The 117,770-nt window shown below is 45.0% G+C and overlaps 4 protein-coding genes and 1 non-coding gene across 6 annotated transcripts in view; 1 reads left to right on the top strand and 4 right to left on the bottom strand.

Annotated features, from left to right (window-relative positions):
• Positions 1-23,474: 23,474 nt before the first annotated feature.
• LOC127048829 (cytochrome P450 2K1-like) lies at positions 23,475-37,027 on the bottom strand. Its single transcript, XM_050948852.1, has 9 exons — positions 36,842-37,027; positions 32,235-32,397; positions 30,576-30,725; positions 29,888-30,048; positions 28,746-28,919; positions 28,493-28,634; positions 26,457-26,641; positions 24,508-24,649; positions 23,475-23,743 (listed from the first exon to the last, which is right to left on the bottom strand). The coding sequence occupies exons 1-9, from the start codon at positions 37,025-37,027 to the stop codon at positions 23,556-23,558; spliced, it is 1,491 nt and encodes a 496-aa protein (XP_050804809.1). The 3' UTR covers positions 23,475-23,555.
• A 7,952-nt stretch (positions 37,028-44,979) lies between these two features.
• On the bottom strand, positions 44,980-45,142 carry LOC127050388 (U1 spliceosomal RNA). Its single transcript, XR_007774205.1, has one exon. It is a non-coding gene; the product is annotated as a U1 spliceosomal RNA (small nuclear RNA).
• A 7,758-nt stretch (positions 45,143-52,900) lies between these two features.
• CENPQ (centromere protein Q) lies at positions 52,901-69,252 on the bottom strand. 2 transcript variants are annotated; one of them, XM_050948928.1, is made up of 9 exons: positions 69,168-69,252; positions 65,477-65,622; positions 64,386-64,441; positions 62,918-63,029; positions 62,354-62,422; positions 60,159-60,288; positions 54,376-54,495; positions 54,055-54,132; positions 52,901-53,556 (listed from the first exon to the last, which is right to left on the bottom strand). In XM_050948928.1, exons 2-9 carry the CDS (start codon positions 65,617-65,619, stop codon positions 53,428-53,430), a joined length of 837 nt encoding a protein of 278 aa, XP_050804885.1. In that variant the 5' UTR covers positions 65,620-65,622; positions 69,168-69,252; the 3' UTR covers positions 52,901-53,427. The 2 variants fall into 2 exon arrangements, with proteins under 2 accessions (XP_050804885.1, XP_050804886.1); XM_050948929.1 differs by lacking the exon at positions 69,168-69,252 and adding an exon at positions 69,088-69,108.
• A 43-nt stretch (positions 69,253-69,295) lies between these two features.
• On the top strand, positions 69,296-105,226 carry MMUT (methylmalonyl-CoA mutase). Its single transcript, XM_050948775.1, has 13 exons — positions 69,296-69,363; positions 70,024-70,416; positions 73,327-73,694; positions 75,161-75,318; positions 78,382-78,553; positions 81,432-81,680; positions 84,003-84,114; positions 87,114-87,229; positions 89,626-89,741; positions 100,242-100,373; positions 102,353-102,500; positions 102,622-102,789; positions 104,705-105,226. The coding sequence occupies exons 2-13, from the start codon at positions 70,065-70,067 to the stop codon at positions 104,831-104,833; spliced, it is 2,220 nt and encodes a 739-aa protein (XP_050804732.1). The 5' UTR covers positions 69,296-69,363; positions 70,024-70,064; the 3' UTR covers positions 104,834-105,226.
• An 8,967-nt stretch (positions 105,227-114,193) lies between these two features.
• Positions 114,194-117,770, bottom strand: part of LOC127048853 (opsin-5-like) — a 12,114-nt gene continuing 8,537 nt past the window's right edge. Inside the window, exon 4 of the mRNA XM_050948915.1 lies at positions 114,194-115,216. Within this exon, the coding sequence (XP_050804872.1) occupies positions 114,872-115,216 (345 nt within the window). The 3' untranslated portion in view covers positions 114,194-114,871. The remainder of the gene's footprint in view (positions 115,217-117,770) is intronic.

Raw genomic sequence — 117,770 nt, 5'->3', positions numbered from 1 at the left:
CCACTCCACTTCATTCAGTCAAATTCAACTGCCACTCCAATTCAGACCTCGTATGATCTTCATGAGGGCCTGCTTTAATCTAACCTGGGATTTTCAAAAACCCTACAGGAGTCAGGAACCCAACTCTTACTGACTTACAATGGAAACTAACTGCCCAATCCTCTTAGATTCTTTTGAAAATGACTGCTACAAAGGCCAAATTCTGGTTGCCATATTCATATGGGTAGCAGTAGCAACTCACAGAATCGTGCCCCTTGCATTTGCAGATTCCGGATGTACGGGGAGATTTTGGCGAACCAGCAAAATGCCTGGTCTACCAATAAATTAGAATATCCATGATTATGCTTATTGCCAAAAACAGCTAAATCAGTAGGTCTTAGATATGCTAAGGCTGTTACAGAGGCCTGCTAAGCAAGAAGGTAGGAGAAGAGGGTTGAGGCCAACAATATTTTCCTTCTGGATAAGATCTCTGTTGAAATTGCTGAGGTATATGTTTTAGAAAAAAAGGAAGCTGATCTGTACTTGCTCTTCTGAATGTGTTTGTCCTCAAAATATGCGGGCAGGGCCAGCCCTAGACCAAACAGTGCCCAAGGTGAGGAGATCTTTGGTGCCCTACTCCATTTATTAAACTTTTTAATACCCTATTTTTATTGCATCTGTAGCTCGTTTCACGACTTTGATTCATGTTTTGCTTATAATTAGCTAGATTCATTAACTGTATATCTCCTGTGGTTGTTGAATACTTGTATTTTTTTAATATACAATTGCTTTATGAGATGATTGTAGACAATGAAATGACTCCGAAGTCCAGCCATCTGAAAATATATCTGCAGGGAATAAATCAGCTTCAAGTTGAGAAATACGGTTTAGAAAGACTTATGGGTGTGCGTGCACATATAAACAATGAGAATATTTTCAATGCTAACTAAAGACTCTGAAATCAAACTTTCTCTGCCTCTTTGAGCCAGCAGAGGAGGAGATTTGATCTGAAAAGCATGAAACAAAAGGAAAGTGGTAACATGAGAAATGGAGTTAGGATTTTAAGGTCAAAATGAGGCTAGACTGATTAACAGATTGGGCAGCTCCTTCACCATGGAGGAGTCCTCAGACCTGCGTAGAGCTGGTATCTCTGGCTCCTGGGTCACCACCCCACATAGCATCTGGCAAAGAAGTGGAAGGGGCTATAATTGGTGTGCTGCTGTGCTCCAACAATCCCTAGCTAGTGTAAATGAACCCCGGGGACTAATCCAGCCAGCATACTTTAGAGCAGCCCTATTACTGCTCTAAACTCTGTCTCTGGGCTGCAGTAGAACTGGACCTCGGATCAGCTAGGTTCAACCAGCTCCTTTTCACTTTCTGTTAGTCCCTGCTGAGCTACACCTTGTGGACCACTAGCCATAGTTTGCCATTCCAGGACAATGGGGGCGGCGGGAAGTGCCACGGGACGAGAAATGTGCTGGCCGCAGTTTCCCACCACCCCCGTTGGCCTGGGATGGCCAGTGGGAGCCATGGTCTGCCGAACCTGCCGATGCAGCAGAGAAACAAACTGGCGAACCACGTGCCAGAGGTTGCCGACCCCTGGTCTGAAGTAAGTCGGATGAAATTCAATAAGGACAAATGCAAAGTACTCCACTTAGAAAGGAACAATCAGTTGCACACATACAATATGGGGAATGACTTCGTAGGAAAGAGTACTGCAGAAAGGGATCTGGGGGTCATAGTGGACCACAAGTTTAATATGAGTCAACAGTGTAACACAGCTGCAAAAAAAGCGAACATCACTCTGAGTCGTATTAGCAGGAGTCTTGTAAGCAATACACACGAGGTAATTCTTCATCCCTACTCCACGCTAATTAGGCCTCAACTGGCATATTGTGTCCAGCTCTGTATGATATATTTCGGAATATGTGGACAAATTGGAGAAAGTCCAGAGAAGAGCAACAAAAATGAGTAAAGGTCAAGAAAACATGACTTATGAGGTAAGACTGAAAAAACTGGATTTGTTTAGTCTGGAAAAGAGAAGCCTGAGAGGGCCTATGATGACAGTTTTCAAGTACATAAAAGATTGTTACAAGTAGGAGGGAGAAGAATTGTTCTTCTTAACCTCTGCAGATAGCATCAGAAGCAGTGGGCTTAAATTGCAGCAAAGGAGGTTTAGGGTGGACATTAGGAAAAACGTCTTAACTGTCAGGGTGGTTAAGCACTGGAATAAATTGACCAGGGAGGTTGTAGATCTCCATCATAGGAAATTTTTAAGAGCAGCTTAGACAAACACCTGTCAGGACTGGTCTATATAATATGTACTCCTGCCACGAGTGCAGGGGACTGGACAAGATGACCTCTCAAGGTCCCTTTCAGTCCTATGAATCTATGCTTCTATGAAAGCACCAGAGTGCTTGTTTGAAAATGTAACACATAGGCAACGAAGGCTGGTGTCACTGGTCAACTGGAGCCAGGACTCGACATCTTAACAGTGAATGAGAGAAGATGGGCAGGATGGGAATGGTGGTGAAGGGCCTTGAGAGTGAAGACTTGATACATTTGAGAATTGGTCCAAAATCAATTAGATGAAATTCAATAAAGACAAAAACTGCATTTAGGAAGGAAAAATCAATAGCAAAAATACAACATGAAGACTCATTGACTAGGCAACAGTTCTGCAGAAAAGGATCTGGGGGTTATAGCGGATCATAAATTGACTGAGAGACAACACTGTGATGCAGTTGAAAAAAAGGCAAATGACATTCTAGGATGTATTAACAGGAGGGTCATATGTAAGTGGCAAGTGATAATTGTCCCGCTCTGCTCAGCACCGTGAGGCATCAGTGGGAGCACTGTGTCCAGTTTTGGGCACCAGATGTAAACAGAATGGAGACAGTCTAGAGGAGAGCAACAAAAACGGTAAAAGGTTTAGAAAACCTGACCTATAAGGGAAGGTTGAAAGAACAGAGCCTGTTTAACTTAGCAAAGAGGACGCTGTGGGAGATCATGATAATAGTCTTCAAATGAGTAAAAGGTTTTTATAAACAAGGCACTGATCAATTGTTCTTCGTGTCCTCTGATGGTAGGACAAGAAGTAACCAGTTTAGTTTGCAGCAAGCGAGATTTAGGTTGAATATTAGGAAAAATCTTCCTAGCTATAAGGATAGTTAAGTAGAACAGGTTATGTAGGAAGGTTGTTGTGGAATCACAGGTGGGGGACGAGAGGTGCTGGGAGGGAACTCCAACCCCAGAGTTCCCACAGAGTCGGTGCCTATGTGTGGAATCCCTGTCATTGGTGGTTTTTAAGAACACAGTTAGACAAACACCTGTCAGGGATGATCTAGGTATACTTAACCTTGCCTTGCCATGGGGCATGCACTAGATGACCTCTTGAGGCTCCTTCTGACCCTACGTTTCTATGATTCTCTGTTGGAAGCAATCAGAAGGGGAAGCCACTGGAGGGATGCAGAGAGGGGTGACATGGTCAAAGCAATGGGCTAGGAAAAGAATCTTTCCTTGGAAAGAGGGACAAGCAGGCCACTTTGAAATGCACTTTCTATGAATAGTCTTGCCAGGAAAAGTCAATATCTCAAATATTTACAAAAAGATTGGTGTACTTGGTCAAAAGGAGCCAAATTTCCTGTGGATTTTTTCTTTGTTGCTGGATTATTTCCCAGCTGCCCAGACATGCATACCATTCACGTGAGTCACAAAAGAATGAGAGAATTAACTACAAATCTGGTTGCCCTAAACAGGAGAGGGACATCAGCCGACCAACCATTTGATGTTCCTGGTCGGGGAAGCAAGCTGGGATCCAGAGCAACAGCTGTCATGGCCCAACCAGCCTAAAACATCTGTGTGTGACTGACTCGCTGCCCTGCATTCTGAGAACATCAACAAAAGCTGTATTTCCCCACCTGTCCTATCTTATCTCTTCTCTCCCCTCTGTTTCTGTGTGTTTTGCCAAAAGCAGAAAAGCAAATATATTCCCAACTCAAAACTGGACAGAAATAATCTGTTTATCCCCACCAAGAAGGACTGTTTGATAGAATAAGAAATTTTAACCAATATTCAACCTCTCTCTCAAAAGAAAACCATTGACAGATTTTCATTGTTTGTTTTGCATAATCACTCCATTTCAGTTGCAATGATTTTTCCCTTGTTCTGATTCTTTCCCTTTTGTACATTTCAATCAATACACTTTTAACCATTGGCATGAATTTCCTAATGTGTTTGCCATAATAGTAGGCAGGCCCAGGCCTCTGTATACCAAACTCCAAACCTTGCTTAACACTTTTTAATGCTGAACAGTGACAGGGTCATTTTAACATCTTTAGCTGTTTGGGCAACTCACCGTAAGTTGGGCAGGACTTGCATATATAGACCACTCACCACCAGCTCTCATTTACATCACTACAGCTCTACTGGTCTCAGTGGGGTTACTCCTGATTACAATGAGATGAGGTCAAACTCTGGCAACCTATGTTCTGGAGGACCCAGAGTTTGGTTCTATAATAAAGCAAGGGTTTTGTTGTTGCTGGTTTTATTTTTATGTTTTTTCAGTTGCTTCCCCTAACTCCTTTCTCTTTGGCTCTTATAATAACCACACACAAAACCATTGCCTGCACATCTCAAACTCCGTTTCTGACATTCACAAGATCATTCCTTTCCAGTTCTACTTGGTGGCTTCTTGCCTGAAGGCTGCTTCAGGGCATCACAGGAAAAATCTTTCATGCATGAAATTGACAGAGTCAACAGAGAAGCCTCAGTTGCAAAGGCATTGAAAACTCTTTGACCTATGATTAGTAAAGGATTTTATTTCACAATGTAGCACAGCCTGTTCCTGTTTGATTAAGTACAGAAGGGCATGATCTAGTGGTCTGACGCAAGCCTGGGTGCTAGGAACTCCTGAAAGCTGAACTTGTATGTGGCCTTGCCAGCCTCTGTAAAAATGAGGAATAGTACTCTTGCATCTCGGGATTGTTGGGAAGTTCTGATGGTTAAAAATAGGACTGTGCAAAGATGGAAGTTCTATTCATAAAGGCTTTTGAGATTCCCCCATGGGGGAAAATTAAAAAAAAAATGTTTTGTGGCAATTGAAAGATTTCAACAAAATCAAAATGTTTCATGTCAAAAGTTGTCATTTTAATTTTGTACTATATTATCATATAAAATATGTAATGTAATACAAAAAAATAAAATTTCTAAACAAAAAGTTTCAGAGCAAAAAAATCAAAATATTTCACTGCAAAAATGTAAAAAATGTCACTTTTTTACATTGCCAGAACTTACTTTTCCCCAGTTTTCTTCCAGAACAAAATTTCAGCAGACTTGACACGATTTCATGAAGCATTTCAGTTTTAACAGAAGGTCATGTTCCAACAGAATATGTGCCGTCAAAGTTTCTGCAGTGAGCTCTACTTTAAATAACTGTCTATTATTCTTTGGCAAGCCAAGTAATAGGATAGGTTACTTGTGTTTTCAGAAGTTCTCTATTTAGTTTTGATATTGACAAATAAATGTTTATAAGCTCTAATATTGTCTCCATTATTTCTGGAAACAGAGACAGATTTTGGAGACCTTACAATATCACTTTAACATGCGCTTGTGCACCTCTCAAAGCCACAATGCTCAGCCTTTCTTAGAGATAACTGATTCCTGATCTCTATGATATTTTCTCAGGCAAAGTCCAAGAAGAGATCACAAGAGTTATAGGATCAGCCCAGCAACAAATCGAACATAGAACTAAAATGGATATGGATGCAGTTGTCCATGAAAGGCTGGTTGTGGGTGTACCCAACCTCACAACATATTTCAGTAACCCACACCTAGCAAAACTTCTAATGTCACATAGAGCAGGGGTCAGAAACCTTTTAGAAGTGATGTGCCAGTCTTCATTTATTCACTCTAATTTAAGATTTCGTGTGCCAGTAGTATATTTTAATGTTTTTAGAAGGTCTCTTTCTATATGTCTAGAATACATAACTAAACTACTGTCATATATAAAGTAAACAAAATTTTAAAAATGTTTAAGAAGGTTCATTTAAAATTTAATAAAATGCAGAGCCCCCGGACCGGTGGCCAGAGCCCAGGCAGTATGAGTGCCACTGAAAATCAGCTCACGTGCTGCCTTCATCTCACGTGCCATAGATTGCCTATCCCTGACATAGAGTGACAGCACATACAGTCCAACAGGGTGTTAATGTTCAACAGATCACGACTTTTAAAAGGCATACTGTGTACAAAACATAACCTAATTATAAGACAGTAGTGAATATGTGCATTCCAGAGTGCTGCTTTGAAGCATAGAGTTTTACAATGACTTCTCAAGCCCTACATTTCTGTGATTCTATATAGCAGTTGTGACCCGGATGGGTTATTATCCACCTAGATCTGGCTGGGAGGTTGCGATCATTCCTTTCTAATGAGGATCTTGCTAATCCTCCATGACTTTGTCACTTCACTATTAGGCTACTTGGATACATTCTATGGCTCTGATTAAGGTGATCATCAGTTGACTTAAATGGGATTTAAGCACTTGCTTAAAGTTAAGCACTGTCTTGAACTGAAGCCTATCTGGGTATGTCTACACTGCAATTAAAATCCCATGGCTGGCCCATGCCAGCTGACTCAGGCTTTGGCTAAGGTGCTGTTTAATTGCAGTGTAGATGTTTGGGTTCAGGCTGCACCCCAGGCTCTAGAACCTGCAAGTTGGGAGGGTCCCACAGCCTGAGGCTAAGGCTACATGCAATTAAACAGCCTTTAGCCCAAGCCCCGTGAGCCTGAGTCAACTGGCTGGGTCAGCCATGGGTGTTTAATTGCAGTGTAGACAGACCCCATTGAAGTTACACTGTAAATGAACACAGAAGCTGAAAAAAGTGCAAATTGCGGCAGTTTGCTTATATGTAGTTTTTCATCCCGACCACAGGGCCCCAGTGTGCTGTAATGTGCGCTGTTGGTCTGTGGGGGCAGTATAAGATGTCGATTTTGACTAGAGCTGATAAAATATTTTTTGCAAATGTTGCCTGATTTAGGAGGTTAATGTTATTAATTTGGATAGTATGGGCTCTAGGCTCACCAGTTCATCTAATCAGAAGATAATAAGGCTCTTGTGCCAGAATCAGACTACACAGAGTTTGCAAAGAACCCTTGGGGGTATGACAGGATGCTCACAGTGAGACCAATATAGTCTTAAAGACTTTTATTGAGATAAATGGAATTATAATCAACTAGTAATCAAATGGTAAAATAATCAGAGTTCCAAATGCAATACAATTATTCTAAAGATACATATAGCATTATATACTATACAACTTTTGATTAATATATTGACCAGCCTCGCCTCTGACATGCCAAAAGAGTTCAGGTTCAGGTTCCTTAATTCTCTGAGTGAGAGGTGCAGAGGTTAGAAGAAATTAGAGCTAAGCACTATTGAAACTAACTTAAGAGTTTTACTGAACTAACTAACTGACTTAAAACTGTGACAAACTTCCTCCTCTACCTTGGTGGGTCCTGCGCTTATTGACTGATTTGCTCACTTCAGTGATCTTCCCCTCTTGTGGAACCCATAGTCTGGGTCAACTCCTCCTGTGTCTGATCAGGAGTTGGGAGGTTTGGGGGGGAACCCAGGCCCATCTTCTACTCCAGGTTCCATCCCAGGGCCCTGTGGATCACAGCTATCTGTAGTGCCTCCTGTAACAACTGCATGACAGCTACAACTCCCTGGGCTACTTCCCCATGGCCTCCTCCAAACACCTTCTTTATCCTCACCACAGGACCTTCTTCCTGGTGTCTGATAATGCTTGTCCTCCTCAATCCTCCAGCAGTACACTCTCTCACTCTCAGCTCCTTGCCCTCTTGCTCCCAGCTCCTCACACACACTCCTCCTCTGGTTCCTCCCTGCCTGACTGGAGTGAGCTCCTTTTTAAACCCAGGTGCCCTGATTAGTCTGCCTTGATTGGCTGCAGGTGTTCCAATTAAAGTAGCTATCTCCACTGCCTTCTAGAAAAATCTTAATTGGCCCCAGGTGCCTTGATTAACCTGGAGCAACTGCCATTTGGTTACCAGGGTCCTAGGGATTTGTTTAGCCTGGGGCTAACATACCTGTGTCTCAGTACTTTACTGTAGCCATCTGGCCTTGCCCCATCACAAAACTTAAAATTAAGACCTCACAGACTAATAAAACAAAGAACTAAGAAGCTTGGATCTTTGAAAACTTAGAAAACAAGCCCAGAAGCTCCCTTGGCATGGTGAGGGCATGGGTGCTTGAGCCCTCCTATGTCCAAACTTAGTTTCCTCATCCACTGAAATGTTGGGGTACACTTACTCCATAGGCTGTTATGTTTGTACAGATAGATGACATATACGTAAATATTAATGACATTAGCTCATTCTCACCTTTGTTATTTTTATCCTCCTGATTATTTTGATTCTTTCCTTGTGGTGTACCTATAAAGTTTACAGAGGGTATGAACTTAGGAAAACCTCCTATGCCAACCTGCTTCAGCGCATCCTTTATCTATCTATGTTAAAGGTTGCAACCATGTATGGACGTCATGCCTTAACTCATCACTATCTATCTAGGTTGAGGTAGGCAACCTGTGGCATGGGTGCCGAAGGCAGCATGCGAGCTGATTTTCAGCGGCATTTACACTGCTGGGGTCCTGGCGACCAGTCCAGGGGGCTCTGCATTTTAATTTAATTTTAAATGAAGCTTCTTAAACATTTTAAAACCTTATTTACCTCATAACTAAATTATTGTTCTATGTATCTTATAGACTTATAGAAAGAGACCTTCTAAAAACATTAAAATGTATTACTGGCACACAAAACCTTAAATGAGGGTGAATAAATGAAGACTTGGCACACCACTTCTGAAAGGTTGCTGACCCCTGATCTAGGTGAAAGTCCCAGACATACGTAAGCTAACTTTGCCTTAGCTCAACATACAGGATATGGCCTGTACATCCCTTGCATTACAGCCAAACTACTTTAATATAAACCAATAATAATAAAACAATCAAAACACTAAGAAAATAAGAAACCTATAAGAAAAGATATATAGGCAAGCAAGCAGGCTAGCCCTGTAGGCTACGCAAATAGTCACAAACATTTTGAAAGTAACTTCATGCTGTGGAGTCTTGAAGCAGACTGTTTTTCACAACATTTTGCACTGATTTTTTTATTTTCAAAAGTTTCAGTTTTCTTAAATGAAATTTTTCATAAAGTCAAAATTCTTTGTTTTAAAAAATTAAATTCTGAAAAATTGGCAATGGAGAACAAAAACCAATCCAACCTCAAGACTGAAAATGAAGGAGGGAAAAAACCATGAAAATGATAAATTAAAAATAAAAGCAAAAAAATAAAACAACCCTGAACATTTGAAAAAAAAAAAGGGGGCCGTGTTTACTTGTGTCATAATATATTCCCAGATTTGAAAAAGTCTTGTTTCCTGATTGGTCCTCTGGTCAGGTGTTTCAGGTTACTCCTTTCCAGGTAAAAGAACATTAACCCTTAGCTATCTGTTTATGACACACCCCCCAAATTGCAGACAGTGGGGAACCTCACTGGCTGCGATTTCCTCCTAGAACTTTAAAATAAACAGATTAATACAACACATGCACCTTTACATATACCACTAAGTATATAACTAACAGACTTTTACATTTTAAGAACACTTTTTAACTACTGGATTCTGGGAAACTCTCACGGGAGAGTGCATCAGCTACTTTGTTAGAAGCTCCTGAAATGTGCTGAATTTCAAAATCAAAATCTTAGAGAGCTAAACTCCAACGAAGAAGTTTCTTGTTGTTCCCCTTGGCAGTATGAAGCCACTTTAGCGCAGCATGGTCAGTTTGTAGCTGGAACCGCCGTCCCCAAACATATGGGCGTAGCTTTTCCAGGGCGTACACAATGGCATAGCATTCCTTTTCACTGACTGACCAGTGACTTTCCCTCTCAGACAGTTTCTTGCTGAGAAACACGACAGGATGGATGTTGTGATCCGTTGCTTCCTGCATGAGAACTGCTCCTATACCACGCTCAGATGCATCCGTGGTTACTAGGAATGGCTTGTCAAAGTCCGGGGCCCTGAGCACGGGGTCAGACATGAGCTTTGCCTTAAGTTGGGTAAAGGCCTTTTGACATTCATCAGTCCACTTAACTGCATTTGGCTGGGTCTTTTTGGTCAGGTCGGTCAGTGGGGCAGTGATTTGGCTGTAGCGTGGTACAAATCGCCTGTAGTACCCAGCCAAGCCTAAGAAGGATTGGACCTGTTTCTTTGACCTTGGGACAGGCTACTTTTGGATAGCATCCACCTTGGCCTGTAGGGGGTTATGGTTCCTCGACCCACCTGGTGTCCCAGGTAAGTCACTCTGTTTTGGCCTATTTGACACTTTTTGGCCTTAACAGTTAGTCCGGCCTGCCTGATGCGCTCAAAGACCTTTTCCAGGTGTAGTAGGTGTTCGGGCCAGGAGTCTGAAAAAATGGCCACATCATCGAGGTAGGCAACTGCATATTCTCCCAGTCCTGCTAGTAGACCATCTACCAGCCTCTGGAAGGTGGCGGGTGCATTTCGCAGCCCGAAAGGAAGGACACTAAATTCATACACCCCTGCATGGGTGACGAATGCTGACCTTCCCCTGGCAGGCTCATCCAGCAGTACTTGCCAGTACCTCTTGGTTAAGTCTATTGTAGAGATGAACTGGGCACGTCCCAACTTCTCCAATAGCTCATCAGTGCGTGGCATTGGATAGTTGTCCAGACGAGTTACCGCATTTAGCTTACGGTAGTCCACGCAAAAGCGTATTTCCCCATCTGGTTTGGGTACCAGAACCACTGGAGATGCCCATGCACTGGTAGATGAGCGGACTATACCCATCTGTAGCATGTTCTGGATCTCCCGTTCTATAGCAGCTTGGGCATGAGGAGACACTCGGTAGGGTGGGGTTCTAATTGGGTGACCATTACCTGTGTCAATGTAGTGGTATGCCCGTTCAGTCCGTCCTGGGGTGGCTGAGAACAATGAGGCGAAGCTAGTGCACAGCTCCTTGATTTGTCACCGCTGCAGACATTCCAGGATGGTTGAGAGGATCACCTCTTCCACGCCACCGTCTTTTTTCCCTTCGTAGTAGACACCGTTAGGCCCCTCAGCATCACCTCCCTGGACTGTAAACTGACAAACCTGTAAGTCTCTGGAATAGAAAGGCTTGAGAGAATTAACATGGTACACTCTGGGCTTTAGTGAGGAATTGGGAAATGCTATGAGGTAGTTCACAGTTCCCAGGCGCTCTTGGACCGTGAATGGCCCTTCCCATGATGCTTCCATCTTATGGGCCTGTTGCGCCTTCAAGACCATAACCTGGTCTCCTACCTTGAAGGAACGTTCTCTGGTATGTTTGTCATACCAGGCCTTTTGCTCTTCCTGAGCATCCTTTAGGTTCTCTTTAGCAAGGGCTAAAGAGTGTCGGAGGGTGTTTTGTAGATTGCTTACAAAGTCCAGAACGTTAGTCCCTGGAGAAGGCGTAAACCCTTCCCATTGCTGCTTCACCAACTGTAATGGCCCCTTAACCTCGTGACCATACACAAGTTCAAACGGTGAAAACCCTAAACTGGGATGTGGTACAGCCCTGTAGGCAAACAGCAACTGCTGCAACACTAGGTCCCAATTATTGGAGTGTTCGTGGACGAATTTACGTATCATGGCCCCCAAAGTTCCATTAAACCTTTCCACCAGGCCATTGGTTTGATGGTGGTATGGGGTGGCAACCAAGTGGTTCACTCCATGAGTTTTCCACAGTTCTTTCATGGTCCCTGCCAGGCAATTAGAACCTGAATCTGTAAGGATGTCGGAGGGCCAACCTACCCTGGCAAAAATGTCTGTTAGGGCCAGGCACACAGTGTTAACTCTGGTGTTGCCTAGAGCTACTGCTTCCGGCCATCGGGTAGCAAAGTCCACGAAAGTCAGTACGTACTGCTTTCCTCTGGGCATCTTTTTTGGGAAAGGACCCAGAATATCCACAGCTACTCGCTGAAATGGGACCTCAATTATGGGGAGTGGCTGGAGAGGGGCCTTGACCTGGTCTTGGGGTTTTCCCACTCTTTGGCATACCTCACAAGACTGGACATACTTGGCAACGTCCTTGCCCATCCCCTCCCAGTGGAAGGACTTCCCCAACCAGTCCTTGGTTCTGTTCACCCCAGCATGGCCACTGGGATGATCATGGGCTAAGCTTAAGAGCTTCCCCCGGTACTTAGTTGGAACCACCAACTGTTTTTGCAGCTGCCATTCTTCCCGGTGTCCATCAGAAAGAATCTCCTTGTATAAAAATCCTTGGTCTATAACAAACCGGGATCAATTAGAAGAGCTGAGAGGCGGTGGGGTGCTCCGTGCCACCGCCCAAGCTTTCTGAAGGCTGTCATCTGCTTCCTGCTCAGTCTGGAACTGTTCCCTTGAGGCTGGGGTCACCAGTTCTTCCTCAGACTGTGGACTTGGGCTTGGTCCCTCTGGAAGCGATGTAGGTGATGGGGTTGTTTCCATTGCTGGTGAACCGCTCTCCGCTGGTGCACCTGAGGGTATTTCAGGCTCTGGCTGAGCCTTTTGGGTATGGCTGTCTGTTGCTTCTGCCAGTTTTGGCTCGCTGGCGCCCTCTGGCGTTGAGTTTGAAGATGTGGTTGCAATTGCTGGTGCTGGTTGCTGTTCCAGTTCCGGGCCTGGGACTGGAGGTGCTGTGGCTGTTTCAGTGGTTGGCATGGAATCCGGGTCCACTACCTCTGTCTGAGTCTCTGGTAACACAGACGGGGCGTCTGTGGACGGCTCAGGAACAGAAATGGGTCTGGAAGCTTGCCTGGTTTGGCTACGTGTAACCATTCCCACTCGCTTGGCCCGCTTCACCTGGTTGGCCAAGTCTTCCCTCAGTAGCATGGGGATAGGATAATTGTCATAGACAGCAAAAGTCCACATTCCTGACCAGCCTTTGTACTGGACAGGCAGTTCAGCTGTAGGCAAGTCTACAGCTTGTGACATGAAGGGGTAAATTGTCACTTGGGCCTTTGGGTTGATGAATTTGGGGTCTACGAAGGATTGGTGGATAGCTGACACTTGTGCCCCCGTGTCTCTCCACGCAGCAACCTTCTTTCCACCCACTCTCAAATTTTCCCTTCGCTCCAAGGGTATTTGAGAGGCATCTGGGCCTGGGGATCTTTTGGGTGATGGTGGTGTAATGAACTGCACTCGGTTGGCAGTCTTTGGGCAGTTGGCCTTTATATGTCTCAGTTTATTACACTTAAAGCATCTTCCATCTGACTGGTCACTGGGTCGAGGTGAGTTACTAGAGACTGGTGAGGTGGAAGAATAGTGTGTCTGTGGCTTTACTTGGGTTGTAGGTGGGGTTTTTGGCTGCCCTCGGTCGTAGGGTTTATGGTCGGTGTGCCCTCTGGGGTATTCGTTCCCCTTGACAGTAGCTTTCTTGCTTTCTGCCACTTCCATCCATCTGGCTCCAATCTCCCCTGCCTCGATGAGATTTTTGGGTTTTCCATCTTGTATGTACCGTGTTATGTCCTCAGGAACACCATCCAAGAACTGCTCCATTTGTATGAGGAGGTGCAGTTCTTCCAAGGATTTAACATTGTGTCCTGATATCCAGGCCTCATAATTTTTCCCAACATAGTAGGCGTGTTTGGGAAATGACACATCTGGTTTCCACTTTTGGGTTCTGAAACGCCGACGGGCATGATCCGGGGTTATCCCCATTCTGTATCTGGCCTTGGTTTGAAAAAGTTTATAGTCGTTCATTTGCTCCTTAGGCATTTCAGCCGCCACCTCTGCTAAAGGTCCACTGAGCTGTGGTCTCAATTCTACCATGTACTGGTCTTCAGAGATGCTGTACCCAAGACAGGCTCTTTCAAAATTTTCCAAGAAGGCCTCAGTGTCATCACCTGCCTTGTAGGTGGGAAATTTCCTGTGCTGTGGAACAAGTACTGGCGAAGCGTTGTTAGGATTGGCTGGGTGTTGTTGCTTAGCCTTTTCTAATTCCATGGCCTGTCGGTGGGCTTCCCTCTGGAGTTCCCACTCTTTCTCTTTTATTTCCAGCTGTTTTTGGTGGTCTGCATCTTTGGCTGCTTGCTCTCTTTTGTAGGCCGCCTCTCTGGCTGCTTGCTCTCTTTTGTAGGCTGTCTCTCTTTCTCTTTCTCTCAGCTCCATCTCTTTTTGTTTTATTTCTAGTTCCTGTATTTTTTTTCCATCTCTCGCCTGTGCTCGGCGTCTTTGATTTGTACTTCGGCCTCCATTTTTGTCTTGTTAGGCATGGTTCCTGTTTTCTTGTGTTGGGGTGCCCTCCGGTGTTTATCTTCTGAACTGCAGGTTCTCTGTTGCCTCCTGGGGTCTGCCTAGCAACAGTGCCTTTTTCCCTTTCTTCCTCTAGCTAATCTTTTAAATGTAAAGTAAACCAGAAAAGCCACTTTATTTGCATGTGTATTGCTGGATACTTGTCTCACAATGGGAGTGCTATTGTGTGACAAAAGACCCATAATAGTTCCTTAATGGTTCCTTGCTTAATATGCAAGCCAAAAACTGCAAGAGAGAGCAGAGAAAAAAAATTGTCTCTGGTTCCTTTTAAAACCAAACCCTTCCTCTCTGCTTAAAATCCCCTAGCAGAGAAAAGAAAAATATAATATTCCTACTGGCATCTGGATTCTATCTTTCCCACAAACGCTGCCACCATGTCATAACATATTCCCAGATTTGAAAAAGTCTTGTTTTCTGATTGGTCCTCTGGTCAGGTGTTTCAGGTTACTCCTTTCCAGGTAAAAGAACATTAACCCTTAGCTATCTGTTTATGACAACTTGGTTGAGGTTTTTTAATTTCTCCTGGAATAGAGGCCTGGACAATTCTTTATATATATATAAATAAATTAGTGGCTGCAACAGTAATATTTTTGAAGAGTAAATTTGTTCCGATTGAAAGGTTTAGTATATAATCAATTTCCATTTTTTTACTAATAGGTGTTTTTATAAGAAGACCTGTTTTAAATCACACCTGTTTATTCTTGAAGTAAATCCATGTTTAAACTCTGGATTTACCCTGTATTACTAAAAAGTTGTGCTGTGGTTTTTACTCCTTCTTCGAGTTAAAAAAGCAACTGTTTTTTTGATGTGCATTTCATGACAGGTTGGAGGATCTGTGCAGGCGAGACTCTTGCCAGAATGGAGCTCTTCCTCTTCTTTACAAGCCTCCTGCAGAGGTTCACTTTCCATCCTTCTCCTGAAGTTACTAGCTCAGACCTGAACCTCACCCCGGCGATTGGGTTAACCGCGACCCCAATGCCCCATAAGATCTGTGCTGAGCCACGTTCTTAGAGCGCCTTGCCTTAGGCCAGTTCTAACTACAACATTTGGCAGATATAGGTACGATGGTCAGAAAATCACATGCCTGACATAGCTATGACAGCAACATCCTCCTGCCACCTCCCATGTAGATGCAGCTTATACCAAGAGAAGAGTCTTTGTGATGATCTACTTGATGTTGTTCAGGGAGGTGGTTTAAGTGTCATGGTAAAATAACTCATTTTGCCAGCATATGCTGTGCCTCCACTACAGGGCTTTGCAGGTATACTTACACCGGTATAGCTGTATCATCAAAGCCACTGTGGTGTAGACTAACCCTTACTCATGTGTATCCTCAGCCCTCTCTCTGCAGACTCTCCCTGGTACCCTGCCGTGCACTGGCCTTTGGCTGTGGTTTGCCCCATGATTTGTTAGGACCCCATCCTAGCCTCAGTTACATCAATGGGCAACCTCATTGGCTCCAATGATGTTAGCAAGGTTGCACGGGCAGGGCAGGTGCAAGCACTAGGCAGACTAGGTGGCCGCTTAGGGTGCTGAGACTTGGGGGGCACCGAAATGCGGTGCCTAAAAATAGGACCAGATAGCAATCAAGATGCAGGCTGCGGATCACAGACTGTAGGGAGGACATACATAAGAACCACACTCCCAATGAATTGCTCTTCTGCCATTTAGACAGCCAGCGATTAGGGAGGTCCTTTGATTAGATTGCAGACAGGGCCAGTGCTACCATTTAGGCGACCTAGGCAATGGCCTAGGGTGCCAGAATTTTTGGGGGGCGCTGCACACGGGTCCGGTGGACCTACCGCAGTCATGCCGGCGGACGGTCCGCGGCTGGAAAGGCTCCGGTGGAGCTGCCGCAGTCATTTCGGCGGACGGTGCGCTGGTCTAAACGCTCCGGTAGACCTACTGCAGTCATGCTGGGGCAGGTCCACCGGAGTGTTTAGACCAGCGCACCATCCGCCGAAATGACTGCGGCAGCTCCACCAGAGCCTTTCCAGCCGCGGACCGTCCGCTGGCATGACTGCGGTAGGTCCACCAGACCTGCGGGGGGCGGCAAAATGGCCGTCCGCCTAAGGCGTTAGAAACCCTGGCGCCGCTCCTGATAGCAGACTATAGGGAGAGGATAAGAATCAAGCTCCCAATGAGTTGCTCTCCAATTCCTGCCATTTAGAAAGCCAGTGAAGTCCTTTAATTGTGAATCGATAATTGTACAAACTGCTGTGTTGGTAGGTACATTATTACAGTACTAGCTCCTCTGTCCTGATATTAAAGAATGAAGGAAGGAAGTATAGGTGGCCAAAAAGGATGTATTTCTGTTTATAATCAACATTCCCTTAATTTTAAGGAAAAGTCATCCTGATCTCTTAATATTTACATCAAACAGTTGATGAAATTCAAAGAGTGACTCATAGTCGGCAAGTGACATGTATTCTCTATCCTTTACTTTTAATAATGAACAAGAAAAAAAAACTGATAGGAATAAAATTTTTATTTTTTTTTCAGTTGATGCAGCCTCATGGCAGATAGAGAAAAATTGTTTGGGGCACAATTTCTTAAGCGGAATGCTGAACAGCAAAAAGAAGAAAGAAAGCAAGAAGGTTCATTTTTGAAGTATCTATGTCCACTGGCCAGAGATGAAGGTAGTCCAATGCCAAAGGAGCAAGCAGAGATGGAGGAGGGGATGACAGTTTCACAAGTTAAAGAAGAGTTTGAAGAACATAATCTGACTATTGAAGACGAATCAAATGAGACACACAAGGATCAAAACTTGGAAGAACCTGAAAGCGAAAATGTCACTTGTTTGAATTTGAGCTTTAGTGATCCTGCTACTTGGGCCAAATGCGATGATCAAGTCCAACAAATTTTGGTGGAACATGGTCCGGAACAAGTTCAGCAGTTCAATTTTCCCAAAGATAGTAAGCAAAGAAAATTCTTGAAAACATAGGCTTGTTAATGGAGAAGTGCACCGTCAGTGGCTGCAGTATTCCACATCAAATGATTCTGTCTTTTGCTTCTGCCGGAAGTTGTTTGCCAGTAGTACTATTGGAGCATCATATCTTTCTGGAAAAGGCTCAAGGGACTGGAAAAACATGTCTGCAATTCTTTCAGGGCACGAGAAAAGCAGTCAACATTTGATGAATGTTCAAACATGGAAGGAACTTGAACTGTGATTTAAATACAAGAGAACAATTGATGAAGAACATTTGTGCTTCATTAAGCAAGAAGAAAAGTATTGGAAGTAAATACTAAAAAATCTGATTGCTTTGGTCAGAGTTCTTGGTATGCAAAACTAGCCTTTCAGAGAACACAACAAAAACTGCACACTTCTGGTAACGGGAACTTCTTCAAATTTGTCGAATATCTAGCTTTGTTTGACCCACTTATGGATGAGCATCTTCGCAGGATAAAGGACAAGGAGATGCATGTACATTACCTAGGGAAAGACATACAGAATGAGCTTATTTAAGGAAAAGTCATCCTGATCCAATGCCATCAAACAAAAAATCCTAGCATCTGCTCATGCTGCAAAATACTTTTCCATCATTCTAGATTGTACACCAGATGCAGGCCATGTTAAACAAATGGCCATAATCATTCGGTTTGTGGATAGGCCTACTTCAGAGACAGAGAATGAGACTAAATCAGTATTCATAAAGGAACACTTCTCGAGATTTGTGTCACTTATGGAGACAATTGGAAGTGATATGACAGAAACTATTCTTCACTAGTTACAAGAGATGCCACTGTCTATAGAAACTTGCATGGTCAAGGGTATGATAATGGGAGAAATATGAAAGGGAAAGAAAATGGTGTCCAGCGAAGAATTTTGGACATTAATCCATGAGCCTTTTTCGTTCCTTGCAACACACATTCATTGAATTTGGTTGTCAATGATGCTGCAAAGTGTTGCTTGGAGGCAACTGCCTTCTTTGATTTAGTTCAACATGTTTATGTGTATTTCACAGCTTCTACATGTCGCTGGGAAGTTCTAACACACCACGTATCTAATCTCACAGTTAAACCATTGAGTGAAACAAGATGGGAAAGTCGAATTGATGCCTTGAAACCTCTTTGCTATCAGCTTGGTGACATCTATGATGCTCTGACAGAGATCTATGATGACACTACTCGGACAGGATCATCTGGCAAAACATCATGAGTTGATGCAAAGGATCTTGCAAAAGCCATTTCTAGTTTCAAGTTTCTTGTTTCTCTTGTTGTGTGGTATGACATATTGTTTGAGATCAACATGACTAGCAAACAACTTCAAGCGAAAGAATTCGACAGAAGGGACTCCATTAATCAACTTGAAGAAACCGCAGAAGTGATGCAGACTTTGAGATAACATTGGTAGGTGCAGGTGAACTTGTGGAGGAGTTGGATGTACTGGCACTTTTTGAACCAGATCCAATCTGTATTAGAAAAAAAGAGGAAGCAGTGCACATATGAAGCAGATGATGAACTTATTTATAATCCGAAAGAAAAATTCAAAGTGAACTTTTATTTTGCATTCATCGACACAGCAATACATTCAGCTGAAGAAAGATTCACATTGATGCAGCAAGTTAGTTCAGGATTTGGCTTCCTATATGATGTTTACAGTTTGCAAAATACAACACTAAAGCAAATTATGGAACATTGCTTGAATCTGGAGCAAGCTTTGCAACATGGTGAATCCAATGATATTGATACCTTTGATTTGTGCAATGAATTGCAAGCTATTGCAAGACGAGTCCAAAATAGTGCATCACCGCAAGATGTATTGAACTTCATATGCACAAATAAGATGACAGAGTGTCCCCAACACAGTTATTGCTCTTCACATCCTCGACTGTCTCAGTTTCTGTGGCCAGTGGTGAGCGAAGCTTCGCAAAGCTCAAGTTGATAAAAACATACATGTGAACATCACTGTTGCAACAAACACTTGTTGGGCTATCTACCTTGTCAACAGAACATGACACTGCTCACAGCATTACTTGGAGGAACTTGTTTCTAAATTTGCTAAACTGAAAGCAAGGAAAAATTAATTCTGAATTATAACGTGTTACTCTGTGACAGTGTATTGTGTATAATGTATGTAATTTATTTTAAGATCCATGCTATGTTGTGCAAAGTGAAAACAATAACAATGTCAACACTGTCTGGTTATTCATTTATTTTCATTAAATATGTAGACTAAATAATTAAATGAATAAATTTTCAAGCCGAACATGTATTAATTCTAATGAACAATGCCACATTATGCAGTATTCATTTTTGAAAGTTTTTAATAAGCGATGCTGGGTGGGGGAGGCACGCAAGGTGGAAGTTTCACCTAGGACATGTGGCAAACCCAGGACAAATAGCTACCAAAGCAGGGATAGTAATTTGTCCCAGAGGGGCTAAAAGGCCTCTCCCTATTCACTGAGCGGAGATAGCCATGGAGAAATAAGGTTCAGCTGGAACAGGGGTTGCCAGGGAACTAATTAGGTTCAGCTGGCCCAAATTGCTGGAGACCTTTCTAAACCCTCCCTGGCAGGGAAGCAGTGGGGAAGTGAGAGAAGCTGCCAGTGGGTAGGTGCAGCAAGACTCTGAACTCTTCCAGCCAGGAAGACTCTTCCCAGAAGGGGAGAAAAACAGAGCAAGGGACTGCCTGAGAAAAGGATCAGCCAGACCCTGTGTGGCTGGGAAGGACTTTACTTTGCCCAAGCCTGTGTCTCCAAGGAAAAAGGAGACTGAGCCAGCAGAGGAGAAACAGGTACTTTGCCACAGGTGCAAAATATCCTTGCACCTGCCCTGGGCATCTCCCACCTCTCAGGCGAGTGCTGAGCAATGGGATATGCTGAAGTAGGGTCTCAGTTTCTCCTGCTGAAATTGTTCCACTTTGGAGAGGAGTCTTTGTGCCACAGAGGAGAGAATGAATGTCTCTTAGCCTGGTGGTCAGGACACTCACCTGGGAGACCCAGGGGCCACTCCCCCTGCTGCAGTGACTAATTATTGATTCAAAGTGGAACAGCTTCAACAGGAGAGGTTGAAGGAGACTATCCCATAGCTGGATGGTGAGCGCACTCTCTTCAGCAGACCCCTGTTCAGGTCTCTTCTCTGCCTCCAGGGGGGACTGAAACTAGGTCTCCCACATCCCAAGTGAGTGCTACAACTACTGGGCTGAAAGTTATAAAGTGGGTACCACCACCTCTGCCTCCTCTGTTGGGCTTGAAATGTGAGATAGGCAGGTGAACACCCCAGATCATGGATTGCACTGGGGCTCAGGCAGGAGATAGGTGTCCGGATGCCCAGAAAGAGGCAGAAACATAGGAGCCTTGGGAATGTTTACCCTGAAAATGTAGGCACTTACAGGGGTTTATCAGGATCTCAGTGGAGCCTAAATTTAGTAGTTAGGAGCCTAAACCTGTTTGGGGTTTAGGCCCCTATGTACCTTTGTGAATCCCCCCATAAGATCTTATAGAACCATAGAAAAGTAAGGCTGAAAGGAACCTCAAGATCATCTAGTCCAGCCCCTGCACTGAGGCAGGATGAAGTACAAGCTTGTCTTACCTAGCCACATAACTCAATGCAGGACCAAGTGAAGCTGAAAGCAAAGCAGCCCTTACTATAGAATTACTCTTTATGCACACTTAATAGCTACTTGCTGTGGACAAGTTTACAGTGATACAATAACCTTGTCACAGGGTCCACTTACTGTTAAGGAACCTTATCCTGGTGTCTCTGGGAAGTAACTCTTTCCAGGGCTGATGCTCCCTTCTGCTACTTGCATCACACCCTGCTACCCCTCTCTCTCCCAGTCCATGTGACTGCAGGAGCAACTTCTTTGTGACTTGGGCCTCTTCCCAGGTCCCTGTGCATCTTTCCCTGTTCTGGGGTAGCAAAATCTTTTCAAACAAATGGGCTGAGGCAGCCTTCCCATTCACTGCCCAGCTGGTGCCACTTCCCTGCTACCCCTTCTACTAGGGACTTCCTGCCTTTATAAATCCAGCCTAGCTCCTCCCTCCTCAGCTAGGCTCCCTCAGTCAGTCAGAGGATTCCTTAAACCACCTGGTACCCCTCAGGTGTGGCTTGTCTAGTTAATTGGCCCCCTTCTGAGCCTGCATTAACCCCTTCAGGAAAAATGTGGGGGTGAACACCCATGGGAAAAGGTGCAATAGAGACACAGACTAAATTAGTCCAAACAAAGAGGCCTAGGGATATAACTCAAGGACGGTGTTAAGATCATGCCTGGTAAACAAGCATAGGACCAGAAATCAATGAACCAAAATTGATGTGTTGGCAACTAGGCCTAACTGGTGGACAAAATAATAAGGGGATGGGCTATTCCACACACCACGCCCTTTTGGAGTTCTTAAAAAAAGTAAAGACACTGGAGGAAAATAGGGACAGAGGAGTATATTTCTTGACTGAAAGACAAGAGAAAGAGAAGGAGTGAGCTTCACTATCATAGCTACCACCCCAACCTTCTCCTGGGACTCCAGTATCTAGCCTGACACTCTTGTGCCTTCTTTGCCCTAATCCTTGGAGATGTTTTGACCAGACCAAGCCAGAAAGCAGGATCCCAATGACACCTCTGGCTAAATTTCAAACATCACTTGAGATTTGTTTCCCTGGAGCTGCTGTGTTCTTCACCTTCCCTATTATATTTTTCCTCTCCCCCTGCCCCCTTTTCCTTCTGTCTAATAACAGTCTGGCCTAGTCAGCCAAGACTATACATTTTGCAACACTGCTGTAAGCTATGACCAGAAAGGGACCGCTAAAAGTAATGCCCTAAATAGCTCAGTACGGATACAAGTTTGCCAGGTCTCCCACTGGCTGATAAGATCATTTGCTGAGTTTGTGTTTCACCAGCAGGAAGGTTGCAAGTGAGAGTCAGCAACAGAGACAGAAGCTGCATTTTCTCTCCTTGCTGTTCTTTTCTTCCCCTTTTTGTGTGTGTGTCTTGTTTTGTCATCTCTAAAATGAGGTTGGACTTTAATAAGAGCAATGACAGCTCCAGCCCATCTCAACTGATTTCTACTCTTTCCCACTCAAAAGTAGTCAATACCATCTGCAATACCATTTAATTGACTATCACAGAAAAGGGGGTGTGTGTGTACACACGTACAGGAGGGGGGCTCTTTATAAATACTCCCTCCAGCTAAAGGAAAAGGGAACAAAGGATATTGAAAAAATAAACCTTACTTAAAGTATTTGAATTGTAACGTATTAATGGTTTTTCCTTATCTTTAATAAAAGGTTTAAAAGAGTGTGTTTGCCATGGTATTAAATGGGCTGAGGCCTCTGTATAACAAATGCCAAACTGTATTTAACACCATATAATATTGGACAGTGGTTGGAGGAAGTTAACTGCTGTGACTCTTTGGGCCCATATACTCCCTCTAAATTGATACAATAGATGAAAGCTCCTCTACAAATGTAATACATGATTATTGGATCTTGCTGCAGTACATGGCTGTTTACTGCCTCCCAAGAGCCCCATCATGGCTATGACTGCCTATGCAGCTACCCTGCCTCTATTTCCCCTTAATCCTGGCCCCTTTCAAAACTCACACACTCCCCAGACCTTCTAAACTCAAGGCTTTAATTGACTCTTCACTAGTTCTCCTCAGGCTGGCAACAGTCTGTCAAAAAACCACAACTCAAACATACACACAGTTTTTTAGTTCGTTTTCCGTTCTTTAACAGTCAGTCACAGGCTTTATCTGGCTAGGGCTCTGCAGAAGCCCAACTTGCTTCTCAGAGCAGCTGCTTCCACCATCCCCAGCTGGCTTCCAGACAAAGTACAACAGGCACCACTACAACATCTTGCTGCCTTTATATTAGAATCACCTGATTCCTCTTTGGCTGGGCTCATCTTGTAATCAGGGTTGTCTTGGGCCCAGGCATTCCAGCCTAGGGGCAAGACATTCAGTTACACTTGGGACTGGGGTGAAATATTTAAAAATGGCTGAATAATAACTACAACTCTGGGCAATGATGATTGCTGGTTTGAAGATATGGCCATGTACTCAGGGTTGGAAATGGATCTTTCACAACATTGCAGGAGTTATATATGTTTTATTGTTTTCTGGTAGAAATTAGCAGGTTACAGTGGTTCCCAAAGCATATAGTATAATACTATTAAGATATCCATAGATACTGCAAATAAAGATAGGTCACATGTAGCTGGCTGTATCTGGGAAGAATAAGCAGTAGGATGAAGTGAGGTTGAGTTTGTGTGACTTTCCCGAGAAGCTGTAGTTTATCTGCATGGCACAGCACAGATCTTATGGGGCATTGGGGGCGTGGTAAACCCAACTGCTGGGGTGAGGTCCAGATCTGAGCTGGTAACTCCAGGAGGAGGATGGAAAGTGAACCTCTGCAGGAGGCTTGTAAAGAAGAGGAAGAGCTCCATTCTGGCAAGAGTCTCGCCTGCACAGATCCTCCGACCTGTAATGAAATTAACCAGGGATGGAAGGATTTCAAAATTAGCAGCAACACAACAGATTTGAGTTCTAACTCTAGGAAAGAGTTGTAGATAAGTGCTTAGCAATTATTAGCTAATTCATCCTCACAACACCAGTCTTAGAAAACAAGTGTTATCACCTCCATTTTACAGATGGGAAACTATGGTATAAAGTGGCTAAGTGACCTCTTTGAGGTCACACTGGATGTAAAGGTCAAAGGAAGGACTAGAAATCAAAAGTTCCCCATTCCTAGTACCTTGCTCAGTCCACCAGGCCATAAGGTCATCCAGGCAAGCTAGTGCCTATATGCAAGGCGACAGACAGAACCTCCTGAACAGCCTAAAGGCCGGAAGGGAGCACACTGTATTGTCTCTAAGGGCCATTTTCACTTGCTCGAGGATTGGCAATGATGGGTTTTGACAAGAGCCATCTCCTGCTCTCCTTTGGCTCAGGGTCCAGAGTCCACAGCCTCTAAGATTTCAGAGTGTCTGGTTCTGGATTTTGGTTCATCTCTGGAAACAATGTGATTTTCATGCTTAGTCCTTTCATGTCTCTTACTCAGCAGGGCTTAGAAGTATCAAACTCAACCCACAGAGACAAGGAGTGTATCTGTCTAGCCACCTGCGGAGCAGCATTGAGAGAGTTTTACCTAGTCCTTCCTTGAATGCAGACTGAGATCCAACATGATGCTTTAGAAGGGGGAAGATACAAGGCGAAGGCAAACTGCTGTCCTTGAAGGAAAGTTACCTGCTGAAAAAGGCATGAATGCCTCATTCGTCACAAACTTTCCATCTGTGCTGAGGAAATGCTGAGGATAGAATTCTCCAGGCTTCTCCCACTGAGTCTTGTCATACAACACAGAGGCCAGTAAGGGGATGATATAAGTACCCTAAAAATCATCACAAAATAAAAATTAGAAGATTCAAAACTTTTCCATTGAACTCTGATTTCAACAACAAAAATGGCAAATTCCATTTTTGGCAAAATTTTCCCCAAACCAACACTTTTACTAAGAACTGTTTTTGAAAATAGAAAATTTTAATGAAAAATTATTTTAAACTGAGAAACAGCTTCTCTGTTATTTCCTGGAAATTTCTATGAAATTGGGAGAGAAAAAAACAATCAAAAACAACCAACCCTCAATTAAAAATAAAATCCTTAAAATAAATAATAATTTAAAAATTGCATTTTTCTACCAGCTCTAATAAAAATATCAAATTGACCACAAACTGTGAGCTTCATTCAGAAAGATAACAGGCCAGATCATCAGGTTTCATTGTGGTTTTTAAGGTCAGGCTTTACAAAGCCCTGACTGGGATGATTTAGTTGGGGTTGGTCCTGCTCTGAGCAGGGGGTTGGACTAGATGCCCTCCTGAGGTCCCTTCTAACCCCGATATTCTATGATCAGCTGGTGTAAACTGGCATAGCTCTGCCAGAAGTGAAAGTAAGCCAGTACGGTGTACCAGCAAGAGCCAGTACACTATGCCAGACCGCACCGGCTTCCACCACAGCGAGCAGCCCAGAGCCCTTTGAATCCCTCCTGTGGCTCCTGAGGCTGGGATTTAAAGGTCTCAGAGCTCCCACAGCTGTGGGCAGCCCAGAGCCCTTTAAATCCCGCCCGTGACTCCGGCGGCCAGGTTGGGGCTGGGATTTAAAGCTCAGCCCCGGGGGCTCCCAGCCACCTCTGCAGCTGGGAGCCCTGGGTTGATTTTAAGGCCCTGGGGCTCCCAGCCACAGCCGGTGCCCCAGGGCCTTTAAATCTTGAGTGGCATCGCTTCTTCTGGATGAAGCCATGCCCCTTCTGGATGAGGCCATGCCCCCCTCAGGACTCCAGCAGTACTGGAAAGTCCTGTAAGTTACTTTCACCCCATAGCTCTGCTCAGTTCATTTGCACCAGCTGAGGATCTGACCGAGGACCAGTATCCTGCAGATATCTCCCCTCTGGGGGGGCCCAGAGCTAAGGCTCTTTCCACTTCCCACCCTCCCTTGTTAATATTTCATGTTGTCACAGTTGACAAACTCTCAGGACAGCATCCCCCTGCCCTCTTTCCCATAAGCATGTCACAGGTTTGAACCAGAGCACTGCAGATACCACTGCATGTGTTACTTTGTGGTTTGCCTTATCTGAGCTCAGCTGCTAAGAAGTTTAAAGTTTGATTAGTCTGTGGATGGGAGTTGTCCAGATTAAGTCAAGAATGCTGCCAGAAGTGTCTGTCTTCCTGCCCTATGAGCCAGAACTGACTGTGTTGGAGAGGAAGCTGTTGTTTGAGAAGGACTTGGCTTCAGTGAACTCATCACCACATGTGAAGCCAAAGTGCTCACAGAGAATTCAATCTGCTGTCAGTTTCATGATAGAACATCTTTAGTTCTCTTAAGTTAAAGAGAAAAGGAAATATTCAAAAAATATTCTCCCTTCTCACGTGTGTCTCTCTAGGGTTGTGCTAGCCCCAGTGAGGAGAACGGCCTTCTACTTTATCCAGAGCTATCAGAGTAACTCCTTTAGCGGCAGTTAGATGGGCTAGTACTTTTGAAGCTGAAGCCCCAAGGTTCAATCCTTACTGATCACCATGGCATTTAGGTGCATAAGGTCATGTGATTTCTGGTCTGGAGGAATTTAAATAATCCATTGTTATTCTGTTTTAATTGGTGAGTTTGAAGGTCCTGGTAATTAAAGTACCTCTTAAAAAAAAACTTACTTTAGGAATAACATATCCATTAAGTCTGACATCCTCAGTAGTCTCATGAGGCAAGCTCATTGGCAGGATATTAGCAAACCTCTGAATTTCATGGATGACGGCATCTGTATACGGCATTTGTGTCCGATGTTCATAACGAAGCTGGGCAGATCCTATAACTCTTTCGATCTCTTCATGGACTTTTTCTGAACAATTAAAAGAGAGTGAAAGCAGGTGCTCAGATACTATGGTGGTGGGAACTCCTATGAGAAACTAGACACAGAGAAGAAAACATACACCTGACACCTGCTAAACAATATAATCCAAACCCTTTAGGACACAAACATCTTGTTTCTAAAATGCTGCTGCTGACAACCTTAGTTACCAAGGCTGAAATGGAAGAAGGCTCAGATGAGTAATTTGGGAGCAGAGGTAAGCGTGCCTCTTCTAGTTGTGAATAGTAGTAACCTACTGAGTGCAGAGAAGGTACTGTCTCAGTGCAAAGGGTAGGGCCTTTGCTTTTAGGGATCGATCCTGTGAGGTGCTAAACATCCTCAGATTCCGCTGATTAATGAGAGTTGAGTGTGCTCCACATCTGCTATGATCAGGCTCTTGAGGTTTACAATACACTGTGGTCCCTTCCATCCTTACTGCAGTCCAGGATTTAGGGAGACCCTGTGTGGGGACATGAGGCAGCAAAGAGTGATTTAGTCCGAGGGAAAACTGCAGGGCCCTCTCTGAGTCCAGCAGCCTCAATAAAAAATTCCCTTTACTTTCATGACAGCTGAGTCTGTTTTCTCCCTACTGTGAGGGATGACATCATGCCAGAGGTCTTGTATTTGAACATGGGAGAGGACTGTGGTGTCTGTATGTGTGTGAATCATAGAAGCATAGAATATCAGGGTTGGAAGGGATCTCAGGAGGTCATCTAGTCCAACCCTCTGCTCAAAGCAGGACCAATTCCCTACTAAATCAACCCAGCCAGGGCTTTGTCAAGCCTGACCTTAAAAACCTCTAAGGAAGGAGATTCCAGCACCTCCCTAGGTAACCCATTCCAGTGCTTCACCACCCTCCTAGTGAAAACATTTTTCCTAATATCCAACCTAAACCTCCCTCAACTTGAGACCATTACTCCTTGTTCTGTCATCTGCTACCACAAAGAACAGTCTAGACCCATCCTCTTTGGAACCCCCTTTCAGGTAGTTGAAACCACCTATCAAATCCCCTTTCATTCTTCTCTTCTGCAGACTAAACAATTCCAGTTCCCTCAACCTTTCCTCATAAATCATGTGCTCCAGCCTCCTAATCATTTTTGTTGCCCTCCACTGGACTCTTTCCAATTTTTCCACCTCTTTCTTGCAGTGTGGGGCCCAAAACTGGACACAGTACTCCAGATGAGGCCTCACCAATGTCGAATGATCATGTCCCTCGATATGCTGGCAATGCCCCTACTTATACAGCCCAAAATGCCATTAGCCTTCCTGGCAACAAGGGCACACTGTCAACTCATATCCAGCTTCTCATCCACTGTAACCTCCAGGTCATTTTCTGCAAAACTGCTTCCTAGCTATTCAGTCCCTAGTCTGTAACAGTGAATGAGATTATTCCATCCTAAGTGCAGGACTCTGCACTTGTCCTTTTTTAACCTCATTAGGTTTCTTTTGGCCCAATCCTCTAATTTGTCTAGGTCCCTCTGTATCTTATCCCTACCCTCCAGCCTATCCACCACTCCTCCCAGTTTAGTGTCATCTGCAAACTTGCTGAGGGTGCAATTCACGCCATCCTGCAGATCATTAATGAAGATACTGAACAAAACCAGTCTCAGGACTGACCCTTGGGGCACTCTGCTTGAAACCAGCTGCCAACTAGACAAGGAGCCGTTGATCACTACCCGTTGAGCCTGACGATCGAGCCAGCTTTCTACCCACCTTATCGTCCAGCCTATACTTCTTTAACTTGCTGGCAAGACGTGGACATAGCTTGTCCAAAAGCACACTCAGTACGTATAGAGTAGAGCAAAAGAAATGATGAGTAGTCAAAAGGTTCAGAAATCTTACTCTGAATGGCTGGGTATTTCATCATAAGCAAAAGGCCCCAGCGGAGTGTGGTGGAAGTTGTTTCCATCCCAGCTGTGAACAGATTACTCACAAGGCTTTGCAAATTCTCATTTTTGAAATGAGTATTGGGATTAGATTTTTCCTGCAAGTACAAAACTCCCAGTGAATGTTTAAAGAATATTGGCAATCAGGGAAAATCTGCATTAGCCACACACACATACACACATTCCCCTCTTCCCTAGCCCGTCGGTACCTCCTGCTGCCTGATGAGAAAGGCATCAATGAAACTTCTCTGGTCATTGGGATCTAATTGCTTCAGGTGTTCGATGAAAGTCTGCTGAGTAAAGGAGTACAGTTCTTCCAGATTCTTAAAGACTGTCTTGTGATTTCCTGGTAGGAACCCAAGGGCAGGAAACATATTGAACAGCTAAAGGAAGGGAATAGCACAGTTAGCCAAAGGTAATGCAGATTATAATGGTTAACGAATCATTCATGATCAATATGTGGCTTTACAGTAACATATATTGAGATGATAAACATGGCCTTGTAAATAATACGGCCCGTTTCTATAAGCCTTCCACATGCAGAACTCCCACTGAGGTCAATGAAACAACTCTTGGAACTCTTCTTCTTCTTCATATGGCTGTTGAAGATGTAGGGCAACAACTATAATTTTACATTCAGATGGTTAAGCTAGCTAGACTGCTGGGGTGTGTCTATAACCTTTTTACTCTAACACTTTATGGTGTCGCTGCCACTGGTGCTGTTGTGCTGATGATAGCAATGGTGGAGAGCTTGTGTAGGCCAGTCACCGGCCTTTTAGCAGCTATGTCTCACACTTAGGGCACAAGCCAGTCAACTAACTGATGGTGGTGAGGATTATGGGCACAGATTTCCATGGACAGGTTATTCGCTGTAGGCAGGTTATTCCACCATTGCTCGTCATAAGGGTTTCTTGCTTGTTCCTCTGGAGCATCTGGCGCTGCTTCCTTTAGAAACATTAGAGCTGCTCAGCAAGTTTTAGATGAAATGGTTTAATCAGAAAAATCCCAATTCACTGAAACTAGAATGTTTCAAAGATGTAGGTTCTTTGGATGACATTTTCAACAGGAAAGGTTTCACAGCTCCAGGTTGGAATTTTTTTCCAAGTTTCAAGGGAATTGGGGGGGCGGGGATAAACAATTCCCCAGAATAGCCAATAGCCCGGTGTTTTGGGCATTCATGCAGGATATGGGAGAGACAGGTTCAAATGTCTGCTTTGCCTGAATCTTCCACACCCAAGTTGAGTGTTCTAATGAACGTGCTATTGGCTAATCTGCGATTAGGATCTTTCTTTTGGAAATATTTTGAAATCCCCAAAATGGACATGAAATAAAGCAGACTAACTAATATTACCGTAACCATGGGACTCCCAGAAAGCCGGACACTTTCATTAATTAAATGGATAAGCCTGAGAAATTTTGGATCCTCATAATCAAATCTGTGTCCAAGCATTATCGACACAATGACATTGGAAACGGCAGCATTCATCATTTTCATGGAGTCAAAGGAGCTTCCTGAAAAGCATTAAATGGCAACATTCATCATTTTGTTGGTATCCAACGGGTTTCGTACTGGAAACCATTGAAATAACAGACCTCCTCTTCCCACTTTGGGATGACTTGCATGCCTTGGGGCAATAGGAAGGAGCAATCTCTGGGCTCCTTTAAGCAGAGGTCCTGCTGGTGGACAGAGAAGGAAGGCTCATTACACCTTTCCCTTATGTCAGATCCTCAGGTCAAACTTCCCTGAGAGTCAGTCTGAGATTTGCCTCAGTGAGGAACTGGCCCATTATTATTAGGCTGATCCCCCCAGCACCTTCCCCTCCTGCCCCTTCACACAGCCACCAATGTGCTCCATTGGTTCAGGCTCCTCCCCTAAGTTCTGGTTAGTAGGAATAAAAGGCAAAAGAGCCATGACTGAGTTAATTTCCAAGTGAGATGACTCCATGAGGGTGGGAAAAAGGGGGCTTCACAGGTCCAGATGTGGTTAAGGACTTTGAACGATTACCAGTGTTACACTACAAAACTCAACACATGCTTACCTTTGTGGGATTCAAAATCCTTTATCAGATAATCACATTCTTCCAGGATTTTGTTCTCAATGGTCCTCCTGCCCATACCAAAATCCCGTAAGGTCGTGAGAGTGAATCTTCTCATCACTTTCCAGTTTTCACCATGAGCAAAAATAATACCTGAAGTGCAAGAGAACCCCCCACAAAAGAAACAAAACAAACCTCCAGGTAAATGTATTTTAACAGGGACAATATCATTCCTTAGTTTGAATATGAGCAGCTAGCCTCAACTAAACATAAACTTCCATAACGCTCAGCCTCCCAAATGCCAAAGGTTACATTTTCAGAGCAGACCACAGCAAATAGTTATTAATCATGCACAAAAAGTAACTTGATTATGCCCAAATACATTTGCTAGTCTCGAAGGTGCTACAAGGATACCTCGTTGTTTTTACCTAACACTGAGTTACACACCTAAGCTGCCTGACTCCAGGAGAGGGGTTTCTGCTTGTGGATTGTTAGCAGAGCCACATGCCTCCCTGCCGCCCACACTTAGGACCCTATCTCAGTGAGGGGGCTGGGCTTAGAACACACCCTTCACATCAGCATCTCCCATTGGCCTATTTAGGCAGTTCTCTCCCTAGCATGCTAGCTTTTCTGAATCAATTGTTAGGTGCCTAGTTCTTCCCATTCATTGTATAGGGACCCAACATGCCTGACTCAGACTTTGTGGATTGCAGTGCTGTTCTTGTGATTTTCTAGGTGACTAAGAGTTAGGCGTTGTTGCATTCTGTTTGCAACACCTAAGATGGTGGCAAGTGAGGATGGCAGCTGCAAGTAGGGAGCATTTGGGGCCACATAGGAAGAAGGGGGGAGTGAGGAGGGTACTCAGCCACCAAGGAAGATATTGGGTGAAGCTTAGAGGTGGCGTGATCAGTGCAAGGTTATCAGGGAAGCCTGGAGCAGGATCTGGCCTGTTAAGCAGAGAAAGCAGGTTCTGGGAGGATGCTGGGAAAGCCAGGACAAAGGAGGTGAATTCAAAGAGGAAGTCTTGAATGGGGAGTTATCATAGGAGATTTACAGGCAGCAGCCTCAGCTGGTTACTCAGAGAAAATTGCTGTGTTCCTGCAAACCTGTCGGGTCATGCAACTCTACAAAGCTCAGGCACTCTGTTGCCTCCGGAGTTATTGAAAAAGAAAGCACGTTTGTTTAGCGTACACATTCTGCAGTGCTGGCAGGCAGTAGTGGGTACACCTAATTTCTTTTTCTTTGAGTTTTATTGGAACTGCTATAACTTGCCTGGGTTTTGTGCAGTGTTTCCACACTGATGTTTCCAAAGAGTATGAGATGTTTGCTGAGTCTTCCATCTCCTTTATTTTCCCCTCAGATTTGGTTTTGTTACCTGACATTAAATTGACTATGTCTCTATCTTTCACCCAAAGACAGGGAGGGACTTACTCCATGTATTTAATAATGCCCCTATGTATATCTCCTGTAACATTTATGTATTGAGTCCCCAATGGTCTTATCTTTGGCAGTAACAAAACTGCCACATGGAAGTATACAAATGATAATGTATGCTCTCCATACTATTCCGATTTCTCAGCCCTGCAGAACAGTTCCCTGACAAAAGAAGAATATTTCCAATGGTCAGTCTTGTCATTTGGTCAGAGAGAAAAGAAATCTCACCATTTCCTCTTGCAAATTTTTCAAATATTGGGATTCTGGGCCTCTCTGCAAACGCATCTGCCTGGTTCACAAGAGCCTCCTTCACCATCTTGTATCCCGACAGCACCACCATATTCTTGGGTCCCATATGAATGCTGAAGACTGGGCCATATTTCTCAGAGAGCTTAAATATAAGGAGGGGCGAAAAAAGCATTATACGTTTCCATGCTACTGTTATAGCAACTGTTGGGTTTCAATTTGATTTTAAAATATACAAGCTAGAGCTATGTCTTTTTCTTCTGCCTGCAAATATCACTGATTGAGCAAGTGCCAGTTCAGCATCAGGACAAGAGACAGTAAGACACACTGCTGCTCTCCTGCTGCTGTTTATTTTGTTTGGAAAAAGCATTGTAAGGGTTTCAGTTTTGCTACAATGTGGCCACAGAGCTTAAGAATGTTGAGTACATAGAGTGGGTCCAATGCCCACTGAAACAATCTTTAATGTACCCTCACAGCCCCCTGTGAGGTAGGAAGGTGCTATCAGCCCATTTTACAGGCAGGGAACTGAGGCACAGAGTGACTTGCCCAAGGTCACACAGGAAGTCTTTGGCAGAGCAGGGAATTGAAGACAAGTCTCCAAGTCCTACTTATTGAAACATGGGACCAGGCTTTGCACTAATGTCTATTACAAACTGACTATGTAAATGCATTAGTTTTGTAACCCTGTTTAAAAAAAAAAAGAACAGGCTCTACAAATGACACTGCTTGGCTCCTTTGGAATTCTGTAAAGGATTACCTATATCCACTTCTACCTGCATACAGCAATTACAGAAGAAATAATGGGCTACATAATATCAGTTAACAGAATATACTGAACAGTAGAGCTGAACAAGAACTTATTTCCTTTTCACACACACAAATTTGACAAAAATTATTTTTATTGACATTTTTCAGAATTTCATTAAACATTATTTTGTTTTTGTTTTGATCAAAGATTGAACAATAAATTATTTTAAGACCAACTTTACTGAGCATAGTTCTCACCCTGTAAATTTATTTCAAGGTCAAAGTGAATCAGTGTTTTTTCTGTAGATGGGCTTCTGACTGTTGATTTTATGAATAGCACCAAATATATGCTCCGTGTTATGCAGACAAATAAGAATACACAGTGCTGTCCCCGAATAGCTGACAATCTATGGCTCCAATCTTGCTTTGAAAGCTACTTGTGCAGAGCCTTCTGTCTACATGGACTCTCATTATTATTATTTATCATCAGTGTTACCGTAGCATCTAGGAGCCCCAGTCAGGGACCAGGACTCCATTGTGCTAGATGTTGTACAAACACAGAACATAACAATAGGCCTTGCTCCAAGGGCCATAAAATCTACGTACCATTGGCCTCTGCATGACTGCACAGGCTTAGGGGTCTGTGCTAGCAGATCCTGCTGGAGGATAAGGCTCAAATAGACAATGAAGGATGGAGCATTGGATACAGCAAAAGGCAAGTGATGAGATGTGACCATATCAGTCTATCTAATATAAGCTCTTCAGCACAGGGGCGGTCTCTGAAGAATGGCCATACTGGGACAGACCAATGCTCCAGCTATCCCAATGTCCTGTCTTCTAACAGTGGGCAGTGCCAGATGCTTCAGAGGGAATGAACATTCCTGGGCTATTTTGAGTGATCCTGCCCTGGTCATCCAGTCCCATATTCTGACAGTTGGAGGTTTTGGAACACCCAGACCATAGGGTTGCATCCCTGACCATCTTGGCTAATAGTCACTGATGGACCTATCCTCCATGAACTTATCTAATTCTTTTTTGAAGCCGGTTATACTTTTGGTCTTCCAGCTACTGGATCTCATTATGCTTTTGTCGGCTAGCTTCAGGGACCCCCTATTGTCAGATACCTACCTCCTAAACTATCAAGTCACTTCTTAACTTTCCCTTGGTGAAACAGACCAACCTTCCTTGGTCTCGCATTTTACGATGTGTTTTCCAGACCTCTAGTCATTTCTGTTGTTCTTTCTTGAACTCGGTTCCATTTGTCAGCAGGGGGCCACAGTGGGTCGGATGTGGGCTAGAGGAAGCAGCAGGGGCATGGGATGATGGAGGGATGAATGCAGGGCCAGGAAGGCAGTAGGGTCGGGGCGAGGAAGGTGAGTGGTGAACCCTGCAGCTGCATGGCTGCAGCAGAGTGGTCAGTGCCAGATGCTTCAGAGGGAATGAACACTGGCACCCGCTGCAATGCGGCATGGGGTCAGTGCCCGAGGAGAGAGCCCGGAGCAGGGGCAGGAGTTGCATGGCTAGGGTTGGGGCATTTCCTGGACCAGGGAGCAAAAACTGCACAGCCGGGCCCAGGGATTGGTGCTCATGGCCAGAACCAGGATCTTTGGCAAGAGCTGCACAGCTGGGGCCAGAGGCTGGAGTCCGAGGCCAGTGCCCACTGTGATGCAGCCAAATCCCAGACCTGGGTGCTGGAGCTGGGGGCCACATGGCCAGAGGTGGGGCTCAGTGCCCGCCACCACTATGCCAAAACCAGCACTCGCTGCCATGCAACTGGGGCTGGGGATTGTTGCCTAGAGCCAGCTTCTGCTGGAGCCCAGGGTCAGTGCTTGCTGACACACAGCCAGGGCCAGGAATCTGCGCCAGGGGTCAGAAGCCAGGGCTGGGGGTTGGAATGTGCATCTAGGGATTGGTGCCAAGGCCAGCAGCCACCACCACGGTTTGGGGTTGGAACCCAGGGCTGGAGTTGGTGCCAGCGGCCAGAGCCCAGAGATGGGAGCAGAAGCTGGGAGTTGGCACCTGAAGCACCATGGCTGGAGCCCCGCTTTGCACAGCCAGGCTCCCCAAGTCCTGCTGCTGGAGCTCACCTCCCAACCATCCCAGGGCTAAAACCCCCATAGATAGAGAAGAGAACTCACCTTCCTCCTGCAGCGTTGTCCCCCTCCCACCACCATCTCCAGGGCTGTGCCAATGCTTTGCCGTCTCCCCCTCCCCCATCACCATCTAGGAGGCTTTCAAGGCCACAGGAAAAACCCCTCATGGCCGCTTGAGAAACACTGGATTAGTCTTTCCCCGCAGGGCATGGAGAGACTCTTCAGAGACCACTTCAGCTCAGTGGCTGAAAGTGCCCAAACAGCTATAGGGAACTTACACAACACCTCTGCGTCAGGCAGGAGGACCCCAGAGGGGCTTATCCCCAGCCATGCCCCACATGCTCCTGCTGCAGGCAGGGGGTCCCATGGAGCAGGGCTCCATGGCAGGCAGGATAAATGCACCCTTGGCATAGTCCCTTCATGTCCACCACCACCCTCGGTTTGGTCTGTACTGCAAGTATTGTTAATTATTATCACTAATGAACGTTTCTGTCCCATTCTCTCAGTGATCTGTGACAGGCTTGGCAGTGCTGCTTTAAGATATGTTAAGTGAAGCGCAGCAGAGATCAAAGTTCTAGATAGGCCTGATAAACATACATACAAATCAAACATTGGATTAGCTTTTCCCCCCTGGGCATTTACACAGCACCCCTGTGTGAGGCAGAACCCTCGGGGTGCTCATCCCCAGCCAGGCCAACCTGCTCTTGCTGCAGGTATGGGGCTTACATGGGGCAGGGCTCCATGGCAGGCAGGATAAGTGCACTCCCTGCATGGTTCCTTCATGTCCACCCCTACTCCTCAGCCTGGGTTTGGCCTGTACTACAAGTATTGTTAATTATTATAATTAATGAATGTTTCTGCCACATTCTCTCAGTGACCTGCGACAGGCTTGTGCAGCGTTGCTTTAAGATATGTGGAGCGAAGTCCAGCACAGATCAAAGTTCTAGATAAACATTCATACAATTCCAGACTGAAGGGCCTGATCCCAGATAGGCTGAAGTCAATGGTAAGTCAGTGATCAGTCGCTCACTGACTAGCTAACTCTTAAGCAGGGCCGTTGCAACCATTTAGGCAACCTAGGCGGTCACCTAGGGCACTAGGATTTGGGGGGCAGCATTTTCTTCGATAGTGACCGTGGTGGTCAGATCTTCGGCCACCCCGGTAGCCACCAGCATTTAGGCGGAGGGAGCTGGGGCTTGGGAGAGCAGGGAGGGCTGCCTGCGTCAAGTGAGGGGGGGGCGGCTCAGGGCAGAGATGGAGCAGAGGTGAGCTGCTTCACTTCTCACATCTCCCAGGCTTGTGGCACCAATCAGCTTAGGCGCCGCAAGCCTGGGAGGCAGAAGAAGTGAAGCAGCGAAGGTGTGCTCGGGGTGGAGGAGGAGCAGGGGTCAGCTGGGGCAGGGGAGGTGCTTCAGGGCAGAGGGTGGGGGGTGGGGAGCTGCTGTAGGTGAGTAGCCTCAGAGCGGAGGGGGGGAGCTGCCGTGGGAGGGGGGCTCAGGGTGGGGGCTCAGGGACAGGGGAGGGCACAAGGTGGAAGTTTCGCCTAGGGCATGAAACATCCTTGCACCAGCCCTGCTCTTCAGATGAGCTACCCTAGCTTTGTCTGCATTCAGAGTTTCCCCTTGCAGTGCACACTGCTTCTAAAAATGGGGACTCCTGCATTTTGCCTAGCTTGCATTGTTCCATCTGCCATTTACAGCAATGAGATCAACTATAACCTGCCCAGTCCATCGCATTTGAAAGTGTTACCTTAAGCAAAGTTCGGTAAGGTCTCTTCAGGTTTAGCTGGTGTAGATTTCCAAGGATGGGTAAAGGTCGTGGTCCTGGGGGGAAATTCAGGCAGGCTCTCTTATTCCAGCCCTTTTTCACAAATAGAATAGAAACAGAAGTTACCACAAATAGCAGCAGTATGACAAATGGATCTGCCAGTGCCATTTTTGAGGATTGATATTGAGCTAGGGAGAAATTTTCCAAACAAAATGTATGGTAAACATGCAGCCTAATCCAGCTGTCTCCACAAACTGAGTGATCAGCTTTGTTTAAAATGTCTGTCCACAACATGTTTTATTTCCACTCCCTATCCCATGATGCCTAGTTTAACCCCATTATTGCCAGTGAAAAATCATTCATTATGAAAACATTATCTACAGCCTCTTCCTTTGAAAAGTACTGGGAATGGAATGGCTGGACATCCTGGTTTACTGGGGTTATCCTGGTTCTAGTGAAATTGGGGCTTGAGCAGAACACCAGGACATTTTTCATGGCATGTCTCATGCAAACCTGGTCATATGTCACCTCAGTTCCTGCTGGCTGCCTGCATGGCCACAGGAACTGCGCACACATCACCCTTGATGAAAGATAGTGACCGTAGGGAGTGGCGAGATATGTGGGATGATGTTGTGACCACACTCTCAGTTTAGATGAGAAATGATCCTTGCTCTAGAGTTGCCACCAGCTAAGGAAAAAACTTAAGGAATTTGTGTCCCATTAATGGTTTAAGAAAAATTGGCTAATTTGCGTATTGGAAAATAATTTGCATACAGTCAGAAACTTCAGCTTTAAAAGCATGTGGGTATGGATTTAATATTGGTGGAGGCATCAGCCTGTTTCATCCTTGTGGGGGTGAGCAGTGCTCTCCCACCCCGCTCTGCCCCTTCCTTTTCATCCTATTCACCCTTTTGTGGCCACTTTGCATTCACCCCTGCGAGGTGGCCACAGTCGCTGAGTTGGAAAGCTGGAAGCAGCTGGGAGAAGAGAACAGAGAACATTTTTTAAAGGATGTTTCAAAATTGGAGAGGGCGCAGGAAGAAGCCACAAAATTTATTCAAGGGCTGGAGAAATGTTAATCGACACAAGAAAGGCATAATAAGTACCCCTGGTTGGAAGCCAGATCTAGACAAATTCAAATGAGAACTAATGGTGGTTCAAATAAACTAGAGGCTAAACCAAACCATGTAACTGTGACTCTTTGATAAGGAACCTATGTGTGACAAAATGGAAACTAACAGTGATTTAATTGTGATATCCCTAAATGAGGCATATGGGCTTGTGTAGTTGAGAATCCGTGGTCCTATTTTACCTCAAATGCTTTGGTTGCTAATTAACTCAAATTAACCAACTCACTTGTAAATGCTAATCTAGATACTGCACAAATGTTTATTCCAGTATATGTGCACTTGAGGTTTGGTCAAAGGCCCCATACAAAGTGGGAAGCATGGAAGAAGGCAACAAGGTGAGAAGTGGAGAAAAAACCAAATGGGAGAGCAACATGGCATTCTTGACAGATCAAAGATAGGAGATGCAACAACAAACAAGATGAAAACTAGGGTGGAGCCATGCAGGATGTTGAAGGATAATATCTGGGGTCAGACTCTCTGTTGGCGTATGTGGGCACAGCTCCATTGAAATAAATCGTTTGCACCAAAAGCGGATCACCCAAAAATGTGTGTGCTGGAATACAGCTATGTGGATCTGCTTAATGCACAACCTTACACTCATTTCACTAATGGTGTGATGTTGCACCGATTTAGCTAAACTAGTGCAACTTTCTGAATAGGCATTCTACATCAATTTAAACCAGGTTTACAAATAAATAATACAAATGGAGAGGGAGAATGGTTCAGTGGCTAGGGTGATAGCCGGAGGCCTGGGAGACCGCTCCACAACAAACTTCCTGTGTAATCTTGGGCATGTCATGTAGCTTTTCTGTGGTTCAATTCCACATCTATAATATGGGGATAATAGCACTGCCCTACCTCACAGAGGGGTTGTGAAGATAAATACACTAAAACGATTGCAAGGTACTCAGATACTGCAGTAATGGCCACATAAGTACCAGTGTGTGTGGGTGCAGGTGCCATGCCCCCCCCAGATTGCTCGGTCACATGGTGCAGCCAGGCCCCCTCCCTTCAGAGTAACTGAGACAGGGAGCTGTGCCATGGAAGGAGAGGTAGAGGCAGGAGAAACAGCTGGGAGCTGCTCAAAGGGGCTGCTTTAGCTCTGTGGAGAGACAAAGGAAGTTGGGAGCTGCACTGAGCAGCCACTGCTTTCTCATAGGAAGGATGGGGTCTGCTTTCCATAAGAGGGAGGGCTGCCTGGGGGGTGGGGAGGAGGCATGATATGAGCTGTTCCTGGGTTGTGCCCTCCCCCACTGCCAGCAGGCACAGTTCGTCTATGCTTGCAGTGGTGTTAAGTGCTGACCATGAGTTGAATCAAACAAGCTGGTGTTGGTGTCACTAGGCATAACCCTAGTAACTTGGGAGGGTGGAAGATCATTAAGTCCAGGAATTCCTGACTAGAAAGGACATTAAGATTTGACCCTGGTGAAGAAACAAAGAATAATACACTGGTGGGAGGACATTTGTGGGACCCATGCTTGGGAATGTGGTATTGATTGGATTTTGGGGTTTATTCTACAGGGCTGTGCCCTGTGTTCTGGATAAATCCCTCAGTATATATTGCTCTCTCTAACTGGATTTTAAATAACAAGTACCCGAAGAGTTTATTCTGCCACTAGAAATTTTACCCGTATTGAAAACCATTCCAGTGACTAGTAATGTAACCCCCTCCTATGCTTTTAATGTTAATACCTTTTGAAAGTACCTGAAAATAGTTTAATAACAGATGTAATATAGTACTACACCAAGGAAAGATGGTATTGAATATAACTGAGGCTGGGAAGGCATTGCAGTGGGATCTAGTATGTTTAGGAATTCGGGATTTCCTGAATGACCAGCTGATGGCCATTTGGAGTGATCTTGAGTACCAGACTTGGCCCACTGCCCTTACAGACGCATCAGGAATACCATCTGATCTGTGATCATGGAGACATATGTGGACACTTCCTGGGTGGAAGTGTGGCTTCACAGGGCGGGGTGTGCGCCCTTATAGGGGATGAATGCTGTACTTATGTCCCAGAAAACTCACAGGATATTAACAAGCACATCCTGTCAGCCAAACAGGCTTTTGAACAGTGGAAGGTCTAAAAAGGAGAATCCACTATTTCTGATTCCCTCTGGGACTGGCTACCCAACCTGGGGGGACTAGGGGGAGGCATTGTTCGCCTCCTGATCACTGGTGTGGTGTTGTGTATCGTTACTCTCCTTTTGCTTGCTTGCTGTAAAGCACTCCTACATTGAATTTGTACCTCCCGTTCCCCAGGAAATCCCACTATACTCCCTCATTAATGACCCCAGCTCCCTAGAGCTTAATCGCTTTTTGTCCTCAAAGTATGAGAAAACTCAGCCAAAAGTTTGTTGAGTATCCTCAAAGGAGGGAGTTGTTGGTGTCACTAGGCATAACTCTAGGTAACTTGGGAGGGTGGAAGATCACGAGTGCCGATGAAGCCCTCCTGCTCAGGCCTCAATGAACCAACGTTCCTCCATGTTAAACACTTTGTGTAACCTAGTGTAACCTAATGTACTAATAGCTGCAAAAACGTAGTGTTGGCAGTTAGTTTTCGGTTGTAACAGCCAGTTCTCTGCTGTAATACATTGAAGCTAGGCTAAAGCCCGTTCAAGGCCGTTTTAAGACACAGTATACATGTCTCAGCAGCAGAGAGGGGGGAGGAAGGGGGAAGACAAAAGATTGAATGAGAAAAGATACTGCAGCTGGATGGGAAGGGAGGGGGAAGTGAGAGATCAGCTAGTCAGCATGAAAAAGTTCTCAGAAAGCAACTGGGATATAAAAGCAGGAAACCGCTTGTGTTAGGTGTGCTTGATTTGAGGAGTCAGTATCTTTGCACCGCTTTGAGATCTCAAATAAACTTGGTTTGCTTCTCCTGGTGTGTTTATTGGCGCGGCACACCGGGCGATGGACCCACCCCCCCGCTGTTGCTTGGCCTCTGGCACTTTGTGCCGGCAACACTGGTGTCTACGCTGGCCAGTTGGGGACAGCAGACCTGGTATTCAGTGGCTAAGGAGCTGGACACCACAGAGAAACACGGCAGAGGACTGGGGTGCACCTACTGGCAACGTGCAAGGCAAAGTGAGGGCTGCATAGCCCAGCGGAGAGTGCTTAGGTAGCTAACAGAAAGCAGGGCTCAGGGAGCTGGCACCCAGTTAAGTACAGACAAGTCTCTTTCTCATGGGAGGTGGGGGCAGGACCGTCCCTAGCCATAGGCAGAACAGGCAGCTGCCTAGGGCACCACTAGTTCTGGGGGCACCATTCTGCTGGGAGCCTGGATAGATGGGAAGCAGTGGAGCATGTAAGAGCAGGGCAGCTGGGTCCTAGAGAGAACCAAATGCAGCACAGTCTGAGGGAGGGGATTGGCTGCTGGGGTCTTTGGGAAGGGGTGAGGGAAAGAACTCACCTGTAGGGTGACCAGATGTCCTGATTTTATAGGGACAGTCCCGATTTTTGGGTCTTTTTCTTATATAGGCTCCTATTCCCCCCCACCCCTGTGCCCACTGGTGTGTGATCAGACCTGAGGGTTTGCTGCTGCTGTTGCCACTCTGCACCCCAAAAGGTGGATTTGGGGGTCCTGCAGTTTTCCACCAATCTCCTCCTCTACTGCAGCTGTTGGACCAGCAAATTAAAAAAATCATATTATTTGCATAATTCTGTCAAATCAGAATTTTTCTATAGTTCCACTTTAGTGCTAGTCCATCAGCATTACAGTGTGCTTAAGTAAGTTAAATTGATTTTAATAACATGCATGTGGCAAGTTTTCCAATAGTGTAAGCTTATGTTTGTGTTGCTAAGAGCAAGACAGGCACAGGGGCACCAGTTTAATAATCCCCTCTAGGGCACCATAAATCCTAAGGACGGCCCTGGGTGGGGGGAGGGTAATAAGATGACACACATTGCTGTGAACCCCACAAATCATCACAGGGGACATGGGGAACACAGAACCCCTGGAAGGAGGCAGATTAGGAAACCCTGGTAGGGAGGGAGGGGGTATGGGGAATATGGGTGGTAAACGGGGGAATCAGGGCACACACAGAGCCCTTGCCATGAGGGTGAAGAATGCGGGACCCTGGAATTGGGGAAGGGGGGCAAAGCCCCTGGCATGAAGGGAAGGTGGGAATAGGGGGATTTGGGAATGGGGTACACAGTATTCATAGTATGGAGAAAGAAAGAATGGAAGGCATAGATGAGAATGGGGGTGCACACAGACCCTTTGCCCTGGGGAGAGAGTGGAGTACTCTGGAAAGGGGGGAGTGGGGCATGGGGGGCACACAACCTCTCTTGTAGAGAGATTAGGAGAAGCTGGTTGGGTGAAGAGGGGCACACAGAGCCCTGGCCATGGAGGGGAATGTAGGGAATTAGGAGATGGGATGCACACCGAGCCACTGTGGCAGGAGGAGAGAATGGGGTACTGTGGTATGGGAGGAGGGGGAACTGAGATATACAGAACCTCTAGCATGGGGAAGGTTGTGGGGAATTGCAGGCGGTCCCTGACAAAGAAGGGCATGGGTGGGTGCACAGAAGGAGATTGTGTGGGGGATGGAGAGATACCAGGAGCCCCACCCATCGGCGGCCCTGCCGATCAGCTCCTTCCTCTCCCTCCCAGCTACTCCCATCCACTGGTGATCAGCAGTTCAGCAGTGTGCAGGAGGCTCTTGGGGGAGGGGGTGGAGCAAGGGCGGGGCGTGCTTGGGGGAGAGTGCAGTATGGGGCAGGAAGAGGTGGGGCAGCAGCAGTAAGAGTCAGAGTGGGGGTGGAGTGTGGGGAAAGGCATGGAGTGGGGACAGGGCCTGGGACGGAGCATGGTTCAAGGACCCCAGAGAAAATAGAAAGTTGGTGCCTCTCTCAGGGGCAGCCCTGGAGTGCAGAGGTTCTTTTTGTTACTGAATGTCAGCACCACACCTCCCTTCGGAGCAGGCTCCTCACTTCTCCTATGACCCTGCCACCGAGTTGGAAATCACCAATGTACAGGATAATAACAGCTGAAGATGCAGGGTCAGAATCTGTGGAGATAGCAACATTCAGGGGATTTCGGTGCAGGGGACATTTGACCGTGTGTTCTGCAGCAGTCGATGCTGTTTCAGCTCCCTCTCCGGTGGACATTGCCTCTTCATTGCACAGCAATGTGTGATATTGCAAATGGCCAAGTTCTGGGCTAGGCACGGAGGCGCCTCTGAGATTGTAGAATGTAACAGACAATAAAAGACTCTAGTCCCAGTTACACCCGTGCAACCTTGCTAATGTCATTGGAGTCAATGGGGTTGCCCATTGGTGTAACTGTGGCTAGGATGAGGTCATAAAAAATCATGGACCAAACCACAGGCAAAGGTCAGTGCACGGCAGCGTACCAGGGAAAGTCTGCAGAGGGAGAGTTGAAGATACACGAGTAAGGGTTAGTCTTCACCACGACGGCTTTGCTGATACAGCTATACCGGTGTAACTATACCAGCAAAGCCCTGTAGTGGAGACACAGCATATGCTGGCAAAATTAGTGGCGGCCGGGCCGGGCAGTGGGAACTCTGAGGCACCCTTTAAATCCTGGCCCCGGCCTGCAGCTCCGGCAGCTGGGATGGGTTTGGTATTTAAAGGGCTCCTCCGAGCTCCCCACCGCGACAGGGAGCCCGGAGCCCCTTAAATCCCACCCGCAGCTTTGGCGAGTGGGCTGGGGCCAGCATTTAACAGGCCTGGAGCTCCAGATAAAAAGCCCAGTTCTGTTTTTCACGCTGCTGAAATTGCAGATGAATTTTTGCAGAATCAAAGTGATGAAAGAAATAAACCCCTGGGAAAGAATAATCACTATTCACTCCAGTTTAAAAGGAAGGAAGGGTTTAAAAATAAATCTAACCCCAACTCGGATGATAAAAAGAAAAAAAAAGCTCATGGAAGCCCAGAATAGAAAAACTCATACTGTAAGGGAAGACAAGTGTACATCATTTGTGTGGTACACCTGGACACATCAAACTAGAGTGTCCAAATGTAAATAATAAACCAGCAAATCCAGTAAATGCTAATCCAGTTATGCCAAACACACAGGCAAACCAGAGCCCAGTGCTGCCACCTTGTGTGCAAATGTTATTACTGTTGTCTCTGAAGGACTTGACCTTAAAACTCATATTAAAGCTAAATAGGAGGCCCCCGTGCAGAGCTGGGAGGACTGGAGGGTGGAGGAGATGCCAGGGCTCCTTTCCCACCACCCTTTGGTGGTAGGGGGCACACGCAGGGTCATTTCCTGCTGGCTAAGGGCACTGTCTGTCTCAGCCTGGGCCTGGGCCTGGGCCTGGCCATGCAATGAGTTTGGGGCGCTTGGCCTCGAGAGCTGGGGCGAGGTGTTCACCGCACACCCACCCCGTCCCCAAGGCAGGAGAGAATGAATGTCCCACCAGGCCTGGGAAGGGAGGCAGGAGCCTTGCGGTGGCTGCATGTGCCATCACTGAGTGCGCCTACTTGGTAGAGCTGAGCACTTGAGCAGGTTGGGGCAGCCCCTCAGTTGGGTGTGTTGGGGGGAAGGGGCCCCTTATCCCCCCTCCAGCAGTTAGTGGACCCAGTGCAGCAAATGGCATTTGGGAAGGTAGAGAGCCTAAAGCAATGGAAAAACCTCCGCCACCCCAGGGTGGTGCCGGCCTAGCCTAGCGTCTGTCCCAGCAAGATGGTTGGTCCTTAGAAAGAAAATATTTGCCAGAGAGCAGGTGAAAGGCAGGTTTTGAAAAGACTTTGGGGAAAGAAGAGCCCAAGAGGAAGAGATGAGGCTTAAAGGGATGTAGGCAGGGAAGAACACAGCGAGAGAGAAACGCGGCTGTAGTGAGAGGAAAAGAGAGCACAGGAGCAAGCCCCCAAGTAAGTGTGAAAAGAAGGTGGCGACACAAAAGAAGCCAAAAAGCCACAAAGCTACAGCGAAAGGAGCAGCGAAGCCTAAAGCACAGTAGGTAAAGTACTACAAACGCCCCCCTCCAACACTGACATATCTGTTATTGACCAATCGCCAGGGGAGAGCGTGAAGGCAATTCCCCACTACCACAAATTATGAAGTTGAGTTTCCCACATTTGGGGAAATCACAGGGATCAGCACACCCACAGTGCAATGGATGAGCCTCATCTGGGGAAAACCACCTTCGTGAACATGGTATCTCCCTACCAGGTATGTATGAGCTCCTACCGCCCAGCCAACACCCACCCTCGCTTGCCCCACATTTTTAAACCACGGTGCGGCCCCCACTGCCAAGAGCTGCCCCGCCACAGCCCCCGCAGGGCTGTCCTTAGGTTTATGGTGCCCTAGGCGGGATTATTAAACTGGTGCCCCTGTGCCTGTCTTGCTCTTAGCAACACAAACATAAGCTTACACTATTGGAAAACTTACCACATGCATGTTATTAAAACCAGTTTAACTTAAGCACACTGTAATGCTGATGGACTAGCACTAAAGTAGCACTATAGAAAAAAATCTGATTTGACAGAATGATGCAAATAATATGATTTTTTAAATTTGTCAACATTTTATTGGAAATTTATATAAAGAAGTATTGAAACAAGGATTTGTTTTTAATTAAAAGCAATCTTTCTGGCTTTTTGGGCTGCAAAATCAGTAATAATGTCATTGTATGACAAAGACAAAGTGATGTCTTGTATGATTGCAAGAATAGCAAGACCAATCAAGTGTTCCTGACTCATTGTAGAGCGGAGATAGTTTTTAATGAGCTTTAGTTTTGAGAAACTCTGTTCTCCTGATGCCACTGTTACAGGAATTGTCAGTAGAATATGACTGGCAATATACACATTAGGATGTATGTCAACGTTTGCTGGTATGAGTAAACTGTACAATGTTCATCATTGATTTTGTAAGTGGCAACATTGATGACAGTGTACTCAATTCTTCATACAGTTCAAGTCCATTTAAATCAAAATGATCACCGTGCCTCAGGAGGCTCTCTAGGTCAGGGGTCCACAACGCGGTGCCTGTGGGTGCCATGGCGCCCACAAGGGCCTCTCAGTGCACTTGCGTACTGGCCGGCAGACGAGCATCCGCAGAAATGCCACCGAAATTCGGCACCATTTCAGTGGCGACGCCTCTAGATGACACCGCTTGCCACCGATAAGCAGCATCATCCAGAGGCGTCGCTGCTGAAATGCTGCCGAATGCTCGTCCACTGCCATGGCCCTTCGTCTGGCACCCGCCAGAAGAAAAAGGTTGGGTACCACTGCTCTAGCTTCTTGCACTCTGTCATTAGTTGCTCTTGTTTTCCTATTTCGTTGAAATTAGTCCCGCTCAGCCCACCTGCCAGCTGAGTGAATGGAACCCCAGGCCGACAGCGAGTTGAGTGGCTCAGCCGGGGTCTCAGCCACCAGCTTGCTCAGCCCGCTGCCAGCCTGCGTTTCCTTGGGGGGTCCCCAGGCCAGCAGCGAGTGCTGCGTGGGGCCAGTGGCCGAGACCCTGGGTGGCGATGGGGCAGCAGCCGGAACCCCAGAGCAGCGGTGGGCTGAGCGGCTCAGCCCGCCGCTGCGTGCCATCAAAAATCAGATCGTGTGCTACCTTTGGCACGTGTAGGGTGACCAGATCACCCAGGTCAAATATTGGGATGTGGGGGTGAGGCGGGGCAGGGGCAGAGGGGAAAAAAATGGCGGCAGAGCAAAAAAAAAAAAAAAAAAAAAAATCCCCCACGGCCGATTCCTCCTCCCTCCGCAAGCGCTGGAGGGACGCCCGGGAGACTCAGGAGCGTGCAGGCCGGGGTGAGTGTGAGTCTGGCCTGGCCCCGAGCAGGCAGGACTCGGGCGCGGTACCTGGAGGGAGAGTAGGGGGCGGCCAGGCGGCGGCTGTTCTCCTCATCTGGGCAGCAGGACTCGGGAGCAGCCGCTGCTGCAGCTCCCAGTGCCGCTGGGGGAGGACGCGGCTGCTGGTCAAGCTCGGCGGTTGCGGTTCTGGCGCCCACGAACCCCCCGACTCCGGGCCTGCTGCACGTGCCCAGGCCCTGGCCAGTCGCGTCTGGGCTGACTGCCCAGCTGGTGCAATCCCGCGGGCGACCCCGGCGTGGGGGCAGCAGGCCCCAGCCCCCTCATCCCGCTCGGGTCCCGCAGGGGAACGAACGGGGCTGGGCTGCCGAATCCTCCGCCGTGGGATTGCACCAGCTGGGCAGCCAGTCCAGCCGCGACTGGCCAGGGGCTGGGCGCAGCGTGCACGCTGCTGTGTCCCTGCAGCAGGCCCGGGTGCGGGGAGTTCGGTCCCAGGCGCCAAAGCCGCCAAGCGCCATGTGCTTGGCCACTTCCTCCCCCCGCGGCAGTAGGAGCTGCAGCAGCAGCTGCTCCCGAGTCCCGATGCCCAGGTGGGGAGAACAGCCGCCACCTGGCCCCGCAGGCCGCCCAGCTACTCTACCTCCAGGTACCGCCCCCGAGTCCTGCCTGCTCCGGGCCAGGCTGGACTCACACTCACCCCAGCTCCGCGCTCCCCTGCGTCTCCTGCGCATGACATGCTTGGCAAGAGGGGGGGATTTGGGGAGGGATCCAATGGGGCAGTGAGGGGGCGGAGTCGGGACGGGGGAGGGCACGAGCCCTTCCGCGCTCAGGAGTCTTTGAATGTTTGTCCCGCGTCCCGATGTAACATTGTTTGGGACGCGGGACAAACAAGCAAATATTGGGAGAGTCCCGATAAAATCGGGACGTCTGGTCACCTTAGGCATGTGTGCTGTAGGTTGCCGACCCCTGCTCTATACACTAGTTAGGAGATGAGCATATTACAGTTGTTGGAGGGCTCTATTTAGCAATAACAGGGCTATAGGAAAGTTAGTCAACAGTTTTTGTTTCTCTGATGTAAGCGGGCCCACTCCCTTCCCCATACCAAACTTGTCACTAATAATTGTCAACAACTTAATTGGTTTTTGGCCAAGATATTGATTTTTTAAAAAATATATATATTGAAATGAATTCAGGATTGTTAGGAAGCTTTTTTGGCAAACAAATTTGTTAAATGACAATCTAAATGGTAGCACAGCACTGCTTTCATGCTTGGATCATCCTCCAGCCTGCTGGTCCAACAGCTGCAGTAGAGGAGGAGATAGATAGAAAACTGCAGGACCCCAAAATCCACCTCTTAGGGTGCAGAGTGGCAACAGCAGCAGCAAACCCTCAGGTCTGATCACACACCAATGGGCACAGGGGTGGGGGGGAATAGGAGCCTATATAAGAAAAAGACCCAAAAATCGGGACTGTCCCTATAAAATCAGGACATCTGGTCACCCTACAGGTAAGTTCTTTCCCCCATCCCTTCTCAGAGACCCCAGCAGCCAATCCCCTCCCTCAGACTGTGCTGCATTTGGTTCTCTCTAGGACCCAGCTGCCCTGCTCTTACATGCTCCACTGCTTCCCATCTATCCAGGCTCCCAGCAGAGTGGTGCCCCCAGACTTAGTGGTGCCCTAGGCAGCTGCCTGTTCTGCCTATGGGTAGGGATGGCGTTGGGCCCCCGGGTCCCCTCCCTTCTCCACACTGAGCTCCCTCTGCCAAATTCGGGCCCTGCTGTGCAGCCTGCCTCTGCTCCCACAATGCTCTGCTCGCACACAGATCTGAATACGTGCTCACGGGGCTCCGCCCCTCCAGTCGGGCCCCACCCCCTGCGTGCCCGGACCAGGTGCTTTCCCCTGGCCAGGCCCGGCTCTTCAGCACTATGGGGGACTTACCACGGGGGGTTGAGCCAGGGCGGCGGGGAGATCTCAGCGTGGCCGGGGACCCCTGCCGCCCTCTGGCAGTCATGGAGGGGCAGCTCCTCAGCCCCCAACAGCATTTGGGGGTCACCTGGGGGCATGACCCGGACCCCAGTGCTGTCCCCACTCCCCGCCCTACAGGAACGTGCCCCGCAGCCTGGGTGGGCCTGGCACCCAAAGGGTTACAGCTGCTGGGGGGGGGCACAGGTTTGAATCCCCCCTCCCCTCAGGGGCAGCACCCATCACTCACTACCCCCCCACCCTCCCACATGAGGACAGGCTGGGAGAGGGTCACTCTCCAACTCAGCTCCCCCACCTCCCAGTACCCTCAGCCTGGGTATGTGGACAGCCCCCCCCACCCAGGCCTGAGCTGGCTCCAGGGGGCACAAGTGAGGGAAAGGGCTCCAAGCAGCAGCTGGCTCCTACCTGGTGCCAGGCGCGGCTAATCGCCGGCAGAGCAGCGGCTGGCTCCTCCTTGGGCCCAAGGAATCCCGGCTGGTGGGGGGTTGGGGTGGGGGGAGCTCCCCTTGTCCCCAGGCATCATCCCACTGGGAGTCAGAACCCGGGCAGAGGGTTTGGGGGCAGGTGCCGGAGGCAGCAGGTTTCCCCGACCCTGCCCAGCTCTGCCTCAGGCTAGACCCAGCCCCAGCCTGGTTTCTATGATGCCATAAAGGGAACTGGCGCCGGTTTCACCCCCCACACACACCCCAACCAGACTGGGCAGTTTGTCTCCTGTCTCTGGCTCCTTCACCTTCTTCCCAAGGCCTCAGACCTGCAAATCCCAGCAGCCCTAGTCATAATACTAGTCTCTGGAGCCTTCTAGAAAGCTGGTCCTGTCCCTTAGACTTCCTGCAGTAGAGTGACTGATTCTGGCCTGCAGCTTCTTTTTATATGGGCTGTCTGGGCCCTGATTGACTGGTCCAGCCACCACCCTAACTGGCTGTAGCCAGTGCCCTCTTGACTGTTTCCTTGCAGCCCTCCAGTCTGTTGGGATCCTGGAGGTGGGCAGGAAGAAAGGACTACTACTAAAGGACCTCCCCCAGCCTAAGGAGAGGATCCACAAGGTCCGGGATCTCAATTAAGTATGGGGGATAACTAAAGATATAACAGGGATGGGAGTGAGATCACAGGGCTAAATGAAGGGAACCGGACAGAGATACTGAGCAGAGAACACTAGACAGCACCCACTGCTCCTCTAAGGCATCAAAGGAGCCAGCGGACGCTGCCCAGAGGAACTCTGCCTGGATGCATGAGACCAGGGAAGAGCGGAAGTAGGTCCCACAGTCACAGAGCACCCCCTCATCCACCATTCTCTTCCTACTGGTGTAAATGGCTACTTTGGCTAGTGCCAGGAGGTTGACAAGGAGGTCTCACGACTTAGTGGGGCCACAATAGGATATGCCAAGATGAACAAGTGTGGGGAGAAGTGCAGCCAAAACCTCAGCAGGAGGTTCTGGAGGAGCCGGAATAAGGGCTGCAACCTGGCGCACTCCAGGTATACGTGTGCCAGGGTCTCCTTCATGCCGCGAAGGGGCAGGTGTCAGGCATAGGGGTGAACCATGCCAAGAACGTGCCCATGCTCACAGCCCCACGAAGGAGCCACCAACTGATATGCCTGGCGGGCCTCGGGACCAGTGTGGAGTATAGGCTGGCCCACCGGGGTGCCTCACCCTCCAGAGGCATTGCAGCCCTCCAGGGTGAGTTTTAACCCCATCAGAGCCAGTGTAACGCAGACATCCAGTCACAGTGCTCATTTCTGCTGCTGACAAAACCTTCTGAAACAGATCAGTTTTTAAAAAAATCTTCTTAATTTGATCCACCCAGAGAAGAAAGTGTCTCCCCTACACTGGATTTCCGGGTCCCACGCATAGAGCAACTATATGCAGACTTTTAATCCCTCATGGCTCATAGATGCGAGTTAATTATCCCTATTTTCCTTATTAAAGAGACCAGTAGCCTGTAGACAGGTGGACAAGTGGTTCCATAACAGTGTTCAGTATCAAGTGAACTCTGTCTTCCAGGTGCTAATTTAGTAGAAGCACTTTGTCATTGTGATAAATTGGGGGGGGGGAACAGCTCCCTTTTATGTACACACAGCCAGTCAGTAGCTATAGAATTCTCCTTAGCAGCTATTAAGAGAAGCTTAACCTGAGTTGATACCTGACCAGGGGAACCAATAGGGAAATGGTACCCTTTCAAATTGGAAAAACTGCTAGATGTGGTGATTTTTTTTTGTCTCTCAGCTGGAGAGAGGGGAAGGCAGCAAGTTGTAATCTTTAAGCCAAGTATGGGAACTCATCAGCATCATACCTAGAAACTCCTCATTTGGAACCCCAGATATGTTAGTACAGGAAAAGTTAAGACAGATGCCATTAGGAACCTTTTTGGTTGTTTTGGTTTGTGGATTCCCTTGTGCTAACCCCAGATGCTTTTGTTTTGCTTGTAACCTTTAAGATGAACCCCAAGAAAATTATTTTTGGTGTTTAATCCCTAAAGCCTGAGTTTTCAGATATGTTTCTACCTTTTTAAATAAAATTTACCTTTTTTTTTTTTCTAAAGAATCCTTTGATTCTAAAATCCTTAAGACAAGGGGTTGGTCTGTGCTCCCATTGCTAAGGCAACTGGTTGGTATTTTATTCTCAAGCCTCCCCAGGAAAGAGGGTGAAGAGGCTTGGGGGGATATTTTGGAGGGATAGGGATTCCAAGTGACCCTCCCCTGAATATTTGTGAAAATCACTTGGTGGTGGCAGCAATATCTGTCCAAGACAGAAGACTGTGCCTTGGAAGAGTTTTAACCTAAGCTGGCAGAAGATAAGCTTGAGGGTGGTCTTTCATGAGGGTCCCCATATTTCCAAAACGAAAGATTTCCTGGGAATTAATGAAATAAGAGGTGAGTATAGAACTCTGAGATTTGCACCATAAGCTTTTCTTATCCCTGCCCATCTCCCAGCATAAACCTAACACACTACTGAACCAGATGCAAGTGCCTTTGTTATGCTGTGGACTAAGAGTGTAAGGCAGGCCTGCACAACATACGGCCTGCGGGCCGCATGCGGCCCATGGAGGCTCACTGTGCGGCCCACAGGGAGATTCTAAATCCCGCACACACGGCACTCTACAGGCAGTCCAGAGGCCTTTAAATCTCAGCTGTGGCCAGGAATCAAAGGGCTCTGGGCTGCCCGCAGCTACGCGGAGCCCAGAGCCCTTTAAATCCCAGCTGCGGACGGGATTCAAAGGGCTCTGGGCTGCCCGCAGCGGCGGGGAGTCCTGAGCCCTTTAAATCTCAGCCGTGGCTGCGATTCAAAGGGCTCTGGGCTGCCCGCAGAGATTCCCAGCCGCGGCTGAGATTTAAAGGGCTCAGGGCTCCCTGCCACCGCGGGCAGCCCAGAGCCCTTTGAATCCTGGCCGTGGCTGAGATTTACAGGGCTCAGGGCTCCCCGCTGCTGCAGGCAGCCCAGAGCCCTTTGAATCCTGGCCGTGGCTGAGATTTACAGGGTTCAGGGCTCCCCGCCACTGCAGGCAGCCCAGAGCCCTTTGAATCCCGGCCACGGCTGGGATTTAAAGGGCTCAGGGCTCCCCACCGCTGCGGGCACCCCAGAGCCCTTTGAATCCCGGCTGCGGCTCCAGCAGATGGGCTGGGGCTGGGATTTAAAGGGCTCGGGCTCCCCTCAGCGGCAGGAGCTCTGGGCCCTTTAAATCCCTGCACCAGCCCCGCAAAGCTCTGGGTTCCCCCAACCGCCGGAGCCCTGGGCCCTTTAATTTGCCCCTGAGGGCTCCCAGCCACCTCTTCAGCCTGGAGCCCCTGGTTGATTTAAAATCAAGTATCACCTTCCCACCCTCAACCTTCCTTTTTGGCCCACAGCTGTTTTGATGGTGCGGTGCTGGGGAAGGAGGGTTTGTTTCTGCAGGGCTGGGCGGCGCTGGGGTGGAGTGTTTCCACGGGGCTGGGAGGTGCTGGGGGAGGTGTTTCTGCAGGGCCGGGGGGTTTCGGCCCTCAGCTGTTTTCTTTGGAATAATGTGGCCCTCGCCGCTTTACGAGTTGTGCAGGCCTGGTGTAAGGAATACTGTCCAGCTGATCAAATGAAATGTTGATCCTTTAACTTCAGGTTACCACATAGGTGTTTTGATTTATATTTAAAAACAGATCTAATTTTCTTGAAAAGGGGGTAGTTATTGTGGCTTAGCAACTATTCTTTAAATAAAATATCTATTATATCATTCAACTTCAAATAGGATTTAATTTTCTCTTTAGAGTGAATGTTGAGTCCATAAAGGGACTATAGTCATATCTCTGGCATGACAGGCCTAATATAATGAAACAATCCTAATTTTCCAAAAGAAAAGAAAAGAAATCCAGACCTTTCAATGCAATATTAGAGCTAGTGGAATCTGCTGCTTGTCACTCAGTTCTCTGAACCACAAAAAAATGTTTGAAAATGGAAAATAACAGCCATAATCCAGTTTATTAATAGATAATATATACACTATTTAAAAGTGCTCCTTTTCTGGATGAGCTAGGTTCTATATGTCTGGTCTTTACGCCAGTGAAAAAGCAGCATGTCACTAATGTCCCACTGGGCAACAATCAATATATTGTGCCAATATCTGGCTAATAAACGATTGATTAATAGACACTTGGTGATTGCAGAAGGCAAGTCTTTAGAAGCAAAAATATTGTCACAGGATCAACACCTGCTGGACCATGAAATAAAGCCTGCCTCAGCATAACTTCGTGTACGGATTCCTCAAAGGGAGTCCACCTTCTCATAGGCCTGTTCAAGGAGGGTCAACATGTTCTTCATCTCAGCTGAGTGCTGGATGGTGCTTAGGTCCTTCAGAATACCCTTCTGGTCTTGGATTTTCAGAATCTCCTCCTGCAGATGGAAGAAAGGAAGGAAAATGGAGAATGGGTGATAGAAATACAAGACATATCCATTTCACTTAAGGCATGTCTACAGGGAGCAACACTGCGCACTACGGGAGTGCGTTTCAGACATTACCCCCCCTCTCCCAGTGAGCATTGCTGCTATGTGTAGACAAGTCGTTAAGAGTCCAGGAGAGATTCCATCCAATAAGACTTTATTTCCAGTGCAGTTCCAGCTGTCAACAAGGTGACATGAGGATAGTGATCCTTAACACTTGGATGGAAATATCTCACAAGGGACCATTTAATAAACTTCTCTCTGTGATCAGGGATAGACAAACAGTTCTTATTCAGAGTATTTTACAGACTGTTCAAACACAAACACATTGCTCTGCCCAGGAGAGGGGAAATGCAGATAGTTCCTGCTAGAAAGGGCAATGTGATTTCTGTTGTCTCCTCCTAATTGTCTGGAAGGTCTCTGAAAACATGGTGCCCTGTCCCTGCTCACCTGCAGAATGGGTGCTGTCAGGCTGTGCTTTGGGAGTTCTGGAAGACTGAGGACTCCTGTATCATTTTTCTGGAACAGCTAGAGAAGCAACAAAAATGAAATGTGATCACAGGTGCAAACAGATTATTTACGGCCACCATCCTCCTAATTTCTTAGTCCTGAAAAACAGAAATCCTGATATTTAGAAATCCTTGAAAATGCACACACCTAATGCCCGGTGTGTCTCTCCTACACAAGGCCCTCTGCTGAGAGATCATGTAATGGTTGGTTCCAGAAACATGCCCTCCTGGGATCAATGTAGCAAATCTTGTTATAAGATACCTTCTTAGCCTTGTTCTCAGCTTCCTCCAACCGGTTCCTGAGAGTCTGTATTTTGTCCTGCAGGCTCTGAATATTCTCGTCTGTGTTCTCAGCAGTCTGCACAACTGTGGTTATTTCTTCCTGGGTTAAAATGAAAAGAACAGAACAAATACATTTAAAAATGGTTTATATGCAAAACATTGTGGTAGAGTCCCCCCCAAACTGTCCCATCTTTAACTTTCCTGACAAACACTGATGCTCAAGAAAGAACCAAAGAACAAGAAATCAATAGAATTAAAGGACTGAAGTCTCGTCTATCACCTGACAGCATTTGTATGAAGAAATGAAACAACTCATTTATGACATGGCCATTGATCTCTGTCTATGAACAAGAAGCTTGGTGTAATGAGGCCGTGTGTCCCCCCGCCACCCCAGAGAGGGACAAGCCCTTCCAGACACCGGAGTGGGTGGAGCTAGGAAGCTCTAAGCCTGCCCCTCAGAGGGTCAGGTGGTGCCCTGGAAGTACAAAGGATCGACCTCAGAACTCACCGGAGAGACAGGCACCAGGGAGGCCAGCTGCCTCCAGCCTGGCCCGCGACTGGGACGCCCCTGCAGTCCTAGGTGCACCCAAGGACTGGCCTGACCCGCCCCACGCCCGCTACCAGGAGGAGTTGCTGGATCTGCCTCTCGCCAACTACCCCGAGGAACCCATGGCGCTGGACCCCCCAGGGGACACCACCGTGACCCAGGTATCCCTGGTGGGGGGCTGGAAGTAGCCCAGGGGCAGCTGAGCCTAGTCTGGCTGCAACACTGCCAGAGCCCATGTCAGTGTGTTGTGATCAGGATCCCCACTGACACAGCACTGGGTCTTCTGCTGCTGCTAGGGCCCCGGGCTGGGACCCAGTGGAGTGGGAGGGTCTGTGTCCCCCCGCCATCCAACTCGCTGGTGGCAGTCTCTCCCTCTCCCAGATCCCTTGGAGGCCTGGGCTCACTGCTACTGTTTGCATTGCTACTGCTCAACCCTGCCTGAGAGCCTGAGCGCCTGACGCATTGTTGACCGGCCCTGACCCCTGGCTACTGTTTGCATCGCTATTACTCAGCCCCTGCCTGAGCGCCAGACTCATTGTTGCCCCATCCTGACCCAGGGCTTGGACTTATTGCTACTGTTTTTGTTACTATTGCTCAGCCCCTGCCTGAGGGCCTGAGCGTCTGACTCACTGTTGTCCTGCCCTGACCCAGGGCCTGGACGTATTGTACTTATTTCGGTTGCTGCAAGGGCCACCGAAGGAGACTCCCGTGGCCAGACTAATTCCCCCCAGGACATCAACAGCGTATAGTGAGGCGGTGTGGCTCCCCGCTGCCCCAGCAAGGGACGAGCCCCAGCTAACCTCTTTACACTTGGATTCAGTTCAGGCATGGAATTAAGACTCCAGTCCCACCTTCTCCCAGTCCCACAGCTGCTCTTCTGTTAGCAACAGCTTGACTGGCTGAGACAAATAAGCCAGATTAAGCTCCTGTTAAAATACCATGATGAAAGCATCTATGTGAACTCTTCCAGGGGAACCAGAGAGGAAGACAAATGCTCTGAGAAGTTGAAAATGATATTTTAAATAATATTTGTGTAACAGAATGTCAGGTTCTACGCAGAGATGTTGAGTTCTTTTGCTGACTCAATGACAGACAGACCAGGTGGCTCCTATTATCTCCAGTTCAGAAGGAGGTTATTTCTGCCTCAGAAAGAAACTCAAAGGGGGAAAATCCCTCTGAACAGCCAGTTCACGGTTATGTTTTGATGTTGCCACTTGAGTAAACCACAAGAACAAAACCCTGGAAAGGGGAAGTTTGAAGCAGACAAAGTGTGAGAGGCACAGGCACAGACTGGCACCTACTTACCTTGTAATTTTTCTTCACTGTCCATTCTCTTGTCTTTGTCCTTCCCAGAACATGTCCTAGTGGATTTCTTCCACAAAATAAGAAAGGATGCCTCTTGTTCCCTGCTACCCGCAGGCAGGAACAGCAGAGGCAGAAATGTGGATAACAAAATATTGTTTCAGCATCTTCAGTACTTCCTTGTCTGCCAGTAAGTTTGGTGGGATTTTGTTTTAAAACTGAACACAATGATTCTTCATGGTAGGTGGCCTTAGACAGCACTTCCTGACTAACTTTCCATCAAGCACAGAGCCCTGCCTCCTTCCTGCTCTGTGGCAGATGGGCTAAAGATAGTGATTTGCTTATCTGTGGAAGTGTCCCATTAGATACAGATTTTTCCCTGGAGCATTAGAATATGAAATGATAATTCACAGCTAAGAAACAAAGAGGAAGCAGAGGCAGATTTTAAGGTCACCAGTTTGAGAGTCATAGTGGTCACTGAGGCCATCTTACTCACTACCACTATGGAGTTTCATGGGGAGAGGGGCAACACTATACAACACACTATAAATTCTGTCAACTCCTCATTACACCGTCCACTGCATCTCAGTCTCCAGAGAAAAACAGCATGAAATCTCACTGTCTAATAGAACACTTGTGTGAAGACCTTGAAAAGATGAGGGATCTGGGTTACTGATCAGTAGATTAGCGATCACCACCACAGAATCCAATTATGTGCCAAATTCACCCCCACCCCAGCAAGAAACAGGCAATGTGGTTACTTGTATGTTTGTGTTATCCCAAACTACCATAATAAGGGGAACTGCACATCAGAGAGCTGCTCAAATATTAGTGGAGAACCACAGAAGTGTAGAGCTGGAAGGGGGCTCATTCAGTCCATCCCCAGTGCTGAGGCAGAACCAAATACGCCTAGACCATCTCTGACAGGTTTCTTATTCTTAAAAACCTCCAACAACGGAGATTCCAAAACTTCTCTTAGAAATCTATTCAAGTGCTTAACTACAATCATAGTTGGAAAATCTTTCTTAATAGCTAACTTAAATCTCCCTTGCTGCAGATTAAACCAATTACTTCTTGTCCTGTCTTCAGTAGACATGGAGAACTGATCACTGTCCTCTTCAGAACAGCCATTAACATATTTGAAGACTTATCAAGTCCTCCTGTCAGTCTTCTTTTCTGAAAACTAAACACATCCAGTTATTTTAACCTTTCCTCATATGTCAAGTATCAGGAGGTAGCTGTGCCACCAGATTCCTTTTGTTCTCATAGGTCAGGTTTTCTAAACCTGTTATCATCTTTGCTCTGAACTGTCTCCAATTTGTTCACATCTTTCCTGAAGTGTGGCACCCAGAACTGGACACAGTACTCCAGCTGAGCCCTCACCAGTGCTGAGTAGAGCAGGATAATTACCTCCCATGCCTTACAAACAACACTCTGTGATGGGGTATACCAGGCCCTTTGAGGCCCGCTGCTGAAGGCCTAATGGTCCTAACCATACCCCACCACAGGAAAAGGTGCAGTGAAAGCCATGTTCTCCAGGCCTGCCTAGAAAAGCTGCACGGAAGCAGCCAATCAGAGCTCTGCAGGCTCAGTTAAAAGGAGTTACTGGGCCTGAGCAGGTCAGTTGCTGGCTGGAACCAGACGTGTGAAGGAGGACTGGAAGGCTGTGAAGTTCCACAGGTAAAGAGGCTTGAGAGAGACCCTGCATAAGCAGGGATAGGAGTGTGAAGCTCTCCATGCAGAAGCCTGGGAGAAAAAGTCATGGCTAAACCGGGGCAGAGATTGTTACAAGCTCTCCAGGAAAAGAGGCCTGGGAGAAGACCGTGAGAAATTAGGGCAGAGACTGAGAAATTTTGCAGGCAAGGAGGTCTGGAAGAAAAAGGGAAGAGAAAGGTGATGAGACCAAGTGGGAGGCAGCCCAGGAAATCCAGCAGCAATTATTAAAGGGATGCAGTACACAGCTCCAGCAGCGACTATTAAAGGGATGCAGTACACTCACCTTATAGTATTTTCATATAAACCACATTTCCCTAGTTTGCTTATGAGACTGTCATGTGGCATAGTGTTAAATTCCTTACTAAAATTAAGTTATCACATCTATAGCTTCCCCCTGTACCTCCATCCACTTGTAACCCTGTCAAAAACAGTTGGTTTAGCATGATTTATTCTTTACAAATCCATGCTGGCTATTCTTTATAACCATATTATTGTCTAGGTCAAGGGGCGGCAACCTTTCAGAAGTGGTGTGCCGAGTCTTCATTTATTCACTCTAATTTAAGGTTTCGTGTGCTGGTAATACATTTTAACGTTTTTAGAAGGTCTCTTTCTATAAGTCTATATTTAAATAACTAAACTATTGTTGTATGTAAACAAGGTTTTCAAAATGTTTAAGAAGCTTCATTTAAAATTTAAATTAAAATGCTGATCTTATGCCGCCAGCCTGCTCAGCTTGCTGCCAGCCTGGGGTTCTGTTTACCTAGGCCGGCAGCAGGCTGAGCGGGGCCTGCGGCCGGGACGCCACCTGGCAAGGGGCTGGCAGCTGGGACCCCAGGCCTGGTAGGGGTGGTTCAGGGGTCAGGGCAGAGGCGTAGAGGTGTGTGGGTGGGTTCAGGGCAGAAGGCTGGGTGTGTGGGGAGGGTTTAGGGGTCAGGGCTGGGGGATGTGGAGGTGCAGGGCAGAAGGCTGAGTGTGTACGGGGGTTCAGGGGTCAGGGTAGAGGGCTAGGCGTGTCGGGCAGAAGGCTGGGTGTGTGGGGGGGTTCAGGGGTCAGGGCAGAGAGCTGGGGTGTGTGGGGGGTGCAGGGCAGAAGGCTGTGGGGGGGTTCAGGGGTCAGGGCAGATGGCTGGGGGGTGCAGGGCAGAAGGGTGGGTGTGAGGGTCAAGGGTCAGGGCAGAGGGCTGAAGGTGTGTGGAGGTGAAGGCTGGGTGTGTGGGGGGGGTTCAGGGGTCAAGGCAGGGGTGTGTGGGGGTGTAGGACAGGAGGCTGCGTGTGGGGGGGGTTCAGGGGTCAGGGCAGAGGGCTGGGGGGTTGCAGGGCAGAAGGCTTGGGGTTTGGGGGGGTGTTCAGGGGTCAGGGCAGAGGGCTGGGATGCTCCCAGCTCCCTGCCCTGAGCGGCTCATGGTAGGGGGCTGGAAGGGATATGCTCTGTTCCACCCACTTCCCCAAGGCCCTGTCCCTACCTCTTCTCTGCCTCCTCTACGGAGCAGCGAGCACGCTGCCACTCTTCCCCTTCCCCCTTACAAGGGCTATCAGCTGATTGGCGCAGGGAAGGAGAGGAGGAGGGGCAGGAAAGCAGCACACTGGGGAAAGAAGGGGGGAAGCTTTGCTGCCGCAGGACCAAGCTTCTGCCTCCTGCCCCCGCAGGGGAGAGTGGTGGACTGGTGGGCTGAGTGGGGCTGGGAGCCAGGACCACGGCAGGCAGCAGTGTGCCACTCAAAATAGGCTTGTGTGCCGTGTTTGGCATGCATTCCGTAGGTTGCAGACCCCTGGTCTAGGTGCTACAAACTGATTCATTAATCATTTGTTTCAGTATCTTTGCAAGTACTGAAGTTATGCTGACTGGTCTATAAGTCCCCGGATTGTCTTTGTTCCCCTTTGTACTGTGATGCACATCAGAGTTTTTTTTTTTTAATGAAGTGCCTGATAAAAGAGGTGAATAAGACCAGGATTGAGTGAACCTGGACTGAATTTCTTCCTCATCCCAGAAGACACTAGTCTCTCCAGTGCACAATTGGGATCCTTCGATGCAGCAGTGTGAAGTGAAGCTCTGGAATGAGAGAACAGGAATACCTGAAGTTCCCCTCCCCTCCCATCCCTTCCATTGAAAGGTTAGAATCTACTGGGGAGCAGAACAAGGATTTATACATATTCTGTATTCCTATCCCATACCCCCTTGGCCCCCATGTCTCCCTTACCTGCAGTAGTGCCATAGCCTCTTCATTGGACGAGAGATTCTGTTTCTCTGCCACCTTAAGACTCAGCACATTTTTCAGATTGCTTAGCTTCCCAATAGGCACCTTCAGGGTCTTGTAATGTCTTAGAAGCCTTGATTTTATTTAAAAAAACAAACAAACAAACAGCATCACATGTTTGTTCCTGAAAAAACAAGGTGACCCACTAAAGACCTGCTTAGGGAGAAGGCATGTTCACCATATACTCCCAGAGCTGCTCTCACTGAGGTAAAGGGCCCAGAGTGTTAAAGAAAGAAGGAGAGTGGGCTGAAATTCTCTTTCAAGAGTGGTGTGATTTAGATGCCTGAGCACAGAACTAGGAGCTAGCTACTCCAGAGGTCTTATCTTGGCTATGACCATGTTGTCTGCTGTGGTCTCACTTAATCCCTCTGGCTAAGTTTGGCAACTGTAAGGTTAAGTAGGTTAGTACTATTCTCAGGTCTTTGTTAAGATTAATTTTTGTGAAGTGCTGAGGAAGTGCTTAGTGTTATTATTTATAGAGCCCTGCAAATCCACAGATATCCACTTTATATCCGAGGATGCAGTTGTGTTGTTTACCATCTTTGCAGATCGGATGCGGATCAAGATTTTGTATCCATGCAGGGCTCTAACAGTGAGATAAGGTGCTGATGCGGATACATATAAAAGGTGGAGTGCAGATCGGATATAAATTAATTATTGCAGATGCTGATTGGATGCGGATGCAAATTTTTGTATCTGCGTAGGGCTCTAATTATTTAAACCACAGAAGATCAGTTATGACGCGTTATTTGATTTTTCGCTGAGGATTCTGATGCTTAAAACAAGTATTGGTAATGGTTCATCCTTTAGTTTTGCTAATGCTTTCTGTCTTTGTTCAGTCATCTTTTTACCATCTACTAAAGCCAAGGCTCTTTTCTGAGGGGAGAGAGGGGGAAGAGAGGAGAAGGAACTGGAATTGCTCATAAATGTCCTTATCTTTTTAAGACTGGATTATTACAAGTCTTTGCTGCAGTAATGTCTAATTATAAAAGTTCAGGATGGAACTCATACCCAGTGCTACAGCCCATATTCTTACAAGCACTGACCTATGTCAATAAATTATTTCCATCGTAAAATATTTACATTGGCTCTCAGTAAATACAACTTGAATGTGTTGTAGTATTTGCTTACATAAAAACAATTAAATAGCCTTGGATTTAAGACAAACATTATAACCTGTTAGTTACTGGAGGTCAGAATCAGTATCCTTTTTAATTGTTCTTGATATAATATAAAGGTACTATGAGCTAGGGCTATGTTGTGGCTACGCTCCTGGATATGAAACTTCTAAGTACTATCTGCACTGTTCTGATCATTTCACCATTTTAAAATAAAACTAAGTGCTTATGTGCAGCACTTTCTGTTTCCCAATTTGGACCTTTTCATTGGAGTAACTTTATAGAGTGTCCTGTACCTTTGTACATAGATACATGTCGGAGCAAGAGCTTTATGGCTGTTTTCAAAAGTGGCCATTAATTTTGGAGATGCCTTGATTTTTGGATGTCCAGTGTGAAATAACTTGGTCTGATGTTCAGAAATGCTGAGCTCCCACAACTCCCCCTGAAGTTAATCAGAGCTGTGCACACTCAGCACCTCCAGAAATCAGGTCACGTTGTCTCAAGTTGGTATTGGCCTCTGTCAGTAGCTTGTAATCGCCACTTCAAAGGAAGACAAAGTTTTCACAGTATAACTGGTTACCTGAGCAATGAAGTACAAAAAGGTGCACCTTATGCCCAACACATGAGATTACCCTTCTCCGTGCATGCTATTAATGGTCACAGCTCTTAACAACCTGAGCTCATGTCACAAAATGATGGTGGCTCTAAATTGCCAAATTCAATATCTCACTTTCTAATACGGTTCTAGAGCATACAGTTCATTCCAGCAGCTCTCAGGAATGCTGCCTGAGTGCCTGTTGCCTCTATAAGAAGTTAAAGGGAGGCTCTGCCACTTTGAACGAATCTTGATCATTCACTTCAGCAGATATGCTCTTGAGGTTTCCCTTTCTTGATCATACAGCAGCTTCCCTCTGATAGATTTCCTGAAGATGACAACTCCCAGAAGTGAAGGAACATTTCCAGAAATATATTACAAAGTCACTGAGAGCTCTTGGGTCTCTTCGCCATACCACTCATTACCTTTCCTTCAGGAGGTTCAGGTGCTTTTGAATGTCATCTTTTTCTTGTACTGATTTACTCAGAATGGATCTAGAAGAAGGAAAAAGCAAAGTGTTAATTTCTACCACAGAACCTATAAGTAGAAGGAACTTCCTGGAATGGGATTATATGATCAGCAATGTCACACAAGACATGACTGTCTGGCAGAGCTTCCATGAAATAATATTGCTGAACTGCAAACACAGCTGGTTATGCTGTCAATTTACCTAGGTATGACTTTATTTTTTCACTATCTATTAAATGTCAAGGCCTCTTTCTACCCTAGGCTGAGAACACCTTCCAAATCTCATCCCATGCTTTCCAAATGAAGAGTTCCAGTGCCAGATGGACCTGATGTCATGTGCTACAATGTTTAGAATTCTCAATAACTGATTAGTTACTTGGACACTTTCAGAATGATATTTTTTTTTTAACTAGCTATTACATTAAGCATCCTAATTACTTGAGGAAACAGAATAAGATTCTTGGTCTTATGTGTCTGAAGCCTTAGTTGAGGTATGGGATGTGGTGGTGCTTGATACTTGCAATATTACTGAATCCATCATGCCTCCCAGGTGGTTGATGCTGCTGTCTGGGAGTAGCTGCCAGGCTGCTGTTTTGCCAGGGGACAACTTCACTTTTTTTGTGCTCCAAGAACCTGTTTTTGTTGGTACCAGAAAGAGACAGAGAAGGAGAAACAGTCAAGATGTGACCTATTGGACTTGGATAGAAAACTTTATGGTATATCAGTTACTTCTCTGACCCCTCAAATGACTGAGCTCAAGAGCAGATTTTCTGCCCCAAAGAAACAGCATCTCAGACCTGTTCACATTGTCAGTAGTAGTTATTTGTAAAGCACTGACAGCATGTTTGGTGTAAAACACACACAAGATATGCGGTCCCTGCCCTAAGAAGCTGCCATTCTATTGTGGTTTCCTCCCAACATAATTGATAAAACTAGTGAAAGGATTGAGAAGTAAGCCCATGAGTAGCCATTTCGGCTACTGGTCCATAAAACGTCCCCCTCCCCAGTGACACTTGAGCTAGTGACATTAGGCACTGCTATATGACTGACTCAAGTTCAATATCCAGCCCTGATTTCTAAATGGATGGATGCAGAAGAGATTGGAAGTGCTGCAGAGATGGCATGTTCTATTCGAGAAGGGAATGTTTTCTGTCACCTAGCAGTGACTTCTGCAGACTGATTAAGGTGCAGTTTTAAAGGTTATAAAGGGAATACTATCCCATTTAGATGGTAAACTCATGAGTAAGGCTACAATTTAGTCACGGGTATTTTTAGTAAAAGTCATGGACAAGTCACAGGAAATAAACAAAAATTCACAGCCCGTGATCTGTCCATGACTTATACTAAAAATACTAGTGATTAAATATGGGGGGGGAGGGGAAACACTGCTGGGGAGGTGCCTGGGGCCAGCAGCTCCAGCTGTCGGGGGCTACAGACTGTGGATGCTCCGGCTAGCCACCTGCCTGGGGGCTGTGACTGCTCTAGCGTGGCCCCAGGGCCAGCCACACTGGCACCTGCAGAAGTCATGGAGGTCGCAGAAAGTCACAGAATCAGTGACTTCTGTGACAGACATGGAGCCCTACTTTGGAGGGCAGGGACCATGTCTACTTATTTGTATATTAAGCACCATGTACACAATAATCCAGTAGCCATCAAGGGATCAGGAGCAAGTTAAAACGAGGACCCTTGTGGTTCTGATAGACACACACAGACCCCACCGCAAGCACTAAATAGAAAAGAAACATACTATTTGAAGGTAAAATCATATATTTTAATAAGACATAGAAATGTGTCTTGGCTAAGGTTATACAGAGCATAATTTATTTTTTGCCATGCACAGAAAAAAATTGAGGCCTATTTGCAATCATATTTTGATAAAACTTATGAGTTATTTCCTGTTCTCAGTGTTGCTTCAGAATATGGATTTATGGTGAAGCACTAAAATATTGATCAGATACAGACATGTGGAGAAAATAAGGAAATTTGTACCTTCAAGGGACTGCTCCCTCTGTCGTTTCTCTCTCTTCTTGGCTGGCTGTGTGACCAGGTAAAAAGGAAAATTTACATCAGAGAAAGAAAGTTGAGGAATGCCTGTACACATTTATGACGTTTGACTTACGACGAATGGAACTTATAATGCTTCTGAATTGACATCCTGATTTGACTTACGACAATTGGTTTCGACTTTATAACACTTAGTCCCACAATGGAGTGGATTGCGATTCCGAGTTACGTTTCGACTTGCGATGCAATTTTCAGGAACCAATTGTGTCGTAAATCTGAGGACTGCCTGTAAATGTTTTCTGGTGCATGGGACCATCCACTTGCTTCCAAGGACCCACTTTGTAGTAAGGACTGAGAAACCATTTGAATACATGACAATGGCCTTTTGCCATTGGTTGCCTCTCCTGTAGTAAAGGCTTGTTTTCTGCCTTGTGCAGCCATGATCATCCAGCACACATTCTCAAATAAGAGCACATCTCACACAAGTTCTGCAGGCTTCTTTCAGTCTTAAACAGGAGGAAACAACTCATAACCAGACCTCTTTAGCTCTCACATTACAGAAGCAAGTCTGCGGATGGGAAAACGTATGGGTTTATTTCTCCTAATCTCTTTTCAACAACATGGGACCATGCTGCTCATAAGGCTGGTTGTGACAAGGAGCATCTTTCAGATAGAAAGCTGTCCACGTCAATCTTGTGCCCTGCAGACCATGAGCCAGAAGTGATCCACCTTCTCCAAGGAATGACTGAGCTAAGATTTTATTACTCTGATCGTGTAGTCACAAATCAGTTCTATAATACATCCCTTTAATAGATGAATAGCCAGTTCTGTTTTGTTAAGCTATGGGACTACGCTGCCCCGTCCAGACCCATCACATAAAATTCAGATATCTATTTCCTACAGGCCCTGAGGATTTTCTCCTGTCTTTTCCAGTCAGTCTGTGTACTGCTCAAGTTAAGTAAATATTCAAAGAAAAGCTCTCCTCTCCATACACCTTAGTAGAAGGACAACATATTCTCTCTTCCCACTTCAGTAATTTTATTTCTTTGGGCTGATTAGTCTGAAATTTAATCACCTCTTTCTCTTGTCCCAGTTTTTGTCCTCCATCCGCTTTTTTGCTGGAAGGTTCTGGGTGCTGCTGTGACTTGCTCTTCTTTTGTGCAGCTCCTTCTCTGACAGACTTCCATGCCTTAGGGGGATGAGCACGGTGATGTTTCATGACCTTTAAAGCAGTGGGGAGAGAAGTAGAGTCAACAGAGATAGAGATGTATAGTCCATAAAGAAGTGCAGAACTCATACAGCTATTGAACAGGAAGGCTGTGTTGAATACAGCATTACCTTTTGTGTATTTGAGTGCTTTGCTCCCTTGGTAAATGTCTCCACTTGCTGCCTGATAGAGAAGCCACGGGATATTCTACACGCACCCACACACACCCTTGCCCCCGATTACTCCCCAGACCCATTTGTTTGTTATATGATCATAAACATCAATGTCATGCCTGCTACAGGGACTATTTACATTACATCCTCCTCACATCACTTCTCCTACACAGCTCCTACTGTGACACAGGGGATGATGCAACTTTGCCTCCTGTGTCATGACAGTTGCTGCCAGAAGCCATGGCAATGTCATTATGCTGAGCCTTGTGGCAGTGATTGTCATGACATCACGGACAATTACATCCTTGCAGGGGGGACTCTCATAACTTCACAGAGATCAGGTCATTGCACTTTTTCGCAGCAGCTACTGTCATGACATATGGAAACGATGTTCTTACAGTGGTGATAGCCACAGCATGGGAGAAGACTGCCGTGCTGGGTTTCCTGCAGTGACTGACATGACATAAGGAACTGTCATGCTAGTAGGTAGGACTAATCCAGGGGTTCTCAAACTGGGGGTCGGGACCCCTCAAGGGCTCGCGAGGTTATTACATGGGGGGTCGCCAGGGCCGTCCTTAGCCATAGGCAGAACAGGCAGCCGCCTAGGGCACCACTAGGTCTGGGGGCACCGCTCTGCTGGGAGTCTGGACAGAGGGGAAGCAGTGGAGCATGTAAGAGCAGGGCTGCTGGGTCCTAGAGAGAGATGAATGCAGCACTGTCTGAGGGATGGGATTGGCTGCTGGGGTCTCTGGGAAGGGGTGGGGGAAGGAACTCACCTGTAGGGTGACCAGATGTCCCGATTTTATAGGGACAGTCCCGATTTTTGGGTCTTTTTCTTATATAGGCTCCTATTTCCCCGCTACCCCCATCCCGGTTTTTCACACTTGCTGTCTGGTCACCCTAGGTGGTGGTAATTGGTACCAATATAAGACAAAGCCCCAAATATTGGGACTAGCACTATAAAATCAGGACATCTGGATCTGGTCACCCTAGCTGGGAAGCACATCTCTCCCTCGGGCTGGTAGTGATCCATCTCATCCAGGGGGAGCTGCATAGAGAAGGGTGAGCTGCTGTGGCTTCATGGGTGCCCCGTCCCTGAGATCAGATGCTGTGCTAACTTCATCATGGTCAGTTGGGCTAGCGGTGGTGCCCATTGGCATGTGATCGGACCTGAGGGTTTGCTGCTGCTGTTGCCACTCTGCACCCCAAGACGTGGATTTTGGGGTCCTGCACTTTTCCACCTATCTCCTACTCTACTGCAGCTGTTGGACCAGCAGGCTGGGGGGTGAGCCAAGCATGAAAGCAGTACTGTGTTTCCATTCAGATTGTCATTTAACAAATTTGGTCCCCAAAAATGCTTGCTAACAATCCTGAATTCAATTTCAGTATCTTTTTTTAAAAAATCAGTATCTTAGCCAAAAACAGAAAATTAAGTTGACAATTATTTGTGACAAGTTTGGTATGGGGAAGGGAGTGGGCCAGTTTTCATCAGACAAACAAAAAATGTTGACTGACTTTCCTATAGCCCTGTTACTGCTAAATAGAGCCCTCCAACAACTGTAATATGCTCATCTCCTTACTAATGTGTAGAGAAGGGGTCGGCAACCTACGGCACACATGCCAAAGGTGGCACGTGAGCTGATTTTTGATGGCACGCAGTGGCAGGCTGAGCCCACCACTGCTCTGGGGTTCTGGCGCCTGCCCCATTGCCACCTGGGGTCCTGGCCGCTGGCGCCACTCAGCACCCACTGCGGGCCTAGGGACCCCCAAGGAACCCCAGGCTGGCAGCGGGCTGAGAAGGCCGGTGGCTGAGACCTCGGCTGAGCCACTCAACCCGCTGTCGGCCTGGGGTTCCATTCACTCAACTGGTAGGCGAGCTGAGCAGGACTAACTTCAAGGAAATAGGAAAACAAGAGCAACTAATGACACAGTGCAAGAACCTAGCGCAGTGGTCCCCAACCTTTTTCGTCTGGCACCCGCCAGACAAAGGACCGTGGCAGTGGACGAGCATCCGCTAAAATGCCGACGAAATTCGGCGGCATTTTAGCAGCGACGCCTCTGGATGACGCTGCTTATCGGCAGCAAGCGGCGTCATCCAGAGGCATCGCCGCCGAAATGCCGCTGAATTTCGCTGGCATTTGAGCAGGTGCTTGTCCACCAGCCAGTACGCAGGTGCTCTGAGAGGCCCCTGCGGGTGCCATGGCACCTACGGGCACCGCGTTGGGGACCCCTGACCTAGAGAGCCTCCTGAAGCACGGCTATCGTTTTGATTTAAATGGACTTGAACTGTTTGAAGAATTGAGTATACTGTCATCCGTGTTGCCACGTGCAAAATCGATGATGGACATTGTACAATTTACTCATCAGCAAACTTGTTGACATATATCCTAATGTGTACATTGCCAGTCATATTCTACTGACAATTCCTGTAACAGTAGCATCAGGAGAATGGAGTTTCTCAAAACTAAAGCTCATTAAAAACTATCTCCGCTCTACAAGGAGTCAGGAACACTTGACTGGTCTTGCTATTCTTGCAATCGAACAAGACATCACTTTGTCTTTGTCATACGATGACATTATTCCTGATTTTGCACCCAAAAAAGCCAGAAAGATTGCTTTTAATTAAAAACAAATCCTTGTTTCAATATCTCTTCATATAAATTTCCAACACAATGTTGACAAATTAAAAAAATTATATTATTTGCATCATTCTGTCAAATCAGAATGTTTTCTATAGTGCTACTTCTTTAGTGCTAGTCCACCAGCATTACAGTGTGCTTAACTATGTTAAACTGGTTTTAATAACATGCATGTGGCAAGTTTTCCAATAGTGTAAGCTTAGGTTTGTGTTGCTAAGAGCAAGACAGGCACAGGGGCACCAGTTTAATAATCTCGCCTAGGGCACCATAAATCCTAAGGATCGCCCTGGCGGTCGCGAGCTGTCAGCCTCCACCCCAAACCCTGCTTTGCCTCCAGCATTTATTACGATGTTAAATATATACAAAAGCGTTTTTAATGTATAAGGGGGGTTGCACTCAGAGGCTTGCTATGTGAAAGGGGTCACCAGTTCTAAAGTCTGAGATCCCCTGGACTAATCTGAGTGATTGGGGCCTCCTTTGGGTGGGCTGATAGGCAGGGCCATACCCATACTATCTGTGACTGGAGGGACTCCCTAAAGTTATACCAGACTACATCTCCCAGCATGCATTGCCACCCTTGGTAATAGGACGCTAACAGAGGTGGGCACATTGCCTGCCGGGAGATGTAGTCTTACCCACCTGAACGCCCCTTCTCGCCTCATAGCTACCTGATGCCGTCGCGCTGACCAACCCCCCCTCCCCCGAAAAGTCCCATCGCGCGGCCCGTGTCAGCTCCTCAGAGACTCACCGATCCTCCTCAACCGCCCCACCGCCAGCCCAGGTGCCCGGCGCGACGCCGCGGAGCCGCTAGAAACAACCTTCCCGCGCTGCAGCGCGCATGCGCACACCGACGCCAAGCCAGCGTCCCTCCCAGTGCACAGGCGCGCGCGCCTGCGTACTCGCGTTTGTCTGGGACTGACTCTCACCAGGACCAGGACGGGGGGGTAAGGGCCTGTCCACTGGGGAGCGGGCCCCGGCCGTGAAATCCCCTCCCCCATCTCTGCCCGCCCCCACCCCCGGACTGCCCGCGAGGCCAGACGCGCCCTTCGCCTTAACCGTCCCGCGCGGGGCAGGACCCCGGAGCCCCTCCCCAGCCTCGCCACGGCTCTCCCGGGCTGCGGCGCCCGTGCCAAGGCAGCGGACGCGCCCGCTAAGCCACCCCAGCCCTTTCTGTGGGATCCGCCTCAGGCCTGGCACCGCCAGCGCCTTCGCCTTCGCCGCCGCCGCTCCCCGGTCTTGGTGGTTTCAGTGCTGGGGGGCGTGGGGCAGGTCGGGCTGGAGATGGGGAACCCCCAGGGGTGGAATTTGGGCAGATGAGCGTTGGAGGAATAGAGCGCCCGGAGTACGTTTAACAGGCCAATTAAGTTCTCTTCGGGTTCCTATACCACGTTCATTTTACTCCCTTTATAGCTCTCTGAGGCTGAGTGTTTCTTTGCAAATGGTTAAAGCAGGGGAGTGGGTTCCATCCTGTATTGCTGGCCGTGACTTGCTGCTCTTGGAATTTAGGCAAACCACTTAACTGCTGTGTGACTCAGTTTCTCCATCTGAGTTCTTCCCGTGAAAGACAATATGGCACTGCAAGGTATTTATTAATATACTTTCAGTTTTTCAGCTCTTCTCAGGTTGGTGACCCACACGGGAAGACATGTTGAGGGCCAAGGGTGGGCTTCTGCGCCTCTGGCCACACCACTCCAAGATCATGTGGCGCTCTCTGCACCGGCAACCTCTGCATCCAGAGTGGGCTGCTATGGCTAAAAAGCAGCTGAAGGGCAAGAATCCAGAGGAATTGATCTGGCACACCCCAGAAGGAATTGCCATCAAGCCTTTGTACTCCAGAAGGGACACAGAAGGCATTGCTGAGGAGCTGCCAGGAGTGAAACCTTTCACTCGGGGACCCTATCCCACTATGTATACTTACAGGCCATGGACTATCCGCCAATATGCTGGTTTCAGTACAGTGGAGGAGAGCAACAAGTTCTACAAGGACAACATCAAGGGTAAAGCAAACATTTACCTTTCTGTCTCTGCCTGCTAAAGGCAGCAACCTGGATGCATTCCAGGTTCAGCCTAGCAAGGATAGTGCAGATATTGTGGAACAATTTAGCCTTGTGTCATAGCCCTATAGGGGACAAATTTGCTGTGGAAAACCTGCTAGTTTTTTTGTCAGTTTTAGTTAAACTTTTAATACTAGTTCATCCTGGCACTTTAGATTTAAATATTATACTGTGCATTTTAAATATATTTACATTGGGGATGTCAATTCTGTTTTAAAAGTTAACTGTTTAAACTATTAATATTTCATTTAAATGGTTAACGGATCCAGCCAGTGGGGCTGGGGCTGATCCAGCCCGCCAGCCTGGGGGCTAACGGTTAAGACAGGTTAACCGGTAAGACTAATGCCAGTTAACTGGTTAACATTTTACATCCCTAATTTACATTTTAGGAATACCTGATGGCTTAGCTCAGAGCATAGTAGACAAGCCAGTTTCCCAGAGATGACATTTTCAGGTTTTTGAGAGCAGGTTTTCCAATATTTCGTCAGTGTTAAATTTCCTTACAAATCTCTTCTATACAATGAAATAATATACTATTATAACAATCTGGATGTCAGAAGTAATTCAGTCACTGCTGAAATGAGTTGCCTGGGGTCATTCCATCCCATCTGTTTTCTTGCCAGCAATACAACCCAAAAAATTTATGAGGGGAAGGGCAGTATAATTTTATCAGTCAAAACAATAGTGAAAGTCCCATTAACTAAAAAGTTCCAAATACAGAGTATTTATTTCACAAATTGTTCTTCAGATAGGCTTTTTTGTGTAAATGTCCTCCTCAAACCATATTTTTATCACAGAGCAAGAATGCTACAAATATATTTTTATACAAATGTTTAAGTGGGAGTCTGACCTAGTGATTGGCAAATGAATTTTTCAGTCAGGGTTTTTGGTATTCCTGGGTCTGCTGTTGGCTTGCTGTGTGAGTTTGTCATGTCACATGTTTTCTTCATTAAATGGGTATATTAATACCTAACCAGAATGTTTAATCTTGCTAAATTATTTGGAAACACTCTGTGAAAAGCTCTGTATAATTGCACTGCATGGTGTTTGTCATGGTATAATCCCCCACTCTGAACCTTAGTGTCCAAAAAATGGAGTACCAGCATGAATTTCTCTAAGCTCAATTACCAGCTTAGTACTTGTAGCGCTGCCACCAACCAGGAATTCCAGTGCCTGGTACACTCTGGTCCCCACAAAACCTTGCCCGGGGAACCCCAAGACCCAGTCCCTTTGGATCTTAACACAAGGAAAATAAACCCTTTCCCTCACCGTTGCCTCTCCCAGGCTTCCCCTCCCTGGGTTACCCTGGAAGATTACTGTGATTCAAACTCCTTGAAACTTAAAACAGAGAGGAAAATTCACCTTCCCCCCTCCTTCTCTCTCCTCCTCCCACACTCTCCCTGAGAGAGAAAGTAATCCTTTCTCTCCCCGTTCCCTTCTTTCTCCCCACCAATTCCCTGGGGGATCCAGACCCAGTCCCCTGGGGTCTCACCAGAATAAAAAAACAATCAGGTTCTTAAACAAGAAGAGCTTTTAATTAAAGAAAGAAAGAAAAAACAGGAAAAATTATCTTTGTAAATTTAAGATGGAATATGTTACAGGGTCTTTCAGCTATAGACACTGGGAATACCCTCCCAGCCTAAGTATACAAGTACAAATTAAAATCCTTTCAGCCAAATACACATTTGAACTCTTCCCAGCCAAATACACATCTGCAAATAAAGAAAACAAACGTAAGCCTAACTCACCTTATCTACCTAGTACTCACTATTCTGAACTTATAAGAGCCTGTATCGGAGAGATTGGAGACCTGGTTGCACGTCTGGTCCCTCTGAGCCCCCAGAGTGAACAACAACCAAAATCTAACAGCACACACAAAAACTTCCCTCCCTCAAGATTTGAAAGTATCCTGTCCCCTGATTGGTCCTCTGGTCAGGTGACAGCCAGGCTCACTGATCTTGTTAACCCTTTACAGGCAAAAGAGATATGAAGTACTTCTGTTCTATTAACTCTTGCTTATCTGTTTATGACAATGGTGGAGTGATGATACTCTCAAACTAGCAACAATCCCGAAATTCTTGGATGTTTCTGCAAACATGATCAGCAGTGAAAGAAGTTTACATCAAATTTCTATCATTATGCTTCAGAAATAACATTCCCCTGAGATGAATTGAAGGCAGTTTATATGTCTCTGAGAACTTAATGTTGAATCTCCTACACAAAGTGCAAATACAGGAGGAAAAGGAATCCTCCTCCAAACTTAGTGCTTTGACATGTAGAGGTTATATATCCACTTCACTGCCCTTAGGACAGTTCATGGGTTTTAGTAGTAGCTGGTATGTGGAGAATGTAAGATTCTGGATCCAAATGGCAGTTTATATACTGGCCGCTCCATGATACTGCCTATGTAACACCATTAAATTCCCCATTCATAAATTCTACAGCCAGAAGAGACCACTGCGATTATCTAGGCTGACCTCCTACATAAGACACATGACATGGTGCACCACTGCAGAGCTTGTTTCTGCTCCCCAGTGGAACCATGGCAGCTCCACTGTGTTTCAGGCCTTTTATTCCCTATTTGGTGCCAGCATTTGGCCCTAAAAGCTATGTTTTCATTCTCTGACTGCAGACTCAGAGCTGCATTGAAAACAAGATTATCTTTAGCATAGTAAGAGTTAGAAGCTTTTGAATGAAAGTTTAAATTCCACAGAAACTAATAGACCTCCAGAGAAGTTTGAAGATAGCCTGTGACACCACAAATTGGATCAGTTGGAACCCTAACTATGTAAAATAAAGTTAATTGCAATTCCTAAAGCAAACCTGTTTTACTGTTTGTTTTCATGAACCTAGCTGGCCAGCAAGGATTGTCAGTTGCCTTTGATCTGGCAACCCACCGTGGCTATGATTCAGACAATCCACGAGTCCGTGGTGATGTTGGAATGGCTGGAGTTGCCATTGATACGGTGGAAGACACCAAGATCCTTTTTGATGGAATTCCTTTAGAAAAAATGTCAGTTTCCATGACAATGAATGGTGCAGTAATTCCTATCTTGGCCACATTCATCGTAACTGGGGAAGAACAAGGGGTACCTCAAGCCAAGCTTACTGGGACAATCCAGAATGATATACTCAAGGAGTTCATGGTCCGAAATACATACATTTTCCCTCCAGAACCATCGATGAGGATCATTGCTGACATCTTCCAGTACACATCAATGGTATTCTTTATTTTAATTCACTTCTGTTATGTTATTTATGCAGTGCTCAAATGTGCACAAGACATTTTACAGAACAAAGAGCAAGATACCATGGCAGCTAGTAACAAACAACGCAGGATGGGAAGTACAAGGGTTACAATAATATCATATATCAATGGGTTATATATATCTTGATCATTTGGGGAAAATTATATATTAATCACTATCTGTGGACAGCAAGGAAGAAGTGGGATTTTGGAAGGATGTGCACGGTGCACAGGAAAAACTTGACAAATAGAGAGGGATTGGTAGGCTGTTTTTTTTGTGTAGAGGTCAGCATAGAAGAAGACAAAGGTAGAAGACAAGGGAAGGCTGGGTCAGAGTGCTGCAGAGTCTTGAATAGAAGGAAAAGTTTGATTTTTGAAATGCAGGACAAAGGGGAGCCAGTAGAGAGATTAAAAGAGAGTGGTTTTAATGATGGCTGAAGAAGACTTTGTGGCTGTATCATTTTAGATAGATTTAAGGGGGACAGTGTGACCATCAAGGAGACCAGAGGATGAGGTTTTAGTAATTGTGGTGGAAGATAATTAAAGCTCAAACAACTAATTAGCTGTTGGGGCAGAAAAGTAGAAACAAACTGGCTACATTAAGGAGGAAAAGCAACAGAATATCAAGGTGATGAGTAGCCTATAAATGTCTAAGTAGAAGATATGGCCAGAAACAAGTTTGCTTTTGATTTATAATTTACAATGAATGAGGTTGTCTTTAAGCGTTATGGGCTAGATTTATAAAAGGACTTAGACACCAGCCTGCCACTACAGCTACCTGAATCCCAGAATCAGTCCCTGCTGGGATTCACAGAGGCCCTGCTCAGCTGTTCCTGAGCCCTGTAGGCACTTAAACTTGTGAAGCAGCTTAGTTTTGCAGTAAATGTTCCCTAGGTACCTGTTTTCTGCCAGTGCTGTTCCATGCCAGTGAGCTGGACTTGTAATCCCCAGAGTGATCATGAAGTAGGAGAACAAAGGCATTCCTCAACCTATTTTGCCTTCCGGGCCTGATCCAGTAAGCGTGCTCAGAATTCATTTACCAGATCGGGCCCCTACAGACAAGCTTACATAAAATGGCAATGGGGGGAGGGGGAGTGGGACCTCCCTCATAATGTTTAGCTCAGTCATTAGGGTACTCACCTGGGATGTGGCAGACCCCTGGTTCAAGTCCCCCCTCCACCTGGTTCAAGTGGGAAAATGAATTTGAGCAGGATCTGCCGCCTTTCTGGTGAGTGCTTAGCCAAATGTTGAAGCTGTTCCACTGTGGCTCAATAATGAAAGAATGGTAGGGCCGAAGAGAGAGCAAGGATGGGAATGACTCTGTAGTATGGTGGTTAGAGAACTCAGCATCATCGTGCCTACGTTTCTTTGCGATCTAGCCCTAATAGCACAATTACATGATTCTGCCCTCCCGGCATTATTGCTTTTTTGTTTACACAGCACATGCCAAAATTTAATTCCATTTCAATCAGTGGATACCATATGCAGGAGGCAGGAGCTGATGCCATATTGGAATTAGCTTATACTGTAGCTGATGGATTGGAGTACTGCAGAACTGGAATCCAAGCTGGCCTTACCATTGATGAATTTGCACCAAGGTAAGTAAAACAAGCTCACAAGGACTTAGCTGACTTTTGGAAAATGAATAGACTCATAGACTCTAGGACTGGAAGGGACCTCGAGACGTCATCGAGTCCAGTCCCCTGCCCTCATGGCAGGACCAAATACTGTCTAGACCATCCGTAATAGACATTTATCTAACCTACTCTTAAATATCTCCAGAGATGGAGATTCCACAACTTCCCTAGGCAATCTATTCCAGTGTTTAACTACTCTGACAGTTAGGAACTTTTTCCTAATGTCCAACCTAAATCTCCCTTGCTGCAGTTTAAGCCCATTGCTTCTTGTTCTATCATTGGAAACTTTCATGCTTGGACTCTGACATTCCAAACTATACTGGTAGCAAATGTAATATCCATATCATAGGCTGACTTTTTAACTAACATAAGATTGCAGTGGCAAGGAGTGAGATCTGGTATGACAGACACTTAGGTTTAATCAACAGGTATTGCAGCCCTCTGGTGTCTTTTCACATTGCAGTTTTATTTATGCCTCCTTATATTTAACCAACAAAACACTGTTTGAAATGTTCTGAAAAATGCTATTAATATCACAAGAGAATTCACATAACTGAAAACATGCCTAGGTATCAGTTTTCTTTAGTAATAATAATTTGTATTGGCTCCAAGGATTTTGTTCATATCTAGATGCTGTCGGATTGACACCAAAATCACAAGTCCTGAACATAACTGCCAATTATGAGAAGGTACAAATAGAGATGGTGCTGTAGACCAACCAGTCTGTACCCTGACAGGTATCCAATATTAAATTAATATAACACTTGAGGTTAAGCAAAAGGCCCAGAAGAAGCATATTCAATGTGTGCTTGTAACCATTAATTCTAATGGGAGTTAAACTCTCACTGAATTGGGGAATGGACTCTGAAACCTTTGGATAGGAGACCCTGCATGATGAATGAACTCACAGATCAGGTCTCACGACATTTCAGCTCACTGTATCTTTTGTGTAAAATAAGTTCTCCAGTCCTCACATTTATATATTTAGACAGGTTTTCTTTTTGTGTGAAAGTTTCCATATTGGTATCTCGTGAAAATTAACATCTTCATCCACTGACAGACACAGCAACTGTGTAAACTTCCCTTCGTTGCCCTTTCAGAGTGCCTCAAACCTGATTCAAAGAGAACACTTTTAGGGTCGAGAGGGTAACTGTCTTTATGCCAGTTGCACAAAGTCATCCTTGATACTTGTGAAACTTTCATGACGGTGCATTGTATTTAAAGACTTTTCATTTCTTTTCTCTAAAAATCCTTACAAGCATTAAGTCTCTGTGCCACCCTGTGAAGTAGCTAATTACTATTTATCTTGTTACACATGGGGAAACTGAGGCAGAGAGCTTTTCTCAAGGTCGCATAATGAGTAAGTGATAGAGAAATGGATTGAACCCTGGAGAGTGAATTCCTAGTCCCCTGCCTTAGCCACCAGATTGTAGGGGTAATTTATGGCATGGAGATTTGTCTAGTAGGCACCTGGACTGAGTCCACCATTTCATTTTACATAGGCTGTCCATTGGAAACAACTGCTCTCTATAGATAGAGGTGGATTAGAATCTTCAACATATTGTGTAATTAAAAAGCTTTCTATCCCATTACCAGTCCATGAGTCAGCCAGGCCCCAATTCATCCAGTTTACTTTGGGGTAACTCAGTCTGTGTACCATGGAGCCTGCTGGAAGAATTATTGGTGAGGATATTGATAGGTATTCTAGAAACTTGGTAGAACGATGATCATCAATGGGACACAGTAATGCCAGGATACAAAATATGTAGGAGTAACATAGTAGGTTGTGCTCTTGGGGGAGTGGCACTACATGTGAGAGAGAGAAGAGTCAAATATAGCAAAAATCTTAAATGAAACAAACTATACCTTAGAATCTCTGGAAAGAAATTCCATGCTTGAATAATAATATATCAGTAGGAATATATTACCGACCAATTGACTAGGATAGTGATAGTGACTGTGAAATGCTCAAGGAGATTAGGCTACAAAAATAGAAAACTCAGTAATAGTGGGGAATTTCAACTATCATCATATTGACTGAGAACTTGTCCCCTCCGGACAGGATGCAGAGAGAAAATTTCTGGACACCATAAATGACTGCTTCTTGGAGCAGCTACTCTTGGAACCTACCAGGGAAGAGGCAATTCTTGATTTAGTCATAAGTGGTGCACATGATCTGGTCCACGAAGTGAATATAGCTGAATTGCTTGGTAATAGCAACCATAATGTAATTAAATTTAACGACCTTGTGGGGAGGGAAATACCAAAGAAGCATCCACAATAACTTCAAAAAGCACTACACACAAATGAGGAAGCTTGTTAAGTGGAATTAAAAGGAACAGTCCCAAGAGTGAAATGTCTGCAAACTGCTTGTAAATTGTTTAAAAACACCGTAAAAGAGGCTCAAATTAAATGTATAACCCAATTAAAAAAAAGACCAAAAAAAAATGCCACCATGGCTAAATAGAGTAAAAGAGGTTGTTAGAGACAAAGACATCATTTAAAAATTAGAAGTCAGATCCTATTGAGGCAATTAGAAAGGAGCATAAACTCTGCCAAGTCAAATGTAAAAGTATAATTAGGCAACCCAAAAAAGAATTTGAAGAGCAACTGGCAAAAGACTCAAAAATTAATAGCAAAACAATTTTTAAGTACATCAGAAGCAGCAAGCTTGCCAGATAATCAGTGGGGCTACTGGACGATTAGGGTGCTAAAGGAGCGTTAAGGAAGACAAGGCCATTATGAAAGAGCTAACGGAATATTTTTCATCGGTCTTCACTGCAGAGGATGCGAGGGTGATTCCCACACCTGATCCATTCTATTTAGGTGATAAATCTGAGCAACTGTGCCAAATGGAAGTGTCAATAAAGGAGATTTTGGAACAAATTGATAAATTAAACAGTAAATTAAACAGATGCTGGTCCTCGAGACTGCTGTTCCTCCTTCATATAATGGAGAATTTTGGGAACTATATTGCTCATTATCCTATACAATTAAAGTCCTGGACATGTGCTCTTGTTGCAGACTGTCTTTCTTCTGGGGAATTGGTATGAACTTCTACATGGAAATAGCTAAGCTAAGAGCTGGGCGACGGCTTTGGGCACAATTAATAGAGAAAATGTTTCAGCCCAAGGACCCCAAATCTCTTCTTCTAAGAGCTCATTGTCAGACCTCAGGATGGTCCCTTACTGAGCAGGTTGGATTTTGAATTTTAAATGATTTTCTTCAAATATGATCTTCTTAGGAGTAAATCTGTTCTGCTGATTCATGCGTACTAATACAGTAAAAGCTTTTTTATTTGGCATGCTGGGGAAATAGGGGGTGCCAGAAAGTGAAAAATGTCAGTTAACTAAGAGAGAGGGAATTTAGGTGTGGGAGGTGGTGTGGGGTGCTGGATCCAGAGAGCATTCATCTCAGGCGGCTCCCCAGAAACAGTGACCTGTCGCTCCTGTTCCTAGTTGGAGGCGCAGCAGGCAGCTGTGCACGCTGCCTTGGCCCCCAGGTGCTGCCCCCACAGCTCCCATTGGCTGCAGTTCTCGGCCAATGGGAGCTGCGGAGCCAGCACTCGGGGCAGGGTGGGGGCAGTGCACAGAGCTGCCTAGCCATGTCTCTGCCTAGGAACAAAAGGGACAGACCACTGCTTAGGGGGGCTGCCTGAGGTGAGTGCCTCCTCCCCCACAGGTCTGGCACCCTCTCCCATGCGCTAACCCCCTTCCCTGAGCTCCCTCCCACTCAAGCTCCCTCCCAGAGTCCTCGCCGCATTCCCACACCACCTGCCACACTCTGAAGCCCTCGTGGCCATTACTTTCCCTAGGAGCAGCAGAGACATGCTGCTTCTAGGGAGCCACACGGAGCCGGATAGGGGGCCTGCCAGCCCCACACCAACCAAACTGTAAACTGAACTTTCTATGAAGATTAGAAATGCCGGTTTATAGAGCTTTCCAGTTCATACAGGTCTGGATAACACAGCTTTTACAATATGCCTCCTGTCTGATGCTTTTTTGAGACAAGGAGATTAGCAAATCTAATAGCTTTGTGGCTCTATGATTTCCTCATTTACATGCTGCCCAGGATGCCTTTGTGACTAAGAAGAGATCAGAATAAAACATTTCTCATTTAAAAATCTGGATTTCTTTCATCTGGAAATGTTTTGTATCTAATATAATCATATCCATACTTTGCTTATCAGAAATTTAAGGGGCAGCCTCAACAAAATATGCTGATTCAGCTGGTATATGATATGATATATACCTATCTCACAGAGCTGGAAAGGACCCTGAACGGTCATCAAATCCAGTCCCCTGCCTTCACTAGCAGGACCAAGTACTGATTTTGCCCCAGATCCTTAAGTGGCCCGCTCAAGGATTGAACTCACAACCCTGGGTTTTGTAGGACAATGCTCAAACCACTGAGCTATGATGAAGTCCTGCAAAAATATGAAACACCTCAAATGAATTCAGAACTTAAATCAGCTCCAGCCACAGGCTGGACTAGTAACAACTGCATACAATGGTGACTGATGTACCCTACTGGTTAGATAGAATAGAAGCTATTGTTTGAACATTGGCCAAGTGTTACTAGAATGTAGATTTACAAACCCTTCCCACAGCCTGTTCTGCCCAGTAATATGCATGTTTGTGAATGGGCAGAATATAAGGGCTTTGTCTAAACAAAACTTGCACAAGTATATACTAGATAAACCTGTTCCCAGTTGACTTGAGCTAAACCAAAATACGTAATTCATACACAACCTTTTTGCACTGGTTTAACTATATCATTTTTTTTTAAACTACTTAAACTTTCTTGTATGAATGAGCCTGAAGAGACGGTCAGCTGCCCTGAATATGGCCATGTATGTGTCACATTTGTTATGTAAGAGAAATGTACAGACTTCCTCCTGGGACAGATGTGTGAAAATAAGTGCCCTAATGAGCAAATAAATTAATCCTAATTTCACCCCTAAAGTGTACTTTTTTTTTTCTGGGCTTTGCATTTTGGCATCGTCCCTTGTTTGTTTAGTCTTTCCAGTCTCATATGCTAAAGAGAGGAAAATCCTTCTGTACAAAATTAGAATTCATTTTTTGTAGTTTTGTCTAAATCTAATCACTCTTACCAGACCCTCAGATAACCTCAGTATGTATATTATCTGTGGAGAAGTAGAGCTGTGCCCGATTTTTAAATGAATTCTATATGTGGAGCTTGATAAACTATGAACTGAAAAATGTTATTTTTATTAATTCTATACTATTTATATAATGTTAATTTTTATTTGCATTCCTCATACTAATATGATCATTCTATGGCAGCTAATTGAACACAATCTTTTCAAAATCCTGTTGCTGTCACTTTTCCAAATGAAAAAGTAACGTAGCCTTTTTTGTGATATGCATAAATGTATTCTCCATCTAAATTATTGCTCTAAACAAAATGAAAAAGTGATATTTAGGTTTAAAAACTTTCAACAGGTTCAAAAGCAATCAAAGAAAACAGTAAGGGGTAGTGTTAGAGCAAAGAACTGGGGCGGGGGTTGGAATTCCTTAGATTCTTTTCCCAACTCTTGGTGTATGACCTTGGACTAATCATTTATTTTTCTGTAAAATAAGTATAATAGAGAGGCTTTATTAACTGACTTAAAGCAGTGTCTTTTTTAGGCCCTCTGATGAAAGCTGCTGTATAAATGCAAACAGTAAATCCACCTAGAAATGTGAAATCAGAAACAGGTTTATCAGACAAATGATCAGACATAATGAGGTGCCATGAGGGATTAGAAGAATTTTGTTTTATTTACTTGGCCCGTTAAGTGGCTGATACCTTTATAATTTGGTTATGTTTGTTTGTGGCTCCTCATCTTCATCTTTCAGTAGAAGGATCCTTATATGTATCAACTTGATTTCATTCATATTACTGCTCTTTTCTTTTTCTAACTTGGCTGGTTTTTGTATAATATAAATTTTTATGATCCAATTATAGCAAAAACCTAACACTTTTTTCAATGCATTTGTTTGAGGATGAAATAACCACCTCAGTTACATGGCAGCCACTTCATGCTTCAGAGATTTCCTTTTGCTTTTTAGGATCCCTACAACAATGTTATCCGTACTGCAATAGAAGCAATGGCAGCAGTGTTTGGAGGTACTCAGTCTTTGCATACAAATTCATTTGATGAAGCCTTGGGTTTGCCTACAGTGAAAAGTGCTCGCATTGCTCGGAATACCCAGATTATTATACAGGAGGAGTCTGGCATTCCTAAAGTGGCAGATCCATGGGGGGGTTCCTACTTGATGGAATCCCTTACCAACGATGTCTGTGAGGCCGCTTTAAAGGTCAGTTGTGCTGTGGGGGGGGTTTAATTACAGGGGCACTGATTGTTTTAAGAAATGCCTTTTAAGTAGCTATTTGGTATGAGAGTAGATTCTTCAAAGGTAACAGTGTATTGCATTTATTTTTAAGTTCCCTACCATTAAAGTCCAAATCCAGCAAAGCACGTTACACATGAGTAGAGCTTTAAACATGAGTAGTCCCATTGAAGTCAATAGGACTACTCACTGCCTAAAGTTACAGATGTATTTAAGTGGTTTCATAGAATCACAGGACTGTGAGGGACATGTAGTCCAGTCCCCTGTATTCATGGCAGGGCTAAGTTATTATCATTCTAGATCATTCCTGACAGGTGTTTGTCTAACCTGCTCTTAAAAATTTCCAAGGATGGCAATTCCACACCTCCCTAGGCAATTTATTCCAGAGATTTACCACCCTGACAGGAAGATTTTCCTGATGTCCAACCTAAACCTATCTTGCTGCAATTTAAGCCCATTGCTTCTTGTCCTATCCTCCAAGGTTAAGAAGAACAATTCTTCTCCCTCCTCCTTGCAACAACCTTTTATGTACTTGAAAACTGCTATCACGTCCTCTCTTAGCCTTCTCTTTTCCAGACTAAACAAACCCAGTTTTTTCAATCTTCCTTCATGGGTCATGTTTTCTAGACCTTTAATCATTTTTGTCAGTCTTCTCTGGACTTTCTCTAATTTGTCCACATCTTTCCTGGAATGTGGTGCCCAGAACTGGACATAATACTCCAGTTAAGACCTAATCAGCGCGGAGTAGAGCAGAAGAATTACTTCTCATGTCTTGCTTATAACACTCCTGCTAAAATAGGATTTTGCTAAGTTAAGGCCTAGGAGAATACAGTACATATTTGCAATTAAACGCATTCTAAAGGAAAATATTTCCACACTGGACAAATGAACCAGACCTGTTAAGTCTGGAGACTTCTGATTTTTGGTGCCCTCTGATAGGATCCTGATTGGGTGCTGACATCTCCCAGGGAAACTCAATTGGAAATGGAGGTGAGATGTTCCACCCGTGTGCACACCTAAGCTTCTACAATCTCAACTAAGATGCTGCAATCTATAGATTACAGCAATCTACCTGAGACTGTAAGGATTAGAACGGTTTGTGATTACAGCATCTCTTTCTCCTCCCCACACACTTCCTGTCAAAAGACCTCAGGGAGGTGTATTGTGGAAGAGCGTCTTAAACACCCTGTGTGTAACAGGTGGGAGGTTTACAGAGTGGCTATGGGAAGAGGAGCAGCCAGGCAGTCAGCAACAATAGCAGAGCAGGACTTGAAGATAGCATGATACAAATAACCATCATCCTAGCATGGACATGAGTAGCTTTACTTGCATAGTGTCAAGTATCAGAGGGGTAGCCGTGTTAGTCTGAATCTGTAAAAGCAGCAAAGAATCCTGTGGCACCTTATAGACTAACAGACGTTTTGGAGCATGAGCTTTCGTGGGTGAATACCCAGTTCTTCAGATGCATGTGGTGGAAATTTCCAGGGGCAGGTATATATATGCTAGCAAGCAAGCTAGAGATAACGAGGTCAGTTTTGACACCATCAGCTCAGGATTGAACAAAGACTGTGAATGGCTTGCCAACTACAGAACCAGTTTCTCCTCTCTTGGTTTTCACACCTCAACTGCTAGAACAGGGCCTCATCCTCCCTGATTGAACTGACCTCGTTATCTCTAGCTTGCTTGCTAGCATATATATACCTGCCCCTGGAAATTTCCACCACATGTATCTGAAGAAGTGGGTATTCACCCATGAAAGCTCATGCTCCACATGGATTCTTTGCTGCTTTTACTTGCATAGGTAGTTCTGCTAATGTCATTGGGACTACTTACATGAATAAAGTTATATTTTAACCATTTGCAAGTTTGAGGCTTTAGGCCTTAATTCTGCAGCTGTCTCCACGAGTGGATCATGGGATCCGTACAGAGTCCTATTAAAGTTAGTATGAATCTGTGTAGGTGCGGATGTCTGCCCAAGAGGAGTTAATTGCAGGATGTGGGACTCGAATTGTATACCATTCAAGAGCGGAGGTGAAGGAGCAGGAAACCTGTTTCTTACTGACTTTGTAAAAGACCATGCATTAATACACTGTTTTTTCTTTCTGTGTGTAAAGTAAGAAAGCTAAATTATACAAATATAGGTAGAGAGAAAATAGGTTTTTAATGTAAAGCATGAGACTTTTAGGTAATTGTACTAATAAGGATTTAGATAATACTGATAGTAAAAAGTGGGTTTCATGAATCTTGCTGCTAACCATTCTCTTAATTTGTTCTGGTTACCTTTCTTAGCTTATTAATGAGATTGAAGAAATGGGTGGAATGGCCAAAGCTGTAGCTGAGGGAATTCCCAAACTCCGGATTGAAGAATGTGCTGCCCGAAGACAAGCCAGGATCGATTCTGGTAAGGGCAGGAAGTGGGGGAGAGAGAGAACTTAACTCCAGAGGTACACCGTTTTAAAATGTTACATTTTTGTTTGGAGATCTGAGCTTTAAACAGGGTTTTAATTAATTTTCACTTCTTAGACTAGGCATAATGGTTAAATATCAGTGAAAACTTCCTGAGAAGGGTCTATTAGTCTGTGAAATAGTCTCCCACAGGAAGTGGTGGAAGCCAAATTGCTTGACATATTTAAAACTAGGTTATACAAAACTTTAGACTACATGGTGAAGGAATATCCTACAATGATTAGCAATGAACTTGCCTGAGTTCTGTAATAGTGTATCTTCAGATCATAGCTATTGAGTAAAAATATAACCATCAGCAGATGCCATTAATGAATGTGCTTGGCAAAATTTCTATCTGAGTCCTGAGCAACTCTTGTTCTCTTATAACAATGGCCAAGCTCCCATTGACTTGGGTTGAAGTAAGATCCAGCTCTTTGTTGTATGTCTAACCTCTTGACCTTATTTCAAATATATATATATAAAAGAAAAGATGCAGAAACCACCAAATAAAGGAGCTTTATTATATGATCGCTTGTATTTAGAAAGTACATTTAAAGGAGCTCTTTAATTCAAAGTACTAAGGAACAACAAACAGGAGTTCTGTGTCTTTTTTTCCTCCCAAGGTGAATTTATTTTTAAATGGTGGTTATATTCCTTTAGTCAATGTGAGGCAGTTAATGTTAATAGACTTTGGAAACACAACCTGTTATAAAACTCCAGTCAGCTAAAAATAGAATGTTTAATTTAACGTTCTTTTAGAATGTTAAATTGTTTGGTCATACATTGTAGTTTTTGAGGAAACTGACTGAGAGTTAAAGGTTCTTCATATTATTTGTCAAGGACTAGGACTCTGATTTAGAGATGAAAGTTTCCACACCCATCATACTTAGCCATCCAGTGCTCCCATCCTTTTTCCGATTTTGAAAAATCATATGTGTCTATGTACTAAAATTGGTCAAAGTCTTCATAAGTGCACAAGTTTTGCAGGCAAAATCTAGCATCCTTCTATAGAGATTTTTAAGGTCAGGCTTGATAAAACCCTGGCTGGGATTATTTAGTTGGGGATTGGTCCTGCTTTGAGCAGGAGGTTGGGCTAGACCTCCTGGAGGTCCCTTCCAACCCTGATAGTCTTTGATTCTATAATCTTATGGACCCCCAGAAAGTGTTCACATGCAGTGTGAGCTACAGTCTGAGAACTTCTGCTCAGTAGTAATTTAAGATGTATATAGAACAGGAGTGGCCAAAATGGCTCGCAAGCCACATGGCGGCTCTTTTACCATTAAAATGTGGCTTGCAGAGCCCCTCCTTCCCCTCCCCCCCATTCCACCTACCAGACTGGAGCAGGGGGGGAGGGTGCCTCGGCTCTCGAACTTCTGAAGACTGTCCTGTGCGGCTTGGACGGTCAGTAAGTTTGACCACCCCTGATATAGAAGTTGGCAACATCATCCGAAGGATGTGGTGAACTTGTGACCTTGCATTGCCACACATTACTTGCAAATACCAGTATGAATTAATAGCATCATAGAAATGTAGTGCTGGAAGGGACCTCATGAGGTCATCTAGTGCATTTCCCCATATTGAGGCAGGTTTAAATAGACCAAGACCATCTCCGGCAGACAAATGTTTGTCTAGCCCAGGGGCGGGCAAACTTTTTGGCCCGAGGGCTACATCGGGGAATAGAAATTGAATGCTTACAAAATTGGGGTTGGGGTGAGGGATGGGGGTGAGGACTCGGGTGGGGCTGGGGATGAGGAGTTTGGGGTGTAGGAGAGTGCTCTGGGCTAGGACCAAGTGGTTCGGAGGGCGGGAGGGGGATCAGGACTGGGGCATGGGTGCGAGAAGGGGTGCAGGTTCCAGCTAGGATGTGGGCTGTGGGGTGGGGCTGGGAATGAGAGGTTTGGGGTGCAGGAGGGAAACAGTGGCATGTCCCTTTTCCGGCTCCTATGCGAAGACGTGGCCAGGCAGCTCTGCACACTGCCTCTATCCACAGGCACGGCCCCTACAGCTCCCATTGGCGCATGTAGGAGCGGTCCCTGGCCGGTGCACCAGAGCAGGGCCAAGCTGCTTGATGCAGCCCCGACCCAGCACCCTGGCTGGAGTGCCAGAGTGGGATGTGGTTCGCAGGCTGGCTTAAAACTGCTCATGGGCCGTAGTTTGCCCACCCCTGGTCTAATCTGTTCTTAAACACCTCCAATATCTCCACAAACCCAGCTAAGCTGCTCAGTGCTTAACTGTCCTTCATAGTTAAAAAGATTTTCCCAACAGCTAAATCCTAAATCTTGCTGCAAGCTAAGATTGCTTCTTGTCTTACTTCAGTGGACTTGAAGAAAAATGGATTACTGTCCTCTTTACAACAACCTTTACCTCTGAAGACTGTTACCAGATGCCCCTTCAATCTTCTCTTTTTTTAGACTAAACATGCCCAGTTCTTTCAATCTCTCCTCCTCATTTTTTGCTCTCCATTTTGTTGTTGAACTCTCTCCAGTTTGTTCTAACCTTTTTTAAAGTGTGGTGCCCAAAACTGGACCTTGTACTCCAGCTAGGGTCTCACTAGTGTTGAGTAGAGTAAAACAGTTATCTCCCATGTCTTACATACGACCCCGTGTCATTAAAAATAGTTAGTGAAGCAAGTAGATATGATTTTGACTGCACATAGATTTAAGAAGAAAGAACATGCCATTTTTACATGTCACTTTTCAGCATAAAAAACAAAGTCAAATATTCTTACATTTGATCATCTCTTCATAATAAAGTGTGACAAGTGTAAACTTAAAACTTTTCTTGAGAGAGACGTTTTAAATGCTTTGGAATGTAGGACTGCCTGAAAAACATAGTATTGCATTTAAAACATCAAACAATCACTTATCTAGCTATATAAAATACTGTAACCTTTCCAAAAGCTCAGCAGTTTTGAAAATAGTCTAAATTCTTGACCTTTGTATGGGAAATCAACAGGTTCTGAAGTAATTGTTGGAGTAAACAAGTACCAGTTAGAAAAAGAAGAGACGGTTGAAGTTTTGGCTATTGATAACAGTTCCGTCCGAGCCAAGCAGATTGAGAAGCTTGAAAAGGTAGGTGTTACTTTTTTGAAAATGCAAATTCTTGTTGTATTTTAAGTAGTTCTGTGTTAAATTTTCTTCATGAGTTTTCTATTTGCCAAAAAAAAATGCATTTTTAAGAGCGCCAGAACTGTTCTTGAATTCAGCAATTTAGAGACCGTCTGTAGCTCTTCAATTTTTCCCCTGAGGCTGATTCCTGAAATCTAGATTCTTTCCATTTTGCTTGTTGTTGTTGTTCTCATTTAGTTAGATTAAACAAAATTAAACTGCATTTAAATTAAACCATGGCTCTTTCCAGCAAGAAGGAAACAATGTACAGTAATGGATTTTTGAGCCTTTTACCATTGGATTCTTGGGTTCAAATCCTCCCTCAGACACACACAAATTAGTTTAGTCTGATCATGATCTCTGCTGGATATTCGTCAAGATGACAAAAGAAAAAATTCAGTTTGGTATAATTAGTAGTCTCCGCACCGAGGAGTAGATGTTTTGCAGGCGACTAGTGAAGTGCATGGAGACTGAATTGTGGGAAAACCTACAAATAGTGCAGGCAGGTTATGTTTGTCCAGCTCCATTATTAATCAAGCATTTTAACAAAGCTTTACCTAGATTGTAAGCTCTCTGGGGAAGGGACCTACTTTTTGTGGTGTGTATACAGCACCTAGCACAATGGGGTTTTGAGACAATAGTTCAATACAAACACTAACAAAGGTTTAAGGAAAATGTGCTGGACCTCGTGAGAGTGAAAAGACCAAGTAAAATAAATTTAAAATAAATAACATGGGCCTGATCCAAACCCCATGGACGTCAGAGGAAAGTCTCCTATTTCTGAATATTTTTCCCCCCCTCACTTTTTGGGCTATTCAGCATATTATTCTAAAGGTAATGATGCTTTCTTAATCTTGTTTCTTACTCTTATCTGTGGAACATTTTCAAAGTGTGCCAGCCTTAACTCTTTACAATTTTAACTTTCTGTTCCTTTTATTGTTTTACTTTAGACATTTAGAGCAAATTTTTCATTAAGCTTCCTTTGTATCCATCTTATCTAGTAGAGCATAAGTTTACACATACACACACCTGCGTAGTTATTCACATTGTAGTCAGACAAAGGTTCTGCCCATAGAAAACTTTTTGTAAGCGCTTCTAAGGAGATCCCCCTAAAAATGTGACTCTGAATATTTGGCCAAGATTTTCTTAAGTGAGTGCCTAATGTTAGGCTCCTAAGTCCGCAGAGAGGCATCTACAGATGTAGCCAGATTTTTCAGAAATGCTGAGAACCCAGGCAGGCTCCCTTTGTCTATATTTATATGTGCCTACATATGTACTTAGGAGCCTAGCTTGATGTACCTGATAATGCAAATCTTTTGCCTTAACAGAATTTGTTTAATACTTACACATTACAAAATAAACTATAAACAGTAAATCTCTGACACCAACAGGAGAAAAATCTAGAAAATGTAGAACTACGTTTAACATAGCCTCAAAGTGGTATTGTGGCAAGGAGAGGAAGGGCAGGCAGAAAGCATAATTAATTATATGTTGTCCCCCTCTTCGAAATATCTGACTTCTGTTGATCTGTGCTGGGTAACCTTTATAGTTATTGCATAATAAGGGAGTACTCAAAAGTGAGTGTATTATTGTTTCTCTTGGAAGTTTTCATGTTACAGCACCTATCAGGGGTTGAAAATTATGCTACTCTGAGATTTATCTATTGTATTCATGCCTGGAATAGTGCCAGAAACACCGTTTTGCTTTTGTTGATGTAGGATCCAAAATTTCATGGAATGCGGGGATCAGAAGCAAATGTTGTGATATATAACATGTATGTGAAAGCTGGAATGTCAAGCTATAATACAGTGCAGGGCATTCATTTCTGACTGAGATAATTAGGAAGACATTGGGTGTTTTTAAACCGTATTGTCAGTGCCTAAATACAAAAGTGATAGCACCTGGGAAATACCTGAGTCAGAGAGAGATGTTCTTACCATGTTGCCTTCCACTCACTTGCATTCCATCATTACTGTGGTATCTCTCCCTAACGTTAGAGCTAGGAATCATTGCTTCGAATCATCTTGGGATTGCCGCTTTCAGATGACACCACTAAAAGCCTTATTCTCTAGCTGCTTTATAGTACAGTATATTTAAAATCACATTAAAAATACTGTTGCAAAGTTACTGAGTCGGCTTACTTGTATAAATAAATACTTTCAGAACCAGAAGATGTTTCCAAGTACTGGTCTTGCAACCTTCAACATACTGACCTTCAACATAGTGATGATAGCTGTATTCGTATTTGATTCCAATACAGGCATCTTCGACTAGGGGAACCTTACCAGGCTCATATTGGAATTCCTGATTGCCTTATAGTTGCTTACTTAAACTGAGGATTTTTCTCTCCTTCATCTAAGGTAAAAGCTAGCAGAAATGAAGCAGTAGCCCAGCAGTGTCTCACTGCTCTAACAGAATGTGCTGCCACAGGTCAAGGCAACCTATTGGCACTGGCAGTGGAAGCAGCACGTGCAAGGTAAGGTAATAAAAGTTGGAAAACGTAACTGATGTTAAAAGTTGACTGTTTCCCTTCATTTCTTTCAACTTTTCCAGTAATTCTTGGATACGTAGGTTGCCATATTTAATATGTCACAGATCGATACACCCTTTCAGCTTTTAAATAGGATACATATTTTTTTAATGCAGGAAAATATCCTTGACCATGAAGGCATGTGTTTCAGAGGTCCAGATTGGCATTACCCTTGGTTGTGGTTTGGTGGTGTTAGCCAAATACAAATACTTTTTCAGTCTCTTAAAAATATATTTAATTTATTTTCAAGGACAATATTGGGAATAAAATTTGCCCTAAAATGTTGCTGTTCACACAGATTCTGTTTACGGCACAAGCTCTTATCAGTTTCAGACTATGAATAGGTTTCTTTGATGTACTGCTCTGCTGCTTTACAGGTCAGCGAGCCTGAAAAGTGTCTGAGATGTGAAAAGGGATGGAGAAAAAAAAATCTTATCACGCTCTTTTTTTCCCTTCTTCCCTGCACCACAAATTGGTGTGAAAACATTTCTGACTAATGTAGAAAACTTGTATCTACTTCAATCAAAAGAACTTTCTGTCTTTGTCTCCAGTAGTAAAGCATCTCCCGTAGTCCTGAGATACATTCACCATTATCATCTAAGCCACCTTAACAATAGTTCAGGCTATGTCTACACTGCAATTAAAAACCCACCACACTGAGTCTCAGCCTGAGTCAGCTGACTGAAAATAACAGTGCACGCATTCACGCTCGGGCTGGAGCCCAGGCTCTAAAACACTCCCCCCTCATGGGGTCTCAAAGCCCACGCTTCAGCCCAAGCCTAAATGTCTACACTGCAGTAGTATAGCCCAGCAGCCCAGGCATCTCATCAGCCCAAGGCTGTCGCGGCCGTGCTGCAAATCTTTTGTTACAGTGTAGACATACCGTTAGTTGCTATTTCAAACTGAGTTTTGGTCTTTGACTGTCTCCCTTTTGTCCTCTGCCTGTGCTTGTGGAGGTTTGTAATGCAGTCACAGTGCCAAAAAAACAACAAAATGAAAATGCCCCTTCATAATGTGGATGGGTCAAAAATAAGCAAACCAAACTTAATTGCCTATCTACATCCTTAGAGCAGATCTTTAGCCTTCCATCTTCACTCTGATTCTGCCACTACTTCATCTGCAACAACCACATATGCAACAGATCTCCTTTCAAAAGAGGAGAGCTTGTCCCAACTCTCTCTGGAGCATGTCATCACCACTCTTGGAGTTGGAGACATCACTGGAAGGTAATATTGGCCCTCACAAGAGTTAATGTCGTCGTCATCATAATAATTCCCCAATTAGTTCTCTGTATCTCTGTTATGACCTACAGTTTTCTTGTCCTTAAGCACTGTGCTGTTGAACAGAACTGTACTGACTTGTATGGAATGTGGACAGGTGTTTACTGGAAAGTAGGTTGATTATCGATCTCTTATTAATCTATGACTCTATTTAATGCCTGTGCAGAAGAATATTTTGGAATGTTACATCTGATAGATGAATGTACCACTAGTGAATATATCACTATAGAGCCTTACTTTTGGTTAACAAACCTCGCATGTGTGGGTCCCCTGCCTTTTGAGAGGTTATGGAAGGAACCCTTGAGTAATTAAGGATCATCTAGAGGCATTAGGTACACTGCAAGACCCTTCCAATAAACAGCAATCAGTGTCCAATAGAGTCACATCCTGCTCCTATTAACCAATGAGGCTCTGGACATAAGGGCCAGTTTAACATTTAAACTAACAGAGCAATAGATTGTTGGAATGCAGAGGAAGTGAGAACCCAGCTACCTCCACTCCCAGGAGCAGCAGGGAAAGGATCACCCCTGCAGAGATGGGCAGAGGAGGAGGGAGGAAAATGCCAGCCCCTGACCCTGGCAGAAGCAGCAGATTAGATTCTAAACAGTTTGGAACCCGTTGAAATGAAACATGTTATAAATATAGGCCAGTACGATGCAAATATCAATCGCAATCATTGTCAAAGAAACCTGAATTTCTAAAACAGAGTCTGAAATGACTTTGCTTCCCTCTTCCTCCATTTTGCTAATTTTCCAGTAGTTATTTGATATGAGTGTAGTGCAGTAAATAGGGATGAATAATGCATATTGACATTTTCTTGTTGACCTTTATAAACATGGCATATTGATTCTGTGAAATGAACAAAATGATTTAAATAGTCAGTGACAGCTGATGGAAAATTATCTCTGGGATTTCAGTTCTTGGATGGGCTTTAGTTGAGCCTACATATTTGTCCAAATTACCTTTCAACATTCAGATTAAATTTGACAGAGATGTGGAATGATTTGACTCCTAGGGGAATTTAAAATTGTGAAGGTAGAAAATAAAATGAATATTGAATATTGCATTTAAATTGGAGTAATCAAAACTAAATGGATTTTAGTTACAAAGTAATGGAAAGTTCTGTAAAAACTGAGATTTGTAGTGTGAAATTTAAAAATAGTTTGAAAATAACTAACTAGACCTACTAGGAATATGGTTTGAGCAACAAAACCTAACACAACAGTAGTTTTTAATTCAACAGTGTAAGACTGAATGGAGGTTCCACCTGCTTGACTGTAGGATTGGAACCCATGTTCGTTATAACAGTGTCTGGTGTTGTTCAGGTCATTTGATTCTCCCCACATTATGAATTGGGCCCTCACAATTGGAGGTTGATCACAACCTGCTCCGACTTTATAGTGAGGACATTGGTTACTTCCATCTGTCTTCTCTGAGGTCAGATATAGTTTCTCTCAGAAGTATGTATTAGTAAATACACAGTTAGTAGAAGTCCAAAGTCAAGTAAAGATTTCTTAAGTATAATCAGATGTTATTGGTAAACTACAGTAACAGAAAAGAATAGTATAAAGATAGTGACAAAAACTGCTTTAAACTATAGCTAAAGATATTGATATAGAAGCTATACCCATATGTTAGAGTATTGAAAATATTATCTATGTGTACGTCTATACTATTTGCTGGATTGTCGGGTAGTGTTCAGTGTATCGGGGATCGATTTATCGTGTCTCGTCTGGATGCAATAAATTGATCCACGAATCGGTGCCCGTACTCTACCTCGGCAGGAGGAGTAAGCGGCGTCGACGGGGGAGCCGCATTAGTCGACTTTCCGCCGTGAGGATGGCCAGGTAAGTCGAACTAAGATACTTTGACTTCAGCTACATGAATAGCGTAGCTGAAGTTTCATATCTTAGTTTGAACCACACCGCTAGTGTAGCCCATGCCTATGGCTCTGCAAAAACATTAATCTGTCTGCCCCACAGTTCAAAGATTGGCTTAGTTCTGTATCCTAGAGAGGTATGAAACATGTCCCAGAACAACGTGTTGGTCATCCCCATTCAGTTTACAGGGCGTGTACTTTTGTTCTCCTAAAGAACAGCTTTATATTTGAGGATCTGATGACAACACTCGATAAGACCAGTGTCAAATGATTACATTTCTCTTCCAACTCTGAAATGTACAAATGTGAGGCCATTGTCTCTTCATGTACCTCTTTAGTACGGAATTAATTATTCCCCATCTTCCTTCTTATCTTTGAAAAGGTTCTTTGTAAATGCTCGTTCTTTCTTCCAGTCACTCTTGAATACACCAACTTCTTACTTGCTGTGGGTTAATATTTTCTTTTCTGGAGCTAACGGATCTAAACTTATGCAGTACTTCATTATCATACAGAGGGAGAAAGACACTTTACATATGGTATGACTCAGGATATAGAAACTTACCAATTTAAATATTAAATCTACAAGACCAGTTATTTAAATGAATTGATATCAGACCAGCCAGATGTAGTCTATCACATGTCCTTAATCACAGTTTCTCCAGATACAACAAATCTAGTTTACAATAATCTTGTTCCTTTGTGATTTCACCAATCTACTTCAGTTTTCCATGCATCTTACTCAGAAGCCATGACGCCCAGGTTTCTATCTGTTACACTCAGTTCTGCTTTAAGCCAATTATTCAGCTATTTAAGAATGACAATCTAATGGTAAATTGTTCTGTTAGTGCATTCAGAAAGAAATCCTGATTAGCTGGTATCCTAGCTCTTCCTTTCATATTGAAATTTACTCCTACACTTACTTATTTTGAAAATTCAGCTGTTTAAAAACAATTCTGTTTATATCCATTGGCCTCACAGAGTTTGATCAGAAATGCACACCTAAATTTGAGGCGAATGGGCTTCCAAGCAATCACAAATACTTAATCTATAGTATCCATCAGCACATATGTGAAATTGACTTGGAGGTTCCATTGTGTTTTATGTTGTCTCTAATGCCTCAGAGAAAATAACTGCTCCTGATCAGACACAGGGACCTGTTCATTAATTTAATAGTAATTTTCAGTTTTATAGCACTTTTTAGGATTGCAAAATGCTATACAGGCATTAACAGCCTGATATATAGAAGAGGTTCATACTGACTTCTCTCATTAATTTCAATAAGAACTGTTGCTGCTTAGGCCCTCTGAAAATCAAGCTGTCAGTTTTATTGCCCTGATGACGTAAAATAGATGTAATGTTTCTGAAAGGTAAACTGCATTATTGAAAAATTAAGTGACTTGTCCAAAGTTATGCGATGAGTCAGCAACCAATCCAAAAACAGAACTTAGATCTGTAGAGCCAGACATTGTCTCAGTAGATTTCAGGCTGACCTAAATGTATTTTAGAATACAAATTATCAATGTTTTCACTTCTCTTTAAAAGCACTCTCTTGGCCGATGGCTGATAGTGGCATAACACCTTTCTTTCCTCTCAAGAAAGCTGTGAGGCTAGAAGAAAATCCATTTAGTAACATTTATCTTCAGATTCCTGGCTCCATTTTACAGCAAGGTGCATCTTCCATGTAAGTGTGTGCTTGAATTATGTTTCTTGTTCTTTTGATTATAGAATCATAGGAATGGAAGGGACCTTGAGAGGTCATGTAGTCCAGTCCCCTGCACTCATGGCAGGACTAAGTATTATCTAGACCATCCCTGACAGGTGTTTTATCTAACCTGCTCTTAAAAATCTCCAGTGATGGACAGTCGACAACCTCCCTAGGCAATTTATTCTAATGCTTAACCACCCTGACAATTAGGAAGTTTTTCCTAATGTCCAGCTTAAACCTCCCTTGCTTTAAGCCCATTGCTTCTTGTCCTATCCTCAGAGCTTAAGAAGAACAGTTCTTCTCCCTCCTCCGTGTTACAGCCTTTTATGTACTTGAAAACTGCTATCACATCCCCTCTTTGTCTTCTCTTTTTCGGACTAAACAAACCCAGTTTTTTCAATCTTCCCTCATAGGTCGTGGTTTCTAGACCTTTAATCATTTTTGTTGCTCTTCTATGGACTTTCTCCAATTTGTCCACATCTTTCCTTAAATGTGGGCCCCCGAACCAGACACAATACTCCAGTTGAGGTCTAGTCAGTGTGGAGTAGAGCGAAAGAATTACTTCTCGTGTCTTGCTTACAACACTCCTGCTAATACAGCCCAGAATGATGTTCACTTCTTTTGCAACACTGTTACACTCTTGACTTTCATTTAGCTTGTGGTCCACTATGAGCCCCAGATCCCTTTCCGCAGTACTCCTTCCTAGGCAGTTATTCCCCATTTTGTATGTGTGCAACTGATTGTTCTTTCCTAAATGGAGTTCTTTGCATTTGTCCTTATTGAATTTCATCCTATTTACTTCAGACCATTTCTCCAGTTTGTACAGATCATTTTGAATTTTAATCCTATCCTCCAAAGCACTTGCAACCCCTTCCAGCTTGGTATCATCCGCAGACTTTATAAGTGTGCTCTCTATGCCATTATCTAAATCACTGATGAAGATATTGAACAGAACTGGACCCAGAACTGATCCCTGCAGGACCCCACTCATTATGTCCTTCCAGCATGATTCGGAACCACTGATAACTACTCTTTGGGAATGTTTTTTCAACCAGTTATGCACCCACTTTATAGTAGCTCCATCTAGGTTGCATTTCCCTAGTTTGTTTATGAGAAGGTAATGTGAGACAGTATCAAAAGCTTTACTAAAATCAAGATATACCACGTCTACTGCTTCCCCCTGTTGGAGAAAAACTTAGTTCTCACTTATTTGTTTGGGTACAGCAAAGTCAGATACTTTATTCTGTTTAGCAGCTACAGCAGGGAGAGAGTGCACTAGGAGATAGGGTCTCCTCTTCCTAGACAGGTCTCTCAACAGGTAAACAATTACAGCAGTATTTATATTTTTGATACAGACAATAATAAGCAACAACTGTTTTGTTTATACATAGGTCATCCTGATATCTTGTTTTTCTCACTTAAGAGACTCCAGTCTACATTTCCTATTATCTACACAAGGTTGAAACAAATTCTCACACAATCCTCGCTTCTACAAATCTCGCATTATTAGGGTTACTGTTAGCCTAACTCTTGCTAACAGAGACTGTCATGCATTAAGATCCCCTACAAATTCCTGTCAGTTCTTTCTCTACGTCCACACCCCTTATCCACAAGGCTTGTTACCCTGTCAAAGAAAGCTATCAGGTTGAGGTTGGTTTGACACGATTTCTTCTTAACAAATCCATGCTGACTGTTACTTATCACCTCATTATGTTCAAGATGTTTGCAAATTGATTGCTTAATTATTTGCTCCATTATATTTCTGGTTACAGAAGTTAAGCTGATTGGTCTGTAATTCCCTGGGTTCTCCTTATTTCCCTTTTTATAGATGGGCACTGTGTTTTCCAGTCTTCTGGAATCTCTTCCATCTTCCATGACTTTTCAAAGATAATTGTTAATGGCTCAGATATCTTCTCAGTCAGCTCCTTGAGTATTCTAGGATGCATTTCATCAGGCCCGGTGACCTGAAGACCTCCAACTTGTCTAATTTTTAACTTGTTCTTTTCCTATTTTAGCCTCTGATCCTACCTCATTTTCACTGGCATTCACTATGTTAGTTGTCCAATTGCCACCTACCTTCTTGATGAAAACCAAAACAAAGTAGTCATTAAACACCTCAGCCATTTCCACATTTTCTGTTATTCATCCCCCCTCCCCCCACCAAGTACAGGCGTACCCTGTCCTTTGTCTTCCTCTTGCTTTTAATGTATTTCTAGAATGTTTTCTTGTTACTCTTTATGTCTCTAGCTCAGGGGTGGGCAAACCTTTTGGCCTGAGGGCCGCATCTGGGTATTGAAATTGTATGGTGGGCCATGAATGCCCAATGGGGCAGGGGGAGTCTATGGGATGTAGCATGGGGGGGTGGGTTCTATAAGGGATGTTACCGAAGTGGGGGGGTGGGGAAGGGATGCTACAGGGGCAGTACCGGGGACTCCTAGGGGGCCTGTCAGCAGTGACAACAAGGTGGTTGTACCAGGCACTACCGCGGCACCCTAGCTGAGACAGATCCAGCCCCTGGGTGATTTCGAGGCTCTCGAGGATGGAGCCATAGGAAACTGGGAAGGGATTGGGTGCACTGCTGCATGGGGCAGGAGGGACTACCACATAAGGGCGGGGTTTTGATCCTGGAAACAGTGCAGTGAAGTCATGCCTGCGCCGTGTGGTTATGCGTGCCTGAAGATGGTGCTCATCAAGGGAATTGTGAGTCGGGGGCTGGGAAGCGCCCCTGATCCAACTCCCCGGCGAGAGCTCGAGGGCTGGATGAAAATGTCTGATGGGCCGAAAGCGGCCCGTGGGCCATCTGCTCTAGCTAGTTTGATCTCATTTTGTGCCTTGCCCTTTCTAATTTTGTCCCGACATACTTGTGTTGTTTGTTTATATTCATCCTTTATAATTTGACCTAGTTTCCACTTTTTGTAAGATTCTTTTTTGAATTCTAGATCATTGAAAATCTCCTGGTTAAGTGAACCTATCGGTTACAACAGCACAAAGAGAAACAGTTTAGACTATTGACTTTCTTACAGTGTATTTTAAAGTTTTAGGTGGGTTATAAATAGGCTATGTAATTCACAAAAATAAGAATAGCCTTGTTTTCAGAGTAAACATACTTTCAGAAGTCCCAATTAAGCCCTTGAAAAAATTGTCCAAAATGCATAAAGGTCCTGAGTCACTTAGGCCCTTTTGAAAGGTTTGCCTGCAGTATCCATAAGATAAAAGACGTGCACCTTGGCTAACATGAAAACATATGCTTAACTGGGATTAGTTAGCTGCCTACTGAAGCCAGGCTTTACCCATGACCAGCTGATACAGTGCTGAATATGATTTGTCACTCTTGATAATAACAGCAAAGTTGTGGCCAGTTCATGATAAGTAAGGTTTTGTTCCAACTTGGTGTAATTGTCTAGTGAAGACAGGCCAATAAAGGGTGATATTCAGCTCTCTCCAGAAGGGCAGCTCAGGTCCTACACAAGTCCTATTTATGTCCACAAAGTAGGACTTGGGACCGTTTACAGTAGAGTTGAATTTGGGCCTGTGGTATTCAGTAGTTACCATTTATAATCACATGGCTAAGTCTACCAAATATACAACAGATGAGTTAAAAGTAACGTGGAAAGGACAGAGCAAAAGATAGCCAAGGATTTGCTGGAAGCAAGAGGTCTACATGAGATTTACTATAGGATTCCTGTGAATACACCAGAAAGTCATCTTCAGGACCTGTTGGATACCAGGCATAGGGCTGGGATTAAAGATAATACCCATTAGAACTTTGGCCACCTCTGGCCATCTCTGCCTATCTCCTAGTAAAAGCATATGGAGAAATTACAACTGTCTAAACTGCTATTAAGCAGTGATATCCAGATTGTCCTCTGACATTTTTTGTTTTAAGACTACGAGGGTATTTACTCTTTAACTAGGTCACAAAAACAATTTTGAGTAAGAGCATTCCTCATTGCTAAATGTAATAGTACAAAAAGTGCAAGTTCCAAAGGATTAAATGTGATTAACTACAGCCAAATGGTATCTATGTATTGGTGAATTGAGAAAAGATTACAGCACAGATGGCAGAAAGAAAGTGTAATTGAATGGGGGTATTGTCTTTATTTTTTTGTGTATAATTAATGTGCTTTGGAAACGTTCTTGATGTCTGTTTTGTACTTTGACTAAGCTTGCAACAAGTCATGTGCATTTCTTTGTGTGTGTGTCTTATTTCCCTCTATCTTTTATCATCTCAGGGCATACTAATGTATGCCACTGAATATATTATTGAAATACACAATTGTTAGCTTGCTCACTTGCCTACTTCACACCGTTATGCAGACCTGTGTTCAGTCTTTGTCCTAGCAGGGTCAGAGAGTATTGCTGAGGTAGTGGTTATAGCTAAGCTGTTTAACTTCTGAAGAGGAGCTTCTTTCTCTTGTTAATTAGCTTGTTTCCTTCTGTCAATCCCTTGCTATTGGTTTCTGTGCCACGATAATTTGGGCATAGTATTGTCCTATCACCACAGGTTAAGTACTATAAATTTGGGCGTTGGGAAACTAATTTCTCACATAAAGGTGGAATCCACTAGATACTAGATTGTAAGCCCTTGGGGCTAGAACTGTCCTTTATTATGTTTATACTGCACCTAGCACAATGGGACCCAGCTTTATTGTGGCTTTTAGATTCTGCAGCAAATATAAATGTTGCTGTCAATAATATAGAAAAACTAACAATAGCATTGCTCTGTACCAGCACTGTGTGTCTGAATTGTCCTCGTACAAAGCAAAGCAGCTGTTAACTGAGAAATCAGAAGATTTGGAAAAACAAGAAGGAAAGTATGATGGAAAAGATGCACAATTGTGGAGACTGAAGGAAAAACAGAATAAAATAGAAAGCATCGGAGGGTTCCATGTTTGAACAGCTCTTCCTCATCTCAATTGAGCAATATCTAGGAGAAAGTGTATAGGACAGTAAAATATACAGCTGATGAAAGTCAGAGTAGCCAAGTAAGATATAGTACAGGGAAAAAATCGGAGCACATTAAGTGTAACATATTTTATTCAGACCTCAGAATGTTCTTTCCTCAGATGGACACTAGTGACTGACTGCAGTGAAGGCTTTTTTTTATTCCAGTCCACTTTTGTGTCTGTTCTTCAATATTTCTCATGCAGTTTATTTTAGGATTTGCGTCTGATGCTATTTTACAAGGAAGCCTCTTGGTGCTGGGTAGGACAAGAATTCCTTTACTAGCACAAATACATTAGTGATCGTATAAAAAGAAATCCCTACTCCTTGCATTTGAGTTATCTTGATAAAGGGTTTTGATCTGTGACCATTCTAGTTGCATGTCACTGGGATGCGCAGTTCTTAGTCAAGTCTTCTCATCAGTAGATCAGAAATTTATTTCCAAAGTACTACTGCATATTCTATTACTATATGGTGCTAATGAAATGATAATTTCCAGAATTGGTAGAGTAAAAGGGAAAGAGTCGTTTGTTTTAATTTGCTCTTCTGACTAATCATCAGGCTGTTGCTGGGGATTTCTGCATTGTTTTGATTTCAGTCTCCTAATGATACTAGCCTTTTAACTCTGTGTATTTTAGATGTACAGTTGGAGAAATAACCGAGGCAATGAAGAAGGTGTTTGGGGAGCACAGAGCCAGTGACCGAATGGTGAGCGGAGCTTACCGCCAGGAGTTTGGGGAGAGTGATGAGATTCTTCATGCCATCAATAGGTGAGAGTTTGCTGCTGGCTCAGAAAGAGGGAATGGCCTCATAGTTAATGTTTGACATCTGTGTTGCATGTGTGATCCTCTGGAATCACGAGGTGGTGCGGGCTATGTAATGAGCCAGCATGGCGTGAAGGCTCCATAATAGTGGACTCTGAGCATATTTGCAGAACAATGCAGGAACTTCTATTTATGACTAAACATAAAAAACAGATTTTACAGGTTGTCCTTGCAGCTACATTCACTCTCAGTAATGTCTATAATGTTATAGGACCAGATTCTGCCTTTGGATACTTTCATGCAACTTTAGTTGAACTCAGTGGGAATTGCACATTCGTGTCACCAAGAGCAGAATTGCACGCGTCTTTGAGAAGCAGATACCATTTGTCTCGTTTGCCAGTTTCTGACTTTGTTGCTGGCATCTTAGGTGAGGTGACTGAGGTGCTCGATTAGGTGTTTCGGTAATATGAATTGATGATCTTCACTTTTAACTGCTGTAGACCCGGCACTTTACCTTAAGAGTTGCGAGATTCGTAAAAAGGAAACTCCTGTTTGGGTCATGCTGGTGATCTCCAGCATGACTTCAAAGTATTATCGCTGCTGGATGGAAGCATCTCTTTTTAAAGGCAAAAAAAAAAAAAAAAAGCACTAATTTACATGTAGTGTTGTGTTTTTCAATGAATGTTCTAAAGAAGATGTGGTTACCCTTTTTCCATACCTTCTTATGTATCTTGCCTACTGCTCATCTTTTCTGTACATGAACAACATGAGTATTATACATCTGTCACAGTTACAGGCATAGGGGCACCTCTGTCCCGTTTATGGACTCTGATTGCATGATACCTGTCCCGGGGTGGAATTTTACAATTCTCCCACTCTGAGAGCAAGCCCTGGACTACAGTACCCTGTGTATCCACCGTGCTTACCCTGCAGGTCTTAGTTCAAGCTCCTGCAGTTCTTCCCTAGGATAGTCAGTGTCCAGGGGCAAAGCAGCCTTCTTAAAACCAAAGTCATTGTTTTGCAGAAGGAACAGAGCATTAGCAAGGGCAGGATTTTAAAACAGGCAATCTACACGCATGTCTATCTTACCTAAACTGTTACAAATCCCATGATGGTAACCGAGGCAGGCTTAACTTCTTCAGAAACCCCAGCGGGTGTCTGTGTCTCAGCCTGGTTCCCTTGAGCAAATACCCCCTTCTCTTGAGAGAGAGTATTCCTTTGGAAACCTGATTGAGTTTTTTTGCTCTCCTGTGTTCCTGGCCTTTTCCTGTTCTGTCATTGTCTCTTAACAACAGTCAAGTGATTGATGAAGGATGTCTTATCTTGAACCATTCTTTCCCCCCTGCTAGTTTTTGTCCAAGGAGCCCTCACTTAAACTAAACCAATATATTCATGCAGCAAATAGCCTAAAAAAAGCCATATTTATAATTTTTTACAGAGCAGCTCTAAATCTGTCACACCATTATTAGTGGAAATAATATGATTCCCATTTAACATAATTGGAGCAGAGTAAAAGGATTAGCATCCTTAGGCTTTAGAGACTGCAGTGGTAATAGATGGACAAAGTCATGTTTATAGGCCACTTCACTTGTAATATCCAGGACTGAGGTCTATATTGTGTGTGTGGTTCTCAGGCACTTTTGAAGTCAACGAAACTACTCGTGCTTAAACTTAGACATGCTTTATACATCAGTGCCCCAAATAGTACAAGATTTTTGCTTCATTAAGAGCAGCAAAGCAGAGGTGGGAATGAAAAACAAATCTGCAAACTAAGCAACATTTTATTACTCAAAGCGCTTTATAAAGGGAACCTGTCATTGTCCATTCAAAGTGAAATACTAAAATGGTGAGCATGCTGCATGAACCAACCACGAGTTGGTTGCTAGTGTAGCTTATGGTGCAGAAGTTGCCACTAGTAGCGTGTCTTTTTCAGACTCTTAATGAATGACAGTGACTTAGAAGAATAAAATGTATTTTTTAAATAGAGTAAACAAGTTCTTGGAGCGTGAAGGGCGCAGACCTCGTCTTCTTGTTGCCAAGATGGGTCAAGATGGCCATGATAGAGGAGCTAAGGTTATTGCTACAGGATTTGCAGACATTGGCTTTGATGTGGACATAGGACCACTCTTCCAGGTATTATTTGATTGAACCTGTCCCTTAAAATATATTTTGAATGCAGCTTTTGTCCCTGCAGTTCTTGTTCAGCGGTCACTTTAGCACTAATTGCTGCTTGCTGTTTAATTTCTCTCTTTAGACACCCCGGGAAGTGGCCCAGCAGGCTGTAGATGCTGATGTGCATTGTGTGGGTGTGAGCACATTAGCTGCAGGTCATAAAACTCTTGTTCCTGAGCTCATCAAAGAGCTGAACGCACTTGGCCGTCCTGACATTCTTGTCATGTGTGGAGGTGTCATCCCCCCTCAGGTATTGCTCAGTATCTGTTTCCAGAACAAATGTACCTTACAGTTATAAGAACACTCAGTTTCAGCCTGCCCTGTTGTGTTGGCTATTTGCTATGCACTCTTAACATCATAGGGGAGTTACAATGCTGAAGCCTTTCCTACACAATAGTCAGTTAGGGTCAGTTTCAGGTTTCATGCTAGTCACGGAAAGAGGTTGCCGATGTCAATTTTCATGCACATTAAGCCCTGGGTTGTCATACATAACTGTTCTGGCTTAACTTGCAAAGCTTCTGTCAGGATAAAGCATTAAGCTGCTTTTGTTCGGAAAAAAACTAGCAGCTTGAGGTTGTTCTCATATGGACTTTTCAATTGTTTCCCAATTTATAAAAATTATAATTATTCAGTTCGGCGCTGAAAGCTGTTGCACTTTGTAAATCAGGCAACTGGGTTTACTGTATATTTGATATATTCTCTCAACTCAGTTCTGCTCAGAAAAAATAGAGGTTCACCACAATTACACATACCAAACACAGGTGTTAAATGAATGTATGGTAATTTCCATTTTCCATGATTGATTCATGTAGGAGCAGATGCTGCTGTACTGCCAAGTGCAAATGTTTCCACTAGATGGGTCTATTCTTTAGTTCTCCTAAGCAGCAGTACTTCACTCATATATAAGCCAGAAGCCATGGTGGAGGAGCAAGCGTCTCTTTCCAAAACTGTGTGTACTACAAGTAGAAGCAGGAATGATGTATTCAGCCTGTTACTTCAAGAGTAGAGGGGAATCTTCAGAGTAATAATAATATTATTTATAGTGCCTTTCTCCCCAAAGGATTGCAAAGCACTTTGCAGATTAAAGGCCAGATCCTGCCTTAGAATACGTTATTATTTGAATTGTGTGTAGCACCTAGGAACCCCAATCAGAGACCAGGACCCCATTGTGTGAGGCACTGAACTAACACAGATACACAGCCCATAGTCTTAGTGGCTCTCTCACCTTATCCTCTCTTGGCAGGGTTGGTGTTGGCCATCCCTCCACTCCACCAGTGCTCCCAAGCTTGTTCACCATTTTTCAGATTTCCACACAATCACTTCCATGCCTTCTGCCACAAAGCCCTCTAATGCCTGGTATAACCTGCCTGAGCTCCTCTAAGCCCCTTTCCTGTTCTAAGGGCCTCTTCTGTGCTGCCTGGAATGAATCAAGTTGCCCAGTATATAAATTACATATTGTTGTTCTTTCCCCTGATTTCTCTCACTCCTTTGTTCTTAGATTGTGAACTCATTGGAGTGTAAGGACTGTGCTCAAGCATTTGGGAAACTCTGAACATAGATTGGGTGCTACCACAGAAGATTAATGATAATTATTTAATAATAATTAAATGCAGCCAGCTCTTGGGTGAAACATAGCTTCTGTTAACCTTACACAGCTACACCACACACCAGTTTAGATGGAAAAGTGAGAGAATATCAGAGCTGCTTTCTGTGTCCCCTTGAAAATGTCAGGGAATCTGACGTTAAATTGACAGAACCCTTACAGTGAAATTGTTCAGAATTTATTTTGTATGTTTGAGCTTTTATTCTGCTATTGCTTCCTGTTTCTGGGAACAGTTGCAAGCCTTCAATCTTAGTGCTCCTTAGAGAATTACTCATAGACGCTGCAAGGCAATGAGTCTCAAACTTTTGTACTGGCTACCCCTTTCACATAGAGAACCTCTGAGTGCAACCCCTCCTTATAAATTAAAAACCCTTTATATGTTTAACACCATTATAAATGCTGGAAGCAAAGTGGGGCTTGGGGTGGAGGCTGACAGCTCGTGACCCCCCATGTAAGAACCTAGTGACCCCCTGAGGGGTCCCAACCCCCACTTAGAGAACCCCTGCTGTAAGGGTATAGTTCATGTTCCAATATTTAACTATTTAAATCTCTCTCTGAACAGGATTATGATTTCCTCTATGACTCTGGTGTCTCCAGTGTTTTTGGTCCTGGGACTCGGATTCCAAAGGCAGCTGAACAGGTGCTTGATGATATTGAAAAGTGCCTGGATAAGAGGCAGCAATCTATGTAACACTTAAACATCATGCCACAAAATCAGCCGTATAATAACCATGTACAGAACACGATCAGTCATCAGCTAGGAAGAGCCAGCCACATAGCTTTGGTTACAATGCTTGGTGCCTTGTGTGCTTTCTAAGAAAGCTGTAATTTCTCAGTCATGTTCTATCTGTGAGGAATATTTCACCTGACTGTGTATATAAAAATTATCTCTAAAAGTACAAGGGAGTTCAGTAAAATTATTCAGATTGTTTCAAGAATTTAGTTAAATAAAATATCCATTCTAATATTTTGGATTGTGATTGGTTGATTTTACTACACCACCCTAATTGGTCTGTTTTACATGTATTTGTTTGTTTTTTTGTCGTATATTTGGATGTTAATGCAGTAAAGTCTAAGGAGCAAATCTTTGTCTGATTTTCCTTTAGTTGGAACAGTATAAGAAAATAAACTGAAAACACAGGCACTGTAGTATGTGGCTGTGTCGTAAGGAGCAGATCCCACACTGCCTCCTTTAGGGGCATGGAAACACCTAAATGCAGCAGAGAACCAGTGCAGTCCCATGGTGCTTAGGGAGGCCAGAGTGGAGATGGGGTTGCACAGCTCTGCTCCAGCCTCCAGTTCCACCCTCCACTCCACAAACTGATGCCAGCCTCAGTGTCCTTTCAGTTCTCCCATACATTTCTGGGTACTTTTTTTCAGTGTTGCCCTGCCTTCCCCATGCTATCCTGTGACGCCACCACCCCCTTCTCCTCAGTCAAATCTCTCCTCAAACCTCACTTCTGTCTCCTCTGCAAGAAGGGAGTTAATTTGAGAATATTTTAAAAGTTTACAAATGAATGTTGACTTAATACAGCGTTAAAACTTCACTACGCAGAAGGAAAATGCTGCTTTTAAGCATCTTAATTTAAATGAAACAAGCGCAGAAACAGTTTCCTGACCTTGTCAAATCCTTTTTTAAAAGTTTCCCTTCATTTTGTGTTTTTTAGTCATTTACATCTAACATAGCACTATACTATGTTTGTTTTGGTTTTCTGTCTCTGCTGCTGCCTGATCACATACTTCTAATTTCAAATGAGGTGTGTGGTTGACGGGTCAGGTTCTAACTCTGGGTTCGTAACTAGTATTGTAAAATCATTGAAGATTAGAGTTGGAAGAGACTTCAGGAGGTCATTTAGTCCAACTCCCTGCTCAACGCAGGACCAACCCCAACTAAATCATCCCAGCTGGGGATTTGTCAAACCGGGTCTTTAAAACCTCTAAGGATGGAAAATCCACCACCTTCCTAGGTAACCCATTTCAGTGCTTCACCACCTCCTAGTGAAACAGTGTTTCCTAATATCCAACCTAGACCTCGCTCCCTGTGACTAGAGACCATTGCTCCTTGTTCTGTCATCTGCCACCACTGAGAACAGCCTAGCTCTATCTTCTTTGAACCCCCTTCAGGTAGTTGAAGGCTGCTATCAAATCCCCCCTCACTCTTCATTTCCGCAGACTAAACAAGCCCAGTTCCCTCAGCCTCTTCTCATAAGTCATGTGCCCCAGCCCCCTAATAATTTTAGTTACCCTCCGCTGGACTCTCTCCACTTTGACCATATCCTTTCTGTAGTGGGGGGCCCAAAACTGGGCACAATAGTCCAGATATGGCCTCACCAGTGCCGAATAGAGGGGAATAATCACTTCCCTTGATCTGCTGGCAATATTCCTACTAATGCAGCCCAATATGCTGTTAGCCTTCTTGGCAACAAGGTCACACTGTTGACTCATAGCAAGCTTTTCATCCACTGTAATCCCCAGGTCCTTTCCTGCAGAACTGCTCCTTAGTCAGTTCCCAGCCTGTAGCAGTGCATGAGATTCTTCCATCCTAAGGGCAGGACACTGCATTTGTGCTTGTTGAACCTCATCAGATTTCTTTTGGCCCAATCTTCCTAATTTGTCTCGGTCTCTCTGGGCCCTCTCCATATCCTCCAGCATACCTGCCTCCCCCTGAGCTTAGTGTCCTCTGCGAACTTGCTGAGGGTGCAATCTATCCCATCATCCAGATAATGAAGATGTTGAACAAAACCAGCCCCCTGGACCGACCCCTAGGGCACTCCGCTTGATACCAGCTGCCAACTAGACATCAAGCCATTGTTCGCTACCCATCGAGCCCGATGATTTAGCCAGCTTTCTATCCACCTTACGGTCCATTCATTCAATCCATGCTTTTTTAACTTGCTGGCAAGACTACTGTGAGAGACTGTATCAAAAGCTTTTGATAAAGTCAAAGTATATCACGTCCATTGCTTTCCCAATGTCCACAGAGCCAGTTATCTCATCAGGTTGGTCAGGCATGACTTGCCCTTGGAAATCCATGTTGACTGTTCCTGCTCACCTTCCTCTCCTCCAGGTGCTTCAAAATGGATTCCTTGAGGACCTGCTTCATGGTTTTTCCAGTGACTGAGGTGAGGCTGATTTGTCTGTAGTTCCCCAGATTCTCATTCTTCCCTTTTTTAAAGATGGGCACTATATTTGCCTTTTTCCAATCGTCTGAGACCTCCCCCAATCGCCACGAGTTTTCAAAGATAATGGCCAGTGGCTCTGCAATCACATCAGCCAACTCCCTCAGCACCCTTGGATGCGTTAGATCTAGCCCCATGGACTTGTGCATGTCCAGCTTTTCTAAATAGTCCTTAACCTGTTCTTTCACTACAAAGGGCTGATCACCACTTCCCCATACTGTGCTGCCCAGTGCAGCAGTCTGGGAGCTGACCTTTGTGAAGACCAAAGCAGAAAAAGCATTGAGTACTTCAGCTTTTTCCACATCATCTGTGTCTAGGCTGTCTCCCCCATTCAGTAAGGGTTCCACACTCCCTAACCACCTTCTTGTTGCTAACATACCTGTAGAAATCCTTCTTGTAACCATTCACATTCCTTGCTAGCTGCAACTCCAATTGTGCTTTGGCCTTCTTGGTTGCACCCCTGCATCCCTCAGCAATATTTTTATACTCCTCCCTTGTCCTTCTGTCCAAGTTTCCACTTTTTGTAAGCTTCCTTTTTGTGTTTAAGCTCACCAAAGATTTCTCTGTTAAGCCAAGCTGGTCACCTGCCATATTTGCTATTCTTTCTGTACATCTGGATAGTTTGTTCCTTTGCCCACAATAAGGCTTCTTTAAAATACAGCCAGCTCTCCTGGACTCCTTTCCCCCTCACATTAACCTCCCAGGGAATCCTACCCATCAGTTCCCTGAGGGAGTCAAAGTCTGCTTTTCTGAAATCCAGGGTCCGTATTCTGCTGCTCTCCTTTCTTCCTTTTGTCAATATTCTGAACTCAACCATCTCATGGTCATGCTGCCCGGGTACCACCCATTTCAACTTCCCCTACCATTTCTTCCCTATTTGTGCACAGCAGGTCAAGAGGAGCAAGGCCCCTAGTTGGTTCCTCCAGCACTTTAACCAGGAAGTTGTCCCTAGTATTCTCCAAAAACTTCCTGGATTGTCTGTGTACTGCTGTATTGCTCTCCCGGCAGCTGTCAGGGTGATTTGAAGTCCCCCATGAGGACCTGGTTCATCCTGGCCAGTGCCAAGGCTCCACCATGCCAAGCTGCTGTAGAATCTGTCTTGGCTTTGTCTCTTTGTCAGTCCCAGGTGAGAGCTGCTGTGTCTCAGGCCTGATCTACACTAGAGTTATGTAAATGTAAGGGATGGCAGGGCTCCCAGGGAACTCCAACTGTCAGTGCCCCACAATGCCCCACCCATGCCCTGTGCTTTGGGGGACCTCATGGGCGAGCAGGGTGAGGCGAATGGGGAGGGGAGTGGCAGATGGGGGTGCGAGGAGCCCCCCTACCAGAACCACCTTCTCCCCCCAGCCCCTTCTGATCAGTGCCTCTCCCTCCCTCCCAGTGCCTGCTATGCATCAGGAAATGCTGTGGGTGATGGGAGAGGAGCGAGGGTGCAGTGCGCTCAAGGGAGGGGGGTGGAACTGGGCGGGGAAGAGGTGGGATGGGAGTAGGAAGAGGAGGAGGCGGGGCAGAGGTGGGGCCAGGGCAGGGGGAGCACCCCCTTGGCAAATAGATGCTGAGTTTCTGATGTTCTGGACCGTCACCTCCCTAGGGATGGCCCTTCCCACACAGTTAAGTTGGTGGAGGTGCTCCTGGTAAGGATGCACACCGCCAACAGAGGGCATAGTGTGGACGTGGACCACTGCAGTAATTACTGCATTGGCTGTACGTTGACAATTCAGTCATGTAGACTTGCCTTCTGTGATAAGAACTGGGCTCACAGCCTCCTGTCACGTTCTGGTCCATTTTCCTCCTGCTGAGTTCCCTTGTTCGGAGGGTCCCATTGTGTTAATTATGCAGCAATTGAGGGTCCCTTTATCTTCAGGATTCTCCATTGATGTGGGTTAGTTTCAGCCAGGACTTAACAACTCATTCATATAATCCCAGACAGTTACATAACAAACCCTTTGGTCTCCTGCTCTACCCCAGGAGAGCAGCATTTTAACCCTTCCGCACCCACAGGGTAACCATGCCAAGGTGATGAGTACAGCGTCCTAAAGAAAGTTCCTAAAAATATCGGACAATTCCCACATTTATTGCAGAGATCCTACTGTTCTAACCCATGTCCAGCCTCACCCCATTTCATTGTGTTGTTTGACACCTGTACACACTGCGTCACATCTTACCAGGCACTTACAAGCTCTTTGGTACAAGAGCTAGTACCTTCTCTTTTTTTTTAATTATTCTGTGAGAGGCTTCACAGCACCGTCCTTTGTGTAAAGTGAAGTCTTCTGCACCTGGATGTACCTGCTGAATTTACAAATCCCATCAATAGCCTCTCCTGCTTGCTTTGAGGATTGAAATTGATGAAATCTTTAATTAGAATACGCTGTCTGATGGAGCGTCTGCACATACAATCTCACCACTGCTCAGAAAAACTGCTGCATTCTTTTCTTTATCTTCTTAAATGAAGTTAACGATACTGATCCCAATCAAAAACATTGCCTCTAGACCAGGGATCGGCAACCTTTGGCACATGGCCCACCAGGGTAAGCACCCTTCCAGGCTGGCTTGTTTATCCGCCGTGTCCGCAGGTTCAGCCGACTGTGGCTCCCACTGGCCACGGCTCACTGCTCCAGGCCAATGGGGATGGCAGGAAGCGGCAGTCAGCACATCCCTCAGCCCGCGCCGCTTCCCGGGTTCTGTGCCCAGGGTTCTGACGATCAGCGCATGTGTCTGAACCTGGTAACCCTTTGCTCTCTACTGCTGTATGTAAGCAACTCAGATTGTGAGCCACTTATTCAAGCCGATGAGCAGTTACTTGCAAGAGTAGACCTGTTAACTTGTGAGAACTTGTTCACCAGTGTGAGTCAGAGTCTCATCATCTGACTCTTAGCCATTTAGCTTTTGAATTTTAATAGTGAAAATGTCCTAATTTAGAACCAGAAATAGGAAACTCAAAATGTCACTTACTTCTGACTTCCAGTTTGTTCCTTTAATATACGATTTTGGACTTCCTAAAATGCAGAGCTTGGCTCTTAGTTGTAGAACCTTTCCATTATTTAAAAAGTGACTATAGAATCATTTCATTCTTCGAGCAGATCCCAGCTAAGAGCTGTTATGCTGGACACTGAAAAGTTACAAGCTGAATAGACCAGACAGCCAGCTGGAGAAAGGATGACTCCTGTTTTGCAGATATGGAACGGAGAGGTGAAGTGACTTGCCCAAGGTCACACAGGAAGTCTGTGACAGAACTAGGAACTAGGAACTGAGCCCAGAGCCTGCATCACATCCAGCTCTAAAACCACATGCTCAACCTCTCTTCTGCTCCTGCGGCACTTTTCATTCATTATTTGTGCGTGAGAAGCTCCCATGATGTGCTAGGTGCTGATGCCATGCAATCCCCCCCCACACACACACACGCGCGCGCTGAGAATTCCAGGCTTAGAACATGACTTCTCACACTCAAAGTGCTTTACAACCATTAATAATGGCACTTTATGCCTGTATGGAGTCTCAGTGCTTTGCAAAGTGGGGTGTTCATCAGCATCATTTCACAGGTGGTGGAGGGAGGGGGAAGAAGACAGTGAATTAGTAGGAGGGTGGGAAAAGGAATCCAGATTTCCTTAGCCCAGGCTCCTACTCTAACTACTCAACCACCTGGTTTCTCTTAAATAAATTGATCTGCCTCAGGGAGGTAAGGGAAGCAAGTATCATTCCTATTTTACAGAGGGGGAAACTGCACTAGAGAAGTAAAGGGTCAGATTTTTAAATGTACTTAGGTGCCTACCCATGCAGCGAGACAGATTTAATGAGACTGTCAACATTTCCTAAACAAGTTAAGGATCTAATGCCCATGGGTTTGTGGGATTTATGTACCTAACCTGTTTAGGTGCTACTGAAAATCTCACTGGATGCCTGCCTGCATCTATAGGTGCCTAAATACCTATAAAAATCTGGCCCTAAGTAGATTGTATAGGGCCGCAGACTTAATTGTTCTAGTTACTGCAAACAGAGTGGGCCAGATTCATCCCTGGTGTAACTCCACTGAAATCCCTTACACTGCAATGGTGGCTTAGCACACTCAAGGAGCAGTTTCTTGTTGGAGTGTTTAACGGGGGAGGGAGGAGAACACATCCACACTGCACAATCACCTTGGAAATAGGCCTTGAGCTTGTTCATCCATCCTTCATACGGTCTTCTGGGCAGAGAGTGCGTTTGACAGGAACCTCGGCTACAGGTATTGACAGGCTCTAACTACAGCCGTACAAATGATTGCCCTGAACCTATTTATGGCTCTCAAGAAGTTAGACCATCACGGCTTTATAATCTGCCCTTTACTTATCCCACAATATGGATCGTATTAACCACCCACGGCTACTGTGAATATTTTTTAACATTGATCATTCAAGCAAACTGTAACTTGCTCACTCATATGTGTGGCTGAGTGCTCTTCACTTTCCTGTTAGGGCAAAGGGTTCCCCTAGCCCCTTAAAAATAGAGGGTGGGATTTTCAAAAGCACCTATGTGATTTAGGAGCCCAAGTCCTCCCAAGTCACTTAAGCCCTGGTCCTTATGCATACATTTACCTTGACACACCCTGAGTAGACCTAAGGCTACAACTCAGCCAGAGCACTTTATTTGGGGACTATCTGCGCTTCCTCACTGCACGTTGGCCAGTTTATGGGATTTTTCCCCCCCAGCATGCATTTCTTGGGGCTGGCCCTTTAAATCTGGCAGAGAGCATCAGCTTAGCTTCTCAAGTGGCTGTTTGGTAACTCACTGTTGCTTGCTTTATCCAATTTATTTGAACTAGTGGGATTGATTTCACCACACACACTACTCTTCAGTTCCCTGCTCCAGGCCTGCTTATATGGGCTTTGAGCAGGAAGGGCTGAATTTCACTCTAAAACCTAGCTCATTGCTTTCTTGGTCCATGATCAGAGGTAATGATGTATGCCACAGTTTCAGGGTAAGTACACCTGTATTCCCCCTTCATGGTCCACTAAAGGCACCCACTTTAGGCTTCTGGCTCCCAGCGATCACCTATGTTGAGTGGAGACCCGACTGTCGTTCCCTCCTGTACAGTGATTTTAAGGCTGCACAACTCCCTGCTTTACATTGTGGTATCCCCAGCAAGCCAGACAGTCTAAACAGGCCAGCACCTCTGAAGGCTATGACCAGTGTATTACCTGCAGTTATAAATGACCACAACACTCCTTCTAAGCAAGCACATTTATTCTTAAGATAAAAGCATTACAGAGAAAACGTATTAAAAAAATAAAAGAACCCACATGCATGCTAGAAAGCTTATCAGAAGTCTCACCCATTCCAGCTTAGGGCTCTGGAAGGTTTTAGTCCTTCGAATCCACAACTGGGTTTTCCTCATGGTTACAAGATCATCCGTATTAGCTACAGAATGAGAATGCCTAACTGGGCAGATCACCCATTTCTTTATATAGCTCGGGCTTTTGAGCTTGGTCTTCTGTTACAGGTAATCAGCAGGCAATGACCCCCTGCTCAGGGCATAGCTTTGAAAGGCTGGGATTTTGCATAACCAGGGGTGGGAACTTGCATTAACCTTGCCCTAGGGATTCCCCAGGAAATCCAATTAATACCCATTGGCCAAAAAGTCCATACTTGTCAGGCTCATTTTCAATAGAATCTTTTGAAGTCCTCAATCTTACATCTATTACATCTCCACCCCTCGGGAGGTTACTTACAGTGTCAGCCTGCAATAATACATAAACTAATACAATAAAGGCTTTTAAAGGATATTACAGGAAATTGCCATAGCTGTCACAATAACTATCCTGCCTCCCTTCTCCTGCTCCTTAGCCCAACCAGTCTTCTCCCTTCACTCCCCAGACCTTAGTGTATTCCCTACATGCACCTGTTCCCACATTTCCTATGTTAAATTGCTGTGTAGACTTCTGGTATTGGGCTGGAGCCCAAGCTCTAGGATCCAAAAATCGTTAAAAAAAATTGATGCCCTCAATCAAAACATTTTATTTTGATAGCTTTCTTTAACTTTTTTTTTTTGTAACTATAAATTAACTGACATTTTGGAATGAAAAGTCATTTCAAACCAAAAACTGGAACTTCTCATTTAGAAAATGTTGAAGTGGGAGGTTTCAACAATTCCAAACCTTAGGGTGGGGTTTCAAGTTTTTTGAACCAGGAAATTTGTCAAAACTGACCCTTTCCCACGAATGGGCTCAGTTTTGACAAATCAGCATTTTCCAACAAAGTGTTTGTAGCAGGGTGGTTACCCCGCTCCCGCCCTGAAGGGTTAAAAACGGCCCTGGGAGGGGGCTGTGGCTGGAGAAAGCAGCTTTTAGGCTCAGCTGACTGGGAGAAGTGACTGCAGCTGGAGCCACTCTCCAAACAGACTCAGCTGGCCCTATAAAGGCAGAGAAGCCAGGGACAGACAAACAGTCTCTCTCTGTTTGTAGAGGGAGATGGGCCTGGCTGCAGGGAGCTAGACACAGGGTACCTGACTGGAGCAGGGCTGGGGAAAGACAGAGGAAGCTTCCTTATTTTAAAAGATTATTTCACTGCTCACACCTTTTTACGTTCTGCAGCAGTAGACCCTTTCTCTAAGGCCACGTCCAGACTAGGTATTAAAATCGATTTTAGATACGCAACTTCAGCTACGGGAATAACGTAGCTGAAGTCGAATTTCTAAAATCGAGGTACTCACCTGTCTGGACGGCGCGGCATCGATGTCCACGGCTTTCCGTGTCGATTCCGGAACTCCGGGTTGATGGAGTTCCGGAATCGATGGAAGCGCGCTCGGGGATCGATACATCGCGTCCAGACTAGACGCGATATATCGATCCCCGAGCAATCGATTTTAACCTGCCGATGCCGCGGGTTAGTCTGGACGTGCGCTTAGACTGCCTCAGTCCTTCTGAGCTGTCTCAGCATAGACCCGCCCTCTTATAGAATCCTTGCCCTGACATGCCTTTCTGGCACCTGGCCCTGTATATTTGGGAGAGGCAAACAACTGTAGCCCTCAAATGGCTATTTTGCAAGTGGTTGCTGCATCCCGTAGCCCTGTCTCTTCCAGCTGGTGAGCGTTCTTGATTCTGCTATGTTTGTCCTTTCTTATTGCTGGGGAAGTGGCATATTCTCCTTCTTTGTGTAAAGGCATCTAATTCGAGGTGTGGGGTTCAACTTCCAGTATTATCAGTTGTTTTCTCTTGAGGCCCAGTCATGAGATTCCAGCATAAAGTCAGAAGCATAGGGGAAAAAAAATAAAAACCAGTAAATCTCTTTCAAGCATCATACTTATTCCTCCACAGTAGCTAAGCTAAAGCTGGTTTCGTTTGGTTTAGGGCAGAGGGGAATCCACCGATGTTTTAATTTTCATAAAGTGAAAGTCCTTCAAAACATCTGTTTCCTTGCTGCTTAACTTTAAAAAAAAATCATGGTTCTTTACAACATTTCACTCAATTTACAACAGCAATTTATGATAATATACATCATGACAGCCCTCCTGGACTCAGTCCCTACAATACAGGATGAAGTAAGCTTTTCCGCTGTGTTTGTAAAGCCAGCTCTGCTGCTCATTGGGCTGAGGCCTCCCCGTAGTTCAGCTTTGCAGTTGGACAAGCACGTATGTTTTCTCTACCCATCCACATCATCGACAGGTGGTTTTCCATCGAGTTCTCTGTGTTAAAGTGAGGTAGCCAGCCACAGCAACACTTCATTTGCTTAATTTCACGCCGGAAAGTTTTGCTGAAGACGTAGTAGATGAAAGGGTTATAAGCTGTTGAAGACTTGGCGAACAGACACGGCAGTAGCGTAATGACAGGATGTAGAGAATTGCTGGAGTTAAAGATTGACCAGAAGCTGACGGCTGCATAGGGTGTCCAGGCGCCAAGGAATCCGACGCTGACAAGAACGGCCATCTGAAAAAGGCACAGTGTGTTCAGTCTTCAGCTAACACTGCTTTTTTCCTTCTCTGGCTGTGATATGTCACAGGTGGTGGAGTATGGCCAGAGAGCCTGGACCATGGCGGCGAATGGACGTATAAGGGCTCTGAACTACACCTCTCGCGAGGCACTGCTGACTCAAAATATTTCTGCTTTCCGTACAGAGAAGAAGACACTTTTAATGAACAGCTTTGTTTAGTCTAAACCCCAATTTTTTATCCCTCCCAAAAAAAAGCTGTGATGGAAAATTTTTGACCGGCCTTACTCAGCACCATCCAGTCTATGTTCGTTAAAAATATTGTAGGGCTACAAGACAGAACCCCACTCAAAATGATACCTTAACGTGTTTTACACCCATTTCAGCATGACTGGAGATACTTTTATACAAGCATAAATCAGGGGTACGGCTGTATAATGTAGGTCTAATGGGCAGCATAGTACATGAGGTATATAATTCATGGCAGTGTAGTCATGCTGTTGAAACCAGTGTGGATCCAAGTGCTCTCTGGATGTCTGTCCACAGTGGTAGTTACATGTATAGAACACATTAATGAATCATGGCTCTGATCCTGAGGCAGGACACCTCCTGGTAATCACTGCACTTCTGTGAGAGGGTGTGTACACCACTCTGGCAAAGAGTGTGTTAGTGGCACCTGGCGGGTGGGCCAGGCCTAATTTAGGATTTGGCCCAGCTGGAAAGGAGCTGGGTGGCTAACAGAGAGGAAGGACTTCAGGGGAGTAAAAGAGGCCGGCAGCCCTGAGGGGAGAAGGTTTGGGGGAATTCTGGCAAAAGGCCAGGAGAGATACTGAGCGGGATGGCACAAGGCCCAGTGGAGAGCCTTGATGGAAAGACAGGAAGTGGCCCTGCAGGGAGGAGTTGCTTGTTACAAGAGTCTGAACAGACTCTGAAGAGCTCAGAAGGGAGTGGGGGAAAGGGCTGAGGGACAGGGCAAGGCAGGAAATGGTACAGGGAAGCAGCAAGGAGCTTGAGGGAGCAAATCTTAGCTGCTTGCTACAGGGCCCCCGAACTGGAACCCAGAGGAGAAGGAGGGTCTCGGTTCCTCTTCTGGCCATCAAGGAGAATGGTGTGAAAGCCCCCGATACAAGGTGTAAGGACTATTAAACACCCAGAGATAAGGGACGGAAGGTCCACTGAGCTCATAGTCAGGAGCTGAAGACCTGGCCTGAGGTCATCATCAACCATTATTTGTGGGACTTTGTTACCCCAGAAGGGGACTGAACTTGATCTGGCTGGAGGGCCAAGCCACAAGAAGCAGCAGACTTCTGCAAAGCCAGATTGGTTGTCAGCGGCAGGCACCAGAGGAACAGAGCCTGCCCTGCTGGGGTGGGAGAATGCACTGATCGGTGAGTCACACACAATGCATGAGTGTGTCTAACATGCACCATCTACTCCTAGGATGGGAGGCCAGCTGGGTCTTACCAGTGGTAGGGCATGATCAAAGCGTTGTCATTTATCAGAGCATAAATCAAACCCCTGTGACCTTAACTACTAGGTCTCCTTTCTGAATTGATGAATGCTGACAAGCGTCCACAACAGAAAACCTAGCACTTTGGAAGGGCACTAATTGGTTTGCCTTGGTAGCCGTCTCAGCTGAGGCCAAGAAATGAATGCAGCTGGAGACTGAACAACCCTTGCTGTCCAATGGATGGGGAGAACAAATTATGTAAATTTGTAGAACTATGGGGTGGAATCACGCAGTAATGACTTTCTCCGAAGAGTAATTATGCATCAGTGCTTTTATCACTTCTTTCTAATACAATAATTACTATCTAGAAGACTGCCTCTCTCCCCAGGAGAGGCTGCCGCAGCCGCAGTCAGCAGAGGGTATGAGATATGCCTCATTAGGGCCCTGAACCTTTAGAATTTGCTTTTCCCATTGCTCCATGTCCAGTTGTGCAACTAGACCCAGCTGTCTCCCTGGTCTCTAGGGACTTAGGAGATGGGTGAGGCTGAAGGATGGTTAGAAGGCGAGGCAGTTCTGGAGGTGATTTGGGTAGTGGTGTTTATTAAATTTGGACAAGATTTTAAATAAATAGGAATCTGATTTGTTGTTTTTTTAAGGCTCCTAATAAGTGGCTTGATTTTTCAAAAGTGATGAGCTCTCATCTGTGCTCATTAATTCGAGGCTGGCAATTGTAGGAGCCTAGAGTTTTCAAAATTCATGAGTCAGGCCCCTAAAATCAGTAGAACAGCTTTACAATCTTGGGAAAAAAAAAACACACCATTCTGGGTTCTCTATTTGTCTTATAATGCTTACGCCTTTATGGGTCACCTTTTCCAGCTTTTCTCTGCAACCATGAGGCTAGAAACTTTTCTTTTAAATAAAAGCTGAGTCTCAGGTAATCATGTGACTCCAGGAGCTGGGGCTTTAAGAAAAACACCAAATTCTGTGAGACTTGCAATTAAATTGCAAAAGTTGGCAACACGGACACTTCTAACCTTGTAGCTCTCTTAGGCCCAGATCCTCAAAGGTATTTAGGCACCTAACTCCCAATCAGTGGAAATTAG

The sequence above is a fragment of the Gopherus flavomarginatus genome, chromosome 4, assembly GCF_025201925.1.
Source record: "Gopherus flavomarginatus isolate rGopFla2 chromosome 4, rGopFla2.mat.asm, whole genome shotgun sequence".
Lineage (NCBI taxonomy): Eukaryota > Metazoa > Chordata > Testudines > Testudinidae > Gopherus > Gopherus flavomarginatus.
Note: the sequence above shows the minus strand (reverse complement) of the source record. Positions and strands in the feature narration are given on the sequence as shown.

Excerpts from the sequence above, each read along its gene's own strand:
- LOC127048829 (XM_050948852.1), bottom strand. The coding sequence starts at position 37,027 with ATGGCACTGGCAGATCCATTTGTCATACTGCTGCTATTTGTGGTAACT. Across the intron at positions 30,726-32,234 it reads AAAATTTGCAAGAGGAAATG|GTATTATTTTTGCTCATGGT; the intron begins GTGAGATTTCTT and ends CTTGCACTTCAG. Across the intron at positions 28,920-29,887 it reads CTGGGAGTCCCATGGTTACG|CTGTTCAATATGTTTCCTGC; the intron begins GTAATATTAGTT and ends CCCTTCCTTTAG.
- CENPQ (XM_050948928.1), bottom strand. The coding sequence starts at position 65,619 with ATGAAACATCACCGTGCTCATCCCCCTAAGGCATGGAAGTCTGTCAGA. Across the intron at positions 62,423-62,917 it reads ATGATGGATTCAGTAATATT|ATCCATTCTGAGTAAATCAG; the intron begins GCAAGTATCAAG and ends TCCTTCTTCTAG. Across the intron at positions 60,289-62,353 it reads CTGAACCTCCTGAAGGAAAG|GCTTCTAAGACATTACAAGA; the intron begins GTAATGAGTGGT and ends AATAAAATCAAG.
- MMUT (XM_050948775.1), top strand. The coding sequence starts at position 70,065 with ATGTTGAGGGCCAAGGGTGGGCTTCTGCGCCTCTGGCCACACCACTCC. Across the intron at positions 73,695-75,160 it reads TCTTCCAGTACACATCAATG|CACATGCCAAAATTTAATTC; the intron begins GTATTCTTTATT and ends TTGTTTACACAG. Across the intron at positions 102,790-104,704 it reads GAGGTGTCATCCCCCCTCAG|GATTATGATTTCCTCTATGA; the intron begins GTATTGCTCAGT and ends CTCTCTGAACAG.